The sequence below is a fragment of the Macrobrachium nipponense genome, chromosome 43 (assembly GCF_015104395.2).
Source record: "Macrobrachium nipponense isolate FS-2020 chromosome 43, ASM1510439v2, whole genome shotgun sequence".
In the NCBI taxonomy this organism is placed as follows: domain Eukaryota; kingdom Metazoa; phylum Arthropoda; class Malacostraca; order Decapoda; family Palaemonidae; genus Macrobrachium; species Macrobrachium nipponense.
In genome coordinates, this window is record NC_061104.1 from 52,814,157 (window position 1) to 52,930,261 (window position 116,105).

The 116,105-nt window shown below is 40.9% G+C and overlaps 1 protein-coding gene across 1 annotated transcript; it reads left to right on the plus strand.

Moving 5' to 3' along the window:
- The first annotated feature begins 4,340 nt into the window (after nucleotides 1-4,340).
- Nucleotides 4,341-65,103, plus strand: LOC135213741 (ras-related protein Rab-33B-like). Its single transcript, XM_064247869.1, has 6 exons — nucleotides 4,341-4,903; nucleotides 5,204-5,325; nucleotides 12,407-12,540; nucleotides 31,913-32,006; nucleotides 56,293-56,412; nucleotides 65,026-65,103. Exons 3-6 carry the CDS (start codon nucleotides 12,416-12,418, stop codon nucleotides 65,092-65,094), a joined length of 408 nt encoding a protein of 135 aa, XP_064103939.1. The 5' UTR covers nucleotides 4,341-4,903; nucleotides 5,204-5,325; nucleotides 12,407-12,415; the 3' UTR covers nucleotides 65,095-65,103.
- Nucleotides 65,104-116,105: the final 51,002 nt, after the last annotated feature.

Below are 116,105 nucleotides of genomic sequence, written 5' to 3' on the forward strand. Positions count from 1 at the left end.
GAGTTTTACATGAATTAACCTTGGGTTACACTTTTTTAGTCACTCCCCGTCCCCTTAGCCATCTATACCCTTATGTTGAGTTCAGATTTATTTTTAATAACCCGCTAACAATTGGAAGACTGTTTCACTTTAAAGACACCCTCCCGGAGTTGATGCGTACCTGCACTGTTTATAAGTTTAATTGCCCAAAATGTAATTTTGGGACTTATGTGGGATGTTCCAAACGCCTACTTAAGGTGCGCATCGACTCTCATAGGGGTGTCAGCCATCGTACAGGCTTACCTTCAAGCGAAAAAGAAAATAGTCCAATTAGACTTCATGCCATATCTTGACACCATCACATATAGTACAGCGATTTTGAAATACTCGGACAAACAAAAAACAGCCATTCACTTCCCTTTTTAGAGTCCCTCCATATTAAAACACAATCTCCAACACTCAATAACCAAACCCCTCTGTTCCTTTGTTCATTGCATAATTTGCTTGTTTGTAATTTGTTTTTTTTTTTTTTCCCTCCTCTCTCTCTCTCTCTTTTACCCACACCACTTCTGGCCCATTTCATTCCCAGTTTTCTAACTCTCCCAGTTCTCATTTGACTACGACATGAACAGTAGGTTCTCCAATATTTTGTACTACAGTATCATTATTTTATTTTTTTTTACTCTGTATATTCATGTTTTTATTTTTCGCTAACAGTATATTTCTGCATTTTACGTAATCTCTTTTAACTTGTTATTGCTCTTTTATGGTTTGCAGTTAACTTAGTTTTTATGTTCCTTATTTACTTTGTGTTGTGTATTTTAAAATATTGTAATGTTTTTAGATATAGTCAATCAGTATAGTTCTTACTATTTCTCTTTTTTATATCATTTTATAGATAAGTGACCCTGATGATGGGAAAAAGCAATGTATTCCCGAAAGCTCGGCTGTGCCCTTGTTTGATTTTAAAGAAAAAATGTCTGGAATATTACCACGTCTTCTGGCTATCCTGTTCCCGCTTAAATTAAAGTTTTCTAGAAATGACAACATACCTAGTTAAATATATATATATATATATATATATATATATATATATATATATATATATATATATATATATATATATGCACACACACACACACACATATATATATCTTCTTCTTCTTCCCAGCTTGTTCCCATTTTTATATGGGGTCGCCGTTTCGGATGAGCCGTTTCCATCTATTTCTATCTTGTGCTTCTGCCTCATCAATTCCCTTCTCATGTAAGTCTCCTCTCACACAGTCCTTCCATCTCTTTCTTGGTCTCCCTCTTTTTTCTTCTTCCTTGCACCTCCACCCCATAGTATGTCTCCCAGCGTGGTCCTCATCTCTCCTCAACAGGTGTCCATACCATCTCAGCCTCCCCTCCTGCACTTTCTTTGATACTTCCACCACCTTAGTTGACCCCCTTATGTAGTCATTTCTGATCCTATCCACTCTTGTTACCCAGGACATCCACCTAAGGCATTCCTCATTTCTGCCACATCCATCTTCTTCTGCTCTGCTTTTCTCATGCTTGCTGTTTCCGTACATACAGCATTGCTGTTCTTACCACCGTCTTGTGAAATTTTCCTTTTAACCTAAGCGGCACTCTTTTGTCACAAAGAACTCCCGAGGCCGCTCTCCAGTTGTTCCAGCCTGCCTGTACCCGATGTTTTACTTCTTCTTCCATACTTCCTCCAGCGTTAACAAAAGATCCCAAATACTTAAACTTATCAACTCTCTTATTTGCTCTCCACCAAGCTGAATACTTCTCTATCATCCCCCTCAGTGGTGGTACACATATATTCTGTCTTGGATCTACTTATACTCATTCCTCTGTCCTCCAGTACTTGTCTCCATTTTTCCAATTTCACTTCCAGATCTTCCCTGCTCTCGACACAGAACAATATCATCCAGCATACAATATGTTCTATGGTACTGTTCTCCCTTACTTCCTCTATTATAACATCCATCACTATGTTAAAGATAAATGGCTCAGAGCCGACCCCTGGTGTAATCCTACTCTCACCTCAAAATCTTCTGTCTCCCAAACACTGCTCCTCACTCTGGTAAATACATTCCGGTACATCTCTTGTATCATCGCACATACTTCTCTGGCACCATCTTCTCCCTCAGGCTCCTCCATACCTCTTGTCTCGGGACTCGGTCATAAGCATTTGTCAAGGTCAATGAATTACCATATGTAGGTCCCTTTGTCTTTCCCCGAATTTCTCCATTATTGCCTCAGACAAAATATACCATCTGTTTGTTCCCCTTCCCTTCATAAATTCCATCTGCTCTTTACCTATTTGTACTTCTTCTCTCAGTCTAGCATCTATCATCCTTTCCAGTATCTTCAAAGTGTGGAACATCAATTTAATGCCCCTATAATTACCACACTCTTGGACATCGCCTTTCCCTTTAAAAATTGGGGATCAATATACTCCCCACGCCACTCATTTGGTATCTTTTCCTGTTCAAGGATCTTTATCATAAGATCGTACAGTATATCCACTCCTTCATCTCCTAATGCTTTCCATGCCTCCACCGGGATCATGTCTGGTCCGGTTGCCTTCCCATTCCTTCATCTTCTTCAGTGCATTTTAGTACCTCTTGCCTAGAAAACCTCATTACCATGCCAATGTTCACTTGCCCATCCTCTCTTATTAGTCTATTATTTCTTCATTTAAACAACTGTTCGAAATATTCTTTCCATCTCTTCACAATGTCTTCCTCCTTTCTAAGCACTACACCCTCTTGATCCTTTATTGTTTGATATGTGTTATATCTTTGGTGCTCTTATTTCTAGCCTTTGATAGCTTGATCATCTTCTTTAATCCTTCCTTTGCCCCAGCTCATTATACACATCATCATACGACTTTGCTTTAGCTTGGCTACCACCTTTTTCACCACCTTGTTTTTCTCTCTGTACCTATTTCTGTCTTCACTGACTGTGACTCTTCCCATCTTTTCTTTGCCCCCTTCTTATCTTTTACTACTTTCTCAATGTCTTCATCCCACCACCAACTCTCCTTTTCTTCCCATATGATACCAGATGTCTCTCCTAGCAGCTCCTTTCCATGCCTTCTTATGTATATATATATATATATATATATATATATATATATATATATATATATATATATATATATATATATATATATATACGTATATATATATATATATATATATATATATACGTATATATATATATATATATATATATATATATATATATATATATCACATCAGGAAAACCATAGATATCAACTATGAAGGGTCCAATCAGACGACAGTCGGTTACACGTGTTTTATTAATATAATCATACGAAAAACGTATCATGTTGTCATAAACACATCATCAGGCTGCAATTAAATACTTATAAAATACAAATTAATATTATAATAAAATCGGAGCATTAAGAAACAGGAATGGGAAGAAAGCTACCTATTCAAGAAGGTGGAAAGAGCTGAATGAAATGACAAAAAACGTTAAGGTCTGACTGAAACATAAAGCTCTCGCCAAAAAGAGAGATGACGAGGTGTTGGAGTTTACCTAGGATATATATAATATATATATATATATATATATATATATATATATATATATATATATATATCCTAGTTAAACTCCAACACCTCGTCATCTTCTCTCTTTCTGGCGTGAGCTTTATGTTTCAGTCAGACCTTAACGTTTTTTTGTCATTTCATTCAGCTCTTTCCTCCTTCTTGAAAAGCCAAGGTGAGGCAATGAAAAGGTCCATCGTTTCAGATAGGTACCCAGGTGACAAATGGCATCCCTGTGGCTGCACAAGATTGCAAAATCATATATATATATATATATATATATATATATATATATTATATATATATATATATATATATATATTATGATTTTGCAATCTTGTGTAGCCACAGGGATGCCATTTTGTCACCCTGGGTACCTATCTTAAACGATGGACCTTTTCATTGCCTCACCTTGGCTTTTCTTTTAACCATCACTCTCAGCTTGCATTGATATGTTTATGTATTTATCTACTCTTTTTACTTGCATATCGTATTCATTTGTGGTGTTAATGTTTATTTGTATGTCATATTTACCCTGTTATTCAGTATTAACTCATTTCTTTTATCCTTCATTATTGGTTTCTTATTCTTTACTCCAGTATTTTTTTCCTTCACACATGGGATTTTTTTAATCTTTGACCTGCTAGATATGTCATAACCGTATACATGTCTTAGGAGTCCATGCCACTCCCTCGTCAGCCCTAAAAAAAAAAAAATCTTGCTCAGGGGTTTGTGTAGGTTCATCTGTCAGACAGTATCGTAAAGTTCTCGTGTCCCTTGCTTGGCTATTTTGAAAACGTACAATTAAGGGTCCGCCAGAGGGGGAATCATCCATGTGGGGGGTTGCATAAAACCAAACAAAGTGAGCAAGTGAAAGTGAAGTGTGTAACATGGAAATTGTTTACACTCCTGGCAGTTGTCTGGTCTGGAGTAACTTTCGATGCTGTACGTTGAGCTTTTTTCTTTCATTCTTTTTGGCATGTACTTAACTTCCGTGCTATGTGTAATGTAAACGTATTTCGTCGTAAAACGCTCGATATTCTAAACGTCGTGCGTTTACACAACTGAGATTGTTTTCAGAGAAGCTTCTTTAGCTGGCACGAAGAACTAGTAGTAGTTTATTGTCACGTCGTCCAAGGTCTTGAGGGTATGGTGTCGTCATAGCTGTCAAGCCCTGAATTCTAATGAAAACAATAACAAAGAGATGCATTCGAATTCTTATCCTGCTGGTAATTGATCCCAGTCGATTCAAACGCCCTTTCTAGAGCAGTATGGGAGAAGAAAACTGTGTTGTGTGTGACCTTCAAGAAAATTTTTTAACAGAGAACAGAACGGTAAAAATTTACAGCATATTGTTACTAATTGAAATTGTCTCTAAAGAATCAAATCATCAATTATTGATTAAAATGTTACAATACTGAAGATGCGTAACCGTCATTATCATGCATGATGTTTTCTTTGCTCTTAACATCGTCAGTTTTAGATAGATGAACCAGTAAAACTGACACTGAAAAAGAAACGATCGGGTTATGTGATGCTAAAATTAAGATGAGGCTTTCAGGCTACGTGATACTGAAGGTAAGAAAACAACAGGTTATGTGATGTAATGTGTGTGATTGCTTTCTAATTGACAGACCTTGGCGAATTTAGACTGAGAACCACTACTGATAAGAAGACGTCAGCTGATGTGCCATGACGAACCCCCGGGAAGAAAGACACGTCTAGCCACTGACATATCAGGAGACGTAAGCATATCGTAAGTAGTTTTCCACCCTTATTTGACGCTGTTATCTCTGTCAGGATCTGTTTTTGTCGTGGTGTGCCGTGGATTGCTGTAACTGGTTATAAAATGGGGGTTTGGGGGACCCCCATCGCCAGGAATCGCTTGGGGCAGCTCACCCAAGGTTAGGGCTGACGAGACCCCATTCATGGAAATAGAGCTCTTATTAGCCTGGACTATTTTCTTAAGGGTAGCCGTAATGCCGTCGTTAACAGAGAGGAAATAGAAGGTTAATCTAGGCAATAGTGGCGAGTTGGGTATTTCCTTGGAGATAGGCTAGGCTTTTTCTACAGTATTTTGGTTGCTAAGTGAGAATTTACCATGGTTTTTTGGCTCTCGACTGCAATTTACTTTGAACTCCATCCTATGGTAAGGGGGAACCCATTGGGAATGCGGGGTTTTGGGTGGGATAGGTCACAGGGAGAATTTTCACCCCAGACTCTAGGTAAAAAACCGCATGGTACAGGGGTGGACCATGTACGATCAATGTGTACAACCCCAAGAAAAGTACATTATAACGCGTCCTGACACCAGAGTGAGGTCTTTAGCTCCGTTTCTCACCACAACAAGTCGCGTCTGATGCCCATTTCCGATGTCAGGACGCATTAGTTATAATGTACTTTTTTGGGGGTTACACATTGGTCGTACATGTCCACCCCTGTACCATGCGGTTTTTTACCCTATCCTACGGTAAATGGGACTGATGGGAAAGCGGGGTTATGGATGGGGTAAATCACCTGGGAGAAGGTTGTAGCATGTTATTGTGTTTTTTTCTTGTTCTACCTTTATGACATTTGCAACAAACACAAGTCAAAATAGACAATTAACCGGCAAAGGAGCAGTTTCCCAGGCAAATTTCAACTGCTGCTACTAGGTACTACCTACTAGGGTAAATAACTGCAGACGATCCATCGTCATTGCATGGCGAGGCCTTATTCACTCTATATTTAATTGGTGAAAAAAAGACTACAATTACAACTTTTAAGCATACCATTCAAAAGATTGAAGTTTTGTCAGCATAATGTGATATATGAAAGCCCCATATGAACTAAAATAAGCATGTGAGCTCTTCGTAAAATATGTTTTCAAAGCAGTCACCAATTTCTAAGTGAGGGTAATGGTGAGGGGTTTTCAGGGGGAGAGACCGATCAACAAGTATCTAATCAATCACGTTGCAATATTAACCCTACATTACATTAGACCGAGTGAAGGAATTGGATGCATTCATACTTCTTCTTCTTCCCAGCTTTTTCCCATTTTTAGTTTATATGGGGTCGCCGTTTCGGATGAGCCGTTTCCATCTATTTCTATCTTGCGCTTCTGCCTCATCAATTCCCTTCTCATGTAAATCTCCTCTCACACAGTCCTTCCATCTCTTTCTTGGTCTCCCTCTCTTTCTTCTTCCTTGCACCTCCATCCCCATAGTATGTCTCCCAGCGTGGTCCTCATCTCTCCTCAACAGGTGTCCATACCATCTCAGCCTCCCCCTCCTGCACTTTCTTTGATACTTCCACCACCTTAGTTGACCCCCTTATGTAGTCATTTCTGATCCTATCCACTCTTGTTACCCCAGACATCCACCTAAGCATTCTCATTTCTGCCACATCCATCTTCTTCTGCTCTGCTTTTCTCATGCTTGCTGTTTCCGTACCATACAGCATTGCTGTTCTTACCACCGTCTTGTGAAATTTTCCTTTTAACCTAAGCGGCACTCTTTTGTCACAAAGAACTCCCGAGGCCGCTCTCCAGTTGTTCCAGCCTGCCTGTACCCGATGTTTTACTTCTTCTTCCATACTTCCTCCAGCGTTAACAAAAGATCCCAAATACTTAAACTTATCAACTCTCCTTATTTGCTCTCCACCAAGCTGAATACTTTCTCTATCATCCCCCTCAGTGGTGGTACACATATATTCTGTCTTGGATCTACTTATTCTCATTCCTCTGTCCTCCAGTACTTGTCTCCATCTTTCCAATTTCACTTCCAGATCTTCCCTGCTCTCTGCACACAGAACAATATCATCCGCATACAATATGTCCATGGTACTGTCTCCCTTACTTCCTCATTATAACATCCATCACTATGTTAAAGATAAATGGGCTCAGAGCCGACCCCTGGTGTAATCCTACTCTCACCTCAAAACCTTCTGTCAACACTGCTCCTCACTCTGGTAAATACATTCCGGTACATCTCTTGTATCAATCGCACATACTTCTCTGGCACCATCTTCTCCCTCAGGCTCCTCATACCTCTTGTCTCGGGACTCTGTCATAAGCCTTTTCAAGGTCAATGAAATACCATATGTAGGTCCCTTTGTCTTTCCCCCCGAATTTCTCCATTATTGCCTCAGACAAAATATACCATCTGTTGTTCCCCTTCCCTTCATAAATCCCATCTGCTCTTTACCTATTTGTACTTCTTCTCTCAGTCTAGCATCTATCATCCTTTCCAGTATCTTCAAAGTGTGGGACATCAATTTAATGCCCCTATAATTACCACACTCTTGGACATCCTTTCCCTTTAAAAATTGGGATCAATATACTCCCACGCCACTCATTTGGTATCTTTTCCTGTTCAAGGATCTTTATATCATAAGATCGTACAGTATATCCACTCCTTCATCTCCTAATGCTTTCCATGCCTCCACCGGGATCATGTCTGGTCCGGTTGCCTTCCCATTCTTCATCTTCTTCAGTGCATTTAGTACCTCTTGCCTAGAAAACCTCATTACCATGCCAATGTTCACTTGCCCATCCTCTCTTATTAGTCTATTATTTTCTTCATTTAACAACTGTTCGAAATATTCTTTCCATCTCTTCACAATGTCTTCCTCCTTTCTAAGCACTACACCCTCTTGATTCTTTATTTGTTTGATGTGTGTTATCTTTGGTGCTCTTATTTCTAGCCTTTGATAGCTTCATCATCTTCTTTAATCCTTCCTTTGTCCTCAGCTCATATACACATCATCATACGACTTTGCTTTAGCTTGGGCTACCACCTTTTTCACCACCTTTTTTTTCTCTCTGTACCTATTTCTGTCTTCCACTGACTGTGACTCTTCCCATCTTTTCTTTGCCTCCTTCTTATCTTTTACTACTTTCTCAATGTCTTCATCCCACCACCAACTCTCCTTTTTCTTCCCATATGATACCAGATGTCTCTCCTAGCAGCTCCTTTCCATGCCTTCTTATTACTGCTGCATTCGTGCCCACCATTCTTGAACATCTTAAATCCCTATATCAATATCCTCCAAAACCCTCCTCTTAAACTCTTTCTTCTTATCCCCTTCCTTCTGTAATTCGTACCATTTAATTTTCCTTATCCTTTAGCTTTGGTTTTTCTTTCCCTTTTCAACTTCAAGTCCATACATAGCAGCCTGTGTTGGGGGGCTACATGGTCGCCTGGAATAACTTTGCAGTTCTTGACCTCCACCAGATTTATCCTTTTATACAAGAAATAGTCTATCTGGGAGAATCTTCCCCCACTTCCTATATGTTATTAGGTGTTCCTTTTCTTCTCAAAAAATGTACTATTGCCATGTCGAATGACACAGCAAAGTCCACTACACTCTCTCCTTCTGGGTTTCTCTCCCCAATTCCATGGCCCCCATGCACCCGCCCAATCGCCTCATTTTCACTTCCGACATGGCCATTCAAATCTGCCCCAACTATCACCCTCTCATGCTCTTCCAGTTCTTGCATTATTCCATCCATGTCTCTCCAGAAATTTCCCTTCTCTTCTCTGTGCAACCAACTTGTGGTGCATAGCGCTTATAATATTCAGAATCTCTCCTCCATAACATATCTTCAATCTGATGATACGGTCATTCTTCTATGCACTTCTATTACCGAGTTCTTTAGTTTCACTAGACAGTACTATGCCAACTCCATTTCTACCTTGTATTTGTTTGCTCCACTATAATATAGCTTATATCCATCTCCCAACTCTTTAGCTTTATTTCCTTTCCACCGCGTTTCTTGCACACACACAACATCTACTTTCTTTTCTCTCATCAAGTCAGCCAATCTCTACCTCTCCCAGTCATGGACCCAACATTTTTTAGCTGACATACTCTGACCCAATGTGAGCTCGCTTCTTTAGCTGCACCCGCTCCTGATGCAGTAGCCCTCGCCTTACCACAGAGTTAGGGCGAGTCTCTGTGCGTCGTTTACGAGTACGCCCTAGCATTACCTCTTTCCATATTTTTGGCTCATTCCATTTTGGTTTTGGCACAGATTTTTACAGCCGGATGCCCTTCCTGACACCAACCCTCCCTATTTATCCGGGCTTGGACGGCACCCATAAGGACTTGGTTGCCCCCAGGGGGTGGCTAGGTTGTTATTGGATGCATTCATACACTAAGCTACATATACAGGGAGTCCCGGGTATTAGGACGTGTTAAAGTACTTTTTTGGAGGGTGGCCAAAAACGTGGTAGTTGGTGAGTTGGCCAGTCCAATCGGTTGTTTACCCTACTACTAGGTATACCGAATGCTACCGGGGGAGCTTTTGGTTCAGACACCAACTTCTAAGTGAGGGTAATGGTGAGGGGTTTTCAGGGGGAGAGACCAATCAACAAGTATCTAATCAATCATGTTGCAATATTAACCCTACATTACATTAAGACCGAGTGAAGGAATTGTATGCATTCATACACTAAGCTACATATAAAGGCAGTCCCCGGGTTATAACGGGTTCGGTTTACGACGTTCCGAGGTTAAGACGCTTTTCAATTATATTCATCAGAAATTACTTCCAGGATTACGATGCATGTTCCAGGGTTACGACGCCTACAAACGCTGATCTGGCACAAGAAATATGACACCAAAAATGCAAAATAATCAATATTTGAAGTTTTTTTTTTTTATGAAAAATGCAATAAGAATGCACTTTACATAGTTTTTAATGCACCCAAAGCATTATAAGTAAGGTTTTCTTAGGATTTTTGACAATGTTCCGGCTTACAACGCGTCTCAAGAACGGAACCCCCGTCGTAACCCGGGGACTGCCTATAATCCTTTTTCTCCTTTTATTTATAACCATGTGCTATTCCTTCAGACTTTTATTTACAATCTGTTTCTCATAGTTTTGTTTTTTAATATGTCCATTTAAGTGTTCTCACTACGTGATTTTACCCTTTAATAACACCTTACAGTTCAACACAGACCCCTTAAGAATGCCCGTGGGGTGAAATGAGAAGGCGCTCTTAGGAGACTAAAATGCCTTATTGTCAGTGACGTCAAATGAGGTTTATTTTCGTGGTAGTTCATACATGATTTCTGCATGATTTTTGCAAGTCACTCCCTTCCCTTTCCGTGATTGCTGTCCTATTTTTGTTGCACCATTTTAAAACACATTACTCGCCCATAAGCTTTTTTTATTTTGTTTTTATGTTACCTTATTCATTTCAAATATTAGCATTCATGTTATATTTTAAATGTCAGTTGTACTGAATTACCATCACTATTTCCTAATGTCCCTTTTTTTTGGGTGGGGTAACCTTTACCTTAGGTTTCCTCCTTTTGTGGGGGCGGAGGTAACCTTTACTTTAGGTTTCTTCACCCTGTCATCTAACACTGCCTATTAGGTTAGATTAGGTGGATTAAGTTAGTATAATAACCTTTATTTGGCCCCAGCCAGGTAACACAGCCTACTAGGTTAGGTCAGGTGCCCCTACCACCAGGTAACACGGCCTACTAGGTTAGTTATGTTAACCTTTATATTTATATCAGTCTGCTATAAAGCACCCCCCCCCCACCCCCCACCACAAATAACACGGCCTAACTAGGTTAGGTTAGTTTAGGCTAGGTGGGTTAGTTACTATGCTAACCTTTATATTAGTCTTCCTTTAAACACTTCCCTGGCCAAATAACACGGCGTACTAGGTTAAGTTTAGGTTAGGTGGGTTAGGTTAGTACGTATACTATAACCTTTACACTAGTGTTCCTTTAATGGTCCAGGGTGAGGCTTAGGTAACATGGCCTACTAGGTTAGGTCAAGTTAGGTTAGTATAGTCCCTTTTATAATATGTTTCCTTAACCAATCCCTTCTTGAAGATATGGCTCGCACATGCCTTGCGTATTAAAAAAAAAACATTCCAGGGTGGCCATCATAACAATAACATGTCTGTTCTCTCTTCTTGTGTTTTACCCCACTCACCCCCCCCCCCCCCCCCCCCCATTCCCAAAGGGTCCTTGATATGAGAAGTGAGGTTAATAATAATTGACCACCAATAAACATCACCACCACCTCCTTCATCAGCAACATGTATAGGAAAACTCAATTTCCAAGGTAACAAGCCATGCAAGAGGTTTTTTGTTTTTTTTTTTTTTTTTTATATAGTTTTATTATATACACAAAAGTAAATAAGCAAATACCACGGAAAATAATAGTCAGGAATCCAAGCGCTTTTCGTCTTTATTCAGACATCGTCAAGTAGCTCCTTGACGATGTCTGAATAAAGACGAAAGCGCTTGGATTCCTGACTATTATTTCCCGTGGTATTCGCTTATTTATGAAGTCACATGCATCTACTGTGATTTTTAAGCACAAAAGTAAATGTATATGAACATTTTTTTTTAAGTTTTCCATCTAAAAGTAATAGAGGTACAGTATATTCCATTTTTTAATTTATGCAGCCCCAGTTTAGGCTGAGTATACCAACCCCAGTCTATACTTCAGGATGCTGTTAGTATTGATATTCCTAGAGTATGGTAAAACAGAACACCACTACTGTGCCCTTTTGGTTCCTAACTGCCAGTTTGCATTCTAAGTGGGTGCTGTGTTTAGCACCAGTCCCTTGCATATGAACATATGAACCTAAGTGAAAGATGGTAAATATCATAAATATAAACGAATACATTAAGAAAGGGCAATAAATATTCCAGTCGGTAATTGATAGGGACCAGGCCATAGTAGGAACATAATTCTAGGCATTGTGTTATATATAATATTGAAATGATCAAACCTGCAGTTGAACTTTAACTAATGTGATAATTTAAATAATTTTGTGTGAAAAAAAGTGAATGTATGTCATTGCAAAAATTGTTTTACATTCCAGAAATGTACAATGAGTAACAATAGCACGCAGACGTTTGCCCAGAGTGGTGCATTGTTGAGGGATCGCAGACAGAAAACCTTCAAGATAATCGTCATTGGAGATAGCAGCGTTGGGAAAACTTGTCTTACGTTCAGGTATTACTCTATCATATTTTATTGAATTATGTTACATGAATTTTATTTTATGAAAATGCAATTTATAGTGTATTTTTAATTCTCATCTAAACCACATGGATTGCCTGTTAAGTGTGGCAAGGCTTTAAAGGATATAAGAGGCTTGCTATGTACTTATGTACTCACACATAAACTATAATTATGAAAGTACAAATCATCCTTGTTTTCACTATGCGAAAGTAAACACAAAATTATTTAAAATAATAATTTTTTCTTGTGTTTGCTTTCATATGGTTTATTGGTCTCGGTTATATTAAAAATAATTCCTTTGTTTGAATATTTAGTTCAAATTATTTTTTGTCTTCTTAAAATCATTACTATTAAAATCCAGTCTCATTTAGCAATGTAATATGCATTTAATGAGGTTCTCTCAAATAAAAAGTATATTTTTTAGGGTGGTCATAGACCTTAATTTAAAATTTCACTGTAAACAGGACTTTTTTTACCTTTGTTGTGGGTTCCAAACCAAAGTGAGCTCTACTTTTGCCTTCCCATGGTCGAGATACTGAAATTAGAAGCCCTCTTGATATAGTACAGTAGTTCACCTCTGTCAGATGTTTCACTACGCAAGTCACAAGCACTACTCTTGGGTTTTGCTGTTGATGCATTTACATACATAGTGCGGTATGTAGTTTACAAAGGGTAAACTATTTCATGTCTATTTTTACCCCTTGGTATCTTATCTTTATAAAATAGCTATCAGCATCAATATAGCTTTCTTCCTGGGATTAAGTCTTACCACTGAGCAGATTTGCTTCATGCAGGATCAGTTAATCTGATTTTCCTTCCTAATTTCTGACTTTCCTTTCCTCCTTTTTGCTACTACATTTACTTTAGTTATTGTCAGTACTCTACCCTTTTGTTTTCATTTTTATGTGAGTAGTGCAGGTCTGTAGCATTGTATATTGTAATAAGGCAGTCCCCGGTTAACAAGTGCTGATAAGTGGTACATCACAATAATTATGGTATTAATAGTAAATGGTGTTTACAATGCTGTAAGCACTGAGTGGTGCCAATAAATCACTTACTGACGCCAATAATCCACTTACTGCTGCCAAAAATCGCTTACCAATGCCGATAAGATACCTACCAATGCCGATAAACCACTACTGATGCTGATAAACTTCTTACCAGTACCAAAAATTTGGTAAATGGCATTATTAGCCAAGCGTTGTAAAACTGAAATGCCATTGACCGATGCTGCCGATAAGCGGGGACCGCCCATACAGTAAATGTTAAGCACTTGCTATATTCCCCGACCAAAATAAGCTTTGTAAAGATAACATACTAATTGAATGCATGTAGTACTTGTTATACCCACGCTCCCCTCCTGCATCCCCCTACACAGCATGGCTTTTCATTAGTGCCTCATACAGTTTATTACTTATCATTTGTCTCTGTCACAGTGTAATGTTCTTTGTTGGATAGGATTTACTCAAGGTATAAGAGAGTGAAGTTTTTGTGACAATCTTTTCTTTGTCATTCTTTCTGCTTTTTGTACAAGTGATTCCATTTGCATGGAGCCCCCAAAGAAATGCACCAGTAACATGTTACCTTTTGAATAAAGAAATACTGTATATGCCAGCAAATAAGGTGACTCCACTCATAAGATAACCCCCCCATTTTTCATGTAAAAATTAGGTTTAGAGGTATGTTCACTGTATAAAATGAAACTCCAATTTATTAAAATAAATAACACTGTCAACTAATGTAAGCATAAGCAATGGTGAGGTCACTTTTAAAATATGCTGGTAGTATATAGGATATAAAGGATATTATATTTGCAACGATTAAAATCATTTTGAACAATCAAAATCCTACAAATTCATTATCATGTTCATCATCTGATATGAGTGTGTTGATGACGTATTGTGATAAATTGTAATTTAATGTATGACACTTACCTGGCAGTATATATATAGCTATATTCTCTGTTCCACCTGGCAGAAATTTTCAAAACTCGCGGCAAACGCTAGTACCTATTAGTAGTTCAGCAACCACCACCCCGTTACCGTGGCGCTAGCGCTAGGAACCGTTCCCAATTTGGGCCAGATTTTCTCTGCCAGCCGAACCGGCAACATTATTGGTGTTTCCCTGCTAGGATTTTCATTCTCTGTTGCTGACTTTTCATGGATTTTTGGTATTGTACTTGGAAACGTTAGCTTGGCATTCGCTTTGGATTGTTCTTTAAGATGTCTGATACTGGGAGTATATTTAGAGTGTGTGTAAAAGAGGGGTGTAAGGTAAGATTGCCGAAAGCTTCGGTCGACCCTCATACCATTTGTAAGAAGTGTAGAGAGAATGTGTACTTGGGAGAATAGGTGCTTTGAATGTGAGAATTATCAGAGAAGGAATGGAAGATATTTATGAAATATGTTGAGAGACTTGAGAAAGATCGTGTAAGGAGATCTGTTTCTCGTAGTGAGAAGTCAAATTCTTCTAGTAAAAGGAGTGAAGTATTTCCTCTCCAGCTCCTTCTAAAACGTAGAATTGGTAGTTCTTCCTTCTCCCAGGTATCTCCTGCGCCCGCTGCTGTATCGGAGGAGGCGAACGATACAAATATTGTGAAAGTGTTCGCTGCCCTTGCGTCCATGGGCGACCAGATACAGCGACTTACAGATAAAGTTAGTGCTTTCGATGTCAGTGAAAGTGTAGTGGAGGGGGCGTCTGATCGTCTCTCTCGTGCTCCTAGACCTAGACCTCTGTCAAGCTCCCAGACCCCAAGGGAGAAGGCAATGTCGACAGTCGAAGGGAGGCAAGAGAGGTTTTGTCACGTCAGGCGTCCCTTCGAACAGTCCTGTTGCAAGTTCCCAGGCTGTTGCAGTTCGCCGCAGAAAAGGGCGTAACTGGGAAGTGTGTGTCCTCGGATGGTTCGACTTCCGAGCGGGAAGGCGTCGGTATGCAGTTGTGTCTCGCCCCCTCAAGATGGACTTTCAGGACATCAACTGCTCTCGAGAGACATGCTCAAGATCGTGAGGCTTGGAGTAAGTCCTGAGGTGTTGTCCTCCTCGGAAGACGGGGACGCAGTTCCGATCAAGAGGAAAAAAGATTTTTTCGTGCTAAAGAGGACTCGGGGCGCACTGGCGCTATACGTTCCTTCTCGTCCTTGGATTTCGATGAGAGACTCTCCTCCATCTTCTTGTGTATCTTCCCCTTGTCTTTCTCCGTCGGGTAGAGTACTAGATCGCTCTCCGTTAGGTCGCAGTCCCGCTCGTAATCCTTCTCCTTCGTCCTCTGCCATTCAGGAAGATAGTACGAAGGGTTTCTTAAGGGAAATGCAGTCCAAGCTGGCAGTTCTTGTGAAGTCTTGGGATGCGCCTGGGCAAGCATCTTCGAGGCGGAAGACGATTTCCTTCCCATTAAGGAAGACAGGGACGCGTTCGCCGAGGACGCAGGGCGCACTGGCGCTACGAGGACAGGCGATCGCTTGGTTATGCAGGACGCAGAACACAGGAAGAAAATAGTTTTCGGAAGAAGCAGGACGCAAACGTCAGGACGCGGGACCAATTGTGGACGCAAGACGCAGGCGACAGGAAGCAGGCGTATCTACGATGGACGCAGGACGCAGGCGGCAGGACATCGAGAGGCGGCAGGACGCCGACTCGTCGGTAGCCGCAGGACGCAGGCGGCAGGACGCTATTCCGTCAACGAAGCGTCAACACGACAATGATTTACAAGACATTTCTTCAGCAGAAGAGGAATTGGAATTAATTGAGGAAAAGAATACGGAACCTTCTTCAGATTATAAGGTTCTGACTTCACGTCTTATTTCTATTTTGAAGGGGAATTTAAACCGACGCTCCGTTATCTCCCTTATCACAGTTTCCAAGACTAGGACTCCAAAGAAGTCCTCTTTCCTTAAGATGACTATGTCAATTTCGGCGAAGAAGGCCCTTCAACGTGTGAATGACTGGATGAAGGATAAGAAAGAAGCGGGAAAATACTCTTTTGGTTTTTTCCACCAGCTAAGTTAGCATCAAAGTCGGGAGTATGGTACGCTACTGGAGAAAGTCTAGGCCTGGGAGTACCTGCCTCCTCCCAGGGGGACTTCTCCAGTTATAGTAGACAGCTCACGCAGACAGGCGTTACAGTCTGCTAAGGTCTGGTGGACTCTTCAGATCTTGACCATCTTTTTAAAGGGATTTTTAGGACTTTTTCGAAGTCTTCAATTTCCTGGATTGGTCTTTGGGAGCACTAGCGAACTCCCTAGAAGAAGAGGATTCGCAGGATTTAGAAACAGCTAAGAGCATTATGTCCTGCATGGACAAGGCTCTGAGAGACGGAACGAATGAACTGGCTTCTTTATTCACAGCAGGAGTACTAAAGAAGGAGATCGCTGTTGTGTTCTTTCGCTTCAAAAGGAGTTTCTAACTCTCAGAAATCGGAGTTGCTGTTCTCTCCACTTTCGAAACAGCTGTTTCCGTCAGAGGTGATTAAGGATATAGCTCTCTCCTTTCTCAGAAGGCGACTCAAGATCTTCTCTCGTCTTCAGTTAAGAAGTTCTTACCATCAAAGTTGGGTTAAGAAGACTCCAAGGAGACTATACTAAGCCTTCGCAACAGCCCTTTCGAGGAAGAACATTCGCTCGACCCCGCCGCCTTTAGGGGTAAGAGAGTAACCCACTAAAAGAGGAGCCAAGACCACTCGAAAGAATGAGAATTCAGTCCTCCAGACGACAGTGGAGGCCCCAGACTTCAAGGTTTTTGGGTGGTTAAGTTTGGCAGAACATGAAGGCAGATCCCTGGGCTGTCAACGTAGCTCGGGAAGGGTACAAGATTCCTTTCTTGAAGAGACCTCCTCTCGCAACATCTCCGAGAGCCCTCGGGGCAAATTACAACGATTTAGTGAAGAAGCGGCTCTGTGGGAGCAAGTAGCTTCCATGCTAGAGAAAGGAGCCATAGAGCCTGTTCTGGATCACGAATCTCCAGGATTTTACAACCGTTTGTTCCTGGTTGCAAAGTCCCTCGGAGTTGAGGCCAGTTCTGGACGTAAGTCAACTGAATCTTTTCGTAGAAAAGACCAAGTTTCACTATGGAGACGAACGATTCAGTACTGGCAGCGGTACGTCCAGGGGACTGACTGGTGTACCCTGGACTTACAAGACGCATACTTTCATATTCCGATTCAACCAGGAAGCAGGAAGTATCTAAGGTTTGTGATTCAGGACAGGGTCTTTCAGTTCAAGGCCCTATGCTTTCGGCCTTTGCACAGCGCCTCAAGTGTTCACGAGGATGATGTCCAATGTGGCGAGATGGTTACATTTAAGAGGGATCAGAGTGCTTTTTATCTGGACGACTGGTTGATAAGATCCCAATCAAGAGTCAATGTCTGGAGGACTGTCAAACATTGAACTTAGCAAAAGACCTAGGTCTGGTAGTAAACATGGGAAAGTCTCAATTGGATCCCCAACAACAGATAGTTTATTTGGGGATTCAGATATCGTCAGTGACTTTTCGGGCTTTTCCGTCCCCCGAAAGGCAAGCCCAATGCATTCGGAAGGTGCAGGACTTTCTAAGAAGGACCGATGCTCAGCAAGAGAGTGGATGAGTCTACTGGGCACACTCTCGCGCTAGAGAGGTTCATTTTCTGTAGGAAGACTGCCAGACAATGAGAACCTCTACAGTTTTTCCTGAAGGATTCATGGCCAAGAAAATTGCAACCGGATTCCTTCCAGTTTCTAATTCCTGCCGAAGTAAAGGAGGAATTAAAGTGGTGGCTAACTCCAGGCAGGTTAGCAAGAGGAATGTCGCTTCAGCAGAAGAGCCCAGACCTCGTCTTGTTTTCCGACGCGTCGGACGCGGTTGGGGAGACGACATTAGGCCTTCAAGAGGTGTCGGGACTTTGGAACAAGAAAGAAACAAAGTGGCACATAAACAGGAAGAACTGATGGCAATTTTCTTGGCCTTGAAGCACTTCAGAGAGTTGATTCGAGACAAGACAGTGCAAATCAACTCGGACAACACCACGGCTCTGGCATACATCCGCAAACAAGGAGGAACTCATTCTTTTCCCCTTTACAATCTGGCAAAGGAAGTTCTGCTTTGGGCGGAAGAGGAAAAGGTCGTGCTACTCACCAGGTTTATACAAGGAGAGAAGAATTATGAGGTGCGGACCTGTTGAGCAGAAGAGAACAACTTCTCTCGACGGAGTGGACGTTGCACATGGAGGTTTGCCAGAGCCTGTGGAAGTTGTGGGGCCGTCCGGTAGTAGATCTGTTTGCGACAGCCAGAACAAAAAGGTTAACCAACCTATTGCTCTCCGGTTCCAGACCAGGAAGCAGTGGCGGTCGACGCATTCCTGATGGATTGGTCAAACTTAGATCTGTACGCTTTTCCTCCCGTTCAAGGTACTGGGGAAAGTGATGAAGAAGTTCACGGAGAGCCAAGAACGAGTGTACCTTAATAGCCCCGTTTTGGCCGGCCCAAAGTTGGTTCACAGAGGTACTGGGAATGGACAGTAGATACGCCAAGGACTCTTCCTCTAAGAGTAGATTTACTCAGACAACCCCACTTCGACAGGTTTCACAAGAATACCCTCGCTCTGGGTCTGACTGCGTTCAGACTATCGAACGTCTTGTCAGAGCGAGGGGATATTCTAGAGAGGTGGCCAGTGCAGTGGCTAGAGCCAGAAGAACCTCCACAATCACAGTATATCAGTCGAAGTGGGAGAATTTCCGGAAGTGGTGTAAGAACAGGAAAGTGTCTTCGTCCAGTACCTCTGTGACCCAAATCGCAGATTTCCTTCTATACTTGAGGAAGGAATTGGGCTTGTCAGTTTTCGACAATCAAAGGTTATAAGAGTATGCTAACCTCAGTGTTTAGACACAGGGATCTAGACATCTCGAATAACTTAGACCTTAGAGATCTGATTAGGTCATTTGGTACGAAGAAACAACCACAATGCAGGCCACCTGCTTGGAACCTTGATGTGGTCTTGAAGTATTTAACTTCTAGCAAATTCGAGCCTTTAGAGAAATCCTCTCTGAGAGATGTTGCTAAGAAGACTATCTTTTTAGTAGCATTGGCAACTGCTAAAAGAGCTAGTGAGCTTCAGGCCATATCGAAGAAAGGGGTTGGGATGGAGACATGGCAACGCAGTGTGTTCATTCCAGAAGGTTTCTTGGACCAAGAATGAGGAATCCAGCTAATCATGGCCAAGATCCTTTGAGTTTTGGGTTTTCTGGGCCTGAGTTAGTGGGTCACGAGCAAGAAAGAGTTCTCTGCCCAGTGAGAGCGTTGCGGTGTTATATGGAAAGAACAAGAGATATCAGAGGGAATTCTGATGCTCTGTGGTGTTCAGTTAAAGACCCCAGTAGACCCATGACGAAGAACGCTCTAGCCTTCTTCATGAGAGAGTTAATTAGAGAAGCTCATATGTTGTGTCAAGAGCAGAGCTTTGGTATTTTGAAAGTGAAGGCTCATGAAGTCAGGGCAGTGGTGACTTCATTAGCTTTAAAAAAAAAAGAATTTAGCCCTCAAGGAAATTATTGAATCCACATATTGGTAGAACTAATTTCAATATTTGCGTCTCATTATCTTAGGGATGTTCAGACAACCTTTAATAATTGTCAGACGCTAGGTCCATACTTGTGCCTCCTCTGGTACAGTATTGGGCAAAGGAGTTACTACCCCATAACCTTCTTTTAAGCTAGTTGATTTTATTAGGTGATGGTGTTTGGGTTTTTTGGTCGTCTGAGAAAAGTGTGCGGTACTTTTATCAGTCTTGTTAGTATTATCCGGTGATGGTGTGTGTGTAGTTCAGGTAAATGACCAACACATTGGTTCACGTCCAGTTGTCAGTTCCAGTCTTAGCTTCTTCAACATACAGGACACTTCCTTGTTGAGAGCTACTAAGGTTTAAGCAGGCTTAGAGGCAGGACCCTATGAAGTCAGCTACCTTAGCAGGTAGGCAGGTAAAGGAACCTAGAGTTTTAATAATATTTTAATAATATTTTTATACTCTAATAATGTTGCTGTCTTTGACCCACCTCCAAATGTGTCAATCAGCTATATATATACCTGCCAGGTAAGTGTCATACATTAAAATGAAGTTTTTATGTTAAAACAAAGTTAATGTATACTTTACCTGGCAGGTATATATAATTTAATTCCCACCCGCCTCCCCTCAGGAGACAGGGTTCAGAGAAAATCTGGCCCAATTGGGAACGGTTCCTAGGCGTAGCGCCACGGTAACGGGTGGTGGTTGCCTGAACTACTAATAGGTTACTAGCGTTTGCCGCGAGTTTTTGAAAATTTCTGCCAGGTTGGAACAGAGAATATAGCTATATATATACCTGCAGGTAAGTATACATTAAACTTTGTTTTAACATAAAAACTTCATGTTCATCATCATATGGATCAAATTCCTAATCTGATGGTGTGTGAATTTCTGCTTCATCTTCCTTTTCAAAGATTATTACTTTTAACTTTAATGAAGTTTTGTACCTCTGCCTTTTGTTTTTACCGCTGGTTGGTGTGGCCATGATGGGGTCTTGTGATAATAGTATTTGAATATGTAATGGTACTCTGGATAAAGATGGTAACAAAGTGAGAGTTTCCTCATCCTAACATCTAATTATGGTTATTCCTACAGTAATTACAGTAATTTCAGTTGTTTTGTTTACAGTATCAATAGTGTCGCTAGTGATTCACTTGAATAGACCCTTTCGTTCCCTTTATGTACATACCTCTTTTCATATTCTGTTTTTTCCTACTTACTTTCCACCCTCTCTTAACCATTGATTCATATTGCAACTGCGAGGTTTTCCTCCTGTTACTCCTTTCAAACCTTTTATTGTCAAATTCTGTTTCAGTGCTGAATAACCTCACATGTCCCATTGCTTGGCCTTTTACCTAAATAAAGGATTTTGACGTAGGAAAAATCTATTTCTGGGCGATTGGTTACGTGTCGCCCAGCGAAATAATCCCTTGTAGTTCATTATTTCTTAGGTAATGATCTAACAAATACCAGAGAATAAAGAAAAACAAAAGGAAAGAAGAGGTCAGTATAACGACTCGCTCACCTGCCCAAAAATAAAAGAAGGTGTCGGTATGGTCACTAGCAACGTGAGACCACTACCACGAACTTCTGGCCATTTAGAAATTTCCCACAACAAACTCCCTCAAGGAGAGAGCCGACCCACAGAATGGGGCGGCAACTACTACTACTGCAACCCACGCCAAGCCGACTGCCGCGCCTCTGGTGGCCATCCTTGAAGTAGCAATCAATCTGGGCGAAGGGTTGGGAAGAGGTGGGATTCCCGCTGGCGACAGACGAACCAATCGCCCAGAAATAGATTTTTCCTACGTCAAAATCCTTTTTCTGGGCTCAGTTCGTGTCGCTGCGCGAAATAATACCAGAGAATTAGCACAAGATTGAAAAGAATAGAGGGTCTCAATAAAACTAAAAACTTAACTAAATACTATAATTGGAACAAAATTGAAATATTCATACAAAATCTTCAGACAATTCTGAGTAAAGAATAATAACTAAATGTAACTTACAACTATAAATATTTACAAAAGTATTTACACAAGTTTACAGGTAGAATATGTAAATTAACATGTGTGTGGAAAATTTAACATAAATAACACACTCAATAAGTTTTATAGATACAAATCCAAAAGTTAATAAACCATTGATAATGGGAGAGTGAACCCTAGCATAAAAATAAGGGGACCACACTTAATGATAATATATACAAACATTTGTGGTGACCCTAGCATAAAAATAAGGGACACACCACTAACAATCATGAGAGCAGCTAAGACTCAAGACCAAGTGTAGAGCAATATGGTAGGTTAGACAAACTGTTAGGTAAGGTAGGTGTAGAAAGGAGATCTGGATCTTCAATTGTACTACTAGGCAGAGTCAGGGGAAACTATGTTACCCACTGCAACTGCTGAAAATTTCAGAGATTCCAAAGACTTCAAGTAGTGACGCTTAAATACTGTCGGCGATTTCCATCCAGTATATTTTTTCAAATCATCAAAGTTCATTTGTCGAAAATAATTGATTGAGGTGGCCACTGCCCTGACATTGTGTGCCTTAGGGAAAGATTCAGGGTTAGCTTGTTTAATAAAGTATAGGATCTGTTGCCTAATACCTTTAATTGAAAAGGTACCACCTTTTTCTCTCCTAAAGAGAGGGACCCGAAGAGGAGGAGGATGTCCTAGACAGAAAGGTTCTTTTCAGGGACTCGTAAGGTCATCACTGGACAAAGAGAAAGGTCTTGGGGAAGGGGAATGACTTTCCATGGTTCCCACCTCAACAAAGGATCCTCATTTTTTGCTAAAAAGCTGCGATCCAGAGAAAGCGGAGAAACTTCTCCTGAGGGAGAAATTCTACATGACCCGAATCTCTGGATAGCGCCGACAGTTCTGAAATTCTAGCTCCTGAAGCCAAGCTTAATAAAAATAATGTTTTTTCTTAAGAGCATTATGAATGAACATGTCCATTATCTGTATCTGAAGCCAGTTTAGAACATCATTTAGAAACCATGACACTGAAGTAGGCCTTACGGAAGGTCTAAGTCTAGCACAAGCCTTGGGAATAGACGAAAAGTAAGAGTCTGTTAAGTCTATATTAAAACCCAACTGAAAGATCCTCTTCAAGGCTGACTTGTTTGTCGTAATAGTGCTAGCTGCGAACCCTTTTTCAAATAAGGACCTGATAAAGGATATGGCTGAGTTGACTGTCATGATTTTAATGTCCGATTCTCTCAGGAAAGATGCCAACTTTTTAACTGCAGCATCATACTGCCTCAAAGTTGAATCCCTTTTATCTGATTCTAAGAAGAGGATATTTTGTGGATCTATATTTGCATCCCTCTTGGCCGCAAACTTCATGAAGTCCATAAAGTTAGGGCTTTGAGAATTCCTGAGGAAGCGAACACAGTCTTCATTTGTACCGACTGGGAGAGTCTGGGATTGGGAATCCGAAGGGAGGATGAAGACCCAATTCCAGCAGCAGGGGGTACAATTGCTCTTCGGCCAGTCCGGAGCTACTAGAGCTATCTGACCCTTGAAAAGTCCTGAGTTTGCTCAGAACTTTCAGGAGAAGATTCACTGGAGGAAAGATGTAAATTTTTCTTTTCCCGCAGTTGTTTCCAGTCTATGGATAGAGCGTCTGTGGCATAGGCCAGAGGGTCCAGGTTGGGAGCCACATAACAAGGAAGTTTGTGGTTCGTTGAGAGGCAAACAGATCTACTTGCAGACCTGGTACCCTCCGGAGTATCCAATTTGGAACGAACTGTTGTCCAGCGACCATTCCGACTCCAGTGGAACTGAACGGTGGGATAGAGCATCTGCTATAACATTCCTCACTCCGGCCAGATGGGTGGAGGAGAGATGCCAACTGAACTTGTCCGCCAGGAAAAGATGGCTCCATGACATGATTCAGGTGTCTTGACTTGGAGCCTCCCCTGTTTATGCAGTGAACTACTACTGCGCTGTCCAGAACTAACTTTACATGAGAGTTCTTTGGTGGAAGGAGTCTCTTCAGAGTCAGGAACACTGCCATTGCTTCCAATACATTTATGTGAAGCTGGCGGAATTGGGGTGACCACGTTCCTTGAACTTTCTTGAACTGAGAATATCCTCCCCAGCCGCTTAATGAAGCGTCTGTGTGGATAGTGATTCCCGGAGGAGGGAATGAAGAGGCACTGACATGGACAGATTCTTCATCTTTGTCCAATGACACAGACGATTTCGTAGAATTTGCGGTATTGCTGACAACTTGTCCCTGGATCTGACATTTGCTCTTGAGCGCCAGATCCTGGTTAAGTCTTTCAGTTTGGCTTTCATCAAGATGTTTGTCACTGAGGCAAACTGAAGGGAACCTAGGATTCTTTCCTGGTTTCTCCTTGAAGCATATTTGTACCTTAGAAATTGCTTCACTGACTTCGCTATTTCCTTTCTCTTGGTTACTGGAATCGACAGAGTGTGAGAAGATAGATTCCATTGAATGCCCAGCCATTGAAAGCGGGACTCCGGAGTGAGTCTTGACTTTGTCCTGTTTTATCTGGAACCCCAGATATTCCAGGAACTGAATGACTTTCTTTGTGGCTTTGCGGCATTCCTCGACTGTTGGTGCCCAAATCAACCAGTCGTCGAGGTACGCTACTACCATTATCCCTTGAGACCTTAGTTGTTGAACCACTACTTCCGCCAACTTCATGAATACCCTGGGGGCTACGTTCAGACCGAAGGGAACTACCTTGAAGGAGAATGCCTGGTCTCCCAGCTTGAAGCCTAGGTAAGGGCGAAAGTGTCTTGCAATAAGGATATGATAGTATGCGTCTGTAAGATCGATAGAGGTGGTGACGGCCCCACGGGGAAGTAAGGTCCGCACCTGCGAGATAGTCAGCATTTTGAACTTGTCGCAGCGAATGGCCAAGTTTAACTGGGACAAGTCTAAGATTACCCTTCTTTTTAATGAGCCTTTCTTTGGCACGCTGAATAAGCGACCTTGAAACTTTAATCACTTGACTCTTGCTATTGCTCCTTTCTGAAGGAGTTCCTCTGCATACTCTGTCAATTCCTTCGATGGAAGTTGAAGGAACGGTCTGGGTGGAGGGGGGCCTCCGATCCAACTCCAACCCAGGCCTTTCGACAATATACTTTGTGCCCATTTGCTGAATCCCCACCGATGCCGGAATAGAAAGAAAAGTCTCCCCTTCCTACCTTTGGAGATCTCACTGCTGCTGAGCCGAGTGACCTCCGCGGCTTCCACGGAAGTGCTTTCCCCTGTTAAGCGACCTTCCTGATCCTCTCTGACGAAAGGATCCTCTAGCTCTACCTCCCCTGGTGAACCGGTCGAAGTGTTGGAAGGCCTGGCCTTCGAACACCTGGTTAAATGCCGGGGAGACAGCGTAGGACGTGGAAGGCTGAGCTTGTGGGGAAATCAGATAGATGGGCTGAGCCTGGGCTTTCGACGTGGAAGGCTGCCCTGGCTGAACGACCGGCACCGCAGACACAGCCTGACTGAAGTGCTGAGGCTTCTTCTGGTAAGGCTGAAACCGTTTGGTCTTCTTTAGTTTCCTGCCTGTAGACGAAGGGTCTTGACGTCTCTTAGCGGAGAGGCCCCAACGGTCTTTGAGGCTTTGATTGAGCCTCGTCGCCTCGCTTTGAACCTCTCTAACCATCGCTTCTGGGAAGAGGTCTGCCCCCCAGATGTTGGAGGAGAGCAACTTATTCGGCTCATGCCGAATAGTTGCTTCCTGGAGGACATGCTTACGGCAGTTGACCCTCGCAACCACAAACTCGTACAAGTCCGATTGGACTGTACAAGTCTGTGATTTGGTCAACAGCTTGAAAAGCGGCTCCGAAGCGTAAGATATGGCCGCTACCTCAGTCATGCCATGGTGTTAATAGACCTGGCCAGTCTAGTTTTAGCCTCAAACTCGGACTGAATGAGGCTATCGGGGAGTCTTGGAAGCTTCTCGCCGAACTGATCCATCGCACAGTCCGGCTTAAGCTTGCCTACCGAAAAAGTATTCGGCAGGTCTTCCCACAAATCCCCAAGTGAAGGGAGCAAGGGTGATGTGGGGTCTGCTTCCCTCAACTGTGGCAAGGGCTCTCCCTTTCAGCCAGCCGGGATGGTAACGCTGGCGATCTTAGTCAGGAAAGGAAGAGGAGTCTCTTCCTCCATCGTAAAGATGGTGAAAGGACTCTTAAATGCGTGGATTCTGGTGTTGGAGCAGTCCATTTCATCCAGACACCGGAGCCACTCTCTCTGAGCCTGGTCCCTGGAGTACAGCACTGTCTCCCTAGGAACCTTATCCTCCCTGTTCATAGCAGCCTCCGTCAGCCTGGCGTAGCCAATGAACGGAGGTTGAAGATTCTCTGGGTAAAACTCGAATTCTTCAATCCTTCGAGTACCACACTCCGGGATGGAAATGAACCCGTCCTGGAAAGGAGCGTAGGGAGCTACTCTCCAGGGATTGTTCATGGAGAATGGAGGGAGAGAATCATGAGGAGGGAGCTGGAGTAGGCCTACGCCAGGTGCCGGGGAGGCAGCTTGAGGGGCCTGATTGAAGCCAGACATAAGATTTTCCTGAGTGGCAATCCTGTCCGACAATTGGGAGAACATCTGTTCCATACGCGTCCTCAGAGACCCTACCAAGTCTCCTATCTGCTGCATCATCCCGACGGAGAAAGCGTTGGGATCGAAGCTAGGTGCAGATGTCGACGTGGACGGGTAACTCACCAGAGGTACCGTAGGGGAAGGAGAGACCACTGACTCCGCCGGAGTACGGGGTCTCTCCTTGGAGGACTTGCTCTTTGAGACTCTAGAGCCTGAAGCAGATGACTTACCCTTCTCTGCTCCGGGATTAGAAGCCGAAGACTTACGAGAGGACGACCCCGAAGAAGTCTTTTTAGACAACGACGTCTTAGTCAGGGTTTTCTGCGCTCTGTGACCCTTCACTTTGGGAACCACAGAAGCGCTGGGCGTAGTATACGAGAGCTCCGCTCCCGTAAAGCCCTGAGAGGAAGCAAGAGAAGAAGATCCAGTGGCGCCCAAGGGAAGCCCTTGAGCGTCCAACGTACCTACCTCGACCAACAGATCATCTACACCTACCATAGGCTCTACATTCAAATCTAAAGTGGCGACCTCCGCCGAGATATCCTGGCCTGGTTCCTTCATACACGCGGCGACCTGCCGCTGGATCGCCGTCATCGTCGGGGCTGCCTCCGCAGGGTCGACGTACCCCGTCGACTTGCCACCGGGGAACAGCAGGACAGCCATTCTCTTCTCTAGGATGTAGGGCTGTCCCTTGGCGGCGTTCTTCCCGAAGCCGCCGACCCAAGCCCTCAAGGTTGCAAGAGCAGTCTCTCTAACCGCGGCAGCCTGGAAGAGAGGGTGTCTGTTAGATTTTAGGCTAAAGTTGAGGTTCAACCTTAGAATAAAATAAGCTTAAGACTAGACAGTATCAGCATATATTCCATAATATTTATGGGGAAAACTTAAGCTTAAAAACCATAATTTCAGAATTTATATCGTTATGTATATACTGATGGAAAATACTTACCCTGTCCAAAAACTGACTCACGAGATCGTAGCAGATCGTACACGTCTCGTGGAACCAGACCTGCAAATTCCCGTGAGGAGTCGCACACGGAGCATGAGACCTGCAGACCTCATGCCCGCAGGGGTCCTGGAGCACAGCGTTGCACCCCGGGTGCTCACAGTTGGTAGTCTGTAAGTGGAAGGATACATGAGTATCGATATAACACTCACAGGGCTACTCTAGTACTCCGTTGCATGCCGGAGAATGATAAATTTTTGGGCATAACCCCTCCCCTATCGCCTTAATAGGCATAAAATGAAGACTCCGGTGTAGGCCGGAGAATGAAAACAGCAAGGCAAGGGAGGAACCCGGCTTAAGATAACTTATAAATAACTTATAATTAACTTAAGCATAAAACAGTTAAAGTAAATCCGGAGAACGACTCCGAATCGCGGCGCTGTCCGACTCCGCCGGCTACGCCGGAGAGACGGTACGGTGTAAAGCAAAAGTGACCAACTGAAATGCATACACTCCGCCGGCAGGCGGGGCTACCGTACTTCCCCCCCGTAATCGATGGGGCTCCAGGAAAGAGAACAGAGATCCGTCATCACGGGGGAGGAGGCGAGGAGGGGCGAAAACAGTACCCGAGCATACAGCGGAGCGCCGGAGCAACAAAGGCGGGGGGAGGCCAACCCCCCGACTCCGTCACAGCGAAGCACCACCGAACCAGGGAGACAAGGTCACTCCCAGCCAAGTGTCTGTCCAGACTCCCCTACTCCCTCCGCGTAGGGAGAGAGGGAGTCAGGCCCGGATGGAGCGAGCTAGGACAAACCTCCCTCCCCCCTACTCTATGGTGATAGCGGGGGGAGGGAAAGGCGACTGGGACGGGCGTCTGGCTGTACCGCGATCACAGGGTGACCAAGGTACGATAACACAACACAATCGACAAAATCGGTAGCCTAGGCTAATGCAACCAAACTGATCAGAAAGATGCAACAAACGTGATGCAACAAAACTGACAATAAGGATGCAACAAAACTGAAAAGAGGACCATGGGACCACTGATACCTAGGCTAAGCGAACAGACCAGACGCCCTAGGCTAATCAAAACAATAAAAAAAAAAAAAAAAAGTAGGGGAAAATAAAATATAGTAAGAGAAAATATCCAGGAGTGTACGACTAACCCGAAAGAAAGTCTACCACTCAAAGCTAGCCTGGGCCGATATGAAGAGCGATGGCTAGGGTCTGGATCAGAAAAAACTGAATGCCTACGTAAGGTAGAGAGACATGCATGCATGACCTAAAACCAAGGCAGGCTAAATCCCCAAACAATATCATAATAAAAAGGACACTAGAGACGCACGTTAAAAATAAGGGAAAGGTTCCAGGTATGGAACAATGCCGCCATGCTCCCGACCGGGAACCTGTATTTATACCTAAAAAACGGCAAATACAGGCTCGTGGAAGGAACGAAACTAAATCGAAACCTTTCGGAATACTTAACTTAGCCGCTGCAATAGCCGAATGTTCCATGGTGGCGAAAAATCACGCAAACAAAGCACAAAAAACAAGAGCAAAAGAAACGCGTGGGTTTCTTGGCCTGCTAACATAAAGGATGGCCACCAGAGGCACGGCAGTCGGCTTGGCGTGGGTTGCAGTAGTAGTAGTTGCCGCCCCGTTCTGTGGGTCGGCTCTCTCCTTGAGGGAGTTTGTTGTGGGAAATTTCTAAATGGCAAGAAGTTTGTGGTAGTGGTCTCACTCACCCTAGTGACCATACTGACACCCTTCTTTTATTTTGGGTGAGCGAGTCAGTTATACTGACCTCTTCTTTATTTTGTTTATTCTCTGGTATTTGTTAGATCATTTACCTAAGAAATAATGAACTAAAGGATTATTTCGCGCAGCGACACGAACTGAGCCCAGAAACTGTATTCGGTTCAGTTGTTTTGAATAGTGTTGATAGTTGTGATAGGTGTTATGGAATTTACATTAACTATTGACACAACCATTGGCACTTCAGGGGTTAGCCTATCATTAAAAGTCTAGGTAGGATTTAAGGTTTGCTTTTTATTACTTTGTGTATAAGATGACCCCCCATTTTGGGGGAGATTTTTGAAGGTTAAAAGGTCCCCTTATACACTAGCATACGTATAAGGTAGTCAATTGGAAGATTTGAAGAATCACCTTATACACTAGCATATAAGGTATTCAATTGGAAGATTTGAAGAATTGCATGGTATTAAATTAAGCTACCTGCCATTGTAAAATTGGGTGACAAAAGGTGGATGATAAAACAATTGTTAAAGAAAAGGTTACTTCCCTTGAATAGTAAAGGCTATGATTTATAATATGAAGGCAGCGAAGAAGCAGGTGTGAAAAACAAAAATAGCCAAAAATAAACTCTGACAATGTTTTTCACAAATGGTTTCTGTACCAGAGGTCAACTGGAGTTGATGTTCTTGGTGCAAAATTGAAAGCAGTTTCTCAGGGACTTGGCATTTCCTGTTACAAGGCATCTAATGGGTGATTGACTTTGGCATTTCCTGGATCAGGGCAACTATTGGGTGACCGACTTTGGCATTTCCTGGTTCAAGGCAACTAATGGGTGACAGACTTTGGCATTTCTGGTTTCAAGGCATCTAATGGGTGATTGACTTTGGCATTTCCTGGTTCAAGGCAACTAATGGGTGATTGACTTTGGCATTTCCAGTTTCATGGCATCTAATGGGTGACCGACTTATTTCATTACTGCTGTAGCCTATCAAAGTGGACATCCATGGAGAGGCTGTTAACTGACTCAGTGAAGATCCTGTTTAATTAGAGATCATCATATTACAGAGTATATATCTGAATTTGATAAAGATTATTTGGATATACTTTTGCAATTAGTGATTATACCAATGCTCCCACAGCAATTTTAACCTTAAATTCTTCTTGGGGTTAGGTTAAAGCCCTCGGAATTTTATTCACTGGTTTTAATGAGCAAATGTAAGTCGCACACTGCACTGATGACATTTAAGTGTGATTGCTTCACATAATGTCAGTGTGGCATGGTGGTATCTGTTTGCTAGAACAGATACAGCTGAAATTTAGTTATCTTTGTTCTTGCCTGACAGTTCACTGGTTAAAACCAACTCATAGGTCTTTGGCTTGTGCTTCCAGCATGTAGGCCTTGACAAAAATAATCGCATCTGTGGCTTTGATACTTGATTGATTTCATTAGGGCCATTGACAGGTTGACCTGAACGATTGACTGACAGTTGAAATAATGTTCTTGAGGGAAGCTGGATTTTAAAATGGCTGTCTAACCATAGGACCTGTTCTCATAACAGAAAACCATTTCTTTGACTAGTATAGCCTCTGTCATCTCAGTTGCCTTAGCAAGGTACCAGTCACTCATCTGCCAGGGATTAGAAACACTGGGAAGGTCACTTACCTGTATTATAGAAATAAAAACTATGGATACAGGGTTCTAAGACTTCTTTCATTTTCTATTTTGCTGTCCTACTTCTGAAAGTCATGAAAATGCCCCAGCTGAATTCAACTTGTGTTGTCACAGGTAAATATAATGCCATCCTTCTTACATTCTTCCATTGTTCTGCTTCTAGTATAAAACTGATAAAAGCAGTGATCAGGTTTGCAACTGTAACAAAATATTGGATTTTTAATGTTAGATTCATTGAAGTTAAAAATGCAACACAGAATCTCACAGAAAATAGGAAAGCAACAAATCAGAACACCAAGGCATAGATAGGGCAGAAGTGCATAATAAACCAGCTTTTATGCAAGATAAGGCAGTACACGTTTTGTGAGCAAAATGGTTAAGAGATGACTGGTACATCACAAGACACCAGAGCGGGAAGAGATGTCAGACTTCTCCTACTCTCTCCCCGGTGACTATCACCCTGCTGTCACCAGCCTAGTTCTATATTTTACCAGGTCCAGCTAGTGCTAAGAGATATTCCCCTGTGTAAAGACCTTATGTTTGTAGTTTTGAAAAATGCAAATCAATAAAAAAAAATTTCATGTTATATGCAAACTTGGAGAATGATGTAATGCATAATACTTTCTTATTAGAATAAGCAAGTTTTGACTCTGTGAAATTATTATCATCGTTGTTATTATTATTAATAGGGCTTAGTTTTTCCAGACCTCTGAGTCTTAAGTATATGCAGTATTTGAGCTATATTAGCTACATACTTAGAAGGTATACACTCAGGTGCTTTGTAAATTTTTTTTTAACTATCACTTATGTATTGTATATATTTATTACATTTTAGTTCGTTTTGGTTATTGATCAGTATTATATCTGTCAATTGGCAGATTCTGTGGTGGCCAGTTTCCAGAGAGAACGGAAGCAACTATAGGTGTTGACTTTAGAGAAAAACGTCTAAGAATTGACAATGAGGATATAGTAGTAAGTATTATTTCAGAGTGATTGTTGTGTTGTTTAGAACGAAACCTCTTTTATGCATATGCCTGCATGGTTAGGAAAGGCCAGCTGTTGACTAAACAGTTGCATAAATTATCAGACATTTTTTTCTGCAATTTATTTTTCTCCCTTACGCAGTTGTGTGTACGTACCAAGTTGCTGTCTTATTTCCTTTAGGTTTCTTTTACTCTATTGGAAGTTAGTATTATGTTAGGTTTTTGTGTTTCCTTTCTAGTATTTAGTACCTTAATCATCAAATAAGTACTTATATATTTTTATACTGTGATGATAGTTTTAAATTTATGCCTACTTATTGATATAAAAAGTTTTACTAAGGCAAATTTTGTTTTTTATGCAATTCAGTTTTCCCTTCATAGCCTCTGTTATAGTATATTGGTTTGGCTTAATTGTATGTTTATTTTATGGGGCATAATAATTTTTATGATTTTATGGCTGATACAGTATGCCTTTTGGTTTTCTGCTACTTAAACAGAAGTGAGTGTGGTTTAATGTGATTGTGTAATTTTAGAACTTTTTGCCGTTTTGAGTGTACAGTGGTCCCCCCGTATTCGTGGGCGATGCGTACCAGACTCCCCCTCCATGAATAGTTAGAACCCGAGAATGTTTGGAACCCCTATAAAAATGCTAAAAACAGCCTATTTTGTTAGTTAAAACTCAAGAAAAACCCACTACAAATTTTTACACTTTTAATAGTTTTATCACAAAAAGTGCATTTTATGATGAAATTGATAAAAAAAACCAGGAATTTGTGGATATTTCTCCTAGAAAAATACTGCGAATATGCGAATTTCCCGCGAATAATGCGGGAAAACGTTCCTGAGAGAAATCCGCGAATGTGAGAGTCCTCGAATCCGGAGAACACGAATACGTGGGGTCCACTGTATATGCTTTTCAGCATTTTTTCTGGTTAAAAAGGTCAACAGGTATCACTGTACAGACGCCACCCTACTCTCAAACGGGTTATGTTCCGGACATCCATTTGAATGTTAAATCGTTTGTAAGTTGGTTACTGTACTCTTCATGCCTGCTTTAGTACAGTATGATATGAAATCAATGCAGTACTGTACATATTTTCATCCTAAAAAAACAGTACCTATAAAATCAATGCAGTACTGTAAATTTTTTCATCCTAAAACACAATACACTGTACATACTGTACTGTAGGTGCAGAACAGGTACACAAACAATATTTGAACTTACAGGTGGCAAACGGGAGTGTTGTGAACACAATTTTAATTTGCGATCCTGTTTGTGTGTATCGCTGAATATTTCTAAGTTGATTGTATGTAAGTAGGGTGGTATTTGTACTTGAAAATTGTCTTGTCTGCCTCAGTAAAAGCTAGAATACAGAGCATCGCATTGCCTTGAGTACATGTCCAGATCTTGATGACGTTAGGTTTTTTTCATCATGACCTCCATCATTAGGGCTCATATATTCTATTTAGTACCTCTCTTTCCTAGTACATACCAAACAAAAGGGGACTATGATGCTCATGCTGTTTCTTGTAATTTTACACAAAAAATTACTTGTACTTACTTCTTATGCACTGGATCTCTTGCCCCTATCAGTAAGGGAGGGCAGCCTATTAAGTTTTGAGTCTGCTATTGTTGTTCAGTTCTCCAGCTTGTTCAGCCCTGCCGTCTTCTGACTGTTACAATTTTGAACCAGGAAGTACATTACAGTGGTCCCCCCGTATTCGTGGGGAATGCGTACCAGAGCCCCCCGCCCCCGTGAATAGTTAGACCCCGTGAATGTTTGGAACCCTTATAAAAACAGCCTATTTTGTTAGTTAAAACTCAAGAACAACCCACTACAAATTTTTATACTAGGTTTTTTAATAGTATTATCACAAAAAGTCCATTTTATGATGAAATTGATAAAAAAAAACCCAGGAATTTGTGGATATTTCTCATAGAAAAATACCACGAAGTGCAAATTTTCTGCGAATAATGCGGGGAAACATTCCTGAGAGAAATCCGCTAATGTGTGAGTCCGCGAATCCGGAGAACGCAAATACAGGGTGTCCACTGTATTAGAAGTTCAGATATTTCATGATAGTGGTAGCATTACAATGGAGAATGAAGGTCTGCTTCCAGTCCTTAATCCTTTTATCTCGAATGATGAGGAAAGAATGAGGCTGGTGCTTGATCAACAGGAACATTTGAACAGAGGCAGTCCCTGGTTATTGGCCAAGGTTCTGTTCCTGGTGGGGTGCTAGTAAGTGAAAACTGCCATTAACCAAAACTTGGCGATTTATGGTGCTTATGGAGCCAAGTTTTGGTTAATGGTGCCTCTTGTTAGGTATGTTATGGTGCCATAACTCTATTATTAGCACCTCATGGCGCTGATAACTGGAACTCTGCCCATTATGGTGCCATGAAACCGGATCGCCATTAACTGAGTCCGCTGATACCCGGGGACTGCCTGTATACATACTCGTATATCCTCCTCACAATATGAATCTGTGATCAGATGCACTGACCAAGGAATAGGTGCATACCTGTAGGACCGTTGTTTTCAGGTGTGTGACCGAGATGATAAGTACCTCCTCGTCGATATCCTGAAACTCAAGGCAGCATTTTGGGCCTCCCGAGAGTTTTGGGATTTGATTTTGATGCACCCAGTTGTGTTGTTAAACAACAAAACCACAATACAGTAGTACCTCGAGATACTAAATTAATCCGTTCCGAGGCGCCCTTCGTGTCATGAGGTTTTCGTATCTTGGACCACATTTTACATGTAAAATGGCTAATCCGTTCCAAGCCCTCCAAAAACACCCCAGTAAATTTCATTATAAAGCTAAATTGACCTATAAACAATGAATTTCATGTATGACACTTACCTGGCAGGTATATACGTATATAGCTATATTCTCTGTTCCACCTGGCAGAAATTTTCAAAACTCGCGGCAAACGCTAGTAACCTATTAGTAGTTCAGGATACCACCACCCCGTTACCGTGGCGCTAGCGCCAGGAACCGTTCCCACTTGGGCCAGATTTTTTCTGCCAGCCGAACCGGCAACATTGTTGGTGGTTCCCTGCTAGGATTTTCTTCTCGTTGCTGACTTTTCATGGAATTTTTGGTATCGTACTTGGAAACGTTAGCTTGGCATTCGCTTTGGATTGTTCTTTGAAGATGTCTGACACTGGTAGTATGTTTAGAGTTTGTGTGAAAGAGGGATGTAAGGTAAGGTTGCCAAAGGCTTCGGTCGACCCTCATACCATTTGCAAGAAGTGTAGAGAGAATGTGTGTACTTGGGAGAGTAGGTGTGTTGAGTGTGAGAATTTGTCAGAGAAGGAGTGGAAGATATTTATGAAATATGTTGAAAGGCTTGAGAAAGATCGTGTAAGGAGATCTGTTTTCTCTTAGTGAGTAGTCGAATACTTCCAGTAAAAGGAGTGAATGTGTTTCCTCTCCAGCTCCTTCTAACGTAGAGTTGGTAGTTCCTTCTCCCTAGGTATCTCCTGCACCTGCTGCTGTATCGGAGGGGACGAACGATACACAGATTGTTAAGGTGCTCGCTGCCCTTGCGTCCATGGGTGACCAAATACAGCGTCTTACGGATAAAGTGAGTGCTTTTGATGTCAGTGAAAGTGTAGTGGAGGGGGCGTCTGATCGTCTCTCTCGTGCTCCTAGACCTAGACCTCTGTCAAGCTCCCAGACCCAAGGGAGAAGGCATGTCGACAGTCGAAGGGAGGCGAGAGAGGTTTTACCACGGTCAGGCGTCTTTTCGGACAGTCCTGTTGTAAGATCCCAGGCTGTTGCAGTTCGCCGCAGAAAAGGCGTAACTGGGAAGTGTGCGTCCTCTGCTGGTTTTCGACATCCAAGAAGCGCGAACATATTGGTACTCGGTAGTGTCTCGCCCCCTCAAAAGGACGTTAAGGACATCAACTACTCAAGATAGACGTGCTCACTATCGTGAAGCTTGGAGCAGCCCGGAGGTTTTGTCTTCCTCAGATGACGAGGACATGGTTCCGACCAAGAGGAAGAAGATTGTGCGTTCGAAAGAAGACTCGGTACGGCCCGTACGTTCCTGGATTTCGTCAAGAGACTCCCCCCAGTCCTCTTGCTTGTCCTTGCCTCTTCTCTCTCCTTCGGGTAGAGTCCAAGATCGCTCTCCTTTGCGTCCTATTCCTTCTCGTCTTCCTCCTTCTCCTACGGCTGTTCGTCAGGAAGATAGTACGAAGGATTTCTTAAGAGAAATGCAGTCTAAGCTTGCAGTTCTCGTCGATTCATGGGATGCTCCTTTGCAAGGACGTGCAAGGCGTAAGAACGATTTCCTTCCCGTTAAGTCTTCCAAGAAGACGGAAGACAAGTGTTTGCGTGCCGAGGATTTAGGACGCACGGGCTCTACGAAGACGGGCGATCGCGTAGTGTTCCACGACGCAGGACGCAGGAAGAAGAAGATTGTTTCGGAAGAAACAGGACGCAAACGTCAGTACGCGGAACTGCTAGTGGACGCAGGACGCAGGCGGCAGGAAGTAGACGTGTTTCGAAGGACGCAGGACGCAAACGGCAGCACATCGTTTCTTCTGTGGTTGTAGAACGCAGACGGCAGGACGCAGAGACTTCGTTGGTGGCAGGACGCAGGCGGCAGGACGTTAATCCATCAGCAAAGCATCACAACGATAGTGATCTGCAAGACATTTCTTCAGCAGAAGAAGAAGTGGACTTTGTTGAAGAGAAGAATGTCGAACCGTCTTCGGATTACAAGATCCTTACTTCACGTCTGCTGTCTATTTTTGAAGGGGAATTTCAGCCTACGGCGCCTTTATCTCCCCTGTCTCAGTTTTCTAAGACTAAGACTCCTAAGAAGTCCTCTTTTCTCAAGATGACTCTGTCGATTTCGGCCAAGATGGCGCTGCAACGAGTGAATAACTGGCTGAAGGACAAGAAAGAAGCGGGGAAATCCTCCTTCGCTTTTCCCCCAGCCAAGTTAGCATCTAAGTCTGGGGTATGGTATGCTACTGGAGAAAGTCTTGTTGGCCTGGGAGTACCTGCCTCCTCCCAGGGGGACTTCTCCAGTATAGTGGACAGTTCGCGCAGACAGGCGTTGCAGTCTGCCAACGTCTGGGTGACTTCGTCCGAGTTTGACCATCTTTTTAAAGGAATTTTTAGGACTTTCGAAGTCTTCAATTTTCTAGATTGGTCATTGGGAGCGTTGGCGAATTCCTTAGAAGACGAAAATGCACAAGATATGGAAGTGGCTAAGAGCATTATGTCCTGCATGGACAAGGGTCTCAGAGATGGAGCAAATGAACTGGCTTCATTGTTCGCTGCAGGAGTTTTGAAGAAGAGGTCGCTTTTGTGCTCATTCGCTTCTAAAGGCGTTTCCAACGCACAGAAATCAGAGTTGATGTTCTCTCCCCTTTCAAACCAACTGTTTCCGTCAGAGGTTATTAAGGATATAGCTCTGGCGCTTTCTCAGGCCACTCAAGATTGGCTCTCTTCATCGGTAAGGAAGTTTTTACCATCCAAGTTGGTGAAGAAAACTCCAAAAGAACTTAGCCCTCAAACAAGGCCTTCTCAACAGCCCTTTCGAGGCAGAACTTTTGCCACGACCCGCCTTTAGAGGCAATAGAGTACCAGCGAAAAGAGGAGCCAAAACCAACCTCTAAACAATGAGAACTCAGTCCTCCAGACAGCAGTAGGAGCCAGACTTCAAGAATTTTGGGAAGTTTGGCAGAACATGAAGGCAGATTCCCTGGGCCGTCAACGTAGCTCGGGAAGGGTACAATTCCCTTCTTAAAGAAACCTCCCTCTCGCAACATCTCCGAGAGCCCTGGGGGCAAATTACAACGATTTAGTGAAGAAAAAGGCTCTGTGGGAGCAAGTCTCTTCCATGCTAGAGAAAGGAGCCATAGAACCTGTTCTGGATCACGAATCTCCAGGATTTTACAACCGGCTATTCCTGGTTGCGAAGTCCTCGGGAGGATGGAGACCAGTGCTGGACGTAAGTCAACTGAATGTTTTCGTGGAAAAGACCAAATTCACTATGGAGACGAACGATTCAGTACTGGCAGCGGTACGTTCAGGGGACTGGATGGTTACCCTGGACTTACAAGACGCATACTTCCATATTCTGATTCATCCAGGAAGCAGGAAGTATCTAAGGTTCGTGATTCAGAACAGGATCTTTCAATTCAAGGCCCTGTGCTTCGGCCTTTGCACAGCCCCCCAAGTGTTCACGAGGATGTGTCCAATGTAGCAAGATGGCTGCATCTAAGAGGGATCAGAGTGTAATTTTTTTATTTGACCGGGACTGGTTGATAAGATCCCAATCGAGAAAGTTCAATGCTGGAGGACCTGAAACAACGTTGGACTTAGCAAAAGACCTAGGTCTTGTGGTAAACCTGGGGTGGGAAAAAAAGTCGCAGTTTGAATCCCAAGCAACAGATAGTCTATTTTGGGGATTCAGATATCGTCAGCGACTTTTCGGGTTTTTCCGTCCCTCGAAAGGCAAGCCCTATGCATTCGGAAGGTGCAGGACTTCCTAGAGAAAAACCGATGCTCAGCAAGAGAGTAGATGAGTCTACTGGGCACACACTCTTCGCTAGAGAGGTTCATTTCTCTAGGAAGACTGCACATGAGACCTCTACAGTTTTTCCTGGAAGATTCATGGCCAAGAAAATCGCAACCGGATTCCTTCCAGTTTTCTAATTCTTGCCAAAGTGAAGGAGGAATTAAGTTGGTGGCTAACCCCAGGCAGGGTTAAGCAGAAGAGATGTCCGCTTCAACAGAAGAAAACCCAAACCTCATCTTGTTTTTCCGACACGTCGGACGCAGGTTTGGGGAGCGACATTAGGGCCCATCAGGAGGTGTCGGGTCTTTGGAACGAGGAAGAACAAGTTGGCACATAAACAGGAAGGAACTGATGGCGATTTTCTTGGCCTTGAAGCACTTCAGAGAGTTGATTCGAGACAAGACAGTGCAGATCAACTCGGACAACACCACGGCTCTGGCATACATCCGCAAACAAGGAGGGACTCATTCTACTTTCCCCTCTACATGCTGGCAAAGGAAGTCCTACTTTGGGCGGAAGAGGAACGTCGTTTGCTCACCAGGTTCATCCAGGGGGATAAGAATGTGGGAGCTGACCTGTTGAGCAGAAAGAGGACAACTTCTACCGACAGAGTGGACGTTGCACCTGGAGGTATGTCAGAGCCTGTGGAAGTTGTGGGGCCGTCCGGGTAGTAGATCTTTTTTGCGACAGCCAGAACAAAAAGATTACCAACCTATTGCTCTTCCGGTTCCAGATCAGGAAGCAGTGGCGGTCGACGCCTTCCTGATGGATTGGACAAACCTAGACGTTTACGCTTTTCCTCCATTCAGTACTGGGTGGAAAGTTATGAAGAAATTCAGGGAGCCAAGGAACGAGGATGACCTTAATAGCTCTTTTTGTTTTTGGCCGGCCCAAAGTTGGTTTCACAGAGGTACTGGAATGGACAATAGATACACCAAGAACTTTTCCTCTAAGAGTAGATTTACTCAGACAACCCCACTTCGACAGATTTCACAAGAATACCCTCGCTCTGGGTCTGACTGCGTTCAGACTATCGAAAGTCTTGTCAGAGCGAGGGGATATTCTAGAGAGGTGGCCAGTGCAGTGGCTAGAGCCAGCGAACCTCCACAATCGCAGTATATCAGTCGAAGTGGGAAAATTTTCCGTAAGTGGTGTAGGAAGAGGAAAGTGTCTTCATCTAGTACCTCTGTGACCCAAATCGCAGACTTCCTCCTATACTTAAGGAAGGACTTAGGATTGTCAGTGTCTACAATCAAAGGCTATAAGAGTATGTTGACCTCAGTGTTTAGACACAGAGATCTTGATATCTCTAATAATTTGGACCTTAGAGATCTGATTAGGTCATTTGGTACTAAGAAACAGCCGCAATGCAGGCCTTCTGCTTGGAACCTCGATGTTGTCTTGAGGCATCTAACCTCTAGTAGATTCGAGCCTTTAGAGAAAAGCTCTCTGAGAGATGTGTCTTAAGAAGACTATCTTTTTTAGTCGCTTTGGCAACGGCTAAAAGAGCTAGTGAGCTTCAGGCCATTTCAAAGAAAGTGGGATGGAGACATGGTAATGCAGTGTGTTCATTCCAGGAAGGTTTCTTGGCCAAGAATGAGAACCCTGCGAATCCTTGGCCAAGATCCTTTGATGTCTTGGGTTAGTGGGACATGAGCAAGAAAGAGTTCTCTACCCAGTGAGAGCATTACGGTTTTACATTAAAGAAAGAACAAGAGAGATCAGAGGGAATTTCTGATGCTCTTTGGTGCTCAGTTAAAGACCCCAGTAAGATCCATGACAAAGAACGCTCTAGCTTTCTTTTATTTGAGAGAGTTAATTAGAGAAGCTCAACAGGTTTGTGTTCAAGAACAGAGCTTCAGTATCTTGAAAGTGAAGGCTCATGAAGTCAGGGCAGTGGCGACTTCATTGGCGTTTAAAAAGAATTTAGCCCTCAAAGAAATGATTGAATCTACCTTTTGGAGAACGAATTCAATATTTGCATCTCATTATCTGAGGGATATTCAGACAACCTTTGATAATTGTCAGACGCTAGGTCCATACGTGTCCTCGGGTACAGTATTGGGCAAAGGAGTTTACCACCCCATAAACCCTTCTTTTTAAGCTAATTTTATTTTATTCAGGTGATGGTGTTTGTGTTTATTGGTCGTCTGAGAAAAGTGTGTTTACTTTTATCAGTCTGGTTTGTATTATATTGGTGTGGTGTGTGTGTGTGTAGTTCAGGACTTGATCTATTACTAAGCTTGAATGCCGTGGCATAAGAGGGCTGTAGGGTTCTGTCAACACATTGGTCATGCCCAGTTGTCAGTTTCAGTCTTAGCTTCTTCAACATACAGGACACTTCCTTGTTGAGAGCTCTTAAGGTTTAAGCAGACTGAGAGGCAGGACCTATGAAGTCAGCTACCTTAGCAGGTAAGGAACCTAGAGTAAATTAATAATTTTAATTTTTTATACTCTAACAATGTTGCTGTCATTGACCCACCTCCAAATGTGTCAATCTGCTATATATATACCTGCCAGGTAAGTGTCATAAATTAAAATGAAGTTTTTATGTTAAAACAAAGTTTAATGTATACTTACCTGGCAGGTATATATATAGCTATATTCTCTGTTCCACCTGGCAGAAATTTTCAAAACTCGCGGCAAACGCTAGTAACCTATTCGTAGTTCAGGATACCATCACCCTGTTACCGTGGCACTAGCGCCAGGAACTGTTCCCACTTGGGCCAGATTTTTCTCTGAACCTTGTCTCCTGAGGGGAGGAGGGTGAGCATTAAATTATATATACCTGCCAGGTAAGTATACATTAAACTTTGTTTTAACATAAAAACTTCATATATAGTACTACAACAATTTGGACCATTCAATACCTAAATTAATAACAAAAATGCAAAATCTGTAAATAAAGTGTATTTTGTTCATGAAACTTACCTGTCAGATATACATATAGCTGTATTCTTCCGAAGTCCGACAGAATTTAAAAAAATTACGACACACGTTGTGGGAGTCAGGTGGTTAGTACCCATTCCCGCCGCTGGGAGGCGGGTATCAGGAACCATTCCCATTTTCTATTCATATTTTTTCTGTCGCCGTTGCTGTAAACATCTGTTTTCAGCACCTCCGTCTTGGATTTAGGAAACTTTTGGCTACTAAGTATCCCGATTGATTTTTTGGTATTTTGACTTTGGATCGGTGGCTAGGCACACGTTACTTGTGGAATTAATTGGATTTTGGCTTGATTTCTCTTAAAACTAAGATGTCTGGGTCTAGTTTGGCTAGCGCCAGGTTTTGTAGTAGGGATGAATGTAGAGGTAGGCTACTGAAAGCATCGGTAGACCCACATACATTGTGTAAGAGTTGTAGAGGGCATGATTGTTTGTATGAGAATCGTTGCAAGGAGTGTGAATGTCTTTCTGATTCTGCGTGGAAGGTGTATGAAACCTATCTTCGCAAGCTTGAGCGTAATAGGTTGAGGTGGTCTTCCTCCAGGAGCGTTTCAGGTAAACGTCAGGAAATTCATGTTTCTCCTATTAACCCTCCTGTTGTAGTTACTTCTCCTAACCCTGTAGTGCCGCCTTCGGGCCCTGAAACAGTGTATGTGGAGGGTAATGCCCTTGCTTTGATTCTAGAGTCGATACGCAATCTGGAATTGAAAGTGCTCGCCTTAGAAGGCAAAAGTGAAACTGCGAAGTGCAGTGACAGTGTCCCTTGTGTTGTGGCGTCAGATCGGCCCCATTTCGCCTCTAGGCCTGGACCTCTGCTGGACTCCCAGGTTTCAGGGAGAGGGCATGTCGAAAGCTGAAGGAGGGTTACGGGGAACCCCCACCGATCTGACGTGCCTTCGGCAGTTTCTGTTGACGCTACCCAGACTGCCAAGGAGCGTGCGCGTGCACGCCTCCTCAGTGCTTTTCTTCATCTGAGGCTTCCTCCCCGCATAAGGGGTGGAGCTCTCAGTCGGATTCACGCCCGTTGAAGAGGAGCGTTGGTGAACGGGACGCTTTACGTCCTGGGTTTGCTGCTGAACTGCGGTCTTCACCTGACAGTGCCTTCGCGGCCTTCCCGCCGCAGGAGAGGAGTAGGTCGTCATCAGATGATGACTCCTTCGAGCACCCCAGTCGCTCAGAGTTCGCTCAGTGGCGGTTCCTGTGAGAACGGAAGAAAAAAAAGGCGTCCCCTCGCCCCTCGCCTTCTCACAGGATCAGCCCCTCTCCCTGAGAGGGAGCCTTCTCCTACTGAGAAGATTCTTCGCTCTTTACAGCAGCAACTTGCTTGTGTGAATGCCAAGAGAGAGACGGAACCACGTCGTCGGAGGAAGGATGACAGGCTGCCCGTCAAGAGATCCAGGCAGTCTCCCTCTCCGTCTCCTCGCTCGTCTCTGTCTCCTGTATTGTCGCCTTCTAGAGTTCGTGCGGCTCCCCAGCGGCTTTCTAGAGTGACGAAGATGGTTGTTTCTCGCTCTTCGCATAGGGTGGTTTCTCCTGCTCGTAAGCTTGACACCTGTAGAGAGGGTGACGCTTTTTTGGACACTTCTGTTCAAGCTCAGCCTGATCTTGACGCTCGGCCGGACGCCAGGCGAGCGCCAGTGGACGCCAGGCGTGCGCCAGTGGGCGCCAGGTGTGCGCCAGTGGACGCCAAATGCGCGCCAATGGACACCAATGGACGCCAGGCGCGCACGAGTGGACGCCAAACGCGCGCCAGTAGAAGCCAGGAGTGCGCCAGTGGACGCCAGGCGCGCGCCAGTGGACGCCAGGCGCGCGCCAGTGGACGCCAGGCGCGCGCCAGTTGACGCTCGGGTGGACGCTCGTCAACGCCCGCGCGTGTTTGAGGACTCTCTTCAAGATTCTTCACGCCTTCAAGAGGTGCACCGTGTTCCATCTTCGCCTTTACATGCTCATGAGTCTGCTTACCTTCGACTTCGCACAACGTTCCGGTTTTGAGACTTGGACCTGAGGGTCATGTAATCGTCACTAGTTCCTCCTACTTCACCTGTGTCGGAAGGTGAGGTGAGCGGGCTTCAGAAGAAGCTGATGATGAGCAACCGCTGGCTCCTGTCTCTTCAGACTACCAGGTCTTGACTCGCCTTCTTCAGTCTGCGTTCGGAGACACCTTCAACCTGCAGCTCCTCGCTCTCTCTCAACTTTCGTCTTCTAAGGTCACAAAGTTTCGGGGTTGTTAGAATGAAGAAGTCCCTTTCGACTAAGAGGCTTTTTGTAAAGTCCACGACTGGATGGAGAGAAGGAAGGCTCAAGGCAAGACCTCGTTTGCTCTTCCACCTTTCTAGGCTTAGCGGAAAAGCAGGGATGTGGTATGAGACAGGGGAGGACGTCGGTCTCAAACTTCCCTCTTCTGCACAAGGAGACTTTGCAAGTCTTGTGGATGCCTCGAGGAGGTCCCTCCTTTCTTCATCCAAAGTGACTTGGTCTACGATGGAGATGGATTATCACCTTAAAGGCCTCTTTCGGACGTTAGAGGTCTTGATTTAAATTCAAATGCTTTATTTCGGACATAAAAGGCCATAGACAAATACATAAAATATGCACACACAAATTACATAAAAAAGTCCTCCACACTCCAAGGAGGACAAAATTTAGAATAAGTATGAGAAATGATTATGAAAGAGAAGTGAAAAATTATGATATGAATGAGATGCGGATAATGAAGCTAAATGATTCTTCCTACTAAAAGGGCACATACATATGTAGCATCAGAACAAAACAAAGAAATACTATATTCTTGCATAAAGAGCACACCAAATGCACTAAGCATAAATGAGGCTTTTCCAGTGTTTGAAAATAATTGAATTATGCAAGTAAACGGGTGGGTGGGCAACCCTCTTCATAATACAGTTTTCGGAATTCTTCAGCCTTTGCAAGTAGCATGTTATGTTTTTGCGTCTCAGTCTTGAAAAAGATGGCTGACCAAAAGCCACAAAAAGAGCAGATGCACTTGCATGCCTCGGAATGCCCAAGTCTTTCGTAGGCTATCGTTGTAACAAACTCTCAGCTTATTCATAGTTCGTTGTTTTGCTCTGACAACCAAAGATATGCCATAAAAACTTGTACAAAAGCTCTGAAAAAGCATTTTCTTGACATCTTCGCTACATTTAAAAAGTTCCTTGAAATCATATTGCCCTTGCACATAGACCTCTATTCCAATATTCTACATGGGCGTCGTCCGAATTTTGAGCAGTAAGATTAATATCCTAGGTACTTTATTTCCTGTACGAAAATCTATATGTGCATAGTTAACAACAATAGGTGATATATTACTTGGGCAGATCTTACTCTTAGAAAAAATTATACATTTGGTCTTCCTTACGTTTAACAATAGAAGTCTGTCAGACATAAAATCACAACAAATTTTTATAAGCAGCTGCAACCCACTTACTGAAGGAGCAAATAAAACAATATCATCAGCGTACAACAAATGATTTAAATCATGTGTTTAAATAACATTCCACTTTAATTTGACTCAGCCTATGTGAGAGGTCATCCCATATATACATTGAACAGGTAAGGTGAAAGTAAACTTCCCTGTCTCACTCCACATGAAGTGGAAAATTCATTCATCGAAAATACATGGCCCCATTTGACAATCATTTGTTGATTTTTATACCACTCACCGAGCAGTTTAATAATATAGCAAGGAACATTTCTTTCTGACAGTACTTTAAACAACATCTTATGAGACACTTTATCAAAGGCTTTAGACATATCCATGAAACAAGCAAATACAGGTGTTTTACGAGCATTATACTCTCGGTTACGTGTTTAAGAATATGAACTGGCATTTCCGTTCCATGATTGGATTTGTAAGCGAACTGGTTGTCACTTGTCAATAAGTGCTTTTTGCATCTCTCCAATATAATCGCTTCCAAAACTTTTGAGATAACAGTGGCTAGAGCAATCGGCCTATAATTGGAACTGTCCACATTTTTATCTTTGATCAAAAAGGAGAGAGTATAACAGAATAAGAGCTCTCGGTAAGTAGGGATGACAGAAACAGGAAGTGACGAATAAACTTAGTAAAACTCTAAGTACCGGATGAGCCTCAGTTAAGTGCTGAAGGGTCAGCCCGTCATGTCCAGGGCTACTTGAAGTGTTCAAAGAATTTAAAGACATTCGATATTTCATTGAAATTTGTCCCTGTAACATCTCGCTGACCTTGATTTTTCTTTGGGTCTGGAACAGGATGAGTAGGGTCGTTAAACAGCTCAGAATAATGTTCTTTCCATAACTCGGCAATGTTTTCATAACCACTCACATTATTTATTATGTCAGGTAAGAAGGTTCGGGATTTTCTTTTCTTATTTATTTCTCTCCAAAATTTCTTCATACTCCATTCAGACTTGTAGCAATTTTATTTGATCTAATTTATCTTCCTCATTTTCCCTACAAAATCTGAACATCCCTTTGAACTGAGCTTTAGAAAATTTCATTTTATCATAGAAATATCCCTCCCTTGGATTACCAGATTCCTTCCATGCTGAATAGTCATCCCGTGCTTCATGATGGAATTCCTTTACAAAGTCATTCCAACCAGGAATATGGTTGAAACCTCTGTGATTCGTCTCCTTAGACTCAGACGACCGCTGAAGTGCACTAATTAGTCCAAAAGAAATTTCTCAATAGCTCTAAAATTGATCTTCGTTTTTGACATGATCTTGTGTTGCATTGTAGAGTTTCCAAAGGCAACTCAATGTTTTTCAAAAGCTTCTTTCAGATTTACCTCTGTATACCAGTAGATCCCCGAGATAAAACTTCGTCTGACTACCGTCATTCATTTCTACCAGCGTAGGTAGTTGTGAGACCTCCAAAGAAAATGAAAGAGGACGATGGTCTGATCCAATAATGGAATGCAACACACACATATTGTTAATGTGCGTTAGAAGACTAGGAGGGCAGACAAGGTGGTCTAACCAACGGGTGTGGCCCGTTGTGTCACTCACCCAAGTGTAAGTGTCGGAGGGCATCACAACAACATCACCAAAAGACATAATCGTAATGGGTGCAAAAGTCTTTCAGCTCGTTACCAAACCGTGATTCAGGGTGAGCGTTAAAATCACCAACTACAAAAACCTTTCCATTTGGGTGATCTGACATAAGACAGTGTATTTTTGCTAAACAATCAGTCCGTCTGAGTATGGAAGATAACAGTTGATAATCCTCATACAACTTTCCTCTATAGACACGTCAATACAAAATTAGTCTGTCATCTGAGGTTGTCCACTCGCTGTACAAGAGGCAAGGCCCTTTTCGGTACAGAAAAGCAACGCCCCGTAAGGACGACCAGCCAGCAACTCCCTCGATAAATCAACTGGGGAAACTGCATAATATGCAAATTCAGAATTTATTCTATTCAGGTAGTCTGATTCCTGCACCAGTAGCCAAGTCTCCTGCAGACAGACTATATCAGAAACATGAGTTAATTTGGCTACATCAAAATGGCAATTTCTAACTGATCTACAGTTATAAGATGTAAATCTTAAATCCATTTATAAAGAGAAGGAAATTGAGATTAATCATACCAACGACGGACCAGAATATCCTTACCCCAACTTTCTGGTTTGTACAAATCCTTGACCCTACTTTGTGGCATTTCTTTAATAATGACTTTGAAAGATCAATAGTGAGTGAATCGTTGTTCAACATGCTCGCACTCTACCGTCGTGACACCCCCGCTATGCGAGAAACTGGCCAAGAAGCATCTCTGAAGTAGTGTCAGGTTGCAGCCTAGAGACAAATAAATGTACATGCCTTAAAGGCTGAGCTGCCTTAAGTGAGCTTTAACTTCTTAGATTGGTGTCTTGGAGTTCTGGATACCAAGTCTCGGAGTCCCGATTCGATTAGCCTGGGGGAGCTGTCCAGCGTCATGTCGTGTATGGACAAGGCCGTCAGGGATGGCTCAGAGGAGCTGGCTGCGCATTTTTGCACAGGACTCTTGAAGAAGAGATCCCTGTTTTGCAACTTTACTGCGAAGTCAGTTCTCCCCTCGCAAAAGACAGAGTTGCTCTTTGCTCCTCTTTCGGATCATCTCTTCCCCCCGCCCAGGCTATAGTTAAGGACCTTGCAACTAGTCTACAGGAAAAAGCTACGCAGGATCTCCTCGCCCAATCGTCTTGAAGATCTGTAGGCCCTTCGACTTCTTCGGGAGTTCCGATTGCGAAGAAATCGAAGCCCTTTCAAGGTGGATCTTCCTCGAGACCGGCCCCTCGAGGAAGAGGCACTTCCAGAGCAGAGCCCCTGCGCTTCCAAAGGGCAAGAAGTGAAATAGAAGTCCTTCAGTCACCAGTAGGAGCCAGACTTCAGCTATTTGCAAAAGCCTGGAGAGAGAGAGGTGCGGACGCATGGTCGCTGAACATCTTGGAAAAGGGTTACCTGTATCCCTTTCCTGAAATCACCCCGCTGTCTATGACACCCAGGGATATGTCGCTCTCGTACTGGGGGGAAAAACAACAAGTTCTTTTCGATCTGCTCGATCAGATGATCGAAAAAGAAGTGGTAGAACAGGTTTTCGACCTGGAATCCCCGGGGTTTTACAATCGACTGTTCCTGGTGCCGAAGCAGTTGGGAGGATGGCACCAGTCCTAGATGTGAGCAACCTAAACCTCTTTAGTCATCAAGCAGAGGTTCAAGATGGAGACGCCTCAGTCAGTGCTTGGGGCTTTAAGACCGGGGGATTGGATGGTGTCACTAGATCTCTAGGACGCATATTTTCACGTCCCCATCCATCCCCAGTCAAGAAAGTACCTGCGGTTTGACCTGAAGGGGGAAGGTTTTTCAATTCAGGGCACTCTGTTTCGGACTGACATGGCACCGATGGTCTTCCACCTTTTTTTTTTTTGATGAACATTGCGAGATGGTTTCATCTGGTCGAAAGTCAGGATCTCTCTCTACTTAGACGACTGGCTCATTCGAGCCTCCTCGAAAGCCCGGTGTCTGGAGGACCTTCACATGACTTTGACGTTAACAAAGTCCCTGGGACTTCTGGTAAACTTCGAAAAGTCACATCTGACCCTTCACAGTACATCGTCTATCTGGGGATTCAGATAGACTCAGTAGCTTTTCGGGCTTTTCCGTCCCAGGGGCGACAGCAACAATGCTAAGAAAAGTGTCAGCCTTTCTAAGGAAAGAATCATGCTCGGTGAGGGAATGGATGAGTCTGCTGGGGACCATTTCCTCGCTGGAGAAGTTTGTTTCCCTAGGGAGGTTGCACCTCAGACCTCTTCAGTTCTTCCTGTCGGACAACTGGAAGCACGAGAACGACCTGGAGGGGATCTTGGAGATCTCAGAAGAGGTGAGAGAACACCTAAGATGGTGGTGCGATCCGTTGAAGCTTACAGAGGGAGTTTCCCTCAAGCTTCAGAGCCCCGACCTAGTGTTGTTCTCCGACGCGTCTACCACGGGATGGGGAGCGACACTAGGGGGGAAGGAAGTGTCAGGCACCTGGAGAGGGTAACAGGTGTCCTGGCACATAAACCTCAAGGAACTGGCAGCAGTTCATCTTGCGCTCCAGTTTTTTCCAAGACGAAGTCTCTCACAGGATTGTGCAGATCAACTCGGACAACACCACACAGCTCTGGCATACCTCAAAGAACAGGGAGGAACCCACTCTCGGTCTCTGTTCTACCTTGCAAAGGAGATCTTGTTGTGGGCGAGGGCCACACGATGTTACTATCCCTGATGAGGTTCGTCTCAGGAGTAGAAAACGTCCGTGGCAGACCTCCCTCAGTCGGCAAGGTCAGCTGCTGCCGACAGAATGGACCCTTCACCAGGACGTATGCCAGAGGCTGTGGAAGTTTTGGGGACGTCCTCTCTTGGACATCTTCGCAACTTCGAGAACAAAGAGACTTCCACTGTACTGCTCACCGGTTCTAGATCCAGGAGCAGTGGCAATAGACGCCCTTCTCTGGGACTGGACGGGACTAGACCTGTACGCCTTTCCCCCACCGTTCAAGATCGTAGGGGATGTATGAGGAAATTCGCAGCACAGAAGGAACGAGGATGACACTAATCGCCCCCTTCTGGCCTGCGACCGACTGGTTCACAGAGGTCATGTCCTTCGTGGTAGACTTTCCGAGGACTCTGCCCCCAAGGACAGATCTACTCAAACAGCCCCACTTCGAGAGGTACCACAAAAACCTCCCCGCTCTGAGTCTGACTGCGTTCAGACTATCCAGAAGTTGGCCAGAGCGAGAGGTTTTTCAAGACCTGTGGCAAGAGCGATCGCCACTGCAAGGAGAGCTTCCTCTCTTGCAGTGTACCAATCCAAGTGGGCTGTTTTCAGAAGTTGGTGCAGAAAGAAGGGCATTTCCTTCACCTCAACCTCTGTGAGCCAGATAGCGGACTTCCTCCTTTACTTGAGGAAGGAAGTAAAATTGGCGGTGCCGACGATAAAGGGCTACAGAAGTGTGCTGTCGGTAGTCTTTCGGATTTGGCCAATAACAGAGACCTTCATGATCTCCTAAGGTCTTTTGAGACTACGAAGGTACCTCAACCGAAAGTACCATCTTGGAACTTAGACGTAGTTCTTAAGTTCCTTATGTCCAGTCATTTCGAACCGCTTCACACGGCTTCGCTTAGAAACCTGACTAGAAAAACGGTTTTCCTAACTGCTCTGGCGACGGCGAAGAGGGTTAGCGAGATCCAGGCTATAAGCAAGCATATTGGGTTTAAGACATTAGAGATTAAGAGTTTGACGGAAATCGTGGGTCGAGAACCAGAGAGAGTCCTGTGCCCTGTCAGGGCTCTCAAATTCTACTTAGAAAAGACTAAGAACTGTAGAGGACCTTCTGATAACTTGTGGTGCTATGTCAAGAAGCCAGATCTTCCTATGTCTAAGAACGCGCTAGCGTTCTTCTTGAGAGACACCATTAAAGAAGCTCATTCCCTGTCCAGTAATAGTGATATGAAGCTTTTAAAAGTGAACGCCCATGAAGTGAGGGCTATTTCTACCTCGGTAGCCTTTCACAAAAATATGGCACTCAGTGACATTTTGAGTGCCACCTTTTGGCGGAGCAACTCGGTGTTCGCTTCGCACTACCTGTGGGAGGTGAAAGCAACATACGAACATTGCTATTCGCTTGGACCATACGTCACCGCAGACACTGTTTTGGGGGCAGGAGGTAGCACTCATCCTATCCTTTAGTGGTTAGGTGAGTTTTTAATGTTGTGTGTTTTTGGTTGTGGGGTCGACCGCCTGAGGCGGATCTTCCTTCCTTTAGCCTAGTTTAGTGGGACTAACCTTTGGTAGACTAGGCCAGGTGGTGTTTTTATTGCTTCGTTGCCCTCATTGTATGGTCAAATGGTCTAGTCACGTCGTGGTCACGCCCCCGATGACAGATCATCTAGAGCGCACCAGCTACACAGGTCACTACCTTGCTGGCAACTCTAGTAAAGCAGAAGCAGACTTGGGTGACAGTAATCACGAAGTCAGCTATGCTAACAGGTAAGGAACCAAGATATCAATCATCTGCATGCATATGTTTCCTAAATTTCTGTTCTGTCTCTTCCTACCTCCAAAGGTGGGATTCAGCTATATATATATCTGACAGGTAAGTTTCATGAACAAAATTATATTGTAATGATACAATAAAGTTTGTTCATACTTACCTGGCAGATATATATAATCAAAGTACCCACCCACCTCCCCTCAGGAGACAGGTGTGAAATAAAAATATGAATAGAAAATGGGAATGGTTCCTGATACCCGCCTCCCAGCGGCGGGAATGGGTACTAACCACCTGACTCCCACTACGTGTGTCATAAGTTTTTTAAATTCTGTCGGACTTCGGAAGAATACAGCTATATATATATCTGCCAGGTAAGTATGAACAAACTTTATTGTATCATTACAATATCATATTAGTGTATGAACATGGTAACAAGAAATATTACAGTACGTAAAATGTGGAAGCTTACCTTTCGAGTGAGGCTATCTCCGAAAGGGGTGGCAGAGGAGGAGGACAAACGGCAGATACGTACACTTAACTTTATAAAACACATAAAAAATGTCAGAAAAACAAACTAAACTTTACAAAACACATTAACAAAACTGTAGCACTTAACTTTACAAAAAACTTAAAATAAAATTTATTTTGTCTTTTTTTGATTTTTACATTTCTTTTTACTTTTTTATACTTTACGTAATTTCAATTTCTTCACCACCGAATGGATGCCAGTCCGTTTACGGAATTTTTTGAACCACCCATGAGAAGCCTTGAACTCTGGGGTTGCCGTTGATGTCCCCTCTCCGTTGTCGTTTTCGGCTTGGGCAATCAAATTGCCGAAAATAGCACTGGCCTTCTGGCAGATTGCCGTCTCGGTTATCGTATCACCATCGATTTCTTTGTCCTCAATCCATACAAGAAGCAGCCTTTCCATTTCATTATGCACATGGCTCCTCTTGTTGGACAAAATAGTCACGCCCTTGGAAGGTGTAGCTGCTTTGATGGCTTCGTTCTGCTTAAGGATGGTGCCTATCGTCAACGGATTTCGGCCGTATTCCTTAGCGATCACATGAACCGCAAGCCAGTTCTTCATACTTTTTTATTCAATTTTTTTCTCCATAGAAAGCATTCTCTTCTTTCTGTGAACTTCAGCAACTTTCTTGGGACCCATGACTATACTGTACGTAATTAAGTTATGTAGTACGTATACTAATTAGGTTCTCACACAACACAATAAAGTAGCACAACGAAATCACTAACAAATTTACGTTACTAAATGAAATCGTTGGACCGAAAGAATGCCGCATGCGTACGATAAAGAATCTGGTACGAGGTGGCCGGGGTAGGGACGCCACCACGTACGTACGTATAAGATGCATGCTGGGAGGGATGCTGTCCAATAGGAGAGAAGGATCTCATGGCGGTGGCTAGCATCAGGAATCAATGGGAGAGCAGGAGGATGGTGGCGAATCTCGGACTTTCAGAAACCTTTCGTATCTTGAAAACTTTTCGTATGTAGAGCCATTAAATCTTTCGCATTGGCTTTCGTATCTCTAGTTTTTTGTAAGTTGAGCCTTTCGTATCTCGAGGTACCACTGTACAGGCAGTCCCTGGGTTACGACGGGGGTTCCATTCTTGAGACGCGTCGTAAGCCGAAAATTGTCGTAAGCCGGAACACGTAAAAAATCCTAAGAAAACCTTACTTTTAATGCTTTGGATGCATTGAAAACTAAGTAAACTCCATTCTTATTGCATTTTTCATAAAAAAACCTTCAAATATTGATTATTTTGCATTTTTGGTGTCATATTTCATCTGCCAGATCAGCGTTGTAGGCGTTGTAACCCTGGAAATAATGTCTGATGAATATAATTGAAAAGCGCCTTAACCTCGGAACGTCGTAAGCCGAACTTGTCGTAACCCGGGAACTGCCTGAAGTGGCATTTATCACCAAAGAAGAGGTTTTCATTTCTCTCCTGTTTCAGTTTAGATGCTGGTGCTCGAGGGTTACTGTAGTGCAGGCAACTCGGCCTCTGGAGTCAAGTGAAGGGATAGATTACGTACTTCTTTCTCATGGAGAGTTTGATTGTTTTAGTACAGGTACAGTTATCGGTGGCCTCGGTTATCAGTGATCTGCTTTTACGGTGCTTGTCTTGCGCCGAAATGTTCTGAGTTCTGGTTATGGATGCGGATCATAGACCATTGGCACTGATCGAAAATCACAGATTTTCGGTTATCAGCGATTTTCGCTTATCATCAAGCCGTGGGAATGGAACCCTTGCTGATAACCGGGGACTGTTTCTCCTCAGTCAAGGGTTAACTATTAATGAGGAACCTCTTTGTCTTGCCATCACAGAGACCTAAGGTCTCTGGATGGCATTTGACTCTCATTTAGGGTTATTGTCTTGTGCTTTGCCCACATCCTTGAGAAAATCATGAGAGAGATATGTCTCGTTAGACTCCTTATCGTCTTTCTGTTTACTGTCCAGTACAACAGGAGTTTGAAGGTCTTCTGCTCCATTGCATCTGACCCATGGGCCACTGTGTTGACTCAAAAGGACTTTTTCAGACAAACAACAGTTTTTGTCTTCTCTCTACATTTTTTTCTAATTTATAGGTGTTCAAAAGACATTGTTCACCCTGAATTGAAAATAAATGAAGGAAGACTTTGCATGTCACCCTTCCAAGGTAACGAGAGGAGTTCCTCCTTGACCCAGCCTTCAGTGCCAGTGACACAAGGGCAGTTCCTCAGGCAGTACAATCCCCTTATCCTCATAGCCAAAAGACTATCCAGCTTTCTTTGCAAGCATAGGCTTTCTCACTACACAGCAATGGAAATAGATGGATAACTCTTTCAGTCCTCTGTGACGTTCCAGGAATTGAAGCCGTCTTCGCTGGTTGGGACTTTTTTTCTGGTCATAATCGTGAGTTACCTCTCTCCGATTCAGTTGTGAAAAATGTAGGTCCACAGTTGGCCTGGTATTGCACGCATATAGGTATTATTTCTCCTCAGTTGAGATTCAACTATTGATGAGAAACTTCTCTGTCTTGCCATGACAAGGACCTCAGGTCTAGATGGCATTTGACTCCCATTTTGGATTTACTGTACACACCCTTGAGAGAATCACTAGACAGATTTGTTTCTCAAGACCACATCTGGTCTCTCTCTGGCATCGGCAAAGAGGTTAGAGAATTTGCATGGATAGTCTTTATATCACTCTTCAAAAGGCGGGCATCGAGTCTCGACTCAGTCTTAGATATTGTAATGAACTCTGAATCATTCGGCACCTGTTGCCAGGTTCGAGTCCATGATCCCCTGTGCCTTGGACTTTGTAATCAATGAACCAGATCAATCATTACTTTGTCCTGTTAGCATGTTGCTGTACTTGATATGGATGTCGATAACCTTTTACTAGTACGTAATCGCCAAGGGAGAAGTGTCTAAGGACATGTCTTTCTCCTGGTTTTGTGAGAAGAACGGAAGGAGGTTCTCTGCAGCTGGTGACATCACTTGTACGTTTTCTCTGAGAACGCATGGTATCAATGGCTTAGTCCTTTCCTTGCATTCCAAATTATATATCAGACTGGAAGATTGATGTGGTCTCATCAGGATCACATTTGTCTTCCTACCTCTGGTCTTTGCCCAGAAGTCCATGGAACCATTTTTTCCTTGGACATGTGTCAGCTGCTCAACAAGTTGTGTTTTCTTACCTGGCTCTTTTACGAAGACAAGTTGCATCTCACCTAAGATGTGTGGCTCTAGAGGTGAGAAGGATTTGAGACTGGCCTTTCTTCCTCCTCCTTGCTCATTCTTCTACTTTCTTCCTTTAGGCTGAGAATAGGACTTAAACCTACACTTGCCAGACTGGCGTCTGATGCGGTAAGTCTACACATCAAACTTCCTTTCTATTTTTCTTGTTAGAATCATAGAAGCAATCCTGCTCCTTCCTCTAGCAAGGGGAGGAAGGAGAGACTGACAGTAAGGCAAAACCTTCTTGGATCTTTGCCTTAATGCCTCCAAACTTTTAATATTCTTCCCAGCCTTTTTCGTATGAGTTACGATTCTTCACTCATACGAAAAGGCCCAGAAATCTGGTTCTTGATCCTGCAGTTCTTATACTTCAATCAAATTGTCCAAGGTGGGGCACTCTTTGCTCATTTGACCAGTAGCAGCAGCCCAGCACCTAACTCCAGTCAGTTCAAGAGCCTCGGATTCCTCCCTACAACCAGTGAGTCTTCTTTTTGTAAAGGATTAAGGGTTTGTATACTATGTAGAAACAAATCACAAATTTTAAAAGCAAATTTTATTTTTCCTAACTACAAACCTGAGGTCCTTTACACTAATGCCCACCTCAAACCACCCCTCGATCTGAAACCTAACCACATTGTTGAAGAGTTTATAACAACCTTGCTTCAGCTTTGCCATAATCAGTTGCTTTTGTAAATTACCTTAGGTTTGTGTAGTTAGGAAAAATACAGTTTACTTTTAAAAATTTTGATTTTTCATCCTAAAACACAACATGTATACTGTACACACAGTACAGTGTGTATAGAATAGGTGTGTAAAACAAAATTTGTTTGTATTTCCAAATGTTTGTAAGTAGGGTGGTGTCTGTACTTGGCATAGTTCATACAGCCATGTTATACACAGCTGCAAGAGTTATAGTATAGCAAACTAGTCATAGAGTTGATCACCATTGGATTACAGAGGCATAAAACAACTAGAAAAGTTCAGGTGTCAGTTTCCTTTCCTAAATATTTTAAAATTCAAGACAACTTGTCATTTTTACATAAACATACAAAACATATTTTACACCTATCTTTCATGTCCGTTAGTTCATACAGGTCTTCAGACCACAGGCAGTTTTCAAGAAGTGAGTTAAATTTAAGAGGAAAGATTGGCTTCCCTTAGCAAGAAGGCCTTACTTCTTGTTAGGTACTGCTCCAGTGGCATTAATCCGATTTTTCGTAAAAGTGTGTTTTGGTATACTATGTATATACGTCAAAGAAAGATACTTTGTCTCTGAAACAGGAAGTATCTAAAAATTTGTATATGTAAACTATTATGCTAAAGAGATTCTCATGATCACAACTTCATGTAGCACATAGCACCATTGTTTTACTATTTAGATTAACCAGCAAATGATGGATAAAACTTTTTTTCTTCATAATTGCCAAACTTCAAATAAGAAAATCATAAATTATAGTTTAGAAATGCCATTTAGTACAGAACAATGGATAATTAAATTACAGGAATGTTTTCATCAAAATTGTTTCAGCTCCAATTATGGGACACTGCGGGGCAAGAGAGATTTCGGAGATCAATGGTACAACACTATTACCGCAATGTCCATGCCGTTGTCTTTGTGTACGATGTCACAAGAATGTCATCATTTCAGGTTAGATTCCAAATTGTTAATGCTCCTTTACATCATTGTAATGGTCTATGGCCATACTTTATTATATTTATATGCTTTATTGTGTAAGACTTAACAATCCAAAATACAAACTAGTACTCATGGTACAAATGCATTTCTGGTGTTAATATCTGCTCTACTTAGGAAAAACTGGTATCGTTTCAGCTTGCTGTGAAAACTTTGTTTTGTCTTGATTTTTATGTTACAGCTTTATTTCTCACATATTCAGTCATTCCACTTTAAAGCTGTGTAATATAGTTTAGTACTCAAGTTTAGGACCCCCAAAAGTGTTCACTCCATAGTCACAAGTCTTTAGTCTATGAATTAAGTGTAGGTTCTCTGCTGACTGATCCTGTGGCAGTTGTTTCCACATTCTTGGTAGTATTTAGTTGTTGATATTTGTCTCACAATGACTAATCAAGGTTTAAGTGGCTTTCTTTTATAAACTGGTTGTAATTTCAGTGCAAGCCCTGTATCATATTTATATGCTTATACAGTAGTACCTCGAGATACGAAAGGCTCAACTTACGAAAAATCCAAGTTACGAAAGCCAATACGAAAAATTTTACTGCTCTACATACGAAAAGTTTTCAAGATACGAAAGGTTGTTGCTATAAAGTCCGAGATTAGCCCGGACCACCGAGAACAATTTTGAAAACTCCCTTGCGCCGCCAACTGAGTAAACTCGCCACCATCCTCCTCCCGCTCTCCCATTGGTTCCTGATGCTAGTCACCCCATAAGGTCCTGCTCTCCTATTGGTCAGCATCTACCCTTGTGCTTTAAGTATTCTATTGGTAAAAGGTTTGCTGTAAATTGAAACTTATTCATGCAATACATTTAATAAAAAAAAACATTAGGTAAAGATAGAATAAAGAATAGAAATGAATGGTTATTATACTGTTTGGTAGTTTCAGTAGTTGAAGAGAGATAATGAAAATTTATGGCTTACTGTGTAAAAGTGATTGCTTGGCGATCGTTCGATACTCATAAGTGCTGGATGTAAACATACGTTTGGAAGCTTTTTTTTTGTTTGTTTATTATAGTTAATGGTTACTTAATAATTATTTGAAATGAGTACATGCAATACATTTAATAAAAAAATTTGAATTAGATATCATAAAATATAAAATAAATCAGACTACCAACAAATACGCATTTTTTAGAATTCTTCTTCTGTTTTATTATTACGTTACATATACGTATTACATATGTTTCATTATAGCTGTCAGTAACTCGGTATCTCCGTTAGGTAAAGATAGAATAAAGAATAGAAATGAATGGTTATTATACTGTTTGGTGGTTTCATTAGTTGAAGAGAGATACTAATGACAATTTATGGCTTACTGTGTGCTAGGAAAAATGATTGCTTGGCGCTCATTCCATACTCGTAAGATGGGTAAGATCTGAATGTAAACAATCGATTGGAAGGTTTGTTTTTTGTTTGTTTGTGTATTATAGTTAATGATTAATTAATAATTATTTGAAATGAGTACATACTGATTATTTATACATTTTAATGGCATTATTTCTAAGTTTTAGCTCTTAGGTTCGATGTCAGAACCATAGACTAGGCTACAGTAGCAACCGCTAACATAGGCTAGGCTTATTGCTAAGGGACATATGCCAAAGTCCTAATATATGCAGTAAAAATGGGGTTGAACATTATATGCAGTTGAATAATACTCAAGTATGTACAGTATTTTGTCTTTTTGGAGTCATATTTCTCCGTCGTAACCTAGAACATGTGTTTTAGGCCTGGGAAATATAATTTACTGGGGTGTTTTTGGAGGGCTTGGAACGGATTAGCCATTTTACATGTTAAATGTGTTCCAAGATACGAAAAACTCTTGATACGAAGGCCGTCTCTGAACGGATTAATTTCGTATCTCGAGGTACCACTGTACTGTATTCATGTCTTTAACATTCCTATGTCTGGGTGAACTATTCATTAGTGGTACCAATAATCTGAGGTTCACCAGTTTGTTGTTTGTTAGATGGAAGAAAGTTTTCTCTCCACTCAGCACCTTTTGGATCACTGAGGCTCACTTTACCATTGCCCCCATAGGGAAAGAGTGCTGTCAGTGCACTTCATGTGCTGCTATGTAGGCATTACATAAGGTTCTTGGCAGCTTCCCTTCGGCCCCTAGCTGCAACCTAACCTTTTACTGTATGTGCCTCCATTCATATTCTCTTTCTTCCATCTGATTCTCCACCCACTGTAACAATTGTTTCATAGTGCAACTGCAAGATTTTTCATAAGTTACACCTTTCAAAACTTCTTACTGTCAATTTCCCTTTCATCGCTGAATGACCTCATAGGTCCCACCGTTTGGCTACTGGCCCAAATTTTATGTTCCAGTATAGACTATACCATTGCTGATTATTATTTCATTTCAACTTTTCCCATTACATACTCATCATGTATGTTAGCCCTTTTTCACATCAGTGCACTCAGTATAGTTGATTGATGTGCACTCAGTAGCTGATGAGTCATGTTTGAGTTTTTAACATTTGCTCTCCAGTCACCTGGATATTTTTTTTGGCTGAGCTGCAGTTCAGTGAGTAATTATCCCTTCATTGAGCCCGAGAATTTAGTTCTGATGCAGTGTTTGCTTTATTCTTATACCCAATACGTGTTTTTCATTATCACATTTTTTAGGGGATATTTGGTATAGTATTTCCAGTCATTTTTTGGGGCGTACACTGATTCTGTATTTTTGTAATATATTGTTTTTGGTTTTGTATTTTCCTATCAGTTGTCTGTTACTGCCCCTAATTGTACCCAAGTTTATGTCTGGTTTCATTTATGCAATGATTCATACTCTCTGAGGCTATTGTAGGAGTAATAGTGATTTGCTACAATACAGTATTTTTGTTTCGTATGCCAGTGGCTTTTCTACACCTTGGCTGTTGTGCTGCCTTGCTAGTACTACTGTGATTTTGTGTTTTATTTTCTGTGTCACTCATTGTGTCTCGGCGTACTTATTAAATCGGACTTATGTCATCTTCTGGCAGAAACCTCACCCTTGCAGCAGCAAGTTATGTTCACCATGTCATACCTTGGTTGGTTTCCTAACATTCCATTATAAGTGTATTGTATTTCTTTTTCCAAGCCAAAAGACAGTTACCTAATACAAGCACCTTGCTTGACATGCCATAAGTTTTCAGCATTAACCTTTATAAGCCTCTAGCTATCAGAGACTTGGTTTCTTATTCCTTACAGTCTCAAAGTACTCTGCTTGGTCTCTCAGCATCTTGGTTGCAATGATTAATGGGATTTGGGAAACAAATCCATGTTAGTTATGGGTGCATACGCACATGTAAAAATAAATATCTTCGGAGAGCTTTCAGGACTCCGCTCGTTTCCTCTCTTCGGTTGAAAATGGGAGTCAAACATACTCCCGAAAGCTCTCTGTAGATATTTATTTTCAAGTATATGTACTGATACATAAACTGATTTGTTTCTCAGTTTCAAGACTCGTTACTATGGATATTTTTAATTAATGGGATTATGATGAGAGAATTTACTTTTTCATAATAGGAAAGTTTCTTCATGCAAACCAGGTGATCATGGATGCCCTCATCTTAGCCCCAACTGACTCACTGCCTCATATACAGCTTACACAAAAAGTAAGGGTATTTGAAGAGGTATACATGTGGCTCTAGATGCCATGTGTGAGGAGACTGCGTTCTTGTGAAAAGACATGATCTTTGTAATATTATGGAGCATAATTTTTCTTTGCCCTGTTACTTAATGCAATATGTTTTCAGTAGTATAGATTAGTCCCAAAAAACTATTTCTTTCCATAATGAGACACGTAGTCTTTGTAAAATTGTATACGTACTATAGTACTAATGTTGTACACAGCATATTCAAAGAAAGTAGACAGAGTTTTTGAAATACTGAAATAAGAAGAGAGAGTGTATTTCAATGGTAGACATTACTGGATAGGGAAAGAAAGCCCTTTCACTCTCCTGCTGTTATATATTTATTCCTTCATTTAGCCTTTGTGGCTCTCCAAAAGAACTATTGTTTTTTTTTATTCTCATTTTTATTTATTGTATTATTTAATTGGTGGTATGGTGTTTTTTGTATAAATTTTTGTCCTCTGTGGTTGCTGTTCAGTTAGCAATCATCCAAGAGAATAATTGTAGCATCACACACATCAGTATTGATGTACAGTACTTGGATTTTTCTTTATTCTAAGTACATATCACAGTTACATCACTTTTAAGTCAGTTGTGGTTTATGCTTATGAATTGCTATTTGTAAGGATGTTGTTTTGTTTTGTCACATGGTATGTGAATGACTTGCTCAATCAGCATTCTTCAAGTTGATTACTGCATTCTTATTACTGTACACTGGTTGGTTGTGCTTCATTATTGTCCTTGCCTGTATGTACTTGTGTGTGTGTGTGGTGGTGATGTTTGGTAAATATCTTAATGGGCCTAATTTCCTTTAAGTTTCTGCATTTATTTTGCTGCTCGGTGTTTGTTAGTCGGTTCCAACAATTTAGCATTAAATAGCAACCTTAATAAGTACGGTATATTTTTTTAAAATTCCAATATTCATTTTTATGTGGAACTGATGCTTTAAACCTTTGTTAGTGGTGACACCTCACTTGGAAGGGACATTTTGTGTTCTATAGGAAGGCGAGTGGGACATTTCAGTTGAGTTACTATATGTATAGTATATTAAGCTTGTCTGCTAAGTGGAAAAAGAGAAAAAAAGTTATCTAGGAAAAGGATAAAGTTATTAAACTCTATGAGTAAAGTCATCAGTCCCCAGTAACAGACACATTTGGAATGACCATTTTCCATTAAATGAGGGACTTGGGAACCCAGACATCCAAACAGCAATCTGGATTCTTCTGTCTTTTTTTTTAGCATATTTGGAAAGTGAGTTGATGCTAAGATTAAAGACTAGATCCCTTCCTTAGACACACATTAGGACTGCATTAATTGTTTTTGATAGCTAGCTTTCAAAACTTACTAATTGGGCTCATTCTCCAGTGAGACAGAGGCATTGTAAAGGAGCTCGGAAATTAGTCACCATTAGCTGCTTCTTTCCCACTGTTATCCTTACGTTAAGGGGTCAGATTGCCTGATGCGCCTTCTCCACTGCCTTCTATTAAAGGCATCATCCTCCACCAAACCTCTTCTCTCCATATCTTCCTTCACTTTATCTCACCATCTAATTCTCTGTCTCCCTCTCGATCTTCTTCCTCTAACAGGTTCCTCCCAAGCCCTCTCCACTCTCTCTTCGTCATCCATCCTCAAGACGTGCCCATACCATCTCAATCATGACACTCTTACCACCTCTGTAATCTTTAATAAGCATGCCCTTCTTCTTATTTCATCACTTTACAATCTCACAGGCAGGAATATTCCCATAATCTACCTCAGCATTCTCATCTCTGTTCTCTCTAGCTTTACTTCCTCTTTTCTTCTTAGAGCCCATGTTTCTGATCTATACATTAATACTTGTCTTATCACTGACTTTTAGCTTGATTGGCCTTTTCTTCTCACATCCTATGCCAGCTACCTCTCTCCACTTCCCCCATGCAGCTTATCTTAAGTATTTAAACTTTCCACCTGTTTTATAATTGAGCCTCTTCTTTCTTGTATCAGCAGTCTCTGGTTATTGCCGGAGGTTCTGTTCTGACGGGCTTGAAGACAAGCAAAAATCATCATTAACCGAAATTTGGCGATTTATGGGGCTTATGGCACTAGACAAACACTATAGAACTGGATCTCCATTAACAAAGTCTGCCAATAACCAGGGACTGCCTTATTACAATTCTGTCTCTATCTTCCCTATTGCTTTACAGTGGTCCCCCCGTATTCGCGGGGGATGCGTACCAGACCCCTCCGTGAATAGTTAGAATCCGCGAATGTTTGGAACCCCTATAAAAATGCTAAAAACAGCCTATTTTGTTAGTTACAACTCAAGTAAAACCCACTAAAATTTTCCTACATGGTTTTTTTATAGTTTTATCACAAAAAGTGCATTTTATGATGAAAATTCATCAAAAAAACAGGAATTTGTGGATATTTATCATAGAAAAAAAAATACCGCGAATGCTTGTGAATTTTCCGCGAATAATGCAGGGAAACGTTCCCGAGAGAAATCCGCGAATGTGTGAGTCCGCGAATCTGGAGAACGCGAATATGGAGGGTCCACTGTATTCACATTCACCTTTCAGCCACCCCTCTCTAAAGACTCCTGCCACTCTCTAATCCATCTCTGTAAGTCCTCTACATTTTCAGCAGCAACTACCAGATCATTGGTGTACAACAACTTCCACAGCTCTTTATTCCTGATCTCTTCACTCGACACATCCATGACCAGCACAACCAAAAATGGGCCTAACGTTGACCTGTGTGTAATCCAACACTAACTTCAAACTTTTGTGTCCCCCACTGCTGTTATTACTTTTGTGCTTGTTCTTTGATATATCATCTGAACCAGCTTAACCAACTTTTCTGGGACTTTTCTCTTCGTGAAACACCAGAACAGCACTTCTCTTGGGATTCTATTGTATTTTTTCTCAAGGTCTATAAATGCACAATAGAGCTGGCAGAAGCAGATGTTGCGGGTGGGGGGGGCACCACTTTTACGGACTCTGAGATCTCAGAGACAATGTTACGGTGTCAAAATATCCTGGCCAAGGGTCGACACAATGTTACGGCCTCTGAGAGAGGTCCGCTACAGGTTCGATGTGAAATAATAAAGAAAAAATTTCAACACAACCAAACATGACTGGGGATACGACAATATAGAAAGAAACACTAACATAACAAAGGTTTATTTACAAGCTTACTAACATAGGGAAATGCAGAATGGTATCTCCTATTTACATAAAAAGATAGAATCTTACACTGCATGAACTGGGGGAACAGTGAGGCAATTCAAATACTTGCGGAGCGTTGATTGCAGACGTCCTCTTGACTCCGTATTGCGGAAAATAGTCTACTTGTAAGGCAGGAACTCCCCAACTCCTCTAGCGGGACCTTTTCTTCTCTGAAGTCTGGTCGACGTCGAGATAACATGAGATAATTCGTCCACTCCTGAAGACTACTAGACCAGTATCCAACCAACTCTCGAGCAACTTTTTTTTCCTGATCCTTCGTCGGCGATCCTTTTTCTCTTATCTCTCTCGGAAGGTCTCTGCAGCTGCTGATCTCTCACTGATAATCTGATCTGTGGCTCTTACTGAGGATATCTCTCTGTGACTAACTGGAAATCTCTCTCTTACAATCTCTCTCTCCAAAGTTCGTTTGTCGTATTTATACGGCACTCTGGGGGCGGAGCCTACGGCGAGCGTCACAGACTCCCGAGTTTACTAGGACTCCCTAGATGAATCTAGACGAGGTATTGCATCAGAAAACGCGCATTTCTCGTGTCACATTGGCACGTTTTTTGCGCTCCACAACACGCCCGACGATTCCAGAAACAGCCGCAGAAAAAGGCGCCTCCTCCAACACGGGCGCGAAAACCTCCTTACTGCCGAACTTCTCGAAAATGCGTTCTCCTTTCCTTTATCTTCCTTTGCTATGAAGCAATTACCATCACAACCACGTACTCCCCATGGATATAAATAATAGAACATTGTTTTCTTTTGGTAAATCACTATTCCTCTTCTCTTTACCTTTCCTCTGCACCCTGTGCATGCCTTACTTTCCAGTCCTTAAATGCTTTTGATTATCATTTGTTTCTTGCACCTCTCATTCCACCACTTTTCTCCTCTTGACACTCCATATCTGTTTGTCCTTCCCACCTGTCCCTCTGCTTCCCCCACACATATTTCTCTCATGTCTGCCCAGATATTTTCCATTCTGTTACCCTGTCCAAATTTTACGTTACCCTTTTCTCCTTGAAGGTCCCAAATCTTAATTCTAGATCTCCTCTTTCTCTTTTTGGGTTTCCTACCTCTCATATTAAAATCCATCACCACCTACATATGCTTCTCCCAAGATCACTTTGGAGTTCATCACATGGCTTTTGTGGCGGCTCCTCTAACCAGGATGTACTAATCTGACTGTGTGCACCTCCACTTTCATAAGTAATCAAGTACTTATCCAACTTCTGAAACTATGCTCCAGTTAATTATTTGAGATTTATATATGAAATGATAAGCTTATATTGAATATAAGGAAATTTCTTTTTGGTAATTTTTTTTTTGTTTTTTTATTACAGATCCAAGCCTGTTATTTTTCTCAGTTCCTTTCTCCCCTCTGGTCATTTTTCTCATATGTTTAGGTCTCAGAGTTAAATATGGAAGTACAGTACTTGCATAATGTAGCTTACCCTTCCAGGGAAGATTTCTTCCTTTTTCATAACTGGTTCTTTTTGTGTAACGTTGCATCTACTCTTATGGAACATGGATAATGGTATATTGGTATAAAGGAGACAGGTATCTAGGAATCTTGTAATTTGTGGGAAAATTTTTTCGTTAAGTTTTGTTTATGGAGACCTTGTAGGAGGGTACCACCTACCAACAGTGTCCATTCACCCCCAGATGTGATATTTTTTCCTCTTACACTTCATCCATTCTATACATTTGTCATAATAATTGGTCTTCATTTTACAGTCATTACCCTTGTGGATTGAAGAGTGCAACATGATAGCCTTAGCTATAACATTCCAAGAATCCTGGTAGGAAATAAGTTGTGATTGCAAAGATCAACTGGCTGTGCAACAAATGTGGCCCAGCGATTTGCAGACCAACACATATGCCGGTAAGTTTAATGAATTATTATTATTATTACTATTATTACTATTATTATTATTATTATTATTATTATTATTGTTATTATAATATGTGATGGCTACTTCAGCAGTGTTACACTTGTAGAGGTTCTTCTCTATTTTTTTAATAGCTGCTTTTTTCTGTACTACATTAAACAGGCTAGTAGAGCGCCTATGGAGCGTCGTTATCAATAGTACAGGGTTAAGATCAATGTATTTATTTCAACTTATACAGATAAACTATAATAGCATAGTAGTCATTAAAGTCATTCATGGTCTCTCTCTCTCTCTCTCTCTCTCTCTCTCTCTCTCTCTCTCTCTCTCTCTCTCTCTCTCTCTCTCTCTCATTCATTTTCTTATAGTGAGCTGCCAGACATCCTTCATCCTCTAGGCTGGCAAGCTGAGGGTAGTAGACTGCTTACCCAGACTACTGAGCTGATTCACACCTCTCAAAGGGGTGGCGTGTAAATTTAGTAGTATAGTAGTAGTAGTAATAATAGTAGACTGTATGATTAACATTCAAATGCAGAAAAAAAGAAAGGATTTTAACTAACTAAACAAGCTTCCAATCTTCCAAAGCAAATTTGTGAAAAAAAAAGTATTGGAAAGAGACAAAATTACATATGGATAAAGATAGACAAACCAACAGAAGATGAATATGTATACAGTATATAAATGGTCACTGAAGTAGTTTGAAGGATGCTGTAAAGTCTAATTCAGTGATTTACTTCGAATACCGAAAATCCACGATATATTGGAACCCCCCCATGTAAAAGCTTGTACCTACTGTGTGATTGGCTCCTTTCAGCCAATAGCTGTTGTCATGGAGAGAGAGATAGAGAGAGGGGTGGTGAACTGAGTACATACCTTAAACTAAAATGCTTTTAACTGCATATTTTAATAATTCAAGCAAAAATATACCAGTCATCTTACAACGTTACCAGTTCCTCGTTAGACGAGTGGTTTCTGCTCGCCTACCAATCCGGTGGTCCGAAGTTTGAATCTCGACTCTGCCAATGCGGAATCAGAGGAATATATCTCTGTTGATAGAAATTCATTTCTCGATATAGGTTCAAATCCCACAATAGTCTGTAGGTCCCATTGCTAGATAACCAGTTGGTTCCTAGCCACATAAAAAAATTTAAGATCCTTTGGGCCAACCCTGGGAGAGCTGTTAATCAGCTTAGTGGTCTGGTAAAACTAAAATATACCTAAAAAAATATACATATCTACAACATTACTCTTAAAAATATATAGCTCACAACTGTGTGTGAAAACTAATAAAGTTACCAGAGAGAGAGAGAGAGAGAGAGAGAGAGAGAGAGAGAGAGAGAGAGAGAGAGAGAAACTCACATACTAGTGATGGTACATACCAAAGCATCTTGTTACAAGTATTGTCATTGGCTACTTCCAACTTTTTTAGCCAATGGTGTGTCATCATGGAAAGAGACAGAGACAGAGAGAGTTGTGGGATGTACATTTTTTTTTTTCATACAGTACATAATTAGGATGACAGTAGATCAATATTAAGGGATTTTCATTTAACATTTTATTGATTTTGACATTTTGCTGTTTTTGCATTAATATTTGAAAATTAATAGTAATATTTGGAAATAATTAAATAATATACAAAATAAGATATTTGTTACATGTGTATAAAAATTTTCTCTTGTTTCAGTAAGAGAGAGAGAGAGAGAGAGAGAGAGAGAGAGAGAGAGAGAGAGAGAGAGAGAGAGAGAGAGAGAGAGAGAGAGAGAGATCTTATACACTATTGACAGTACATACAAAGCATTTTATACAAGCTTAATTGTCATTGGCTACTCCCACTCCTTCTACTAAAAGTGCGTCGTCATCAGGGTGGGAGGGATGTGGGGGTGGGGGGGGGGGGGTCGGGGGGGGGGGGGGGGGGGGGGGGGACCTGGGGGGGGGGGGGGGACCTTACAGACCTTACATCTTGTTCGGGTTGCCCCAGGTCCCCTCAGTATGAGGCACCTCTAATGTCTACCAGAGAGTTGCTAGTACATCTTCCGGTATATTTTGCATCTTCCAAATCTTGGATGGTCTGGGATGCAGTTTAGATATTTGTCGAGCTTATTCTTAAAACACATCTACGCTCACTCCTGAATATTCCTCAGATGAGCTGGCAACGCATTGAATAGACGCTGCATTATCGATGCTGGTGCGTAGTGGATTAATGGTCCGGTGTGCGTTTCCTTATTTTAATTTTTTCCTGGTATATTTTTGGGCACTATTAATCTACCTCTGCTTGCTCTTTCTGTATATTAGTTTTCCATGATATCTGCTATTCCTTCTATCTGTTTCCATGCCTGAATTATCATTGTAGCGTTCTCTTCTCCTTTCCAGACTATATAATTTTAAGAATTGTAGTCTTTCCCAGTAGTTCTAGGTCCTTAACTTCTTCTATTCTAGCTGTAAAGGACCTTTGTACACTCTCTATTTGTGCAATATCTTTTGATAGTGTGGGTACCATATCATATTGCAATATTCAAGTGGACTACGAACATATGTTTTATAAAGCATAATCATGTGTTCAGCTTTCTTGTTTTGAAGTGCCGTAACAACATTCCCATTTTGCTTTACATTTTGCCAACAGAGTTGCTATTTGATCAATGCATAACATGTTCCTAGTTCATCATCACACCAAGGTCTTTAACTGCTCCTTATTTGTGATGGTCTCATTATTAGTCCCTTATATGCATATAGCTTTCTTTCTCTGTCTCCATAATTTATTGATTCAAATTTATCAGAGTTAAATACCATCCTATTACCTCTGCCCAATTCATATTACTTTGTTAAAGGTCTCTTTGTAGAGCGTTCCTATCTTCATCACAAGTAATTTCTCTACTTATTCTTGTGTCATCTGCGAAACTACTCACTACCGAATCCTTAACATTATTGTCTATGTCTTCAATCATAATAACAAAAACAGTATTGCAGCTAACACCGTACCTTGCGGGCACCACCGGACTATTACCTTGGCTTCATCGATTTCTCGTCGTTTGCAATAACTATCTGTTTTCTGTTGTGTAAAAATTCTTTTTGTTAACCATCTTCCTACTTTATCCACGATATTGTGTTTTCTAATTTTCTTCGCTAATATATTATGGTCTACTTTATCAAAACAAGCTTTTGCAAAGTCTAAATAAACCACATCTGTTTCATTTCCGCTTTTCATATTTTTTGAATCTGTTTTCACGGTGGACTAACAGTTGGGTTGGGGGTGTACTTTTCCGGGTACGACGACAATGTTTGTACCTTTATTAATCAAATTATTTTTATTAAATGTTTCATAATATTTTTCTTCATTACCCTTTCATACACTTTCATTATATGTGATGTTAGACTCACAGGCCTATAATTACTTGCCTCTAGTCTTGATCCACTTTTGAAGTAGGGTAATATACGCTAATTTGTGCTCATCATATATCTTGCCTGTATCTACACTTTGTCTTAATAATATTGCAAGTGGCTTTGCGATAGAATGAACTACTTTCTTTAACAAAATAGCAGGAATTCCATCAGGCCCTGCAGCAGCTCCATTTTTAATTTCATTAATAGCCTGCACAATATCAGCTTCATTAATATCTATGTCAGCTAAATATTTCACTATTTTCATACCCTTACTTCTATATCCATTATCTCATTATCTATTCTAGGGGTGAATTCTTCTCTTATATCGTTCTGCCAGTATGTTGCAAATTTCCTTTTTTTTTTTCATTCGGTTAATCTCCCTTTCAATTCTCAGAGGGCCTATTTCTATTCTTCTTTTATTCATCTTCTTCGCATATGAGTATAATAGTTTGGGGTTTTGCTTGAATTTAATAATAGGGTTTTTCTCCAAGTCCCGTTTTTCATTTTCTTTTGATTGTATAATCTTTTTTCTGCATTCTATCTTACTTTTTAGTTCTATAACTTTCCATGCATTTTTTTCTTTTTGCAAGACCTTTTTTCCACTTTCTGATTTTCTGGAACAAGATTCTTCTGTCTCTTGTATGCATGAATGATGTTTTACGTTTTCTTCTTCGGTATATATTTTTCCACTATTATCTCCAATTATTTTATATAATATCTCCGTATTTACCCTTATGTCATCACTTACGAAAATGTTATCCCAATCTTTGTTTAATTCTTCATTAATTTCTGACCATTTTATATTTTTACTGTAGAAGTTGTATTTTGTTCCATATCCTTCCCACTTTTTCATTCTTGCTTATCTCTATTTTTCACTTGCTTTGGAATGAACTTGGTTAATTCTATGAACATTATGGTCTGAAATACTCGCATGATAAACTATTATTTCTTTAACATAATTCATCTCGTTCACAAATACTAGGTCTAAAGTATTTTCCTTTCTTGTTGGCAGGTGATTTATTTGTTGAATGTTGTATTCTAGTAGCATATCTAATAGCTTTCAAATTGCCTCTTATCTTCTGCACTACTATTACTCTCTTTTTTATATGTATAAGTACAACCACAATCTCCTATTCGTTCTTTCCATTCTACGAAAGGAAAGTTGAAGTCACCAGATAGGAGAATAGTCCAGTCCTTGTGATTTCTACATATATCATCCAATTTTTCAATATTAAGTCAAACTCTTTAGTATTAGGAGGTCTATATATTACTATGTTCATCAATTTTTCAGATTCAAATTCTACCGCTATTAGTTTACATTCTGAGTTACTATATTTCTCATATATTTTTCCTTGTTTTTTGTCTTTCCCATATATTGCGGTTCCCCCTTGATTCCTATTTTTTCTATCTGATCTATAAGTTTGGAACCCTTTTATTTGATCATCATTCCCAGTCTCTTGGGAATACCAGGTTTCACTTATATTCATTATATCTATTTTCTTTTCATTTTGGGTTGGGGTTAGTTCTTCTAAGTACTCTATTTTTCTTTTTGAGTTACTCGTAACTAAACCCTGCGCATTCATCACTATGATGGTTTGCGTGTTTTCTCCTTCATTTAATACTGATAGTAATAAGGATTTTCCCATGTCTCTTTCTGTTCTGGTATGTTGTTCTTTTTTTTCATTTCCAGAAATTCTGACATAAAAATCCAACTTTTCCATAATATTTGATCTTCCTTCATCATAATTATTCATTTTGTGTCTGAATCTGCAATTTTCTCCGTTTCTGCAATATCCTCTTGCATAAATAAATCAGTTATTATCTCTTGAGTAGAATTTCGGAGCTGATGCTTTGAAATTCTTTGCTGACACCTCTGCATATCTCATTGGTGGTTTGCTTTTCTCTTTTACCTGATATTCTTGATTCTCTCTTTATTTGTTTTCTTTCTTATTTTGGATTTTATTACTTGGGGAAGAGAAAGAGAGAGAGATAGAACATGGTTTTTTTATACAGTATATGTCATGATGATAATAGATTAATATTTATTAAAAAATTTTCTTTTAACATTTGATTGAGTAACATCGGTGGTTTCCAGCACCCTTCTTCATCATTTTTTGGATGATTTTGGAGTTCTTGGTGAAGTACTCTGTTTTTTGCAGTAGTGAATTCCAGTTAGAACGTCACATTCCAGTACATTGAGTGTGAGGTTTTGTATAGAGGGATGCAAAACTAGATAAGTTAAATTATGCTACGATGCTCATAGCAAAATCATGCTATGACCCTCATACCAGATGTGTAAAATGTAGAGGTCAGGGGTGTAAGAAGGAGATTACTTGTGCAGAATGTAATGAATGGGATGACAGTCAATGAAGATCTTTAGGTCCATCAGGACAAACTAAAATAGGAAGAGGTGGCTATTAGAGCCAAAAATAAGAACTAGCTTAGGACCTGTGCAAGTTACAGAATTAGCAGATGATAGTGCTATTTCTTCATCTGTGATATGTATATCTTCTTCAATCCTTAGCCCTCATGATCCCATGTAACTAATTCTTATTCCAGGTTCCCATACTCCCAATCTTAACACCATTGCCAGCTTTGAATTCTAAGTTCGATAAGAAGTTTAGTTTTTACCTAGTGCTGTGATGGAATAGGGTTTATCTTTTAAAATCGTAATGGAAAAAGGCAATAGTATTCAAAGTGTAAGTGCTGTGCAAAGTGAGAGTGTTGAGGAGGTGGCTGTCCATCCCATTGGTGCTCCTAGATAAAGGTCCCTGTCCCGCTTCCCTTCACTGGGAAGAAGACATACTGGAGGTCCAAGGGAAGCTGGTTGGGTTTTCCCGTGGACAGTTGCCCCCTCAGTCGAGTCTGTTAATAACCCCAGGCTTCGACAGAGTACCACTGGAAAGGCGTCTCTTTCGGTGCAAATTGTTTGTTGTTTGAATCCAAAGATTCGACTCCCAGCAAGAGGTGTTGAGAGGGCTGTCAAGCTTCTTCGCAACCTTTCAAGAGGCATTCCACGTATGCAGAAAGCTTTCCTCCACCTTCCAAGAAGTCCAGAGGCTAGTTTCAGTCCCTATGCTTCGTGCAATTAAACAGTGCTGTCTCCTGCCTCTTTGGCTCCTCCCCCTCGCCCTACTTGGATAGCCCGGAGTCTATCTCTTATCTGGACCACCCTTTTTTGGCTCATAAGCACTGGACAGAACCTCTTGACTCAGGACTCTTCGCTTGCCCCTCTCAGGCGATAATTGGAAGACCTCTTGTCTTTTTTTAAGAAAATCCCAGTGCTTACCAAGGTCAAGGATTAAAATTTGTCGCCTATATTGTTGATGGAGAGGATACCAAGCTTGGAGGTTTAGACTTTGTCGCCAATATCGTTGGATGAAGAGGATGTAGGACAGTATGCCTTGTCTTCGTCAGCCTACCCAGCTTTGAGATATTTTCTCACCTGCGACACCAGCACCCCGGCTTCGACTTTCCTTATGAGGAAACTTCCCTCCGAGAGTTTGGCTTGAGGGCTCGTGAATTTTTAGAGGATTGGGTCGTGATTTTATTAATTTTTATGGTGTAGTTAACAGTGTTATGGTCCTATTCTGGTCTAGCGCCCAAGGCAAGGGCCTCTTTTAGTAGCTTTGCGAGCCATGGTTGTACTCTCTGCTGCTAAGTTCCCACTTAGTAGGGGCAACTCTGGGCTATACAGCCACACAGTGGAGTATCATCTATATAGAGGTACCTATCTGCAGTTCTCCCTTGCCTGGTAAGGAAACAACAAGTATTTTCTTTTTATATGCTGGTAATTGTTCTATGTCAAATAAATGATCTAATATAATGCTTTGAGATGGAATATGTCCATGGATCCCACCTCTTGTCAGTTTGGAATCAGCTATGTAATTATTTGGTAAGTTTCATATGTAAAGATTACATTTTTAAGAGTATAATAAAATGAAGTTTTACATATACTAGCAGTCCCGGGTTATGACGGATTCTGTTCTTGAGACGCGTTGTAAGCCAAAAATCTTTGCAAGCCAGAACATTGTCAAAATCCTAAGAAAACCTTACTTTTAATGCTTTGGGTGCATTAAAAACTATGTAAACTGCAATCTTATTGCATTTTTCATCCAAAAACCTCAAAATATTGATTATTTTTGCATTTTTGGTGTCAATATTTCTTTTGCCAGATCAGCGTTTGTAGGTGTCGTAACCCTGGAAATAATTTCTGATGAAGATAATTGAAAAGCGCCTTAACCTCGGAACGCCGTAAGCCGAGCCCGTCGTAACCCAGGGACTGCCTGGGCATGTCCCCAGGTTACTGATGGGTTCGGCTTACGACGTTTCTGAGGTTAAGGCGCTTTTCAATTATTATTCAGAATTATTTCCAGGGTTACGACGCCTACAACGCCGATCTGGCAGAAGAAATATGACACCAAAAATGCAAAATAATCAATATTTGAAGGTTTTATGGATGAAAAATGCATTAAGAATGCAGTTTACATAGTTTTTAATGCACCCAAAGCATTAAAAGTAAGGTTTTCGTAGGATTTTTCACGATGTTCCGGCTTACAACGATTTTTGGCTTATGATGCGTCTCAAGAACGGAACCCCCGTCGTAACCCGGGGACTGCCTGTAATTACATGAGTGGAGCCCTCCCACCTCCCCTCACATGGAATTAACCCTCTTACGCTGGAGCCCTAAAAATCAAAACGTTCTCCCGTATGCCGGGCCTGGTTTTGGCCGTGAGCGCGGAAGTGGAAAAAAATAATTTTTTCAAAAATTACAGCGCGCGTACTTTGAAGATTAAGAGTTCATTTTTTGGCTCCTTTTTTTGTCATTGCCTAAAGTTTAGAATGCACCATCAGAAATGAAAAATAATATCATTATCATATGTAAATAATGCGATATATGGTAGCGAAAACAAAAAAATTCATACATAATTGTATTCAAATCACGCTGTGCAGAAAACGGTCAAAGCTAACCAGTTACTTTTTTTTGCGTTGTATTGTACACTAAATTGCGATCATTTTGATATATAATACATTGTAAAACAATAAAAGCAACACCGGAAAAATATTATCACAAAATGATGTACGAATTCGTATCGCGCGGACGCAAAAAAATATTTTTTTCAAAAATTCACCGTAAATCACAATATTGTTCTAGAGACTTCCAATTTGTTTCAAAATTAAGGCAAATGATTGAATATTACGATACTGTAAGAGTTTTAGATTAGAATTGCAGATTTCGACCATTTCGGACGAGTTAAATTTGACCGAATGTCGAAATTTTAATATATATATTTTTTCATATGCACATATTCCGAAGATGGAAAAAGGTACAACCTTCAATTATTTTTTATTGTATTCTTCATGAATTTGCGCACATTTTGATATATGAAACTCTATAAAAAAGGCTAATATGAAAAGGAGCAAATATTAGGATAATGCCATGTACGTATTTCGGAGACTTGCGGCCCGCGAATCGGCGCGCGGAGTGAAGGTAAATATATTTTTCAAAAATTCACCATAAATCACAATATTGTTTTAGAGACTTCAAATTTGTTTCAAATGAAGAAAAATGACGGAATATTACTAGGCCGTAAGAGTTTAGCTTACAATTGCGTTTTTCAACTATTTCGGTAGAGTCAAATTTGACCGAACGTGGTTTTTTTCTATTTATCGTGATTTATATGCAAATATTTCGAAAAAAAAAGAGAGAAAGCTACAACCTTCAATCATTTTTAGTTGTATTCTACATGAAATTGCGCACATTTTCATATATAAAACTTATGTAACAGCTAATTTTAAATGGTGCAAACATTTCAACAATCGCACAAAAAAAATTCCTGATTTTTTCGGAAGAGTTACCGCGCGAACGTAATTTTTTTTTTCATAAATTCACCATAAATCGAAATATTGTGCTAGAGACTTCCAAGTCGTTGCAAAATGAAGGTAAATGATTGAATATTACTAGAATATAAGAGTTTTAGCTTACAATTGCGTTTTTCGACCATTTCGGTAGAGTCAAAGTTGAGACCGAAAGTTGCAAATTTTTATTTCTTAACAATTGCCGTTTTTTAACGGAACCATTTCCGTTAGAGTTTCAAAGGTGAAGAAAGAAGAAATTTTTTGCACTAAACGTTATTTATATGAAAATATTTCAAAAACTGATAAAAGCTACAACCAGGGTTGTTTTTTGTGTATTGTCCATGAAATTGCGCACATTTCCATATATAAAACTTTATGTAACGGCAAATTTAAAAGGGTGCAAACATTAGGACAATCGCACGAAAAAATTTATCGAAGAGTTATCGCACGAACGTAAGAAAAAGTTTTTCATAAATTCACCATAAATCGAAATATATGTGCTAGAGATGTCCAATTTGTTGCAAAATGAAGGCAATGATTGAATATTACTATAATATAAGAATTTTAGCTTACAATTGCGTTTCTTCGACCTTTCTGTAGAGTCAAAGTTGACCGAAGGTTGAAATTTTTGCACTTATCGTTATTTATATGAAAATATTTCAAAATTGATAAAAGCTACAATCATGAGTATTTTTTAGTTGTATTGTGCATGAATTGCGCACATTTTCATATATAATACTTCATGTAAAGGATAATTTAAAATGGTGCAATAATTATGTCAAAGTGACGAAATAATTTCCGAGATGTGTCCACTGATACTTTTTAGTGCGATAAGAAAGAAATTCGCGCTTGCGCGCCTGCGTAGCGATTGTAAACAAAACAACGCCTTGATCCGTGAACTCCCAGCATCCCCAAGGCGCGTGATACAAAAGTTTTTCGGCTGGTAGGCCTATAAGTATTTTTCCGCGAATTTTTAAAAAAACTTTTTTGAGCCGACGTATGATACGTCCAATCGGCATACGGGAGACATTTTGACTCGACGTTTAATACGTCCAAGAACATGTCTGTGGATAAAATTCTGAAAGCTGGCGTGTGAAGCGCCAACAACTTTCACCTCATTTTATTTGAAAGATGTTGCCCATAGATCCTTGGACACCTTTTCCTTGGGGTCCAGTGGTGGCGGCCCAACAAGTGATATAGTTCATCCAGTGCCCCTGGCGGGTCAGTTTGCGTCTAGTCTAAGATGAAGGTATGAAAGTAGAATGAAAAAATGATGGGATGGACTGGTCTTTTCTTTACTACTTTCTTCCTACTCCTTTAACTACGGGCAATATGAAGGAGAGTACCGTCATGTGCTGGAACGGACTAGATGCAGGTGAGATGGTCAGCCATACTGTGAAGCTATCTTAGCTGATGATATACTTTTCAGTAGCAACACACCCCTCTGGATAATAAGGAAAGAGGGGTGAAGGTCGATCCAGTCGCAAGGGACAAGAGTAAACAGTAGAATGGTATCTACACCCAGTGGGAGGAAACCAATAGACCGCACCTTATATCTTTGGTCCTAGGTTCATTGTCCATTCTCTAGAATTTCCCTATATATTCGGAAATGGATAAGGTGGCAAACTTCCAGTCAGTTGTAGAGACTTACCTCCCTCCAATAGTAAGTCTATACCTAATGTTAAGACCGAAGGTTTGTTTCGTGTATGAACAAATACCAAATTGTAACTAATTTGTATTTTTCATAAACTAACAAACCTGAGGTCTTAACAGTTAAAGGCCCACCTCGAAACCACCCCTCTAGCAGTCTAAACTGGGTTAGAAATATAACTGATGGGTCACAGGTAGCCGTGGGCATTCTGGTATACATGCCCGTGACCTGGTATAGATGCCATTAGTCCCTGGATCTCACAAGTGTAATTTTAATTCTACCGGTTTCCCAGCTTGGCGCTAGTAAATCCTAATGTTAAGAACCTCAGGTTTGTTAGTTATGAAAATACAAATTAGTTACAAATTTGGGTATTTTTTGGCTGCTGAAGGTAGAAGCTCTTTAGCTATGTAATTGGTAAGTACAGTAGTATAGGCAGTCCCTGGGTTACGACAGGGGTTCCGTTCTTGAGACGCGTTGGTAAGCTGAAATCGTAGGCAAGCCAGAACATCGTCAAAAAATCCAAAGAAAACCTTACTTTTAATGCTTTTGGTGCATTAAAACTAGGTAAAGTGCATTCTTATTGCATTTTTCATAAAAAAACCTTCAAATATTGATTATTTTGCATTTTTGGTGTCATATTTCTTCTGCCAGATGAGCATTGTAATGCGTGGTAACCCTGGAAATAATTTCTGATGAATATAATTGAAAAGCGCCTTAACCTCGTAACATCGTAAGCAAACCCGTTGTAACCTGGAGACTGCCTGTATATGTAAAACTCCGTTTTAATATAAAAATTTCATATTTAGCCACAAAAATAAAGTGAAAATACAGTATATGTAATTAGTGAATATTATGCTCTATGAAAAAATCTGTGAATTAGTGAATTTCCTCACAATATATTTGGAGATACATTTAACAGAAAAAAAACTGCGAAGTGCTGAATCCACGATTGCTGAAGTGCGATCTAGTTGGGGTGCACTATATAGAACAGCAATTAGCTTTATGGTAGTACGTATTAAGAGATTATAGTGCGTTTATGGTTTCTGATAATTGGAAAGCAAGTGAAAACATTAGCAAGATCTTATAACCGCTGCTGTGTGAAACCTGAAAAAAAGCCCACAAATTAGAGAACAAATATACAGTGGTCCCCCCATATTTGCGGGGGATGCGTACCAGACCCCCCCGTGAATGTTTGGAACCCCTATAAAAATGCTAAAAACAGCCTATTTTGTTAGTTTAAACTCAAGAAAAACCCACAAAAAATTTATTTACTTGGTTTTTTAATAGTTTTATTACAAAAAAGTGCAATTTATGATGAAATGATCAGAAAGCCAGGAATTTTTGTAGGATATTTTCTCATAGAAAAATATTCTGCGAATGTGCGAATAATGCGGGGAAACGTTCCCGAAAGAATAAATCCGCGAATCCGGAGGAGAGGAACGTGAAACACGGGGGTTTGGGTTCCACTGTTATTTCAGTTGGGTTTTAATGTCTTTAGACTCAAGAAGCATGACACTCTGAAACAGCATGTGCTCTTAAATATATTTGTTCCCCACTTTGTGGAATTTTTCAGTTTCAAAGGTCATTTCTGATCTATTACTTCGCTGCTAGTGATTTGCGAAATAATGGTGATACTTATAGACTATGAAATTTCACTCCCCAGAGTCTTTATCCAGTCACCTTCCCCTCCTCTGACAGCTTTTACAATCACTTCCATTATATTGTTTAATAATCATACAGTACCATGCTTAAGGTTTAGATATGTATGCTGCAGTTCACAGAATAAAAGAAATTTGTATGTAAGTGGTATGTGCAGATGTTTGAATTGTGAATGTACAAAAAATATTATAATAATTAAAAAAAAAGATAAGCATTAAAATCAATTAAAATTTTTTATTTTAATGCTTATCTATTCTATCTATAAAAATCTTTTTGGTACTGGATATAACCAAAAAAGTGATGGTGTTCTAAGGAAAATCAGTGGGCATGTCCAGTTTATTTTGCAAGAATTGAATGTTAGCACTCAATACTGTAATTTTTCTTGGGATTGTACCTTTGTGAATTTTTAGTAAATTTTTTTTTTTTTTTAAGGATTTATTTTAGTTTTGCAAAATGCATGGTAACAGGATTGTCTTGTATATTTATTGGAAGATTCCTTGCTGTTCATTGAATGAGATTTGTTTTATTACAGCTTTTTGAAACCTCGGCCAAGGATGACTGTGACTGTGACCATGTTGAAGCAATATTCTTGACTTTGGCTCATAAACTAAAGGCATCGAAGCCAATGATGCCCATCGATCCATCACAGTTTCTTCCTGAAGACCTTCATCGAGCAGAGGTGGTTTCCATTGGCCGAGAAAGGAACGGAATGGAAGTTGAATCCTCAAGCTCTTGTTACTGCTGATATTCGTGCAGATATGTAAAGTATAGTTGTTAATAATTTGCATATTTTATATTGCCCATAATGTACATTGTTGACAATCTTCGAGTCTGAACTTCCTGATGAGAAGTGAAGTTGCAGAAATCCATTCCTCAGAGATTTTATTTTTTGTGAAATGCAGGTCTTCCTGATAAACTGTCACAGAGTCAGTCTGGTCATTTTAAAGTTGTATGTGATGTCACGTTGAAGTGACAGATTATTTTTCTAATGAGTGTGGTAAGTGTTTGTGACACGTATGCTTTTCCTCTTTGAAAATTTGTGGTTGTATCTTGCACTGAGTTTTACATTCGCACATCCAATCTGTTCTGTGGTATAGGAAATTCTTATTGTTGATAAAGTAATTGACTTAGGAAAACCTATCTATTTTGAAGCAATTCCAAGGAACTTCTGGCTCTGATATGCTGTTTGTAAATATTTTGGTTGATAAATCCAAACTTCCCTGTCCTAAAATACAGTGCTTAGCACAGTACATTATCATTCATACACACTATTCCGTTATGCATCAGCAGTGTAGTCTTAACCACTCAAATGTGCAGAAATATCTTTAAAAATACCAATTTACTGTAATTCTTAGTTTCTATTGTTTAATTTTAAATAGGTCCTCTGGGCACATATATACAACAATCCCATTAGATTCTGTAGGATTAAAGGAAGCCTTGAAAGCATTCAGTGTGGCCATGTTGAGAACCTATTGTGAATATGCTTGAAAGTTCAGAGTTTTGTGAGTGATACCTTTGCAGCAGGATTTTCATATTGGCAATACAGGCAGCCCACAATTTACAGTGCAATTGCTTAGTGGCGAATCAGTTTTACGGCACTTGTCAAAAATATTCCTTAAAAAAATAAGGTATTTTTACGGCACAATTTTCGGTCAACAGTGCTGCTAGCGCCGTTATGTCTAACGAATTCATACATTTGTAGAAATGCCGTTCAGACCATAAAGGTTATGCAAATGATATTAAAAAATTTTATGGAGAGTTATTACATAGGTATTAGGGTAAAATGTATGCCTCTGACGCTGTTCTATGCCGAAAATATAGAGTTACACAAGTGCAAATTTAGCTATGGATGTCGATTTATAAATGTTCTTGCTTTTATGTTTAAAATGTGTATGAAAATGTATTACTTATAGGGTATTTTGATTTCTGCACAGAAATATGATACAAAGGCAGCTTTTGAAACTGTCCTTCACATTATAAAAAAGGATGTTTTTTCATGTTCTTTCTTGTTAGCCGCTGCCTGCTACTCTTCCGAAAATATTGAGTTAAAGAAAGTGCAAATTTAGCAATCGATGTGTCGATTTATGAATGTTCATGCTTTTATGTTTAAATTGTGTATGAAAATGTATTTCGTTTAGAGTATTTTTATTTCTGCGCGGAAATATGATACAAAGGCAGCTTTTGAAACTGGCCTTCACGTTATCATATATGATGTTTCTTCATGTTCGTTTTCATAAGGCACTGCCTGCCGCTCTTCCGAAAATATCAAGTTTGAAAGAATGCAAATTTAGCGATCGATGTGTCGATTTTATAAATGTTCATGCTTTTAAGTTTAAAATGTGTATGAAGATATATTACGTATAGGGTATTTTTATTTTTGTACATAAATATGATACAAATTAAGGCAGCTTTAGTAACTACCCTCCACATTGTCAGAGGATGTTTTTTCATGTTCGTTCTTGTCCGCCACTGTTCTGAAAAATGCATGGTGTTATTTTATTAATTATTCATCTTTTCCATAAATCCTTTTAAAAAGTTATACATTACTTCACTGTATCCAATAATATTGTATGTATTCTCATATTATTGTATTATAAAATACTCTGGGAAATCTAAGCCAGTATTCCGCGGAGCGGCCAATGTTTTGGTTTGAAATCAGCTGATGGCGAATACGAGTTTGTTTCGCCATATTTAACGCAATTCTGAGCGAATTTTCTTGCTTCTAGTTAGCATAAACGATTATCTAGATAACTTGACTTACATGAGACAAGGTTATTTTTCCTTATACGACATGTTTTTCGGTGGAAATATGAATTGAATAGGTCTCATTGTGATTGTGAACTATTTTTTTTTTTTCGTTAACAGATTACGTTGGCGGCATGTTTATTGCGTAAAAAAATTATGTGATTCCATTTGCAATTTTCCTTTATATCATCGTAATACGAACTTTACTGTACTTATCTTATATCGGAGTGAAACCAACAGTAAAATGTGTTCTTTCAAGTACAGCAGTTTTGATTAAAATTATTTTATCTCAATTTTATCTGCGGTTGTGCTTGATGGCATACGTTTAATGGAGTTTTATCCTTGTTGCCGATGCACGATAATAGTCATTAGCAGCTTGAACAGTTTTCTCAACTTCAGTTATAACTAGGTTTCAATTTAACATTATATTTCCCTATTGATCTTTGATCTATATTGATCTTTGATCTATAGTGAATAAAGTTATTACATTAAGAGATCTCTGTTCTATTATACATAGTCATTTATAACAACTACAGTAATAGTGTACTATAGAACGGTGATTGAACTACAAGACAAATGGATGTTATCCAATTTGGTTGTACTTAGAAAAAAAAAACAGTTTTTTCTCGTTCGGTTGTTCATGGCTGTACACGTATACGCAACGATTATAACGTTAAAACCATACTTTCATCATTCACTTTTGCTGTTTTTGAAATTATGTAACTAGAAGATGGGATAAAGTTAGGCTATTGTAATTTGGTCTCTCATAAAATCTGATTATTGTAAGATTAGTTATCATAACTTGAACTACAGCTACCTGTACACTGTATAAAACCTGATTATATCTTTACATACTCTAGACACCCAAAGGATTAAAGCTAGGCTTTTTTCACTTTACAGTACTACTGTACAGTAAATTCTATTGTACTATACTGCATAAATATAATTTTACTTATTGCGCCATTGCGGGATTACAGCGCCGTTTGACTGGTCTAGAATATTGGAATAAGGTGTGCATCGGCCGTAGGCTTTAAAATCGCTTAGCGTCAAAAATCACTTAGTGTTGGCGGCCAGGAACGGAACCCCTGCCACTAACCGAGGGCCGCCTGTATGTATGAAAAAGTCCCTTGGAGAAGGGTTACACTAATGCTGTAGGGTGAATGAGGAATGATTGTTGTCTTTTAAAACCAGGAACTGCAGGATTAGTGAGATATGGGTTCACAAGGACAATGTGCTTGTAAGCAATTCCTTTCTAAAACCAAATACGGTTAGATTGTGAGCAAGGTACAAGCGAAAATGCAGGTGAGGTTACAAATGATTTATTGATAAAAATTCACACAAGTCATAAGCCTGTGCGGTTGCAAAGTAGTCCCGACCTTTGACAGATAGGAAAATACAATCATAAGACTGTAAAATATATAAATATGAAATTGATGTATATAGTTGAATGAATGACGAATGACATTCTGATACATAAGTACTAGATTGGTTACAATATCTGAAAGGTAACGACAACATTATTGGAAAAACACTGTCTTGAGGATTTGTTTTCTCCCAACCTCATGTTAACTGCATGGTACTCTCACCAAGATGAGAGCTGGTGCATCAGCAGGTAAGCCATGTGGTTGATTCATGTGTGCCTTCAGTACTCACCCCCAGGAGAAGCCCACGTCTGTGGGCTTGTGTCTGGCTTATAGGCTGGTTTCAACTGATTAGTTGAAACCCACATTGTCCTTCCGTTGACCATATCTGGAAACAGTTTTTCAGTCATTGTTGAAGAATTCTGTGTAGGCCAGAGTATGCTGGGGAGAGGGGGATTTTGGGTGCATTGACCCGGATGAACACTTATTTTACATTCATTAAGTCTTTGGGGATGAACACTCTTCTGTCTTCCTGGTAACAATTTTTCTACTGCCTTACTTGTGTCAGTTGTTATTGCGAGGGTTTTGTTTTCTGGGAACGCATCTGCTTACAATATCAACAGTTAGACATATAGGACTTCTGCGGGTATGAATACTTCAAGTGTGTGATTCTTAATCCTAGCATGGTAGTTCTTTTCTCCAACTACCTCGCTGACATCTGGCAGTTAGAGAGGCTTTCAATGATCTATTCAGTCTCTTGATTTCATTTGCCTCAGGGTTGTAGGTATAGTTGTATGCATTATTTGTTCCCAAACTGTCAGTGAGAGCGTTCCAAAGGATGGAGTTGAAGTTCATGCCTCTGTTGCTGGTGATGATCTGTGGAATGCTGGGCCCACTGACCCAGTCGGTGAAGGCTTTAACACAGCTTTCCACTGTCTGTTGTCAAATCAAGATTGTTTCTGGCCATCTTTTATTTCTGTTTTTTATATTGTTGATAGTTATTTGTACCCCTCTGATGGGGGTAGGGATCCCACTATGTCGACGTGTATGTGGGCAAGTCAGCGGGATGTCGTTTCGCATTCTTTCATCCCACTCTCTGTGTGCCTCTGGATTTTTGACAATTGGCACAGGATGCATTGTCTTGCCCACATCTTCACCTCCTTCCTCATGCCCCACCAGATGTACCGCTCTGCTGTCATTCTGCCGCTTGATCGGCTTAACAGGTAGAACAGGTTGTGGGGGAGACCAAAAGCTTTCTTACTGAAACCCTCGGGCAAGTAAGGGCATGGATATCCAGTACTCGTTTTCCAGGTGATGGCCGCTGTTTCTTTGTTGATCGACATGTCACTATATTTTAGGGTATGATATATCCCTCACAGTCGTTGCAGGCCTTCATCTTTTTTCTGTGCCTCGCTATCTCGGGATAAGGGATCCCAAGCTGGATAGTATTAGCACAGTTTCTGGATAGGGTGTCCGCCATGGTGGTCGATGAGACCTTCAGGTACTTGATGGTGCAAGAGTACTCTGCTGTCATTGACAGGTGTCATTGTTGACACACTGACCATGCATATGCTGATTTTGTGAAGGCCTGTACCAGGGGTTGGTGGTCTGTCTAGACTACAAATTCTCATCCTTCAAGCACATGCAAAAGTGTCAGACTGCTATGTAGACTGTAAGAAGTTCTCTGTCAAATGTTGAGTATTTCTGCTCTGCTGTTGTTAGCTTTTTGCTGTAGAAGCTAATGGACGGCAACCATCATGTGTGTCCTGCTCAAATACGGCGCCCATCGCTGTGTTGCTTGCGCCAGTTGTTAACATGAGGGATCTGTTGGGTAAAGGAAATATTAGTGTTGTTGCATTTGTTATTGCCTCCTTTGCTAATTTAATTCCTAATCTAAATGCATTATTTTGTTCATTGCCCCAATTTAATTGTTTTTTTTATTTCCTTTCAAACACTGATATATGGGATGCATGGTTTTTGCTATATTTGGGATAAAATGACGATGATAATTTATAAATCCTGAGAATTCTTCACTGATTTCACTGTTGTTGGTTTAAGGAATTCTGTTATTGCTTTTACTTTTTCAGGTACATAGTTGTTTTATGCCATCCTGGCTCACTTTGTGTCCCAAAAATTCTACTGTTTTCTTTCCACCATTCACACTTGTCTTCTCGCACTATTAACCTGTTTTCTTTTAGTCTTTTCAACACTTCTTTCACATGTTTAAGATGTTTTAAGTTTGGGCTGACTATTAGTATATCGTCCACATAGTATATCACACAGAATGGAAGGTCCCCGAATATCTCGTCCATTAATCTCTGGAATTTTGCCCCTGAATTACAGAGGCCAAAGGAACTGTAGTACATCCTCTTTCGCTACCAGTTCTTGAAAATACTTTTTCAGTACATTGATCTTCATGAATATTCTTGCTCCACTCAATTTGTTTGTTATGTCTGCTATATTAGGTAGCTGGTATCTGTCCAGCTTCGTCTTGACATTCAACCTTTGGTAATCTCCGCAGGTGCCATGTTCCGTCTGCTTTTGGCACCATGTGTAAGGGTGGTGCCAATGAGCTGGAAGCTTTCTGGCATATTCCAGCTTCTTCCATTTCTTTGAATACCTTCTTTGTGTAGTTAAGCTTTTCTGGAGCCAGTCATCTGAATTTCGAGTGGATCGGGGGACCTTCTGTTTGTATGTGATGCTTGATTCTGTGCTTCACTAGTTTTGTAAGGTTGTGCTCAAGGTCGTCCTTTGAACAGCAACTCTCATCTCTGCTGGTGGGACATATCTTCTGCTTCTTTTTGGTTGTTGTACATCTGCTTGACTGTTGAGGATGAATTCTTTACAGCTCTCATGACTTGTTTCTTTCTTGCTACATCTACTAGTAGGTTGTGTACAATTAGGAAATCTGCTCCTAACAATGCCTTTGTCACATCTGCCATTATTAAGGACCAGTTGTAGTCATGTCCGTCAAACTTGACCTTCATATCTCGCCTTCCATACGTGGTTAGTGGTGCTCCGCTGGCAGTTGAGAACTGCAGTTTGGCTGGAGGGGTCAGGTTTATCCGCTCTCCTGAGTTTGCTGGGATGAAGGACCTGCAGGCTCTGGTATCCACCAAAAATTTTATGTCAGACCTTTCATCTCTTATGAAGAAGTACATCTGTTCTTCTCTTGTACCTGGAAGAAAGACAGTGGTTGGCAGATGTGATTTCTCTCACAAGGCAACTTGTCTGCCCCCGCTGACATTAGTATGGGTGGGTCACTTCTACGACCTTACCGGGTGTTTTTTTTTTTTTTTTTTTGAATATACAGCCCTTGTCACACTTCCTTGTCTTTGCCCTGAATCTCCAGTGGAAAATACAGACTCTTTCTGGGGGATCCTGTCTCCTCTGTAATTGCTTTCCCTTGTCTTCTTGTCTGGAAAAGCATTTCTTATAGATGGTGGCGACTGATGGTGTGGGGGTCGTTGGTGTGGTGAGCATCTCTGGTGTCACCAGTGTGAGCGAGGTACAAGCAAAAGGGCAGGTCAGGTTACAAATGACTTATTGGTTAAAAATTCACACTTCATGAGCCCGTGTGGACTGCAAAGTAGTTCCAACCTTTGACAGGTAGGGAAAAAAAGGACTAACTCTAGACCTCTGTGTTTCTTCACAGATACAAAAGTACAATCATACAAGTGTAGAACATTTGAATATGGAATAGATGTACATGACTGAATGAGTGACATTCTGGTACATATTGATAAAAATATCCATAAGGTGATGATAACAATGTCAGAAATATTTGGCTAAAACATCATCTTGAGGATTTGTTTTCTCTCCCGACCACATATTGACTGCATGGTCCTTTCTCCGAGGCAAGAGCTGATTCATTGGCAGGTAAGCCATGTGGCTGATTCATGTGCATCTACAGGCTCAAACTTATCTTCTCAAGTTTCTATCTTTAATGAGAAATAGAAGAGGGGAAAAAACTTGGATAGTTGTGCTGTAGCACATCTGCCCAAGATACACAGTACAAAAGGACTTTGGAGACTGAAAAAAAGTAAATAATTTTTTTTAAATGAGAGTTTCAGTGCTCACTTTGGAAGTTCTCATGCTTACACTTGAATGTTTCCTAAGATGCTCTCGGGTCACTGTAAACTTGTCCAATGTAATTACTTCCAAGGAGATCGATGAAACTAGGAGTTAGGGTCAGTCATTTTTTTTAATTGATTCCCAGAACTCTTGGGGGTACCACCTCATTTATTACTTTTTTTTCATGCTTATGGTAATTTAACTGTACAAAATGAAGAGCTTATATCTGAAGCAGATAAATTAATAATCCAATACAAATTTCCATACCTGAAACACTAGATAGACATGGCTGAGTGGTGCTGACCTATAGTAACAATGAGGGAAAATTTTCTGGGTGAAGTAGTGGAGGTAAGATTGGGAGCACAATAGAGTGTAGCTGATAGAGACAGCAAGGAGTGAAAGGTAATTAGGGGTGGGAAGTAGGCCTGAGTATTGCCACATTGAGGTTGAATGATAGGCCTGAGACTTCTTTGTCCTTTAAAAGTAGTCTAAGGTAAGTTGAAGTTACAGACATATCTTTGTCAGTAATGATCTAGTAGTAAGCAGTCTTATCATGAACATAAACTGGGCTAACTGCTCTGGATTTGTATCTTGTAACTTGAGTGGCAGCTGTGCCTTGTCAGTCAAACTTAAATTTTCTGTTTAAGTCACATCTCTTTGCTTTCTCTCTCTCTTCCACTTCCTATTGGTTCTATCCACTGACTTATTTACTATTACATTAAGTCCTCTTTTGTAATGTACTGGACTTGACCTAATTATCCACTACATAATTCAGTTCAAGTTCCTTACCTAAATCTGCTAGACTCCTCATAACCTAGGTACCGTCATGTGTACCTACTTCGGTATGGTGGTTGTTACTGTAGAATAATATGAAGTACCTTAATCATGATGTTTGTAAAAAACAGCAATACAGTGGACCCCCGCCTGTTCGTGGTTTTGGATTCCCGGATTCACTTATTGCAGATTTTTATGTGGAATGCATATTCACATTATTCATGGAAAATTTGGTGAGCGAAACGGGCAATGAACCGGGTAAAGGTCAAGAGAGGTAAACACTACTCTCGCCCAGGCGGTCAAAGAAAGACTGGGGCGTGATCATAGGTGAAGCCTTCACCTGATATATGCATGCATGCTAGATATCACAAGATTCCTTGCTTTAATCTGTTTTTTAACCGGATCCAGCTAGGCGCTAGAAATTATCCTATTGTTAAGACCGAAGGTTTGTAGCTATGAAAAATACAAATTGTTTTAGAAAATTTGTCATTTTTTCATAGAGAAATATTTACTATTTACCAAATTTTCATTTCATGTAATTTTCATGACTAACTGCAGTTTTTGTGATAAAACTATTAAAATACTCACTTATAAGCATTTTTAGAGGGGTTTTTGGTGTTTGAACTAACAAAATAAACAGTTTTAAGCACTTTTAGAGGGGTGTCAAGTATTTGCAGGTTTTAACTATTTGCAGGGGGTGGTTAAACATCCCCTGCAGATCTCGGCCTCGACTCTACTACAGTGGTGGATGGCATAATTTTTCAGACTGTGATTGAACACTAAACTCGGGAACAATGGTGTTCGTTGTTTGAAAGTTTGTAAGTAGGGTGTACGTATGTGTAATTAAATTTTGTTTACCAAAGGAAAATAATCATTATGGACTTGCGTTTACCAGAAATGACAGAGCATGTCAGCCACCATCTTTGAATTTACTTTAGTTCTTTATGTATTGCAGTACAGTAAAACCTCATTTTCACTGACTGTAGGTTTACCATATGAATTTTGTTTTTTCCTCCAATAAAAAAAAAACGTTTGTGGGCCTTGTATAAAGAATTGGCCATATTCATTTAGTGATGCTTAAAATTGAATGTAATAAGTTGAAAATTATGTACCTCTTGAAGTGAATACAGTATTTAATGAAGCCCTATGTCTTAACATTGACAGAAGCCTAAATAAAGCAAGCAATAAGTAAGGTACCATTAAAGATTGTAAAGCAATATTAAAAGAAATTGCTGTTAAAGAGGATCAGTTTCCTGTGAAACATTAGCTTAATTATGTAAAAGAATTTGCTCTAATAATTTTTTGTTAATTATGTGACAAAGGATGTTACTTTGGGGGACTTGCAAAGATAATTTTCCCAATCTTCTTAAAGTACAGTCTTTATGGCAAATGAAAACCAAGATAGAATAAGTAAAAGATTCTTTTTATCACTTAATAATGCTAATCAAGATCACATTCTGCTCTAGGTGTTATTTCGCAGTGCTGAAGGCTAATTCCTAGCAGTATCATATTTATGTATCCTTTTACATTTATAGAGTAAAAGTGAATGAAACGTTCAGAAGATGAACTTGCCAGAAAAATGGTCCTAGTCATACTTGGTACTTACATCTATTTAGCTCCTATTACTGAACGTAATTTGAGCCTGCAGGTTATATTTTATTGTTTATATGCATCACCTGTGAGAATCACACATACTGCATCATGTTGATCTTGATAAAGTTGTAAGTTGGATAAGAGGAGTGAACAAAGTCACTAAAGTTATGAAAGAATTGAATAATGAAATAGAACTCAAAATTATTGTTGCATGATTGTCAGGAAGATTATTAATTTAGTAAAAAAAAAAACCAAGGAGTTTAAGGTTGTATATTGATATGAAGGCATCCAAAAAATACCTCGATGTAGCAAGTCCCTTCAATATGGCTGGAGATTAAAGCAAAATTTGATTAGGCCACCGGTGCTGCTTACTAAAAATGAGAGTGTACAAAAAAATATTTATGTAATTTTTTGGTGATGCTTGTCAGAAATTAACAACCGATTATCAATTAAAATTGAGAATGATGATTTTACACTGATTTTATCTATTAAAATTGAGAGAAATGATGATTCAGCTAAAAAGCCAATTTTTCAATTAACCAAAGATGGCAAAACACCTGCATTCTTTGTTACAACAGGAAAATTAGGAAAGCTAGTTATGCATACACTTACTAAACTTAAATCAAAATTTTACCCTGAAATGCACCTCACTCTTCAGTTTATTATTGCAATGAAGAATATTTGAAGTAGAGGAGACTACGTATAGTTAAACCAAAATGTTGTGGCGGGTGACAGAAGGTTTTTCCCGGACTATATTGCTCGCAGTTAAGAACATTTTGGCATTTTACCCTTAAGTAAACCAACCTACTTAACCTAAAACCTCAGTGGTAAAGGCGGATTAAGCACACAGATGGAGTTGTTCGCTGCGTATTTATCCAGGATTTTGTTTTCATTTCTACTAAATGACCTCGAGTAGCCTTTGCGTGTGTGCTAAAATGGAATATGGATGATAATCATATGGCTTGAAATTATGGCATTATTACATGATCTATGATTTTTATTTAAAAAAAAAAAACACTAAGAAAGGAAAATCATTAAGAACAACCAAAATGTAATCCCTTTTTTTTTTTTCAAGGAAATGAAGTACAGTAAATGACAGATCTCAAGTAAAGTAATAAACAAGGGATTAACCTCAAGGCTGAGACTTAAAAGGATAAATAAATCTGGCAGAGCTGTTTTTTCCTGACCCCGCCCTGGCAATTTTAGAATTGTGAAAAGACAAAATTTTCCTATACTTTAACATCTAAACGATAGTCTATCAAAGAAACACAAAGGCAAGGCATGGTTGGCCCTTTGCAGCATACAAATGTAGAGATATGAAAAGAGATAACTTTTCATAATCTTTTAATTGCACTACCTATCCCAGAACAAAACTGCCTCCAAACTCCCTATAAGCCAAGTTGATCTTGCTGAAAGATTTTATCGAGTACTGGGGTCACATCTTCAAAGGATTGAAATTCCAGCTTGCATGATTAGGATTTAACTCGTCAATATAAAGCCATAAAATTTGTTTGGTCTTTCATCCTCGTCTATATAAGGGATTTTGACGTAAGGAAAAATCTATTTCTGGGCGATTGGCTCGTGTCGCCAGCGAAATATCCTTTAATCTATTATTTCTAGGGTAAATGTACTAACACATACCAGAGAATAAATAAATAAAGAAAAAGGTCAGTACAACTGACTCGCTCACCCTCCAAGAGGGTGTCGGTATGAACACTATGGCGAGTGAGACCACTACCACGAGCCGAATGCCAATAGAAATCTCCCACTACAAAATCCCCACAAGAGGAGAGCCGACCCACAGAGTGGGCAGCAACTACTACTACTCCATCCCATGCTGCCGACTGCTGCGCCTCTGGTGGCCATCCTGAAGTTAGCAGACAATCTTGGGCGATGGGATGGGTAGGGCGGGATTTCGCTGGCGACACGAGCCAATCGCCCAGAAATAGATTTTTCCTTACGTCAAAATCCCTTTTCTGGGCTCAGCTCGTGTCGCTGCGCGAAATCGTACCAGAGAAATAGCACAAGATTGAAAAGAAAATTCAACAAAACAAAATTTAGGTCTCAAATAAAAGGTAAAATAAAATAAAAGAATATAATTGCTAATAAAGATACATATAGACAATGATACAAATTAGAATATGCTTAAATTACAGTAAATTCTAATATTTTCCTTAACTTAAGGTAATTATATACAGGGGTAATATGGTATATCTGTACCAAAATAGTATCTGTGGAAAGATATGTATCCGAAAACTAGAGCAATTAACATAGTAAGTTGAACAAAACAAACTCAACAATAATAACATATAAAGGAATGTATATAACTTAATATACAAAACCCGTAACCATTACAAATAAGATGTATCCCCTAGCATAAAAATAAGGGGATGACATCCAAGAGATCAATATTCACAATCAATTGTGAGTGCCCCTAGCAAAAAAAATAAGGGACACCCACCACATCATCATAAAAGCAGCTAAGACACAAGGTAACCGTAGATGAACAAGGGCGGGGATAGACGAACTGTTGGGTGAGGCAGGTAAAAGGAGGACTGGATCTTCTACTAAAGATTAGGTAGAGTCGGGGGAAACTATGTTACCCGCTGCTACTGCTGAAAATTTCAGAGCTTCCAAGGACTTTAAGTAATGACGTTTGAACACTGTCGGCGATTTCCATCCAGTATACTTTTTCAACTCATCGAAGTTCATATGTTGGAAATAGTTAATTGAGGTGGCTACTGCCCTGACATCATGTGCTTTTGGAAAAGAGTCAGGATTGGCTTGTTTAATGAAGTACAGGATTTGTTGCCTGATGCCTTTAATAGATAAAGTACCACCTTTTTCTCTCTTAAAGAGAGGACCCGATGAAGATGAGGAGGTCCTAGACAGAAAGGCTCGTAAGGTTGAAACTGGGCAAAGAGATAAATCTTGTGGAAGGGTAGTACCTTCCATGTTCCCACCTCATCAAAGGATCTTCATTTTTAGCTATAAAACTACGTTCCGGAGAAAGTAGAACTTCCCCTGTGGGAAGGAACTGAATATGATCCGGGTCTCTGGATAAAGCCGACAGTTCTGAAATTCTAGCTCCTGAGGCCAAGCTTAATAAAAATAGAGTTTTTTCTTATAGCATAATAAACGAGCATGTGTCATTATCAGTTTCTGAAGCCAGCTTTAGAACATCGTTTAAGAACCATGATACCGACGTAGGCCTTACAGAAGGTCTAAGTCTAGCACACGCCTTGGGATAGACGAGAAGTAGGAATCTGTTCAAGTCTATGTTGAAACCAAATTGAAAAATCTTTTTCAAGGCTGACTTGTTTGTCGTAATCGTTGCTGAGCTGCTAACGGCCTTTTTCAAATAAGGATCTGAAAAAGGATATAGCCGAATTGATTGTCATGATCCTAATATCTGATTCTCTCAGGAAGGTTGCTAACTTTTTGACAGCAGCATCATACTGTCTCAAAGTTGAATCTCTTTTATCGGATTCCAAGAAGAGAATATTTTGAGGGTCAATATTCGCATCCCTTTTCGCTGCAAACTTCATGAAATCCATAAAGTTAGGGTTTTGAGAATCCCTGAGGAAGCGAACACAGTCTTCGTTTGTACTGACTGGGAGAGCCTGGACTGGGAATCCGAAGAGGGCGAAGACCCAGTTCCAGAATAAGAGGGTACCAATTGCTCTTCGGCCAGTCTGGGGCTACTAGAGCCACTTGACCCTTGAATGTTCTGAGTTTGTTCAATACCTTCATGAGAAGATTCACTGGAGGAAAGACATAAATCTTCTCCCAGTTTTGTTCCAGTCTAGAGCCAGGGCTGTCCGTGGCATAGGCCAGAGGGTCCAGGTTGGGGGCCACATAACATGGGAGTTTGTGGTTCGCTTGAGATGCGAAGAGATCCACTTGTAGGCCTGGAACTCTCTGAAGAATCCATTGGAACGAACTGTTGTCCAGTGACCATTCCGACTCTAGAGGAACTGATCGGGATAGAGCATCTGCTATGACGTTTCTCACTCCAGCTATGTGGGTGGAGGAGAGATGCCAACTGAACTTGTCCGCCAGGGAGAAGATGGCTACCATGACATGATTTAGATGACGTGATTTGGAGCCTCCTCTGTTTATACAATGTACTACCACTGCGGTGTCCAAGACTAGCTTTATGTGGGAGTACTTTGGCGGCCGTAACCTTTTCAGAGTCAAGAACACTGCCATTGCTTCCAGAACGTTTATATGGAACTGACGGAACTGAGGTGACCAGGTTCCTTGAACTTTCTTGAACTGGGAATATCCTCCCCAACCGCTTAATGAAGCGTCTGTGTGGATGGTAATTCCTGGTGGAGGAAACTGAAGGGGCACTGATACCGATAAGTTCTTGACTTTCGCCCACGGCCGGAGTCGATTCCGTAGAATCAGAGGGACTGAGGATAATTTGTCCCTGGACCTGACATTTGCTCGTGAGCGCCAGATTCTGGTTAGGTCTTTCAGTTTGGCTTTCATCAGGATGTTTGTCACTGATGCAAACTGGAGTGAACCCAGGATCCTTTCCTGAGTTCTTCTTGACGCCAGTTTTGTGACTCAGAAATTGCTTGACTGACTTCGCTATTTCTTTCCTCTTGGCTGATGGAATCGACAGAGTATGGGAGGATAGATTCCATTGAATGCCTAGCCACTGAAAGTTTGACTCTGGAGTGAGTCTTGACTTGGTCCTGTTTATCTTGAAGCCTAGATATTCCAGGAACTGAATCACTTTCAGTGTTGCTCTGTTGCATTCCTCGACTGTTGAAGCCCAGATCAACCAATCGTCGAGATATGCTACTACCATAACCCCTTGCGATCTTAGTTGTTGAACTACTACTTCCGCCAGCTTCGTGAACACCCTGGGTGCTACGTTGAGCCCGAAAGGAACTACCTTGAAGGAGAATGTCTGGTCTCCTATCTTGAAGCCCAGATACGGACGGAAGTGTCTTGCAATAGGGATATGATAGTAAGCGTCTGTAAGATCGATAGAGGTGGTGACGGCCCACGGGGAAGTAAGGTCCGCACCTGTGAGATCGTGAGCATCTTGAACTTGTCGCAGCGAATGGCTAAGTTTAAGCGGGACAAGTCTAAGATTACCCTTCTTTTTTGTGAGCCTTTCTTTGGCACGCTGAACAAGCGACCTTGAAATTTTAACCTGTTGACTCTCGCTATAGCTCCTTTCTGAAGGAGATCCTCCGCATACTCCGTCAATTCCTGGAAGGAAGTTGGCGGAAAGGTCTGGATGGGGGTGGGCTCGCTAACCAGCTCCAACCCAGGCCTTTTGACACAATGCTCTGAGCCCACTTGCTGAAGTTCCACCGGTGGCGAAAGTGAAACAGCCTCCCTCCTACCTGAAATTCCTCATTGGTTTTGGTAGCCTCCTCGGCCTCCCGCCCTGAAATGTTTGCCTCTATTAAAGGGACCTCCCGATCCTCTCCCACGAAAGGATCGCTTACCTCTGCCTCCTTACCCGAGCGGTCATACTTCTGGGAAGCTTGACCCTCGAAGACCTGATTGTAGGCTGGAGAGAGAGCGTAGAGGAGGAGGGTTGAGGCTGAGGGGAGATAACATAAATCGGCTGCGATTGAGCCTTTGAGGTAGAGGGTTGGGCTGTTTGCACCAAGGGAACAGCCGGAACCTGCTGAGAAAGCGTGGCTGCTTCTTCTGGTAGGGCTGGAAACGTCTGGGTTTCCTTTGAGCCTTACCCTTACCGGCTTGATCCTGTCGTCTTTTGCCGTAAGACCCCAACGGTCTTTAAGCTTTGGTTCAATCTCGTAGCCTCTGCTTGAACCTCCTTCACCATTGCTTCTGGGAAGAGGTCTGCTCCCCAGATGCTTGACGTAAGCAACTTATTCGGCTCGTGCCGAATTGTTGCTTCTTGTAGGACATGCTTCCTACAATTCGTCCTAGCAGTGGCGAACTCAAACATATCCGACTGCACCGTTTGAGTCAAAGATTTGGTAAGAAGCTTAAAGAGTGGCTCCGATCCATAGGCAATGGTAGCCACCTCGGTCATAGCCATGGAATTAATGGATCTAGCTAACCGCGATTTGGAATCGAATTCCGCCTGAATAAGGCTATCGGGAAGCCTAGGTAGCTTCTCACCAAACTGCTCCATAGCACAGTCTGGTTTGAGTTTGCCAGCTGAGAAGGTGTTGGGCAAATCTTCCCACAATTCACCGGCTGAAGGAAGTAAAGGAGACGTAGGATCTGCTTCCTTCAACTGAGGCATGGAATCCCCCTTCTGGGCTGCTGGAATGGTGGTTGTCGCGATCTTTGTCAAGAAAGGGAGCGGGGTACTCTCTTCCATCGTAAAGATCGTAAACGGACTCTTAAAAGGTTGGATTTTCGTGTTGGAACAATCCATGTCCTCTAGACACCTGAGCCATTCTCTCTGAGCCTGGTCTCGTGAATAGAGGACTGTCTCCTTTGGTACCTTATCGTCCCGAGTCATGGCTGAGGCGGTGAGCCTGGCGTAGCCGATGAACGGAGGCTGAAGGTCTTCCGGGTAGAACTCGAAGTCTTCAATCCTCCGAGTTCCACATTCCGGGATAGAGATAAGCCCGTCCTGGAAGGGGGCGTATGACGCTACTCTCCAAGGGTTGTTCATTGAGAACGGAGGTAGAGAGTCATACGGGGGTAATTGGGCTCCACCTGTGCTGAAAGATGGAGGAGAGGCTAGTGGAGCTTGGCTAAGTCCGGCTATAATGTTGTCCTGAGAGGTGATCCTATCAGACAACCGGGAGATCATTTGTTCCATGCTGTTCTTAAGAGAACCAACCAGATCGCCCACTTGTTGCAACAGACCAGCGTTGGAGTCCAAAGCCGGAGCTGCTGCGGAGGTGGAAGGGTGGCTCTGAACCGGAACCAAAGGAAGCGGAACTGACGACTCCGCTGGAGTATGAGATCTCTCCCTGGAGGATTTACTCCTAGAGGACTTAGAGCCGGACCCAGAAGCCTTAGATCTCACTGCTCCGGGATTCCTAGCTGGAGACTTACGAGAGGAAGATGACGCCGACGTCTTCGTCAAGGTTTTCACTGCTTGACCTTTGACCTTGGGTCTAACGGAAGCGTCAGGAGAAGTATAAAGTTCATTACCCGTAAAGCCTTGGAAGGATGGAGAGGTTGCAGGGGTAGAAGATCCAGTAGCACCCAAGGGCATCCCTTGGGTGTCCAACGTACTTACCTCGACCAACAGGTCGTCTACACCTACCATAGGTTCAACATTAATATCAAGCGTCGCGACTTCCGAGGAGATGTCCTGGCCTTGGTCCGTCAACGAGGCAGCCAGCTGTTGCTGGATGAAAGCGATAGTCGGGGCCGCCTCTTGCTGGGTGGTCGAACGTAGCCTGTAGCTTTGCCTCCGGGGAAGATTAGTACCGCCAACTTCTTATCAAGAATGTAGGGCATACCCTTGGCGGCGTTCTTCCCAAAACCGCCGACCCAGGCCCGCAGGGTTGCCAGTGCGGTATCCCTTACAGCCGGAGCCTGGAAGAGAGGGTATTGATTAGATTTTAAGATTAAACTTAAAACTAAAACCAATTTAAAAGCTTAACTTAAATTATAGGGGCTACAAAACCCCATGAATTTTACCTTAAGTTAGGGATTAATGTAAAAACTTAAGCACTATAACAAATGAAGACCAGTTAACGGAGTTGGAATACTTACCCCGTCTAAGAGCTGGCTCACCAGGTCATAACAGATGGTACACATCTCGTGGTACCAGACCTGGAAGTCCCCGTGCGGAGTCGCGCATGGAGCATGGGACCGGCAAACTTCATGTCCACATGGGTCTTGAAGTGTGGCGGCGCATCCCGGATGCTCACAGTTGGTGGTCTGTAAGTGAAAAGACACATGAGTATCTTAAAGACTCCCACTTACAGGCTAAAGTACAGAGGAACTCCGTTGCATGCCGGAGCTCGGAAAAATTTTGGGCATAACCCCTCCCTTATCGCCTGAATAGGCTATAACCCCGGAGAGATCCGGTGAAACAGGAAAGGGAGGGGGGATGGTTTAAGGTAGCTTAAGATAAACTTAATAGTTTAAATAGATCTTAAACCTATAAGACTCGAACGTACCGGACTAAGTCCAGTGCGTGGCGGAGTGTCGTAACTCAGCGAGACGGAGTGGTTAGAGGGAACAACTGTCTGCCCCGGTCCACCCTGCTGGGTGGACTAGCACCTTTCCGCTGGATGCCAGGTCTCCGGTAGTAGAGGAGCCCTAGTAAGGTGGGAAAGAGCGAGAGGACATACAGACTCGGGCTAGCAACGGAGCGACGGAGTAGCAACGGAGGGGGGAAAGGCCAGTCCCCCCCAACCTTACCATCCGGCCGAACCGAGAAGCCGGAGAGGTCGAGTCCAGTCTGGGTCTGTTCCGTCCCTCTACTCCCTCCGCCTGGGGGGAGAGAGGGAGCGGGCTCGGGTATGCGGAGCGAGCATGGGCAGACCGACCCACTCCCCCCCCGACTCTATGGAAGAGCGGGAGGGGGGGGAAGGTGGCTGGACAGGCGTCTGGCTGCCCCGTGATCACGTAGTGACCTTGGGGCGGTAAGTACAAAACAATGGACAACATAGCCTAGAACATAACCAGCTGATAAGAGAGATGCTATCGGGGAGCAACCGAACTGAAGAGCGGTAGCATAAAGGCCCATGGGCCAACACCTAGGCTAAACAAAGCCAGACGCCTAACTAACCTAAACAAATAACATAAAAATAAATCAAATGAATAATATGAAAGAAAGAAAACAAAATAGTAGGAGAAAAAATCCAGGAGTGTACGATTAACCCGAAGGAAAGTCTACCACTCAAAGCTAGCCGAGGCCGATACTAAGAGCCGTGCTAGGGTTCTGGATGGAAGGAGCCTACATAAGGTAAACGACATGCATGCATGACAAAACCGTGTAGACCGTACCCTAAACAAAGCGGATGATTAAAATAGAGCGTACTTAGGTAAGGGGATGTTCTGGGTATGGGCGACCAAGAACGAACCCACCACGAGGCAGAACATGCTGCCATGCTTCCGACCTAGAGTTCGTATTTATACCTAAAAAACGGCAAATACGGGCTCAGGGCCGGAAAAAACCAAATAGCAATAAACACTGAGTACTTAACTTAGCTGCTGCGATGGCTGCACGCTCCATGATAAAGAAATCCAAAGAAAAGGGCACAAAAACACAGAGTAAAAAAGGGGCACGTGTGTATCGTGTGCGCTAACTGAAAAGGATGGCCACCAGAGGCGCAGCAGTCGGCAGCATGGGATGGAGTAGTAGTAGTTGCTGCCCACTCTGTGGGTCGGCTCTCCTCTTGTGGGGATTTTGTAGTGGGAGATTTCTATTGGCATTCGGCTCGTGGTAGTGGTCTCACTCGCCATAGTGTTCATACCAACACCCTCTTGGAGGGTGAGCGAGTCAGTTGTACTGACCTTTTTCTTTATTTATTTATTCTCTGGTATGTGTTAGTACATTTACCCTAGAAATAATAGATTAAAGGATATTTCGCGCAGCGACACGAGCTGAGCCCAGAAATAACAGCATTTTGTATATGTATAGTCACACTCGACTCACCCTTTAAATAAATTACTTGCAGACTTGTTCTTCCAGCTTCAGAATGGAAAGAGCAGAAGAAACTGGAATGAGCCCTAGACCGATGTGACGAGAGTACGATTGGGCACGTGAAGTTACCAGTATTCCGGATGTATGTAAACTATTTATAATAAAGGAAAAAGAACAAAAAAAAGCAATAAACAAAAGTGTGGATGAAGGGACTGGTCTTGCACCATCTAGTACAGAACTTAATCCGGCTTTACATATAAACTGATGAGATTTTTCTTTGTCTACAGGGGAAAAAGACCTAAACTTTTAGATTCAAATACGAAGCATTCTGACGACACCTCTCGTCATCCACCACGACATTTTGGTTCGATTATACCAATCTTGTAATTTTTTCCAATTCATTACCAATTTCCCATCTTTGCCACCATTATGAACCTTGCTTCCTTCTAAGTTGACTTATTTCAAATGGTACTGTTTGACCAATGTCGAATGTTTTGGTTGTTGACCGCTTATGTCGTCTTTTTCAAAGTTATGAATGAAGATATGAGCATTCTTATTTTAGTGGGCTTTGGCATTGTTTCATAATAGATATGGTAAATACTGCCTCAATTGTGTGGCTCAGAGGCACTTCAGGTTGTCTCATTGAAATCAAGGAGAATTGTATGTATATAACCCATTGCAGGAACACATTGCTCCTTTGGGGAAAATGTATATTGTTTATGCACTATTTATGTTTTAAAGAGTATTGTACTTCCTTTGATTACATTTATTTTAAAAGTATACTGTAACAATATTTTTAGTGCAATAACCTGTTGTTCAGTTCTATTCTTAGGATCAGGCTTGAACATCTTAAGAATATTTATATGGCCCAATACTGGTGCAACTTATTCAATTTTATCTTGTGAAAGGGTTGTGGTTAAGACCAGACTGATAACATATGGGTAATTTGAATCTCCCATGCTTATCTCTTATGATTTTTTGCTCAAAAAATTAAAAGGGCTCTTATTGTCTGTTTAATAATTTTATACCTACCACTCGAGCCCTTCCCAAAGTATCATAATTCATGCATACTGCATATGTATAGCTAGTAATGTATAAAGAAGGCACTATTTTGTAGGCTGTCAGTCTTTTGCAGTCAACATTACCTCTTAGAACATTTTATTTAGCTCTTATGTTGCGGGTGGCTGATAATTACCAAGAGTATACCTAGTCACTTTGAATAGATGAATAATGTGATATATCTTGGTAAAAAATGGATGTAAAGGTGGTTTTAGTATTTTAATTTTTCATAAATTGCCAATTATATTTATAGTATATTTAGCTAAGTTTATTTTTCATCTTTAACTGTTTGGATACAAACTTCCTTCTTAAACTTAATGTAAATCAGCATTATGGTAGTATTTTTGGCTAGCACTTCGAGTGTCATCATTGGAGGGTATAGAAGAAGCAGTATTAACACACATGCGAGGTGTAAAATTTTTTTTTTTTATGCAAAGTTGCTTCAATACATACCCATTACCTGTTGTGCTCATTTATTTTGTCAAGGATTTTTGGGGACCAGTATTCTCCGAGAAAAAGAAAATGTTCTGGCCAGTCCTACACTTTGGGCCTGGATCTACGAGAGGGTCTCCTTTCAAAATGATATTTATAGTAATGCTTACTATATGTTAGTGTTTAATTTATTTCAGTGTTAATTAGTGATGAAGTGAGATGCTACTCGAGTGTAATGTTTATGAAAAATATGCTTAGCTAAACATTTTTCTTAAACTTTACACTCTAGTACCATCTGACCCCTCTCTATTGCTTCATCAGTATGTAGTTAACATTGAAATTAATAAAACTATCATATAGTAAGCATTACTATTAGTATTATTGTTATCATGATTATTATAACTACAAATATTAATAGTTACTTCATTACTCATGTGGTTAGATACATTGGTTTCCACCTGCCATTCCGATCAGTATCGTCAGGCCTGAGTACGTGCTGAGAGCATGGGACAGCAAAGGCAGAAAATTTTGTCAAGGAATAGTTTTGTTGGTCGGTTTCTTAGGTGCAATCGAGTTTCCTGTACAGTGTACAATGCTGTATGAAACACTCAGCTGAGGTTCATGAAACTTCTGCCATGGCGCAGTACCAGATGTACAATCATGGCTAACTTTAACCATAGATGAAATAATAACTACTGAGGCTCGATGGCTGCAATTTGGTATTTTTGATGTTTTGGAGGGTGGATGATGAACATACCAATTTGCTGTTGTCTAGCCTCAGTAGTTTTTAAGGTCTGATGACGGACAGAAAAAGTAAAGACAGACAGGCAAGTGACCATCACAATGTGTACTGTACTGTACTTTTCTTTTAAAGGAAACTAAATTTTGAATTGTTGACCATTTTTATCAGTTTTCTAACACATTACATGTAGCACCTCAATCTAAATTTAGATGATATGAAATTAAGTTACTTGTAGTGCTTGAATCTGAATTTAGATGGTATGAAATTGGGTTGTCAAAGTAATAAGCTACTTTGAGGAATAGGTTCTGCTGGTGATGTGATGTAGAGATAATAGGAAGATCTATTTCCATTTGACTTTATTTCCAGCATCAAAAAATTTCTATTAGTCAAACCATATAAAGGGCTGAATCTTCCCATTCTACATGCAACCCCGGAAGTCTACGTCAATTGGATGCCATAGGAGGATAACAGAAAGAATGAGTGTGAGAGCTTGGAACCTATTCTAATGAATATGAATCCAACCACTGTGGGTTACCTACCTTAAGTTTAAATTTGTGAAATTACCAGGTGACTACATAAAACTGCCATTAAAACTATTAATGTTAACTAAAATTAAAATCTAGAATGTTGATATGGCCCAGTTCTCACTTGTAACCCAGACTTCCATAGCTTTCCCATGAGTCACTAAACAGTACTATGCATTTCAGATAACTATCCTAAGCAATAGAAAAATTTATTACAGGTTATCTGCTCTTTTATGCATCCATGGGGCAGAAATAATCTCAATGAACCTTCCACAAAGTTTTTAATTATATGAAGGTGCAGACATTGACTTGATTGTGCAAAGGATAAAATCTCCATTGGTTTGAGTGGCTTGACTATGTCCCACAAATGATGGAATAGTGTGATGATCAGCAATCCTGAAAGTTAGAAGGCAAAACAAAGTTGTCAATGAAAATTATATTGGATATTGATTATCTAAATCAACTTCTCACTTGAAAGATGTCTCATAGGAGTGGATGTTTGATAAGTAGCGAGTAGAAAAAAGTAGACCCACAGACCTCCAACCTTTCATGTATGTGACCTGAACTAGAGGAGTTTCACCCAGTTGCTCCAAGGAGCTACTGGGATCATCGTGAGATTTATGGAGACTAACACTTGGTCCAAAACCTTTCTGATTAAGACACAGGAGATCCCCATGAACCTTGCATTGGTGATGTATGAATGTATCTACCCCTCAGGTTACACAAATGAAAGGTTGGAAGTCTGTGGGTCTACTTTTTGCTACTTACTACATATCAAAGATCCACTCCTAAGAGACACCTTTCTACTAAGAAGCAGATTTAGCTAATCAATATCCACTGTAATTTTTACTTATTTTGTTTTGCATTTATTATTTTGTTGGATTGGGTAGTACTGAGCAATAACTTAGTACATTGTTGTTTAGGTTGGTTACAAACAAGTCTATTGCTGGGGCTTCCTGCAGTTGCCAGAGTACTAACTTGTAATCAAGGGAGAGTGCACAGTCATCAACAGTATCTCAAAAGTTTAGGGAGCAATGTGCTCACAGGCATGGAGAATGACTGGATTAGCAGAGAGAAACCAATGAATTAATCTGACAATGTTCCTTTTTTTTCATCCGAGATCATTTTATGACAAATAAAATGGGCACCATAATTCTAGGGTTGAGAACTAGAAGGGCCAATGTCATAAAACCATGTTTTCAGAAAAACACATTTAAAATATTGCTTCCTTTATTAAAATTCAGGTAAGTACAGCAAACGAAAGCTTTTTTTTTGGGGTGATTGCTAAACTTATAACATTGGCCATTATAGCACTGAAACAGAGATAAATTTCTAGTTTAGTGACAGTCTTAACTACAATCGGCTATTTTTTGACATTGGCCCTTTTAGTTCTCAGCCCTAGAATTAGTGTTCTTGTTGTGATACAAAATATTAAACATGGGTGTTTTGTATGCAAATCACAGTCTCTTACTTGTACTACTTACCTTATACCTGGTTAAGGACAGGTGAATGGAGTGCCCTAATAACTTTGCAAATTAACAAAACGTTGGGTAACAAGTGTGCCAAGACCGGTTTCAGGTACCACCCCCCCCCCCCCCCCCACCCCCCCCCCACCCCCCCCCCCCCCCCCCCCCCCCCCCCCCCCCCCCCCCCCCCCCCCCCCCACACACACACACACACACACTCACTATTTTTTCTTTATCCACCTTTGAGGGTAGAATTGATTGTTTGTGAGTGGCCTTCCATGTATGTTTCATCTTTGTCATGTCACTCACAGGGATTTTTAAGTTGATTTTGTATATTTGTTAATGTTGTCATCAAGACACAGTATTAATGCATTTTTATAGGCTGCATCAGAGGTGTTTGATACAATAGCTGCTTTCTTCATGTTACAGTAAATTGCATTTTTTATTTGTATCTTTATTTCTTATGTTTTGAATGTCTGTTGTATCACTGGTACTTGTTTTGGGTTGACTGTTTCTTTGCGTAATTGTTCATATACAGGGTGATTAACCCTTAAGAGCCAAGCTAAACGTCAATATGCAGCACCCCAGACCGGGCAAACTTTAAGGTCAGCCAATTTAAGAAAAAATACGTCAATGGAAAGTGAGAGAGATGCATATGCACATGGTGTAAGAAAAAGCATTTTTTAATTCTCCCCACCTTCCACGTGAAGTTGAAAATGACTACATTTACAACCCCTTGTGGGGCCTCTTTTACAAGACTATCATAAATTTTACCAAGTTATACATATTTTTTCTAATAATTATGCATATTGTATTTTGTACAATTACAGGCGGTCCCCGGGTTACGACGGGTCCGGCTTACGACATTCCGAGGTTACGACGCTTTTTCTTAAATATTCATTGAAAAATCCGCCCTGGCTTACGACGCTTGTTCCGAGGTTACGACGCTGACGCTTCCGACGCTCCGAGTTAACGAGGCTTTTAAAAAACGCATACTATGATAAGAATCCTTTATAGTTTAGCACAGTATATTAATAAAAATAAGTTTTTGGTTAGATTACAACAAAAATTTTGAGGTTATGATGATTTTCGACACTTTTTGTCGTATTTTTAAAATTTTTTTAGTGACGCCTCATATGCGGAACTAGTTTCCAAGCGAATGAATTACAACTTTAGCTTGAGGGATGCGCAGTTTATAACAGTCCAAAAGCGCAAATAATGAAAAAATCATTGCTTGTTTCCAGTATACATAATTAACAAAACTAAGTTTCTGGTTAGATTACCCCGCAAATTCCAAGGTTACAATGGTTTTTTATGCCTTTTAACGATACCTCATACGCAGAACTAGTTTCTGAGCGGAGGGCGCATAAATTAATTTACGCTATTAAACTGTATGGTAACCATAGTCAAGGATAAGGAACGCATTCTCAAACAGTATACGTATCCTTTAATTACAAAAATAACGTGCAAAATAGAAAATCATTGAAACATTATTTCACTTAAAGAATCCATTTATACTCTACTTAGACTTGGATATAAAAACCATAGTTTCTCTCTTTCTCTCTCTCTCTCTCTCTCTCCTCTCTCTCTCTCTCTCTCTCTCTCTCTCTTTGTATTTTCCGACGAAAATAATCACTAATTAGTGTATTTTGATGTTTATTTTCATGACACAATACATTTTTATAATACGAAAAATGTTTACTAATTTTCAATATTTTATTTTGATTAATACTGTATTAGTAAGTTTAATAAGTTGAAATGATATCACATACGTAATAAAAATAATAATTCTCTCTCTCTCTCTCTCTACTACAAAGATGTATGTTTTTTTGTATGATAAATAAATGATTTACTATTTTCAAATATTAATATTAATTTATACAGCAATAATATCAATTCATTAAAGAAAATACCATAGTGAATTAGTAAGATTTTAGCTTATATTTAAAAAATTATGGAAGAATGAAGGAAATCCCAGTCTTCTTCCAGTAACCTTTTCTCGAGATTCAGGTACTAAAACTGTCAGATATATCAAGTTCTGTGACAGCCAGGAGGGGGAAGAAGCTGCAGTGTTGCAATCACGTGTTCATGAGATATTTTATGTACTTGTACTATTTGTTTTTAATACTTTCAAATAATAATAATAATAATAAAAATAATAAAAATAATAATAATAAAAATAATAAATAATAATAATAATAATAGTAATAATAATAACTGTAATTACAAAATTCATATGGGATAGTATTTTAAAGAAATACAATACGTACTAATCTACCCATGTCACTTTTAATTAAGGTTAACTCTCTCTCTCGCTCTCTCCTCTCTCTCCTCATCTCTCTCTCTCTCTCTCGTCTCTCTCTCTCTCTCTCTCTCTCTCTCTCTCTCTCTCCCCCTTTTGCTACACAAGATAATAATGTGTCATAGTGGTAACTCACTCCCTCTCTTTCGCTGGAAGCGTTATAAGTATTTTTTGAGAGAACAGAGAGAGATAAACACTCACTCTCTCTCCTCTCTCTCTTTTACTGAGATGAAAGAATTTTTATGGTACTAGTATGTAAAATGTTTATTGATAATGTCAGTTATTTAATAATAAAAAACTTTAATTACAAAATTCATAATGGTCGTAAAGAGATGAAAATGACCTTTCCATTTCACCTTGTAAGGATAATTCCTCTTTCTTACCGAGATGAGAGAATTTTTATGGTAGATGCACGTGTTTATTATATTTTCAAATAATAATAATAATAATAATAATAATAATAATAGAAGTAGTAATAATACGATAACTAATTTCAAAAGAAAATTCTTCCTTTCGTCTTTTTCTGTATCAATTTCCCTACCTCATAACTCCAGTGACACTCTGAGCTTAACAATGCCATACAATGGTCAACGAATTTAATGGTTTTATGTAATCTCTCTCTCTCTCTTTCTCTTGTATTTTAATGAAAATATACAGTAATTTGTGATTACACAGTGTTGCACATGAAAAAAGTAAATTAGTGATAATTTTAGAGATACGGCCCTAAGAAAAATTGCAAATTAGTGAAATTTTCCCTGTGGACACGTTTTCAAGAACGCCGTTCCGGGTTACGACGCGTCTTAAGAACGGAACCCCCGTCGTAACCCGGGGACTGCCTGTATAATTACAGCTCACACAGTATCGTAACGGATAAGAACTAAAATCAGCAACAAATTCCGAGTTATTTTTATTGTAAAAAATAAAATATTTTATGTAAATTTAATGAGATTGAAGATGCAGTAACTTTTCTTGGATTATATTAAATGCTTTTTCTATTATTTCTTTGCACTTTCTTGAGTTACTTGGCAATACGGCTTCTCGGGAGAGCTCTCTCATCATTCAAGCAGCATCACTCAATATCAGCAGTAATGTAGACTGAATTGCAAACGATTTATATACATTAAAATCTACTTCTGACATGCATGCAAGAACCTAACCCCATTGTAGCTCAATACCTAAATGTACATAATGTATATTTCTTAAAATTAATTAACCACTAAATTATTAAAATATGTATATCAATAGAAGTACATTAAAGTAACAAGACTGAAATAATGATTGTACATTACATTACAGTACTGTGTAGGTACTTTACATAGCAAAAGTTTGATATTATGACCTACCCAGTATGTCAGCCACTTTCTAAGGCTTGACTTGTACATCCATTTTGACTTGCAACAAGTTGGTCAGAACCAAGCTCGGTTGCAAGTAGGATGGTACTTGTATAACTGACATACTATCGTAAAAGATAAGAACGAAAGCCAACAGCAACCCTTGGGTATATTTATGTGCAAATATACGAAAAGACATCATATGAGAGAGCAGGACACTACATGTCCCCCTTTAAGTCAAATGCACAACTGACTCATGAGATGCCTAGAATCAGCAAGCTAAGCCAGTCTAAAAGTTGCCTTTAGTAAATTTCGGGCTATTGAAGCAATGGAACCTCTTTCCTGCCTGATTTCTCTAAATCAATGGTGCATAATATAGATACTTGCCAGGAGGTAATCCGTCCACCACTCAAAACTTGTTATTGTTTCTCATACGACGGTATCCGTCCATTAAGGGTTAACCTCCAGGCTTCAGCCTTAGAGGACGTTCAGTTACCTGTCCACTTCTGCAAAATCTTTGATATCTTGATTTGCCATCTTGATAAACACAAGTCTTGTGGCCTGCTATAAGTGTATATATATATGGGTCTTAGTCTTAATATGTACAAAAGAGTGGCAAAAAAGACAATGGAAACCATGTTTCAAGTTTATCCAGTAACTCTAGCAACAGAGGGCATTTTTAAGTAGCTGGAAGTAGGGTTTCCAGACCCTATGCATGAACTTCATTGCATATTGTATACCCTAATGAAGTACAGTAGGCCATCTACTGTCAGTTTTTTTTTTTTTAGCCCATTTTATCGTCACAAGTAGAGAGAATCTGTCCTCCTGCAGTGTGTATGGGGCTATGGATTTGTATATCATTACTTTCATCATAAACATTATACTTTTACATGTTTTAAGTTAGATGTTTGATGAGATCTTTATCATCAAATTCCCATCTGGTTCTGGGCTTCATCTGTGTCCTTTTGCTTATTTTCAAAGTGGTCACACATGTGACCTATGGATATTTGATGAAAACCATCTTACCCAGGGATATTTAATGAACAACCCATGCAGCCTATCCAGGAATGTAAAGAATGCAGAACAACACTTGTAATCAAATGTTCTTTTGTGATTGTTTAACTTTTAGCCATGAATATCAAGTATCAGTAACAAATCCTTGAAAGAATTTTTAGACCATCCTAATGTCAGGAAACATACTTACACCATGAACCCCTTTCTAAAAAACATTAATCTCTGGCTGAAGCAAAATCCACACATGCAACAATATTCAGTAAAGGAAGGACTACAGACCTAAAACTGGTTGCGTTGATTTTTAACACATTATAAATATATGAGGCCTTATGTGCAACACCTAACTTTTGTGTAGTATTTGCTGACACTTTCATTGGGCATTTCTCAAAAGTAAGATGAAAGCTAAAAAGCATTCAAGAAAAAGCTTCAGACTCATTCAGCAGTCTCGTCTACCTGAAAGAGAGGAAGGGGGTGGAAAATCTGTACATGATTGCCAATCAGCAGTGTTTTCATTTTACTGGAGTTCAGTCTCATACCCCATCAGCTACACCACTCACTAATCCACTCAATCTCTCAATCAAAACTAGGCAGCTTCATTTCTCATAAGTGGGAACTTTACTACACTCACAAGTGTTGCATCATTGGCTGGATAATCGTGTTTTTCCAGGCCATATCACTTGTATAGCAATGGACTAAGAACACTATCCTGTGGAACTCCAGATGCAATAGGACTTGAAGTTACAGCTTTACCAGTATCTTGCAGACTCAGACAGCAGTTCCACACTTTCCAACATACAAACATGAAGTCATTGGACAGGTGTATGAGGGAGTAATTGAAGGTTTCACCCATCACTAATCTTTCTGTGCTAATTTAAACAGCTGTCCCCCCTTCAGTTCACCTGGCCTTAACTAGTTGTTAGATGTAAGTAAATTAATAGGTTTGTATTTAAGGAACGTTTAAAAAAATGATTGTGTATTTTTATATTATATTATGAAATATGTTATCCCATTGTGTTTATGGGGTATTTGTGTAATGTATTTCTGTGCCATGTTTGACTAAACTTTTTTGTACTTAGATACTTTTCTGCTGTGACATGTTTTCTGTACATAAGATTATTAAAATGTAGGTCAGGTTAAAGTTATATGAAATACCATTTAATGTTTATAGTGCAGTTATCATAGATACTATATGTTTTTAGACAAGCATCAACTCTCCTTTTTTTTAATGAGTGCTGCATTTTCCTGTTAGGTGGTTAATAAATCATTCAAAACTGATGATATACTCCACTAGACTCTAGTCCCTAGTTGAAGCTTTAATTGGAGTACAGTATTTATTTTTCCTTTTATCATCATTATTTTATATCATGGTTTTCCTTTACAAGTTTAATGGCAGTGGATACGTGCCACATCTGTAAGGTGGACTTGATTGTCTAGCGAGTAATTTCAAAAGTTATAGAAAAACCAAGAACTTTACTTAAGAGTTGCTTGTAACCTTGAATATTTTCTTTTTCACAGTTGAATGAAAATACAAAATTCTTTAAAATTATTTATTCGTAGAAAAATGATATTGTTATGATACAATAAAGTTTTATGCATACTTACCTGGCAGGTATATATATAGCTGTATTTTCTGAAGTCCGACAGAATTTAAAAAACTTCCGACACACGCAGTGGTCGGCCAGGTGGTTAGTACCCATTCCCGCCGCTGGGAGGCGGGTATCAGGAACCATTCCCATTTTCTATTCATAATTTTTATTTCCACTGTCCCCTGAGGGGAGGTGGGTGGGTACTTGAATATATATATATCTGCCAGTTAAGTATGAACAAACTTTATTGTATCATAACAATATCAATTTTGCTCATGAACTTACCTGTCAGATATATATATAGTTGAACCCCACCGTTGGAGGTGGGAAGGGACAGAATAGAAGGATTTTGGGACACAAATGCATGCAGATGATTTACATCTTGGTTCCACCTGTTAGCATAGCCGACTTCGTGATTACTGTCACCCAAGTCTGCTTCTGCTTTACTAGAGTTGCCAGCGAGGTAGAGACCTATGAAGCTGGTGCACTCCAGATGATCTGTCCAACGGGGGCCGTGACCACAATGTGACTAGACCATATTGACCATACCTATGAGGGCTAAGAAGTAAAATAAATAGTATATATATAATTATATATATCACCACCTGACCAACCTAGCCAAAGTTAATGTGTGTTAACTAAGCTTCAGAGTTAAGAAGTCGCCGTTGTCAGCGACTCCACAACTAAATTAAGAGCTCTTCCTAACCATTTTCTACAGGATAGGATGAGTAGTACTTCTTGCCCCCAAGATTGTGTCTGCAGACACGTATGGCCCTAGCGAGCAGCAAGATCTCATATGCCATCTTCACATCTCGCAGGGAGTGTGAAGTGAACCCAGAGTTGCTTCGCTAAAACATGGTACTCAGGATGTTGCTGAGTGCCATGCTCTGTTGAAATGCTTTCCGAGGCCGCGCCCTCACCTCGTGAGCATTCAGATAAAAAGCTTTCAATCTTTGTGCAACACAATGAAGGAGCATTTTTTGAAAGAACTCCTTAACCCTAAAACCAGGGGTGTGTACTTCGATATGGGCAAGTGGCGGTCTTTTTCGGAACACTGCAGATTGCCCAGACTGACTTCGACTTTCTTGATTTTAAGTAGATAAAACTTGAGAGACCTGACAGGGCACAGAACTCTCTCTGGCTCCTGCCACTAACTTGTGCCCAAGGACAAAAAGGGTTTCCATTCTTAGGCCATAACGAAAGGCTTAGAGAGCACACCTCCTTGTGTTCTCTAAAGCCAAAACTTGTGACGATGGCTTAAAATCTCACTAACCCTCTTTGTCGTATCTAGGGTGGTTAGAAGAAGGCCTTCCTGATCACATACAAGAAGTTAACAGGCAGGAGAGGTTCGAATGCTTTGACATCACGAACTTCAGACTACGTCTAAGTTCCATATTGAAAGCTTCGATCCGGAAATGCACAGTCTGTACTAAAGTCAGGTGAACGACCAGTTGACCAGTCAGACGAATCAAGGACAGCAAGGCTGTACCCTGAAGACCAAAAGGCACTATTCTTAGCTGAAGGATGAGTGTCTGGACTGCCTGGGCGATTCAATCTAAAAGCAAACCTTGGGGGTGTATCAACGCAACCCAACGTCGCCCGCAATCGACTTCGTCAATAAGAAACTCAGGGCTACTATATGTCGCTGATCTCGCACGAGTGTCTGACTCCGAGAAAACAGGCGAGGCAAAAAGTAGATGGTGAGCTAGAATCGAGATTCCACAGACCTCAATGATCGTGAAGGTCTTTGTTGTTTGACAGATGCAAATCTGTCAAACAACATTCTCTGTTGTCTGTTCGCACTGGCAGAATTTTCAAAACTCTCGGCAACCGCTAGACCACTGGTAGTTCAGGTGATCTCCCCACGTTCCCGTGGCGCTGGTACTTGGAACTATTCCCGTTTTCCTCAGATTTTCTCTGAACCCTGTCTCCTGAGGGGAGGAGGGTGGGAATTTAAGTTATATATATACCTGCCAGGTAAGTATGCATAAAACTTTATTGTATCATAACAATATCATTTTTATGCATGACACTTACCTGGCAGTATATATATAGCTGATTGACACATTTGGAGGTGGGTCACAGACAGCAACATCGTCATAATTCAAAAATTAACTAATTTTTTAAATTATTTATTAAGTTCCTTACCTGCTAAGGTAGCTGACTTCGTAGGTCCTGCCTCTTAGCCTGCTAAACCTTAGTAGCTCTCAACTAGGATGTGACCTGTTTGTTGAGAAAAGCTAATAACAAGGGTCTGACAACTGGACGGGACCAATTTGTTGACAGGAAACCCTAGCCCTCTCTTACCAGGGCATTCATGCTAGGATAAGTTAGACCACCTGAACCACTCACAAAGCTAACGTAACACATTACACTTCACATACTGAAGAGGAAATAACCCTCTCAGACAACCATAAAAAGAACACCACTTAATTAAAATACCTAGCATGTTAGTAATCTATCGTTGCTGCCGTCGATCGAGACGATTCGTACGGACTTTTGCAATCCTGTAACGACCTCTAGATGATCGTTACATTCTACTGTTGTTATAATAGGCTCTTTCTCGTAAACTCGAGCAGGGACCGAGAGAAGATACTTCTTAAGATATGAGAGAGCTGTGGAATATCAGAGTTGATGTGGACCACTGGTTCCAAAAACTCGTTTCGAGGACTGGAGGGACTACCGAATTGCATTTACTTCTTTCAGATTAAGATCCAGGACATCTGAAACACTATCCAGATGTCCGGCACCTTCTTTTTATCATGACGCACTGAGAGATGTTCAGAATAATTCCTAGATCTTGAATAATATTTCAGTTTCCCGGTAGGAAAAAACTGTGGTCTGAATTGCAGTCTATTCGTGGGGAAACAAACTTCTTCAGGAAGGAAATGGTCCCCAGCAAGCTCATCCATTCCCTCCCCGAGTATGCTTACTTCCCTATAAGGCTGCGCTTTGCCTAAGCAGGAGAGCATATAAAAGTGCAATGTTGCGGTAGATCGTAGTTTCTATACCGTGCGGTAACGAGCACCGAAAGGATTAAGAGATAACTCTGTTGAAACATAGTAAGGCAAAACTAATGCAACGTTTATTCCATTCACGTAAGAAATCCCCTCAATCTTAGGCTAAAGTCCGTGATTGTAGGACAGAGATACAGTTAGTCAGTCAATCCCGCAGGAGAGACGTAACCGCCAGCACAGAGATACGGTTAGTCAGTCAATCCCAGCAGGAGAGAGAGACGTAACCTACAGCGCATGACAGCGCACGATCTGTTACTGTGGCTCGGTTGGAACTTGGACAGTCAGACACAGCAGCAGCCAGCAGCTTACGAACGTCGTCTCTTAACTTTATGTCTGGGTTGCCAGCTACCCTATTCTACGAAGAAACTAAGGATCGTTATTTTTTTGAACAAAAAGAGACTCTCAAGCTGGTATATTTAAGCGAAACGAAAACGCTAAATATATAGATGCGTTTGTGTCGTCAGAACACTACCATACAACGGTAAAAGATAAATCGGAAACTCCTGGAAGGCTGCAGGGAGTGACGATTAAATGTCCTTAAAATAGTAGACAATCGACCTCTCGGTTGCCATCCGAAGATGGTAACTACAGCAAGCGTGTATGACTTGAACCAACAGTAGTAAATAACGCAAGGCAAAAAATTTTATTATATCACAATAAAGTTTGTTCATAACTTACCTGGCAGACATATATATAGCTGAATTCGGAAATACAGCTACATACATATCTGACAGGCAAGTTTCATGAACAAAACTTAGAGAATCGAAGCAGACATCTCAAGCTTCTTAAGATACTGGACATAAGCGTTCATTGACGTAGTCTACAAGTCTATTTCTTGTACGAGTCTGCGAATGAGGAAGGAGAGCTCTTCCGAACCTTGTCCTTATTCGCTTACGCAATATCAAGTTAATGAGATGTTTGTCAATGAGAACTAACCCATTAACGGTACAGAGAGATATTTTGTCAATGAGGGGAGACCCACTTACTTGACAAAACGATAGTTATATTGTCAATGGGGGAAAGTCACTGAATTGACAAAACGTAATCCAGGAAGTCGAGCCTTTTATTTTTATTTTTCGATTCCCGTCTCAAACAAGGAAGGGACAAGAATCCTGTTAAAAGACTGGGCTTACGGTAGGTAGAACGACGATGCTCAATCGGCATGGAAGTCTCGACTAGAAACTAACAAAATCTATCATCTGAAAAACCCTTTCAGATGGTCTAAAAAGCTTTAAATTTATTGGCAGTATGGCAAAGGAAGTCTCGTCTTGCGCTTTCCTGAAGAGCGTCCTTTTGATGAGTGCCTTTGCAAGAATCCTACTGAACGTTGCCGAAAATCCTGACGTTCAGGACGTCGAGCCTTTACATAACCCGTAACTGTCTTATCTCAAAGTCTTGACTGAGGTAGAGAAAACGAGATCTTCCCTAGAGCTTTCCTTAACTCCATCCACCTTTGCGAAAAGCAATATTCTATTGACAGAGACCTCTTGAATTCACGAAACCCGAGGTCTTGTGGGTTTCGAAGACGAAGTTCTGTTCACTTTCTTGAGGCTCAAATCTTAAACAAGAGCTTGAAGAGTTCAACAGAAACGTTTCTGGTGCGCGCTCGGCGTCCACTGGCGAGGACGCTCGGCGTCCTGGTGCGCGTTCGGCGTCCACTGACGAGGACGCTCGGCGTCCACTGGCGAGGACGCTCGGCGTCCTGGTGCGCGCTCGGCGGCCACTGGCGAGGACGCTCGGCGTCCACTGGTGAGTGCGTCCATCCGAGCGTCCTGTTCAACGCCGATCGTCCAAATAAGCGTGCAGAAAAGCGTCACGCTCCTGACAGGCGTCAAAACAAGCGAGAGAAACTGCCTTCTTTTTCCTATTTCTTGGTGGAAAGAAGTACACGTGATCAGGCAACTTTCGCCTTCTTACTTCTCACTGAAACACATAACGAGGGAGAAGGGACGTGAAGCGTCCTCTTCTATAAAGCTTCTTAGAGGGCGCGAGTCCTTCCGAGAGCTCCAACCCTTGTGCGGGGAGGACGCCTCGGAGGACGAGAAGCAATCCTTCAGGATTCGTGCATGTGCACGCACTTTGGCAGTCTGGGTATTTTCATCAGAAACTGCCGAAGGCACGCCAGATCGGTGGGGTTCCCTGTAACCCTCCTTCGGCTTTCGACATGCCCTCTCCCTTGGTTCTGGGAGTTCGACAGAGGTCTAGACCTAGAGGCGTTATAAGGCCGATCTGACGCACCCTCCACTACACAAGGGGACCACTGCACGTCACTGCACTTAGCCACTTCACTATTTGCTCTCTAAAGCAAACACTTTCGATTCTAAGTTACGAATCGAAATAGTATAAGAGAAAGGGCAATAACCTCTACAGACACTGTTTAGGGCCCGAAGGCAACATTACAAGGGTTAGGCGTAACAAAACAGAAGTAGAACTCTTCACAACAATGAAGGAGAGTGATCACCTCTCGCAGACATAGTCATAACCCGTAGGCCATACTACAGCGTTAGGCAAAATAAAGTCTACCGGAAGGTTAGCAGTATCACTACCCTGACTTTCGTAATTGATTAATTGCGTACATACTAAACAAACTTTTTCCTTACGGAAATAGACATGTTTACTGATTAATTGCGCCCCCCAAGTGCGGAACTACCGAAGCTTTCGGTAGCCACACCCTATCTTTGCAGACAACACCCTCTGAAACTAGCCTAACTAGATTCAGATATCTTATGCAAAAATGAATCAAATTCAAATCAATTTAAGATAGCGTATGCCTAGCCACAAATCCAAGTAAATAAATTAAAAGACAATTAGGATACTTAGCGGCAAATGAAGTTTCCAAAATCCTAAGCCGGAGGTACTGAAAACAGGTGTTTTCAGTACCGGCGACAGAAAATTTATGAATAGAAAATGGGAATGGTTCCTGATACCCGCCTCCCAGCGGCGGGAATGGGTACTAACCACCTGGCCGACCACTGCGTGTGTCGGAAGTTTTTTAAATTCTGTCGGACTTCAGAAAATACAGCTATATATATACCTGCCAGGTAAGTGTCATGCATAAAAATTAAGATTACGAAATGGCATAAACACAACTCTGATGGCTGAAGTTCTGTTCCCAATTGCTAATCACAAATTGATAACTACTGCTTGTGGTGGAAAGATCTTCACTCAAGGAAATTTTTGAAAACCTATGGATTCTGAAAACAACAGACTATCATTATTAAGTCCAACAACATTTAATAAAATCAAGACTATCCTCATGTAAAAATTGTATATATCATTGACCAACTTATTACTGAAATTACCTAGATCAGCTGCGTGAAAGAATAAGAAACTAAATCAGTGTCTTTTTCCACTAAACCACTGTTCTCTTTAACAATTAGCAACTGCCTGAAAATCAAAGAGCAATTACATAAATCCCCCTTATTTTGGGACCACCTTGACATGGTGAGGGGGCTCTCAAACCTCAGGAATTTCTTCCTAGGTCCAAACCCAAGAGTCCCATATAAATATTATATATTTTTTGGCTTAATATCTGTGGATTTTTCCTTTGAAAATTTTTCCATATCTAATAAATAAGAAAACACATAACTTGGATTGAAGTTAGATTTGAAGCTAAATAGTGGAAACTGTGGTAGATCCATCATCTACCTGACCATGCTCGGACCTGGTTTTCCAGGCAGAACTATTCTGGGGAGCTCGACCACAGATTCCAGGTGGGCCTGGTTCTAGGAATAGAACTCTTGGCATTCTGACTGGTTTGCCATAGACATGATTAAGATGGGATAATTGTATTTTCCTAATACACCAAGCCCTAGCAAGCAGGTATTGCTTACACTTGGGCCATACTAATCATGTTATGCCATCCCCTTTTTAATAAAATTTAATATTGACCGCCCGGTACGTTGCAAAGTGTAGTGTATACATAAAAGTTGTTTATATAAGCACTTATATGATATGAGTATGTATATGGTATATGTGTGTATAAGTTTTGTACTCTTGTTTGCACTCACGAAATGCAAAGTTATAATTTTTATGACGGATATCCGTTTTTTATCATAATTTTAAAATTGCCTGTATTTATTTAGTTTATAAAATCATCAACATAAATATTCATGTCAAACCAGTTTCATTATAGCGCTGAATAATCCCTGTGGATTCCAGTGCTTGGCTTCAAGCCTAAATTTCATATTCCATTCCATTCCATTCCATGCCATCCCCTTTTGGGGTAGGGTAGGGATGCGGACATTTGGGAGTCATTTCTCACCTGTGCCATTGGCGGAAGATTTCACTTCACGAAAAGCCAATGAATTATATCTTTTTTTTTTTTAATCATAAATACACCTAAAGTTTTTAGTACCTCTGGGCCCCTTGATGGACAAAATTTGGCACAGTTGATGACCATTGGAAGATTATCCCTGAATCTCCCTCAGTCAGTTCAAGATAATAATGCAGTAAAGGAACATCCAGTTCCAAATAAATTATATGATCCAAAAGACCCGTCAGGGCCCATAGAAATTCTACAGAAAAGTAAAAACCAATCAGAAGATTCAAACATTATAATAATAGAACCATATGTTACAGAGAAAGGAAACAAATCTGATACACAGATAACCTACATCAGGCTAAGCCCAAAATGGAAAATTTTCCAAGACTATTTGTATTTTTCATAGCTACTAACCTGAAGTCTTAACATTAGGATAATTTCTAGTTCCTGGCTGGATCCAGTTAAATCGCAGATGAAGTAAGGAATCTTGTGAAATCTGGCAACATGGCATATATCGGGTGAAGTGTGG

Bases quoted from the DNA above. Each gene is read 5' to 3' on its own strand.
- LOC135213741 (XM_064247869.1), top strand. From the start codon at position 12,416: ATGAGTAACAATAGCACGCAGACGTTTGCCCAGAGTGGTGCATTGTTG. The intron at 12,541-31,912 runs GTATTACTCTAT...GTCAATTGGCAG, and splicing joins AAAACTTGTCTTACGTTCAG to ATTCTGTGGTGGCCAGTTTC. The intron at 32,007-56,292 runs GTAAGTATTATT...AAATTGTTTCAG, and splicing joins TTGACAATGAGGATATAGTA to CTCCAATTATGGGACACTGC.